The sequence below is a fragment of the Carassius gibelio genome, chromosome A13 (assembly GCF_023724105.1).
Source record: "Carassius gibelio isolate Cgi1373 ecotype wild population from Czech Republic chromosome A13, carGib1.2-hapl.c, whole genome shotgun sequence".
Taxonomy (NCBI): Eukaryota; Metazoa; Chordata; class Actinopteri; order Cypriniformes; family Cyprinidae; genus Carassius; species Carassius gibelio.
This window is the reverse complement of record NC_068383.1, coordinates 10467412-10586486: the sequence shown is the minus strand read 5'-3', so window position 1 is coordinate 10586486 and position 119075 is coordinate 10467412. Positions and strand designations below refer to the sequence as shown.

At 36.9% G+C, this 119075-nt stretch overlaps 8 protein-coding genes and 2 long non-coding RNA genes across 18 annotated transcripts in view; 4 read left to right on the top strand and 6 right to left on the bottom strand.

Annotated features, from left to right (window-relative positions):
• Positions 1–23176: 23176 nt before the first annotated feature.
• Positions 23177–27579, top strand: LOC128026661 (growth/differentiation factor 10-like). The gene is made up of 3 exons (XM_052613913.1): positions 23177–23672; positions 24532–25439; positions 25832–27579. Exons 1-3 carry the CDS (start codon positions 23447–23449, stop codon positions 26021–26023), a joined length of 1326 nt encoding a protein of 441 aa, XP_052469873.1. The 5' UTR covers positions 23177–23446; the 3' UTR covers positions 26024–27579.
• A 997-nt stretch (positions 27580–28576) lies between these two features.
• On the top strand, positions 28577–56458 carry LOC128026189 (uncharacterized). The gene is made up of 16 exons (XR_008186368.1): positions 28577–28840; positions 40140–40206; positions 40302–40375; positions 40473–40554; positions 40674–40829; positions 40924–41167; positions 45165–45251; positions 45465–45534; positions 48254–48332; positions 48507–48549; positions 48647–48768; positions 48901–48936; positions 49712–50053; positions 50364–50519; positions 50637–50716; positions 55607–56458. It is a non-coding gene; the product is annotated as an uncharacterized LOC128026189 (long non-coding RNA).
• On the bottom strand, positions 30867–34718 carry LOC128026188 (PR domain zinc finger protein 8-like). 2 transcript variants are annotated; one of them, XM_052613011.1, is made up of 4 exons: positions 34547–34718; positions 33956–34188; positions 33476–33707; positions 30867–32907 (listed from the first exon to the last, which is right to left on the bottom strand). In XM_052613011.1, exons 2-4 carry the CDS (start codon positions 34169–34171, stop codon positions 31856–31858), a joined length of 1500 nt encoding a protein of 499 aa, XP_052468971.1. In that variant the 5' UTR covers positions 34172–34188; positions 34547–34718; the 3' UTR covers positions 30867–31855. The 2 variants fall into 2 exon arrangements, with proteins under 2 accessions (XP_052468971.1, XP_052468972.1); XM_052613012.1 differs by having other exon boundaries at positions 34551–34718.
• Positions 56459–59737: 3279 nt separating the features above from the next.
• Positions 59738–70183, bottom strand: LOC128026117 (RRP12-like protein). 2 transcript variants are annotated; one of them, XM_052612861.1, is made up of 34 exons: positions 69955–70183; positions 69494–69699; positions 68340–68423; positions 68145–68221; positions 67938–68043; positions 67188–67304; positions 66858–66996; positions 66316–66443; positions 66125–66223; positions 65924–66015; positions 65748–65859; positions 65560–65660; positions 65357–65471; positions 65130–65272; positions 64913–65034; positions 64709–64773; positions 64314–64476; positions 64010–64164; positions 63814–63881; positions 63503–63596; positions 63267–63425; positions 63091–63171; positions 62909–63014; positions 62698–62805; positions 62157–62314; positions 61963–62051; positions 61697–61855; positions 61444–61607; positions 61238–61342; positions 61121–61137; positions 60946–61021; positions 60369–60436; positions 60198–60280; positions 59738–60116 (listed from the first exon to the last, which is right to left on the bottom strand). In XM_052612861.1, exons 1-34 carry the CDS (start codon positions 70091–70093, stop codon positions 60017–60019), a joined length of 3798 nt encoding a protein of 1265 aa, XP_052468821.1. In that variant the 5' UTR covers positions 70094–70183; the 3' UTR covers positions 59738–60016. The 2 variants fall into 2 exon arrangements, with proteins under 2 accessions (XP_052468821.1, XP_052468820.1); XM_052612860.1 differs by having other exon boundaries at positions 61121–61164; positions 69955–70181.
• Positions 70184–73564: 3381 nt separating this feature from the next.
• On the bottom strand, positions 73565–79662 carry LOC128026114 (palmitoyltransferase ZDHHC16A). 3 transcript variants are annotated; one of them, XM_052612856.1, is made up of 11 exons: positions 79515–79662; positions 78041–78289; positions 77751–77945; positions 77558–77649; positions 77418–77446; positions 76370–76503; positions 75975–76079; positions 75175–75248; positions 74960–75083; positions 74717–74787; positions 73565–74627 (listed from the first exon to the last, which is right to left on the bottom strand). In XM_052612856.1, exons 2-11 carry the CDS (start codon positions 78278–78280, stop codon positions 74525–74527), a joined length of 1167 nt encoding a protein of 388 aa, XP_052468816.1. In that variant the 5' UTR covers positions 78281–78289; positions 79515–79662; the 3' UTR covers positions 73565–74524. The 3 variants fall into 3 exon arrangements, 2 of the variants coding, with proteins under 2 accessions (XP_052468816.1, XP_052468817.1); XM_052612857.1 differs by having other exon boundaries at positions 75984–76079; XR_008186349.1 differs by having other exon boundaries at positions 74550–74627; positions 74960–75078.
• A 648-nt stretch (positions 79663–80310) lies between these two features.
• Positions 80311–81866, top strand: LOC128026115 (histidine protein methyltransferase 1 homolog). The gene is made up of 2 exons (XM_052612858.1): positions 80311–80502; positions 80744–81866. Exons 1-2 carry the CDS (start codon positions 80401–80403, stop codon positions 81608–81610), a joined length of 969 nt encoding a protein of 322 aa, XP_052468818.1. The 5' UTR covers positions 80311–80400; the 3' UTR covers positions 81611–81866.
• Positions 81867–81933: 67 nt separating this feature from the next.
• Positions 81934–84808, bottom strand: LOC128026116 (phosphoglycerate mutase 1-like). Its single transcript, XM_052612859.1, has 4 exons — positions 84558–84808; positions 83599–83873; positions 82833–83013; positions 81934–82450 (listed from the first exon to the last, which is right to left on the bottom strand). The coding sequence occupies exons 1-4, from the start codon at positions 84694–84696 to the stop codon at positions 82281–82283; spliced, it is 765 nt and encodes a 254-aa protein (XP_052468819.1). The 5' UTR covers positions 84697–84808; the 3' UTR covers positions 81934–82280.
• Positions 84809–85216: 408 nt separating this feature from the next.
• Positions 85217–87296, top strand: LOC128026802 (uncharacterized). Its single transcript, XR_008186530.1, has 6 exons — positions 85217–85350; positions 85681–85852; positions 86105–86121; positions 86226–86284; positions 86473–86814; positions 86895–87296. It is a non-coding gene; the product is annotated as an uncharacterized LOC128026802 (long non-coding RNA).
• Positions 87297–89027: 1731 nt separating this feature from the next.
• On the bottom strand, positions 89028–111210 carry LOC128026113 (reticulon-1-A). Of its 4 annotated transcripts, XM_052612852.1 has the most exons (10): positions 110790–111210; positions 104469–105239; positions 103314–104210; positions 95112–95126; positions 91989–92196; positions 91767–91905; positions 91243–91312; positions 90711–90757; positions 89978–90036; positions 89028–89883 (listed from the first exon to the last, which is right to left on the bottom strand). In XM_052612852.1, exons 1-10 carry the CDS (start codon positions 110977–110979, stop codon positions 89844–89846), a joined length of 2436 nt encoding a protein of 811 aa, XP_052468812.1. In that variant the 5' UTR covers positions 110980–111210; the 3' UTR covers positions 89028–89843. The 4 variants fall into 4 exon arrangements, with proteins under 4 accessions (XP_052468812.1, XP_052468813.1, XP_052468814.1 ...); XM_052612853.1 differs by lacking the exon at positions 95112–95126 and having other exon boundaries at positions 110790–111207; XM_052612854.1 differs by lacking the exons at positions 103314–104210; positions 104469–105239; positions 110790–111210 and adding an exon at positions 97812–98151.
• Positions 111211–117047: 5837 nt separating this feature from the next.
• Positions 117048–119075, bottom strand: part of LOC128026111 (dehydrogenase/reductase SDR family member 7-like) — a 4494-nt gene continuing 2466 nt past the window's right edge. For both annotated transcript variants that reach the window (XM_052612850.1, XM_052612851.1), the window contains 4 exons: positions 118683–118922; positions 118439–118561; positions 117378–117593; positions 117048–117288 (listed from right to left, as the gene is read on the bottom strand). In XM_052612850.1, coding sequence (XP_052468810.1) covers positions 117241–117288; positions 117378–117593; positions 118439–118561; positions 118683–118922 — 627 coding nt within the window. In that variant the 3' untranslated portion in view covers positions 117048–117240. The remainder of the gene's footprint in view (positions 117289–117377; positions 117594–118438; positions 118562–118682; positions 118923–119075) is intronic.

Below are 119075 nucleotides of genomic sequence, written 5' to 3'. Positions count from 1 at the left end.
GAAAATGTTACATTTTTTACATTTTCTATTCACACCCTCAGCCAATAATAAAGAACTACAACACTCTTAGTAGCACACTGAATCCTATGTACTATATCAGCACATCTCAGAAGCTTTTCTTCCTGCACTTGATCTGTAAACATCCTGAGGTTTCCAGATGTCATTGCGGCCACGCTGTGGATGATAAATTTCAGTAGGAGAAACAAAAACAAGGACTTTACAGCCAAAAGCCATGGCACATGGGGCAGAGTGTTCCCACTCTGTTTTTACTGCAGAGGAAATACTGCCTCTCACATGGGCTCTTGTGACAGCATGGAAAGCCTTTTGACCTTGCAGAAAAGGAGGAAAGCCTTCAAAGCCAAACATTTGTGTGAAAACACGATTAGCAAGTTTGCCTGTTCCAGGCCTTGTTGGTATTGTGAACTATAGTAGCCGTCGCTTGAGCTGTTTTCAACTTTTTGTAAAGTGCTAAACCACAAATGAGTGGTAATTTCACATCAGGAGAGATGTTCCCTATTATAATTAAATGAACAGCCACTCGAGAAGCTTTACATGTTGGAAATGAAAGGCTCTTCCCCTAGCTGATGTGATTTCAGGCATGTTTTGCTATAATAAAGACCCATCTGGATTTCATTATTACTTCTGTTTTCTTCATGTGCTCCAAATGTCTCCAATAAGTAAAGACCAACAATGCCACTGTTGCCTCAAAATAAACATAATGTGTTGGTGCAATTAAATCCCTGACATTAATTGTATTATTTAGTACGTGGCAATCCTATATTGTTTAATTGTTATTCTGGATCATGCAAATATTGCAGAATTTTTTTCCATCTACAGTGTGACTATGAAATAGCTATTCTATGAAACTCATTAACAACAGCAACCCGCTGACATAAAGCAATTCTTTTAGCGAGGTCTGATTTAGTGAACTTGCAGAAGGAAACTGGTGGAGGATGTGGTTGGTATCTGACATACCCCAGTCATTGATCATGTAATTCAAACCACATGTGCGGAAATTTGGACAGAATTTAAGAATTAATATAAGCCCTAACTGCGCTCTTCTTTCAGTTTTATTACACTTCCAGAGCCGCTGATATTATCACTGAACTGTAGCGTTCAAGAAGACAGTGACTTTCATTTCTGCATAAAGCTCTGGAGTGGGTGTATTGTCGTGGTAAAGTCATTTGGAACCGTGTATTTGGAGAGAGCCAGTGATTTATAAGAGTGTGGAAAGTGTGGAAATGATCTCACAGCCACCTTGTAAATCCACCAATTTTTGGGTTCATAGTACAGTGCAGACAGTGCAGTACTTTTTGGTAATAAATGTAAAAATAGCACACAATGTAATACAGCACTAACTTGTCCACGTCCTCCTGAAGCGGTTCCACAGAATTAGATTGAAATTGTTGCTAATGCAAATAGATTTTAGAATAGATAATCAAAGAATAAATTAAAGCACAAAATCATTTTGTTTTGCAGCATTTAGAATCAAAGAACTTATTTTTTTAAGACTTAAAAAAAATTATCTGGTTCCCTTTCGAATGTTCTCTCATGTTGTGTATGGGAAACTCCTGTTTATACCATTACTGAAGCCTGATTTGTTCACGTTTGTGTAGCTGTACAAACCAATGGCGTTCTAGCTCGTCAGAATGGGTGGAGCCGATCCCTTCATAAGTCGGCGCGCCATTTCATTTGCTATTGTAATTATAAGAACTCTGGTTTGAAGCGGAAATAGTTTATTGCAATTTATTTTATAATTTATTTTTGGTCACTTTATTTTAAGGTCCAGGTTTCGCTATTGACAAACCATATGGCTTTTGCCTTAATAAACTCCTTATTTTCTGCTTTAACAATAGTTAGTTAGTATAAGGTAGGCTAGTTGTTAAGTTTAGGTATTTGGTAGGATTAGGGATGTAGAATATGGTCGTGCAGAATATGTGCTTCAAACAGCCAATATGTTAATAATAGACATGCTAATAAGCAACTAGTCACAGTAAGTATTGGTCCCTCTACTAAAGTGTTAGCATTTTTTCTTATCCTACTTGTTTAGGCAGATAGGCCTATGTGTAATTTTTGCGTGTGTGTGGCTTCACGGTGAGGAAGCCACACTTTATAAATAGACGGGGAAGAGGGGGTACTCTAGGTTCGGGCCATTCAAGAGTTCGGAGCCCTTCCCTGGACAGCACGCCAAAAATGCATACCATACCTCAGCTAATTATATGTAAGCTTGAACTCGTGGAATATCTGTTTTAGGCTTAAAATCAGGGTTAGGTGCTTCTACACCCTTGTTAATCAGCCATCATTTCCCACTGATTTTAGGAATAAATTATGGGTAGGCTTAGGTTTAGGAGTAGGGACTGGGTTAAAATTATATTTTTGGACAATAATGTTGATCCAGGATCATCAAAAGATGTTGATCCAGGAACATGTCTTATTTGGCAAAATCACGGCAACCGTGGTTTCACTTGGTTCAAATTTGGTCTTAAAATTAAAATAGGCTACATCTCAATGCAAAGGCTACTGATGGATACAGTATATAGTGACTTGCAAATGTTATGCTACTTTGGCCACGTTCACACAGCAACAGAATATGGTTGTGCCAATCCTGTATTTGAGTACTTAGTATGGTTACATTCAGACACAGTACCATTATTTATGGGGATGACAGTCACATTCTGTAACTGAACTCACACCTGTACATTTTCAGGACTCACAAATGCATTCTCAGAAAACCTGTGCTGTGTGAACGGATCAGGACTGGAAAAATCGGCCTAGTTGTCTGTCACATCACACAGTTGCACTTACATACAGACAGTATTCGAGACACTACTGTAAGTTGCTTTGTGTGAACGTGTCATTTCGAGACTCACACCTGTAAGTAAATCGCAAAAACTGACAGTGTGAATGTAGCCTTTGTATTATCTTTGTGAGCTCTTTTGAATGAATAAGTGTAAATTCATGCAAACCATTTGAGTCCATGTGCAAATATGGTCAGTGTTGTTTGCAGTTAAATACCTCATTCCCAAAACCCATGAGTGAATATTGTGAATCTGCAGTGAATTATAGAGAGCAAAGAATCAGTTCATAAAAGGGAGCCAATGGATCTTTGAGAGCAGCCAGAGACTTCAGACAGAAGACGCCTTGTCTACATACAGCTGGAGCTTCACTTATGGACTTCTTCAATTCAGAAAAAGAGGACGAGAGGAAATGATGGGAAAAGCAGAAGAGTACGGATGGTTAGAAGAACAGGGCAGGTGTTGACTAGGAGGTAAGTAATAGTGTTCCACCTGTGCTGTATCCCCCATGTAGTCATGTATCTGATTAACAGCAGGAAGGGCTCTCTTCCAATGTGAGCTGTAAAATATAACCAGGTTTCTTGAGTGCTGCAAGATGAAGTATAGATTTTATCTAAAAAAAAAAATAGTTTATTGCAATGAAAAGCTGAATTACATACAGTACAGCACATTTAAAAGTATTTAAGTGCAAAAGAGGCCAATGAGTTATGTATGGAAAGTAAATATGACTGAACTTCAGCTCCTTTTCTGTGGAAAGTGATGTGAAATGTGAGGGAAAGTTCTGTGGGTTCAGTTCAATAAGTGTAAAGGAAGGTTGCTGAATAGGAGTAGTCTGAGGATCCAGTGCAGTGCAGCTGGTGCTCTTGCGTTTGTTTCTTATAATGTCCTTTGTATAGATACGCTCCCTGGTGTCTTTTCTGTAACTGCATAGTGGCACAGACAGACCAACCATTCATTACAGGCTTAAAAAACTCTGGTGGGCTCTGGTGGGCTTCAAAAAATTAAGTTAGGTTGAGTCAGGAGGCTTAGGTTTACCTTTTGCATAAACACTGTTTTGTTGCTCCAGGCCAACAACATACTACTCCTAAGGATGCAGACTTTTTAAACTTATAAATATAGACCTATATTAGATCAATCAAGCCCTTTTTCGTGCTGTGCCAAGAGTCTAATATGGAAGAACAGAATTTCCAGTGTGATGGCTTGGGAGGTGGAACGAATTGTACATCTGCACGCCAACGCTTATCTACATCATATTAAAGGGTTCAGTGATTCTCCAAGGACATGTAAAGTCAATGGAATAACCAAAAATGTTTCTGAAAAGTGTTCACTTGAGGACCTCTCTTGTGATTAGACCTTTTTATGTCACTCATTGAGAATGCTCTGAAGACATAACCGTCTGGCCGTATGTTGAATGGAAGAGCATTTGGTGTTATTTTTCAGAATTAAACTTGCCAGCAGAGAAGAGGCCAAGGTTGTGAAAAGTGAATGCTGTTGCAGCTGTGGTTATGGTGTTTCATTTTGAGTAAAACGCTGTTGTATGTTCCGCTCTTAACCTGAACTGTTTGTTCAGTGATTGACAGATATTGTTTATTGACACTTTGTATTGACAGTGAAATGAAGTTCCTCTGTGGTATGATAACGTTTCTTCAGTGCACACAGCTCTTGCAGTTGAAACTCACATATATCGTTATGGTTGTCATCCAGTCTTCCACACATGTTGATAAAACCATAACTTAGACATAATTTTAAAAAAAATCACAGGATTTAGCTTTGTGTTAGTTAGACTATTGGCAGATATTTTTTATAGAATATTATTTTTTTATAATTAATCGGTATATATATATATATATATATATATATATATATATATATATATATATATATATATATATATATATATATATATATATATATATATATAATGTGGGGATATAAACTTCTTGTGAGCTAGAAGATGCCATCTGTTTTTAGACCCACCTGGCTGGCCTCTGTGTCGGCCCATCTTCAAAAACTTGCTTTTCCATGACACCAGAACAATTATTGTAAGCTCTTCCAGGGAGTGAAAGACATTGAATGAGAACCTTTCATTTACACCACTGTGGGTTGGCAACACGCTCCCAAAGGCTGCTCTGTTAGAATGAACACCTTTATTCAAGTGCAGTTAAATCCAGTGCCCCGCTATGTTAACCATTCAGCAATGACATCTTGATGTTCCCTTGCAATCCGAGCCTGCAGAACTTCACATTCTTTGTTGAAGAGATGACAGAGCTAATACGGCTCTCCAGAGATCCTGAGAGGTACACTGAGTTGCGTGTACTCGGATAATAAATCAAAGACACAAGTGTGTGATGTAGGTGTGTTTAAACAATTCACAGGACTCTGTATGTTTTTTCCTATCACTGTTGTTTATACTGGCCCAGTTGATCATTTTTATTGAGGATAAAGAATGTGAAATATTATTTCAAAGGTGATAAATCTGAAAGTTGTTTTACAGTGCACAATTCAACCAGGGATCCGGTTTGCATCAGTGGGCGAAAGCAGCTTGGACCAGAAAACCTGAGCCACTCACGGTGACAGACAGGGGGACGGTGACATTGGACAATAGATCACTTGGTTTGTAGGGCAATCTGTCAAAATGCCAGATGGAGAGGGTAGCGACAACGCTTTGAAACAGCAGCGGCTTGATACATCTAAAGACTCCGTCCACAAAAAGTAAAACCCAGATTTTTACTTTTATAAAGAAAACTTGCTGACATCATGTCAATTACTTTTGAATCGGCATGTGGAAAATAGGTTTTCTGATCAACATGCCGTCCTCTTGTTTGTTAATGTTCCTGCCCAATCAAAAGTGTAATTAGCACCTGCTTTCAATTATATTACTGCAATGTCAAACCAGAGATATAGAAAGATAAATCATGTCTCACATCATGCAAGATGTGCCTAAATTAGAAAACTATTAAAATGAGGTAGCAGACACTCCGACATCCCAGGAAGATCGTTTATCTTCATCAAAGTGCGCTATCCTTGAGCAACTCAACAGGGGGTGTGTAATTGAAAAACGTAGGGAGATGCGATTGTTGGGAGCAATAATAATTTATTACACTGAGTGCCAGGAGCTCGGGGAGCCATTTGTTTTCATTAATGTGCATTCAAATTACCTTGGCGATTAAAACATGACTTTGACAGGCAGAGGAGATCTGATCCGAGAGACAGGACTGATGAGACCCCTAATTCGGGTCATTTGTTTTCCACCCGAAGAACGAGAGAGCGTTGCCTTTCCTGGCTGCCTTCATTTGCCATTTAATTTGATTTGATTTGATTTGAGACATTAAAGGCGATGGCCACAAAGAGTGCGATGGAGCTCCCTGGTTATTAAAGAGACTTTCAGCAAATTGGATTTGTGAAGAAGGGAGAAATCTCTGTTATAGTATCAAAAGGTGACAGAAAAAAAACTCTTTTAAAATCTTTGTGTCATATAGAGTGATAAAGACCAGAAATAGGTAAATGTCATAAAGATAATGTCAAATGATGCCGAGCAGTCACTTCTTCCCCTGACTGTCTGTCAGAAATGGTGACAAACATGGAAAGTGAGTAACTTTATCAGATGTGGTCCGCCATGGGTCATTTGGTCAGCAGGTCACTATTTTATTTGTGCTTTAGCGGAGATTAAGATAAATAAATAACAACTTAATTCATAAATAAGCTATCGTAAGAGTTCAAAAGACTAGGAATGGAGTGCTATGGACTAAATTTACTACACTTTTATGACTTTTTATGAAGTAATAAAGACAATATATATATATATATATATATAAGAAATGAATGCAAAAATGAAAATTTAGCCAAAAAAAAAGATAGATAGATAGATAAAAGAAGGTAACCTAAAGTGCTCCCATAGGTGGCACAAGAGGACTCAGTGGCACCCCTGTTATTTCTGGGGCAGCAGTGTGAGTCTGATAAGATCTGTTTCCTGAGGAGGAAAATATCCTCTCTTCTGTGCATTCATTTCTGACTTTCAGGAAGATATCTTTAAAATACTGCAGTGCTGTTTTCCATGGACTACTCTTGAGTGTTTTTATGATTTATAATGAAGTGTTGATAGAAAACGACTTAAAAACCATTTTCTATCAAATATCTAAATCCGAAAGTTGCATGGCCTTCACACAGCACTAATGTTTTACTTTTGGAAAGTTAAACTGATTGGTTTTGAATTGTCTGTTATATGTTTTGCACATATTAAAACCACTTCATTTTTATTGTTTATCATAAGAAACATAGAAAAAATAACTACTAGAAAAGGGTTCCATAAGTCTCTTTTATTATGTGGAAGAGAGGAAGTTTATTAAGACTATGACGGATGTGGAACATGGCATGTTTCTCACACATCTTTCACTGCTGTCACTTCATTAATAATAAATAATGGTCACTAGCAGACACACACACTGCTCAAGTGTTTCAGACTTTTGTAACATTAACCCTCTGTTTGATGGAAGTCTCAGACAGAGACAATGGGAAACGGGAGCTTGTCTGTCTCTACATAAAACACACACAGCTGCCTCTCATCGTGTGGTAGATTCGGCTTCAGTTACTGCACTTCCTTGTAATTCATCACTCACCCAATCAAAAGGAAGAGCTGTCGCCTCCAGTCCACGGCTCGGGTTTCATCCAAATATTGGTCAATAATCAGGCCTATTAGCCCCTCTGATCTGAGCGAACTCAACTTGGAAGGAGAGCTAAGAAAAGGAACTTCAAACGGGTGAGTATGTTTTGTGTTTGAATATTTTGCCAGCAATTTACCTCAGTAACAACTTAATTGATTCATAACAACCTGGTTAAATCTACCGACTTTTCATTGTCCAAAAACAGCACAAATAAGAGAATCAAGCAAAAGAGAGGAAAAAGATGACGAGGGAAGCCCAGGTGACGTGTTTGCACACATGGAATCCCCCTGTGTCTGAGGCCAGCCAGTTACTTTTTCCAAGCTTCTAAAAACAACAGACGTTTCATGAGAGGCTCCCATTCCTTCTGAGAGGACAACTTTCAAAGCACAGCTCTTTTTTTCTCTCTCTCTCAAATCACCTGGACTGTCAGAACATATTCGTATCTATGCCCCATATGCAAAAAAAGTGCCTTGAAATGAAAAAAAAATGTTTCCTTTTTTTTTATCCATATATTTTAATAAAAATCCATCATACATAAATTATATTAAAGTTATTGAGACTTTTTATTAGTTATTTTATTAAATTGAAAATGAAAGCACCCCTGTTTTTATGGATAACTTTTACTGCTTGTAACACTGAGGTTCAATGCCATGATTAATGCCATCAAACAAAGAACTTTCAGTCATCTTTGTTGTGAAGTGTAAAGTTCACAAATTGTTAGCCAGAGTTGAAATATTAAGTTTCCCTCCTTCACCCATCATGTTTTAATAGCAGAAGCAGGAGAGGGCACGGATGCCAGAGGCAAGATCCAGGCCCTCTGCTATTCTCTTTGTGAAGCACTGACAATTTTACCTTTTCTGCGCCTTGTCATATTTTGTACTCCATGCCAAAGACTAATGCGCCTGCACTTCCATCCAGCCTATTTAAATGTATCACAGGTTCTGCAATATTCAACAAGGTCAACAAAATCCTCATTCTGAAAATGATTGTTACATGTTATTGCAGCAAACTACAGAACTCTCAGCTGCCTTGACCCACAAACAAAAACATGACAACTGATATAAATCAATGCACTTTGTTTTCTTATGCTTCAAACATTTTAATGACCAAAATTTTCTTCCTCCTTTTTAAAGTTTTTAATAATGATGCCTAATTTCTTGCCTTTTAATAGTTTGAGTTGTACACTTTCCCATTTTACGAATTCTCTGGCATTTTTCTGTCCCATTTTAAGCCCCAACCAAATGCCCTAATGCCACAGAAGAATGATCATGATAAAGCTTTCTGACATGTATTGTTTGCAGGAGAGAATATAAAACGTGGGCCTTTGGCCTCACCTACAGTCTGAGCTCAACCGCAGCCCTCAGCGGGTGAGTGTGACTAATTAGCTAGAGAATGGTTTTTATACATGACGGAGCCATTAGCAATTTAAGCTCATGGGTGGCACAGTGGGGAGAAATGACAGGCATAGTAACCACATCAGCCTTGCTATGTCTTATTCAGCCCTTAAGCAGAGTCTGCCATTTTGGAGACCTTAGCCATCGTAGTGGGTTAGCAAAACAAACAACATCTGCCATTATGAAAAGCTGCACTTGTTCTGCTTAGTAAAAAAAAAATAACACCACTAGGGGAGACAAGACTTCTCTGCAATAAGCTCTATTGATTTTGCTATTTATGCAAAACATAAAAAGGAAAATGGGCTATTTTAAAAATGTAGATTAAAATAGCTTTATCACAGTCTTAACGTTGGATCTTTTTTGAAACATACAATCAGCTTACCAATAGTCTGATGTTCAAATGAATGTCTCTTCTTTTTAGTGAATTAAAAACATTAAGCACGATCAATGTAGTCATTATTTTTGATGAATAAAACTAGCATGACCAGTGTAGTGTGATTTCTGAACAAATGACTCATAAAAAAACGGTTCTACTGTACGTTTGTATCGAATCACAACCATACAGTGTGACCAATGCCCGATTCTCAGACTACTGTCAGGGTTTTTTTTAATGATTTAAACATAAAAAAATCTGTAGCTACTGACTGATTGTGTTTATATATATATATATATATATATATAAATGTAATATGGAACCATTAAGGAACCCAAATTGTGAAATTCCTTATAGATTCTCCTCCCTAAGTATAACAGTTGTAACCATTAGGAATTGTGTTTGTGAAACAAAAGATTAATAGCACCTCTAAGAAAGAAAAAAAATGCTCCATCTGTCCACTGAGGGAAGCCTGGTGGCAGTCAGTCGTGAGCTTTTATGAAAGGTGTAAAAATACTAGACTGGTCCAAGATAAACTCACTCTCCCGAGGCCTGACATTTACCCTGGCCCAAGCTAGAGGGCTTGCACTTACCTGGAGAAAAGCCCCATTGATGTGAGCTGGCACAAACCTTCAGCCCCTGTTTTAAGTACGGGGAACTCAGTAGGATCTGGGAAATGCTGTGTTTTTCCATACGCTTCACTTGCAGAAAGTGTGTCATGGGCTACCCCTGTTTGTACAGGTATGGGTGACAACTTTTAAGTGCATGTAGTAAATTACTCATGCTCAATTGGGAATTTGGGAAATCTGTTTTCATAAGAAGGCTTTCAGATGCACTTTTCAGAACCATTTAAAAACTTCAGCCCACCAGGATAAATATATATTTATATGATAAATAAACAGTATTAAACAGTAAAATAACATGAAAGAATCGAATATCTAATGGAGTTTGGAGCATAATAAATCATAGACTAATAGACTAAATGGATATCGGATATGATCACAATAAAAAAGGTGCAATGCAGTCACAACTTTCGTTGTATTTCTTTGATTTTCAGCCCTCCCAGCATGTGTTACTTCACCCATTGTGTCAGTGTGTTTCTGCTAAGAATAGCAAGCACAGAGTTCAGGATTTACATGTAAGTCCTATGTTTTTTTAGGAGCTGTGCTTTTAGTGGTTAAAACAGCACCAGAAGAGCAGAGCAGTGACTAAATAAACCTTAAATGCCGCTTATGGATTTCTTTGGAACTTTTTTGTTGCGTTGATGACTTTATCTCCAATTTTAGGTTTATGTGTTTATTTTTAATGTCTTTCAGACTCCCCGTGGTGTGAAATGGGTTTTCCAGTCATTAAAAAATACCTTGAAATGTTGTTTATCTCGTATAGACTAACAAAGAGTTCCTCAGGGAAATTAAACAAGAACAAACTGGATTTCATCTTTGAAAGTATGATCTTCCATGTTTCTTAAGTTACATGAGTGCCATGAACAGCAAGATTCAAAAGTTCAGAAAATGTGTAATTATCACAATTGTGTAAAATTGAGCACACATACTGTACACTACCATTCAAATGTTTTCTTAATGTTAAAAAAAGCATGTTTATTATGCTCACCAAGGCTGTATTCATTTGATCATAACTATAGTATTAACAATACTGGGAGCCTGTGAAATATTATTACAAAAATAAGAAACAAAAAAACTTTTTGGAGTTTTATTTTATTAATAGAAAGTTCAAAAGAACAGCATTTATTTGAATTATAAATATTTTGTAAAATTATAAATGTCTTTACTGTTACTTTTGATCCATTTATTACATCTTAATAAAATAAAAAAATTTTTTAGCTCTGTTGTGTATAATTGTATAAATTACTTTGTCAAATTAGTTAAAAGATCAAAATGAAAGGAAAAAATTTATAATTTTAAACTCTCTTTAGGAATTAGTATTCAAAGATTACATATCTTGGAAACATTGCTGCCAAATGTTAGCAAAGCATCACAAAGACAATATGATATCCCACGATGCCTTTAACGATGCTGCATCACTGGACAGAGCAGGATGAGGTCATGGGTTACAGGAGAGGTAACTTGTGAGGTAAGCGATCAGTCAGCTTTGATCTTGCAGGTAAAAAGCATTAGACCTGCAGGCAACATCACACCTGCCACAGAGGCTGCTGTCATTTCCACATCTGATAGTATTATTCCTCAGTTAATGGCACCACGCTATTTACTTGACGCACCGATCCTACCAAGGATGACAAAACTCATCAATCTTGTGCTGTCACCTGTCTCAGAGACACTGCTGTGCTGTTAAGTGTTGCTCTTACATCCCAAGAAGCTCTGTGCTGATAGACAAGCCTCAGGTTTGCAGACTTCCTTGACAATCATGCTTTTATCTTTTAATATGAAACTCTTTTTAGTTGCACATTTACACTCGCACTTCATCCATTTGCTTTGCTTGGACACGAGGAGCCCTTTCTTACATCAGTCTTTCAAAACCTACAGCAAGGATACCTTTTCAGACGTTTGGCTCGCATTCTCAAGTAGAGGATCCCACAGTGTAGCGGTATCCTATATGAGTTCACCAGCACTCGCGGTGTCCCAAAGGCCATCTCTTGGGTGAGACTCTGACAGAACATGAGGACTGTCATGATTGTTCTGGCAGAGACATGTCGTGTCTGCTTTTGCAGAGGCCTTCCCTCACTCAGCTCCTCGTGTCGTGGATGTGTTTTCATCATGCCCAGCAGGTCCTTGACTGTCCACAAAGGCCTCTTCATGCACAGGCGGAGAATGCCAGCTGGTGTGAGTACTAACCAAATAATGCCTCTATCTGCTCCAGCTAACTGACCTGCAGCAACAACACACTCTGTGGACCTGGAGCAATGTTTTGTGGGAAAAAACCTTGGATCATGAGGAGATCTAAAAAGGTATTATAACTGCACACATCCACAAGAACAATAATTAAATTAAAATTAAAAACATCTTGGTACCAAGCAGAACATGGCAAGTAATGTCTTAGCAATGATATATTTAAAACCCATACAAATCGAAAATAGACAAAAAGATTTTGTCCTCAGTGGGTCAAATCTGTTTCACACAAAGTTATTTTCAAGTTTGTGCACTCATAATGATATCCTTGTAGGTTCTTTGATAAACAGGGAGACTGATGAAACAATGGCACTTTCATTTATGAAAGGTTGTTTTATTCTTATTTCATTTTAATTATGTATGGTCATCAGTTTTCAAACATAATTCTTCAGGAAAAGTATTTGTTAGTGAATGCAAGAACAATTTTCTTTACATGATGATTCTTAAAAAAAAAAAAAAAAAAAAAAAAAAAAAAACAATAATCACAGTATGTTTACATGCTTTACACTTGAAACATGACAAAACTGCAAATGTGTCATTCCTCCCACTGCCACTCCTCATATTCCAGTTGATTTAAGAAAAGCCATTTAACATTTGAGACTGTTTAGACCATCATTAATGCTGTAAGTGCAGACAGTTTAACAAATTCTAGCAGGCAGGGCTTTCTGGGTCAAAGCAAATGTGCACATGGAGCACTGCAGCCTCATTTGCCTTTAAGTGTCAGTAGTAAATTACATTGGCCTTTCACCTGGTTAGCTTTAGATTATATAAGACATTATCAATCATAAAATTCAGTAAGTCACCTTGGAGGCAGGGAGGACTGGTGTAGCTGTCTCTGAATATTTATTTAATCTGTGTTACCCTGAGAGCTAGAGCCCACAGAATTACAAGCATGTATTTACGGGTATGTTTGTCTTGTCTGCAAGAATGTTGCTGTTCCAAATATTCAGACCAACACAACACATATTACAAGTAAGATTGTTACATTTTATACAACAATTTAAACTATTTTAGGTAATATTTATCAATATGTTTAACTTAATAGTTATCATACTTTGTGTGAACAGGCCTGTTTATATTTTAGAGCTGTATGGATGTATATTACGTCAAAAGTCATTAATGAAGTCATTTTATGAAGTCATTAATAAAAAAAAAAAAAAAATCCATTTACTCAAAAACATAAGATATACTGTAGCATTCTTGCTCTAAATGTTTTCGATTTCATCTAAATTTAGAATGCATTTACATTTTAGCCACAATATTACCAGTTACTTTCTTAATGTTTGCTCTGAAGAGAGTTCCAAACAGAATCAAATGTTTCACATCTCAGAGAAACAGTCCAGTTGCTCTGTTTTGCAACTAAATAGAAGAGTTTTTGACTGAATCAGTTGAGTAAATGATTCAATAAAGACAGCAAGTTCAATAATAAATGAATAATTTTTTGAAGATTCTCTGGAGTAAATTCAAAGACTTGATTAAACTTGTTGCTAATGGCGTAATTAATCTCCATAAAGTTAAATTACTTTTCAATATATTAAATTGCACATATGACTTTCTCGGATCCATTAAAAGACTGTTCTGTGCAATCTGCTGTTGTGGGAAGTTTTTGAATGGGTGGTGTGGTATAAGAATACAGTGCATGCGTGTGTATGTGTTTATCGAGGGAGGTGTTGAACATTTATTCTGGAAGAGCTCCCGATGTAACACCTCAATAAAGCATCCAGCCAACATTTATTCCGGACCTGGGAAGTCTTGCATGGTGGTCCATGGTAAGACCTTTTGAATAAGAGACTAGGAAGCTAAAATATCTCTTGTGCAATAGCTGCTAGGACTAAAATAGCTTCTGCTTATAGATTAATAAAGATTCACAGCTAAATTTGGTGCTTTCAAAGTCTTTGGACTATATAATGCAACCACAGAGTAGACCTCTTCAAACAGCCACAGTCCAAACTAGAAAGATCTCTTCCAGTTCATAATTTGCGACATTACCGTAAGGCTAGGATATATTTCTCTAACATGTGTTCCATTATTTTTCCAGAACTTCAGCGTGGTGTTGATTTAGCTGTAAAGCTGATACTGTCTTGATCATGCTAGCCGCATTCGAGTTAATCCAGGCAGCAGCCAGTAAGCTGGGATCGGACATGCCCCTGTGCCACGGCTGATGGTTGTATGACGGGAGGTAACTTTCTGACCTGTTCACATGGATAATAAAACATTCATAGAGGGAGAGGAATTCCAGTGTATAGTTTTGCCCTGTCTGTGATGCTTGGAATCCTGCAGTGACCCCATAGAGAGCGCCATTCTGTCTGCAGACAAAGGCCTGCTGTTTCTGTCCGTATCATCATGGACTAGAACAACACTACTGACTGCTTGCTGCAAAGCTAATAAAACATTTTTCTTCCACCACAGAATTGGTCTCAATAAATACCTTTTTTTTTTTTTTTTTGCATGAATTTTCACTCTTTTTCTTCTACAAATTAATCTTGTACCGCAATGGTGCTATAGTTCATGCAGGTGGTCAATGGATTGTTCTCTTTTTTGTGTGTGGAGAAAAGTGGCCTCTAGTGTTAAAGTAGAGGGAAAGAGTTCAATTGCTCTCACAACGACCTGATATGCCCAAATTGCCTGGCTTGTGTGTTGTAAAAATATTCCGCAGATCTCTTTATTGTTGTTTGGGTTTTAATTGGGTTATGACACTGCAATGCTTCACTTTAATTGTGCTTCACCTCTGTCAGTAAAGTCCAAAGAGGCCTATGAAGTATGAATTGCTCTGTCTGTGCATTATTCCTTCGAGACCACTTTGAAATGGTTCACACAATCATTTCTTAATGAAAGAGTCATTCCGGAGTGTGCTAAAGTAATCCACTTGGCACAAGAGGCTGTTCAGCAAAACAAATGATAGAGTATTCTTGCTGAATTTATCTCTATTAACTTTCCTGAGCCATAGGCACTTCTCTTCCCTTTTCATCTCACAATAGACACTTTATGTAGCTGTCGATGTTTGCCATGAATCACTATGATGGCTAGTTGTTGATTTTTTTCTTTCCTTTTCTGGATAGCATTTAAGTCATCTCTCAGTGACTGTGAGGCTTACATTTCCCAACAATGAGAACGGAAAGGACTTCTCATCAAATTCTCTTCATATTTCGAAGGAAGCCTCATCTTTTCATGAGCCACTTTCTGCCATGTGAAAATGGCTCACTGCAGAGCAGTTACGCTCAAATCTACACTCTAAAATTGGTTTCCAGGAAGGAAAACCTTCTAAACCTACAGACTTGGTGTTGTATTTAAAAAGAGAGAGTTATATTCATTGAAGTCTAAACGGCGTGCTGTCATTTCCTGAAAAGTCCCAGAGGCCCGTGACCTTCACCTTCACGGCAATGTCTTAAACCACTGTCGGTGGCTGCCAGGAAGAACTTACAATCAAAAGAAGTGCTTAACTGTTGTGATTTAACTATGGCGTGACAAGGATTATAAAATATATAGAAACTGATGAGGAGAATAAACCTTTTGTATTTGTAACCCAACTTTAATGGTTTGTATAGTTCCTTTCATGGTTGGTTTTCATAGAATACAATTTTTACTACCAACAATATTTATTTGATTTTACAGATTCCTTGAAATTCTTTCAAAGACAAATAATTTAGTAATTTCCGTTCACATAAACCTTCATTTTTTATTTTGTTAACTTGCACTGACAAGGAAAATCCTTAATGCCGGGAATTGCTGATGAGTAGTTTTTCAATAATAGAATATTTTGGAACATTATTAGCCTCTTTTGTCAGCGTTCAAATGGGAAACTGTGGCAATAGTTCCAAGCTAAATGTTAATGGAAGTTTTCATCCAACATTTTCACTTCGTTCAAATTCCAAACAGTTCCATTTGTTATTTTCTGACTGATCTGTAAACAAAAAAAATGTTTGCTATCAGGCTAATTAAGTTGATTATCTGAATGTGGTCCACCTGTGCTGAAATAATAAATTATCTGAACCTGCTCTACCCGAACTTTGTTAATAAAACATCTTTTATTTTACTTTATTTTCATTTTATGAATTCCAAAAATCATCACTAAATTCCCTTCCCATGTGGGAATATCAGGTGTAATTTACATACAATTTTCACCATTACATTTTGCAATCTAACCGAATAACCCCATATTTCATGCTCAATGGCATTCTGTAGAAATAGCTCGGATTACCACTGAGTGTTTGATCACTGTTTAAGTGAATTGTGGACTCTGGCTCACCTCTGTCTTAAGAATGATGGCTGCCAGCATCCCAATCCAACAGCCTTTGTTTACTTTCTTATTGCAAACAAACTGCATTTTTTTCCCCAGTTATTTTCCCTGTGTAGAGGCAATCAGAAAATTAAAGGGTCTGAGTGATATCATTTGAGGAGGCTTTTAATGGCCACATCATGTTCTCTCTCTGTTAGAGCCATCAACAGCATAGTTTTTTAAACATAAAAAAATGTGGTTTCACTGATCCTGGGACTCAGAATCATGTATACAATAAAAATAAAATGAACTGGCATTGGTTTTTACACAGACATAAATAAACAGCAGGGCTGGTAAAATGATCCATTGTCTTGCATTTATCCCCAAGATAGTATTAATTAGATTTATCTGCTGCTCTGGCTCACTCTGCTACAGACTATATTTTACAAACTCAATGAATCTGAATACCACAAGGTAGCATTACCCTTTCTCCCCTGGCTCTGTAACCCTGCTAGTCTGTATATTTTTATTGGCAAGTGTTTCAAAAAGGCCATCAGAAATGAACACAGGTAAAGAAATGTGCTGAATGTGTCTGGACACTCGAGGTCAGTTTGGATGCTCTGTGTGGTGAGGACAAGCAGATGTCTGTTGCGGTATGTTGTTTCTGAATGTTTGGGATTGTTTTGAAATTAAATATTGCAAAGGCTGGATTTGGGATTGGTTTATTGGCATGTACAGAACATATCAGTTAGAGATGAGGGCATTCTGTGGTGCTTCTGAAAATGGTTATATTATGTTTATAATGGTTATATATGACCAATACTGGATGATGTTATGTAAAACTTTGTTCATTATGGTAAACTGAATTCTCAGATAAACATGAGAAATGCATAGAGAAGGCACTAAGTATAAATAATGGCTTCACAACATCCAATACATCATTGTGACATAAAAATAAATGGGATATTTCTTCCAACAAGCATAATAATGATATCCCCTACTCAACCCTCCAAAATAAACAAATGAATAAATAATATAAAATGCAGTGTAATAATGCTTAAGACTAACTATTGAGACAGATTTTACTGGCATTTAAGTATTGTCAAATTCAGTATTAAAGCATTTTTTTTCATTAAATTATTTGTGAAAATGTATATGTCAGCTATGATTTATTCCATATTTGTATGCTCTGATTGGCTAATAAAGTAAACCTAGCTGCATTTAGCCTTACTCATAAGAGATACTGTGAAATGGATGAGCTTTCTTTTAAAATGCTATATCAAATATCATTATGACTGAAAGATTTTAGTGATCTTTTTATGACTCATACATTAAATATGCATACAATGGTCGAGCTTCATACACTCTCCATTAAAAAAAAAAGATTATAAAAGGGACAAAAAAAAGCTGATGTGAAAAGATGAATAGGAGAGTTCAACAGCAATGATGTATATTTGGCAAATGTAAAGCACTTTTGGAAAGTCACTCCAAGAAATCAAGTCATTCTAAAACTTACAATTCAGTGTTTTGTTTGGATGCAGATTAAGGTAAGCAAGAAACTATTTAAGTTATATCTGTAGTGCTGTGATCTGAAGATAAATGTCTACACAGCATGTTCCTTTTGAACATTTGTATAATCTGAAGGACAGACATTTCACAGAATGTTAACTGTAATAATATATACCAATATTTTTCAAAAGTGTACGTTTAAAGGGGGGGGGTGAAATGCTATTTCATGCATACTGAGTTTTTTACACTGTTAAAGAGTTGGATTCCCATGCTAAACATGGACAAAGTTTCAAAAATTAAGTTGTACGTTTGAAGGAGTATTTCTGTTCCAAAAATACTCCTTCCGGTTTGTCACAAGTTTCGGAAAGTTTTTTTCGAGTATGGCTCTGTGTGACATTAGATGGAGCGGAATTTCCTTATATGGGTCCTAAGGCACTTCTGCCGGAAGAGCGCGCAGCTCCCGTATAGCAGAGCAGAGAGAGGCTGTGCACAGACAATCACTGATCAGAGCGAGAGCGTCGCGAAATGTCACAAAAGGAGTGTGTTTTTGGTTGCCAGGGCAAGACAACCCTGCACAGATTACCAAAAGAAAAAACAGCATTAAGGGACCAGTGGATGGAGTTTATTTTTACAGAGCATCAACGGAGTTGTGCAAGTGTTTGTTCCCTGCATTTCGAAGATGCTTGTTTTACAAACAAGGGCCAGTTTGACGACGGATTTGCGTATCGTTTATTTCTTAAGGATGATGCAATCCCAAGGAAAAAGGGTCACGATCGTGTGTTGGAACCACAGGCGGTGAGTAAAACTGCTTCAAATATCTCTGCCTCCTTGTTAGTGCGTCCCCTCCCATGCCGGAGATCCGGGTTCGAGCCCCGCTCGGAGTGAGTTGTTGCTGCTGCTGCTCTCGTTCAGTTTCAGCCTCGGGATCTGATTCTGGATCATAAATAAACGGCTGAATCTGACTGTTAGCCATGGTTTATTTTGGATGATGTTTTTTTCCTCAAGGCAATGTCAGAGTCGTTAAATATGTTTTTCAACGGCTCTGGGTAATGTCACAGCTTCCAAACGCTCTCGACGCAAAAGCCTACTGGCGCTCGTGATTCTTTAGCTCCGCCTCTAGGCGCTCGTGTTTTTCCGGGAAAAATCGGTACAGACTATCTTTCTCTTATGAATATAATAAAACTAAAGACTTTTTGGAGTTATGAAGGATGCAGTACTACTCTATAGGTACTCAAGATTAACAGGATATTGAGTGAAAACGAGCATTTCACCCCCCTCTAAGAATAACTTCAGAAGTACAAATCTTTAAAACCCATTCATAGGCTTCAGCATGGCAGTTGTCAAGAGAAGAGACAAGCCTCTTACATTAAATGGAGAAATCTTAGCACTAAATATGCATGGTGACCTTAAAGTTAAAAGAACCAGTTGCCTTATAAAGTTGTCATGATACTTAATAAAGTGTCTATGTGAAGTTTAAAAAGCCTTAAAAGTGGCATTGTTGTCAGATATTATTTTTGCTTTCGTAGATGTATTTGCTTTACCAGAAATAGCTGATGGGGTGTTGAGAGAATGTTTTATGTTTTTAAAAGAAAGGACTGGGACTGAATCATGTGAGTGGGCTTTATTTTCATGTGTCCAAAAGCCATTTTACACCTCCTAAACAGGCTAGATAAGTGCTCGTCTTCAGATCACAACTTAATCATATGATAGAAATGCAGCTTGTCACAGTAGCACAGGAACAGTGGACTCAAAGGTGACATGTGGCACTCGTGTGAAGCAACTCAAACTCGGCATGTGGCTGTTTTCATGAAGACATGGAGCACAGACAAAGCCGTGCTTGTTCTTAGACAGGATTCTGCATGGAGAGAGGAGGAGTCAGTATTGAAGGATAACTAATTTTGATTGACAGAGAGTTAAAGATCAAAGACAAACTGGCCCAGGAGACCTACTGATCACAGCAGTCAGGGGTGAAATCATGTTAGCCATAAAGCGACAGCAGTGGACTTTTGCAAACGAGTCAGCATAAGGGAGTTTTATTGCTTCTGGACCAGAACAATGGACTGCACTGCATCTCTTCCTAAAGCCAAGTGAGCTCATGCCTTAGTGCAGGGCCACCATCCAGAACTGGACAGACAGGAGGGAAGCTGCCATGTGTACGGGATGTGTACCAGGACCATGGACAGATTCAGATCAGTATATTCTATCATCATATTCCTTTTTGGATCCAGTTTGTATAATGCCTTCTGTGCTAAACAAAGATGCTCTGTATATGGTTTAGCCAATAGTGAGGCAAAAAAAATAGATGGGGATGTTTAATAACACAAATTACATATTGCATGTTATTAAAGCATACATATACACAAACCTACCGACAAAACTCACCAGGCTCAGTGATTTTCAAAGCCAAGTAATTATTTGCTTGGTATGAAATTATATTTTATTCTACTCTATTTTGTTAGTGGCGAAATGGAGAATTTTGAGAATTTGTGAAAATAAAACAGCACATTGCAAATATGAATTTTCCTGCAAGAATTATACTATACTTTCATAAGTGAGAAATTCTGATAAATGTTAACAAAATTGTTAGATTTTCCATTAATGCTTTGCATAGATTTGATTTGCTGAAAATTGTTTTAGAGTAATACATACAGTGCTTTGCCCTTAAAGACTGAGTCTGAGTCTAACAAACAGTACTTTTTAAACATTTTCACTCAGTTATGTGCAAGTATACTGGAAGCAACTGAAGCCAGAAGAGAATGGTCTATGCCATTAGCTCCATTTGGCAAGACTGGCAAGTTGATATTGTGCAGGTCCAAGAGCACCAGAATTTTGAGACATGATTGATCACTCAAAGCACTGCAGGGATAATTGTATTTCACTTGAGCAATGAAACACATAGCCAATACAAACGGGTAAGAGAAAATACAGACAGCAAGCAACTACTTGAATTCTGCCTTTCAGAAATCCTGAGGCTGACAGATGGATGCTTAAAATATATTTGTCCTGGTGCCAAAGTACTTTCTAATATATAATGTACAAATATATATAAATTATAAAGTACTTTCTAATGTATTATATATATATAATACTTTTTTACTACAAATAATACATAAAAAGAAGTAAGTCATTTCTTTTTAAGTTTCAAAGTTAAGAGCTTTTATTTCAAATAATACTGATCAATGTTAAGAAAAAGTATTCTTAACAATAAGGAAGTGAAGGATTCAGCTACACAAATCTGCTTAAAGACATCTCTGTGCCATTACAAATGCTAATTTCATGATGATCTAGCATTTGTCACTAGAATAAAATTAATGCTATTTCTGGTCTGACGGCAAATGACACTTTATTCTTCCCTAATTAAAAAAAAAAAAAACAGCCTCAGGATATCAAAGACACGTCTGCCATTAATGGAGCAAACCAAGTAAACTGTTTAAGTACAGTCAATTGAGTTAAGCAACACTATTTGTTTTTGCCATCCATATCAAATAACAAATCCACTGAGATATGAGCAATTCCCCACAGTCAGTTGTTTATGACAAGCAATTAAAAATGTTATCTATCGTGGTAATCAGTGGTGTGAGATAAAATAAATAAATACATAAATGTAAAAAAATACAATAATTTCAATTTGATGAAGTCAAGTGTACTGATTAGAGAGCAAACAACTAAAAGCAAGAAGGCATGGAAGAATTGAGCTGCCATTATATGAATCACAGTCAGAACATTGTGGTTAAATGTGGTTTTTCAGTAGGCAGCTATGACAAATGGTCCTTTTTACACAAAGAGTGAAATGAATGTGTGTCAGTCTGAAGAATATACAAATTCATATTTTATGTATTCAATAAAAAAAAACACTAAAATTGAACTAAAACTAATTAAAATAATTAGATTTTGAGGTAAAACCCTTGGCATCAAAGTTTTATTTCTCTCAATCACAGAATTTTTTACTTTTTTTCTTTTTACCCCTTCCACAAACCGTTTTTTTTTTCTTTTTTTTTTTTTTTTTTTTGCAACAAGGCCCAAATAAAACTTGTCAATGGGAGGCAAGGAAGGAGGCAAGTAAAATAATAGTGTGTTTTACAAGACCCCAGGACTACTAGCTGTTTCAAAGAACAGGACAAACATATTAAGAGAATTTGTCATGGAGAGACAAGTCTTTAAACAACACCCTATGCTTATTAGCATCATTCCATAGTTAGCTTGTTAATTAAAAAATCATTCTCAGTATCCAGACCCAGCAGGATCTGAGACAGAATTGGTCTCTCCCAGGTTCTATAGAGAGCAAGTGATGCATTCATATTAAAGAATCAAAGGTCTCTGGGAACCAGAGTTAATTTGAATTCTTTCACCCTTGTTCCGTTTTTTATTCATTTTTTAAAGCGGTGTAGGATTCTGAAGCTTAATGGCTTCGTCTTCCCACAGTTGGACAATAAAAAGAGGGATGGGAACAAAGCAGAGCAGAGGTATCTCCCCTCCTACTCATTTTATCCCTTGATTCACTCAGTAACAGTGTCCTAGTGGGCAGGAACGTCAGATTTTTAATGCAGATTTAAGACACATTCAAGTGTGAAGTAAAAAGGGGGTCTCCAGTAGGGTCCCCAGGGGCCACAAAAGGTGTTTAATGGCACGCAATGACCCAAACGGCCGGGCTTGTTACGGTCTCTCCACTGGAGCTCCGGGCTTTCACAGAACCAGCATTGTTGGCATGGCACTGCAGACACTCCACACAAAAAAAAAAAAAAACAGAAGTGACGGCTGTTCCCCAAGTGGGCTTCATGTACTGAATGAAATCACTAATATGAAATCAAGAAAAGCCACTATATTTTTTGTATTTATGCATTTGCACTCTCATATTTACTTTATAGTTAATTAATAATGAAGGTAAAATGCACATACAGCCTCTCATCTTTCTTTAAAATAATTAATGTAACATTCAGCTTTCTGTGATATATTCATTTCCCTCGATTCCATGAGGAATCTGTTGTAAACTTTTTATTGTTCTAGAAGAGTATGAGCTCTTATGCTTGCTTTCTTACAGCAGGTCCGCTTTGCTGTCATAAATGTTATGATTGTAGATTACTGGATGCATACAAAATGTTTTATGGCATATTGAATATAGCTAATAAAAACCCTACATTTTAGTAAATTTTAGTAGAACTATTGAATTACTTTAGAAACTAAACTAGAAAAGAAGAGAGAGAAAAAACAGTACAATTATCTATATTTTTTTACCAACGTTTTTTCAAAAACAAGAAACTGACACAAAACGGATGTGTATATGAATGTGCATGTTTCCTATAGCTAGATGTGTCCTCTTGTTGCTAGATCGGTGTAATGTAGCAGCAGCTCCCGTTGGCTGGTGGGCGGATACTTCAGCATCTCACTCTGCTTTAGCCTGCTCCCGTGGATAGTAGAGGTCAGAAGACATAAAATATGTATCACAGGTTAAGTACGAGACCGACAGAACTTCTGAAACATTGCTTCCTCTCTGTTGTGCTTTAAAATAATTTACAAACCGCATCACTGGAAAACGTCACTCCGAAGTTGTTAGACTGGACACCTTTAGTATGTTTTAGTATGCTCTAGCGTGTACACGGCATTTCATCGTTTGGAAACTTTTTCTTTTTTTGCAACATGACGGTTAAATATGTTTTTTTGACGCACCTGTTACTGCTTTGGGTTGGTTCCGATACTGGCGCATCTGAAGCTGTATGGAGAAGTGCGCGCGACAGCACGTCGGACGCGCTCGTGACCACAGATGCGCTCTCACAGCACATGTTTAAACTGTATGAGAAGTACAACATTGAACCTAACCGACTCAAAGAGGGAAATACTGTAAGAAGTTTTAAAGCAAAACCTGGTAAGTACATGAAAAAAATACATGATGCATAACAATGACAAGACACTGCATTTATATTACGTTTGAAAGTTTTGATATGTATAGAAAATTCTACAGTATTTATTTTAGCCTAATTATGTCATCTGAGTGACTTGATTTTGGTTTACATGAAAACGCTAAGTCCTTTTGAACGATTTTGTCAGAATTTCTGTCAGTAGGCTAATTTTCAGCTCTATTGATGCAACTTATGTCTCGTGCAACACAAATGTGTTATTCCTAGGGTTTTATGCCATATATCTGTACTGTGTAAATATATAACAATATGGTATATGATAAATAATGTCAATAATAAGCTATGTTTTATTGTGCAAAACCAAACGGATCTGTTGCTATGGTTACCACCGCAGGCTATCGCCATTCCTGAATTTTTTTATTATATACATTCTATATTATATTCTATACATTCTATAACTATTCTATACAAACATATCTGTGAACTATGCATGATAACTGCATTTTCAAGAGCAGGCTTACAGTTGCTGTGGCTCTTTCTGTTATTTCACATTATCATTCACATAACTTTTTAAACCAGAAAATTCTAATAACTTAAAATTAAGTTTAAAATAAATTTGTTACACCCTCATGAAACAATGCAGTCATTTTTTCTGCAGTTTGCTAAAGCATTTAATCAGTGCCGATTAAAATACTGACATTGTTGCAGGTTCTAACTCTTAAGGGAACCTAAATAAACATTTCCATATGTATGAGTAACATGTCTCCTCACTTCCTTGTGCTTTCTCCATCCCCATAGACAGAACAAAAAGCCTGTTGTTTGAGCCCATATTCATAATTAATATCTAACTCTCTAATATCTTTGCAGAGAATGTGGAGGAGAGGGTCTCATACTGGCTGAACATTACTTCCATTCAGAGGTCTGAGCTGATTCTCACATCTACGTTTCACTTCTTTTTTGACAAACGGCAACGCCAGAGATCCTGGTTCTGCAAGCGATTCAAGAACCCCTCTTGTCGCATCCCAAACTTCCATCTGTTACCCTCTGTCCATCTTATTTTCCGGTCTCCCTCGTTCAGCTCAGCCCAGGGATCACTACTCGGAAACATCACTGTAGTTCCTCACAGACGTGGGACCTGGCAGAGCAAGGATGTGTCTGTCATTATAAAAGAGGCCCGAGATAACAATCATCTTTTGATCACCGTGGAGTTTGACTATGGAGAGCAGTATCAAAGGTATCAGGACCAGCTCCCATTCTCCAGCCTTCCATACTTGCTGGTGTATGCTAATGACCTGGCCATTTCAGAGCCCAACAGTGTGGCTGTGAGCCTACAGAGATATGACCCTTTCATTGCAGACCAGCAGCCAACTCAATCTCCGGACTCCTCACCTGACATACGTGTAAAGCGGGACCTGGACTTGGACTTCTCCGATCCCACTGAGAACAATGAGCTCCCGGAGGTGGAGTACAACAGCTTCAAACAGCATAATATGTGGGAAAGTGCTTACTTTGCACTCAAGCCAAAGCCCTTTAAAAAAGAACATCGGAGGAAAGGCCAGGAGCGTGCTGACGGATTCGGCAAGTCTCAGGTTCTACGGTTTAATGAGAAAACCATGAAGAAGGCTCGGAGGAGACAGTGGAAAGAACCTCGCAGCTGTTCCAGGAGGTACCTGAAGGTGGACTTTGCAGATATCGGGTGGAACGAATGGATCTTGTCTCCCAAGTCTTTCGATGCCTTCTACTGCGCAGGAACGTGTGAATTCCCCATTCCAAAGGTCAGAGAACCTCATGGCGAGGATCAGCGTATGCGAATGTGAAATGTTTAGACATGTTAAAATATTTAAAAATGACTATGGTTTATACAGCTTTTTCTAGCCAGGGATTTTAAACAAAGAATCCCTTCAGAAAATGTTTCAGTTCCAGCACAACTAAAGCACATAACTTTATGTGCAATTACAGTCAAATAATTGTACGCTTAATAGGGGTTTTAAGCACATTTTGGACACATTTTCTTTTGAAATGAGCCAGGTTTGCTGTTCCTCTGTACTGAATAATAGAAGGGTGTTGTAAGACGTAATATCCTTTGCTTCACTGAAGAAAGCAAAACAAAAGATGCATATCTAAATGCTACCATACCTCATTATCCACTCTTTTCTGCCTTTTTTAGGTAGTCCGCCCCTCCAACCATGCAACCATCCAGAGCATAGTCAAGGCTGTTGGGATAATTCCAGGTATCCCAGAACCCTGCTGTGTTCCAGAGAAGATGAAACCTCTCAGTGTTCTATTTCTGGATGAGAGCAAAAACATTGTGTTGAAGATCTACCCCAACATGTCTGTGGAGACGTGCACTTGCAGATAGACTCGCTGGTCAAAGAAAGGAAAGACAAATGGGCATTTGTTGTGGTTTTGACATCCAAATTTACCTTGAAGAGGCATATTGTCTTAAGGTTGCACTTGTCAGAAAGTGCACACACTTTAAGGACTGCATATCATCTTTTATAAATGCTTATATTTTAATTTCCTCCGTTTATCCACAAAGGATCTGTCATAAACTTTTTCATTGTACTACATGAGTACTCACTCTTATAAACAATACTTAAAAATTGTCAGCTTTGCTGTCATCTCTGTGACATAAATGGACTCATGCTTGTAAATTACTGGATGTAACAATGAGGTTTTAAAGCATGCTGCATATAACATAAACATTTTTGTGTCCGAACTGTTGAATTACATTGGAAAGTAAATTAGAATAAGGAATTATTTTATTATTCAGATTAATTTGTAGTGACAAGTTAAGATAATGTCTTGGTGTTCATTAGAAATCCGAGTGTAACTTGATATTTGGGTCATTTAAAAGTATAAATGATGAAATACAAAAATGTGAACCCTTTCATCTACATCAAACTATTAGTGTGACTGCAAAGCAGTCTTAAAGGGGGGGTGAAATGCTCGTTTTCACTCAATATCCTGTTAATCTTGAGTACCTATAGAGTAGTACTGCATCCTTCATAACTCCAAAAAGTCTATAGTTTTATTATATTCATAAGAGAAAAATAGTCTGTACCGATTTTTCCCGGAAAAACACGACTGGCTGGAGGCGTGACGTGTGGGCGGAGCTAAAGAATCACGAGCGCGAGTAGTCTTTTGTGTTGAGAGCCTTTGGAAGTTGTGACATTACCGTGAGGAAAAAAAACCATCATCCAAAACAAACCATGGCTTACAGTCAGATTCAGCCATTTATTTATGATCCAGAATCAGATCCCGAGGCTGAAACTGAACGAGAGCAGCAGCAGCAACGACTCGCTCTGAGCGGGGCTCGAACCCGGGTCTGGCATGAGAGGCGGACGCACTAACAAGGAGGCAGAGATATTTGAAGCAGTTTTACTCACCGCCTGCGGCTCCAACACACGATCGTGACCCTTTTTCTTTGGGATTGCATCATCCTTAAGAAATAAACGATACGCAAATCCGTCGTCAAACTGGGCCTTGTTTGTAAAACAAGCATCTTCGAAATGCAGGGAACAAACACAAACACTTGCACAACTCCGTTGATGCTCTGTAAAAATAAACTCCATCCACTGGTCCCTTAATGCTGTTTTTTTTTTGGTAATCTGTGCAGGGTTGTCTTGCCCTGGCAACCAAAAAAACACTTATTTTGTGACTTTTCACGACGCTCTCGCTCTGATCAGTGAATGAATGTCTGTGGCTGTGCTCAGCCTCTCAGGGCTCTGCTATACAGGAGCATGTGCTCTTCCAGCAGAAGTGCCCTTAGGACCCATATAAGGAAATTCCGCTCCATCTAACGTCACACAGACCCATACTCGAAAAAAACTTTCCGAAACTTGTGACAAACCGGAAGGAGTATTTTGGGAACAAAAATACTCCTTCAAACGTACAACTTATTTTTTTAAACTTTGTCCATGTTTAGCATGGGAATCCAACTCTTTAACAGTGTAAAAAACTCAGAATGCATGAAATAGCATTCCACCCCCCCTTTAACTGATCTTAACATAGTTTTGAAACAGAACTAACTTAAAAGATCGCAAAAGGTGGAGTGTTTCTAATCACTAAGGTCACTGATGGATGGTGCGGACTCATATTTCCAGTCCATTTGTTTTACTTTAAGAGGCATTACACAAGGTCCCTTTCTTGTATTCAGACACATTTGATGATCTCAATTTGATGCCATAAGCAAGGAATATCTGGGCCAAATGTGTCGGTGTGTATAAACAATTGTTCACTTGTATTCAGTATATTATATTTTATAAAATGTATTTTTGTAAATGTGTTTTTTAAATTATGAAAACTAGCCTTATAAGTAGAATAAAATGTTAAACCACCAGTGTTTATTTTCTGCTGCATATTTCTGCATTGTTCACTTAATGAAGAAAATGAATAAAGGAGTGAGAATGTCTAGTCAGATTTGACATCAGAAACCAGCCTAGTGCATTACTTCTTTACCTGGACATCAAAGACATCTCTAACCCCCAGCTCCCACCTCCAACCCACTTCAAGAGCATCAGGTCTCAAAGTGCAGGAAGTTCCAACTCTTACTTCAACAGATGATGTCACCCAGCTCAAACTAATTTGATGTAAACCCTTTTAGTCCCATTAGACCATGAACGAAAACAGAAAGCATGTTCTCACAGAAGAGAACCCAGTTGCTGTCTGCTGTATCTTTCCTTTGTGTCACGTTGAGTGTTGAATGGTTTCTCTGTGCGGTGCCTAAAAAAACACCCTTGAAGATGTCAACATGTTTGGGTGTGTATAGGCTGAAGAGATGTGAATTAGAGCTGAAAATCTTTGCCCGAACCCGACGGGTTCGGTCGGGTTCGGGCTTAATTTCTATCATCTTACGCGGGCTCTGGCCGGGCTCGGGCTTGCGCTCCAGTTTGCGAGGTATCCGAGCGGTCATGTGATGTGTTTCGATTAGCGCGAGAAAGATGCGAAAATGAATGCTGAGCAGGTGTAACGGAGGCTTGCCTCTGGTGATTACGTTTTGGTTGCACCAGCAACTAAAGCAAACTCTGAGGTGTGGAAAAGTTTTGACCATGCTTATAATGAGAATAATGAGTGAATAATGACGCATCATCAGTGCGCGCAGGAGAGCGCTGAAGACATCTACAGTGGATTAAATCATTTTCCTCCACAAACATGTAGACCTAGCCTAATCTCTGTGAGTAAAGGTTTTTCAAATGATAACTAAATATTCATTGAGTCTTAAATGCATAATGTTGACAGAGTAGCCTATTTACGCTAATGTTGGCATTATTCTTTTATTAAATAAAGCAAATCCGGCGGAGCCTTTATCTTAATTTCGTTATTGCCAAATACACATCTTAATTTAAAATTTATCTTAATTTTTTTTTTAAATGACTCGTTTTTATTGGTGCGTTGGTCTATTTATAGGTTAAATGAGCCTATGTCTAAATGCTGAGATGTTACGATGTGACACAGGACATATTTTATTTCTTTATTCCAACTTCCAAGTGGTCTAGTCTACGTTAGTTATGAGTAAATTATGTTAAAACATGAATAAATTGCTCATTGTTGGCAAAAGGCAAAAGAGCTGTGTGCGTGCGCACATTGGAATAATGTCGGGCTGTAAACGGGTTCGGGCTTTAAAAAAGCTGTCAATCAAAATGTACTTGTCGGGCTCGGGGCGAAACCTGTCGGGCTCGGGTCCTGTCGGGCCTAATTTATAAAGCCCGATTACAGCTCTAATGTGAATGTGTTTCCTGCTTTTACCACTACACTGCACTTTATCGCTACAATGTGAATTCAAAAATATCAAACTTGTTTTGTATTAAAATAATTGATACAATTATTTTAAATTTTTATTTAGCTTAAAATAACAATTGTTTAAACCTGCCTAATGCTGGTTTTAAGTCATCCAGCTAGCATTCAACCCTCACCATTAGACAATCCTCTCTAAAACCACCTGACAGGTTGGAAGAATAGCAAACCACGAATATGTAAAACTGTTTTTAAGTAGAGTTATCAACAACTGACTTGATTTACTAAGAATTTGGCGGCAACCAAACTGATGAGATGATAAATAGTCTCAAAAGTAATCAAAAAGCTGTTTTTCTCTCTCTCAGGCTAGTTTTGACAGTGTCAGCATGAATGAGGTTGGTTAAATTGTAGATCACTTGCTCTCCCACAGAGACCATAAAATAACAGAAGAATGTGAGAATGTAATGCCAACATCCACTAAATCTGCCCAGAAACAATGAAGGAAACTCTCAGTTTTGACTCTCACCAGAGTCCCCTTTAGGCAATGTTTAGTTTCCTGGGGTTTAATATTAAAATCAGTTGTACAGGACACCAGAGGCTTGGTCAAAAAGTAAAAACTCAAAAGTTACTGAAAACCAAAGTCAATATTTAATTTTCCAAATTGAGGCCTAATCAATTAATGGCAGCTGTGAAAGATGCTGTTTAGAGCTAACACAGATTTTCTGTGTATGAAATGTCTCTCTCCTCAAGTGATTACCGCATCTAATTGCACCAATATTAGGCCAGTATATACACATCTTTTCATTCAGTCTCGAATGTCTTCAGAAGTTCAGTATTTATGTTCTTGAATGAGCAGAATGTTTATAGCTAAATACAGATGGGCGTCCTTTTGAACTTCGTGGTTATGTTACAACTGGTGAACTTTCTCTGAGTGTTGAGTTTATTACCTATTATTTAAGCATAATTAAAGGGAGGCTTGCTTTAACAAAAAAGCAAACTAACTTTTTAGGAACTGTGCATGTGGCAAAGGTCAATGTGAACGCAACACCATTCTCACGTCACAACAGCTGCTTTGTGAGAGTCATGAGGCTTCAGGGATTTCAGAATTGCTTGAGAGTGCACTCTACCGGTCACTCAGTGTTAGTGCAGGTGAGTGTATGTGTCACACCATTGTTTCAAAAAATTATTTTCATATTCTGATGCAAGAATTGCCAACCTCATTATTTTTAAAGAAAGTTCTCTCTGTAAATTATTATTTTAAATACAAACTGACACTTTATTTCCTAAACATACTTCTAAAAATGATTTAACAACTACATTGACTAGACAAAACAACTTTGAACTTCTGTATTCATCTTAGTGTAACTGTTCTCTAACGGAAAGTAGTTATTGATATGATTAATATTTTTGGATGGCTAAAATCAGAGGCAAACACCTGGGGAATATGTTCAAAATATTTAATGAAATACAGTGACTGTACTTATCTAAAAAGAAACGATAAATAAAACAACAGAACAAGCTATATTTAAATAAATACATCCCCCTTGTCGTTGTGCTGTTAAAATTTTTAAAAAGAAGTAGATCTGAAAAGAACATTGTAAAAAAAATTGTCATTATGAAGTGATGTATATTTCAAATATAAAATCTCTTTACAACGCACAGTTAATAATAGTTTTAGTCAGCTGTTAGCAAACCTAAAAATGCTGGAGCCTTTTATTCTACCGTTTATGTATTCATCCTGACATTTGAAAGGCACTGTTAAGTTGAAAATGACCAGGCAATTCAACAGTATTAGTCACAACTAAATGTCCTAGGTATAGCTATTTCTAAAGAGAAAGTTATTCATGTCTATAGCCACCTGGTGGCGATGTAGTCCTCGCCTGAATTGCACTCCCAAAGCCCACCTTGCTGAAATGACTATGACCTTTGAAGAAAAAGACAATCTACCCAGCTAACAGAAAATGTTCTCAAAACATTCTGGCAAGCTTCTCTCCTACTCTCGTTTTTTCCTCCGAACCAGTAATGTAAATATAAAGTTCATACAACGTTATCTGGCATTTAGTAATGTTCTCAAATCATGAATGTCCGTTTTAGCTTGAATGTTTCTGAAATGTTTTAGCTGGACATGTCATCTAACTACTTGTTTTAGAACTTGTTTCAGAGAATTTTCACGTTTGAAATATGATAAAATAGAATGTTCCCTTATTGTTCGTATAACCAACGTCAGACATGTAAAACTGGACGTTTCGAATAGTCAGAGAACACTAAGAAATAACATTTTCATAACTCAATGTTAACGTTAGCAAAACGGTCTTAGTACATATTTTTGTCAGCTAGATAGCTGCAAAGGTGTTATAAAGCTAAATCACAGTATCAATGCATTATTTATGGGCAATGCATTTTAAATAATTACTTCTGTAATGTACCTGGTTAAAATGCGATAGAGTTTTTCTTCTTAATTATGTGATGTCATGTGACGTGAAAGGTGGTGACGCTCTCGGAAGTACTCGTGACAGATGGGACAGGTGAGTTTCTCTTCTCTCCTCCGCCTCACCTGAGCCTCTGTGGCGAACTCTTTCTTATGATGTGACCGCATGTGAAACACCAAGTCAGAGGTCATTCGGAATGAGAGGTTGCATTTGGCGCACCAGTTCTGCACTGAAACACTCAGTGGTGTGAAAGTAGAGGGCAAAAGTGTCAAAGAAGAAGTAGACTGTAGCTGGCCACCTATAGCTCTGGTCCAATGCTCGGGCGGGTAATAAAATCCCCCTGTACCCAGAGGAGCGGACATCACTCCACCTGCATGAGCGCTTGGCAAGTCAGTGTGAAACAGGTGCGAGGCCAATACATTTCTGTATCCTAGTGCAGGCTTTGATTTGAAAGAGTCTGAGATATTATCTGAATCTGGTGGTGAAGTATTCTGAACTTCAGTGATGGTGCATTTGTTGGAGTCACAGAATGTGCTCTTCTGCTCTGAGTGCGCGTTCTTGGGTACAACAAATGAGAACGCGCTGCAGTCGGATTGCAGGCCTACTTCAGAAGCCATTCCATCCCGTGATGTCTGCTTGGGGTTTGGCTGTCCTGAGGGTTTTCTAACCTCGGTAAACGCACTGCTTTTACTTCTCTTTGACTCAATTGTTGATAAATTGTCTGATTCTGACAAATCCTGAAAAACTGGACCATCTTTGTTGATGTTGGCGGTGTTGCTGTAATTAGTGATGTTGGTTTTCTCCAATAACGCAGTTTTTTTGCTCTGGGGACTTAAGGAACCCTCCTGTTTTCTTTTCCTAGGTATGCCCATGTCTTCAGGAGAACCGTCCTTTTTGTGTTCTAGATCTCTTGCAATGTTGTGAAAATCTATGATTTTGCGCTGTCGCTTGACGTCTTGTTTCTGTTCATTGGTTGGTCTGATGATATCTACTTTTTCCTGTGCACATAAAAAACGACAGTGGGCAAGGAAAGGGTTTTCGTTCTTGAAGGCCTGGCCGCATCTCAAACATGTGTAGCCTGCGTATGAAGATACAAGCACTGTCAGACCACGATAATGATAATAATAATACTTAACAATAAAGCAACAATTCTTTTAAGCAACAAACTCATTTATTAGCCTACAAACAATCCATTTAAATATTACATTTGCACATTAAATACAAATGTAATGCATTTTAATCATTAATATCTGAACAAAACGTTCATTTTGTGTTGTTGCCAAATATTCATAAGGATCTAAAAGACCCTCTGTGTTCAGTGTTACGTGTCAGTAAAATGGCTTCCTGCATGCAGCTTTGCTCTGGTATAAAGAGCTTTTTTTTCTTTTTCTTTTTCTTTTTTTTTTAATAATAATAATTTACAAATAAATATTTTACAGCAAAACTGCTTGAAGGCTAATACCAAAGCACTTGTGCAAAAGTTTTGAAGAGCTGCAATTTAGACCCATTTTAATTTTACAGATATTTTAGTCACTGACCAATATATTCCATGACATTTCTAACCAATATGTCACAATATATCAAATTATTTGAGCATTAAATAATGATTTTATTCTTAAAATACAAGATTAGCAACCCATACTCACCATCTGTCAGTGCTTTTGTCTTTATGTCTTCGAACCCCAAAAGATGTGACAGCTCCTCATCGTACCAAACAAGCAGTTCCTCCCCTTGCTTCACATCTCGAATAGTCTGAAAGTGCAGCTGTCCTCCTTTCAAGTAGGCCTCAGTATTCTGGTCTTCTGCGCTCATTGCAGCCTGTACTAACCGCAGCCAAGGAACTACTAATGGAGAACCTTTCATAGCCTCAGGATCTATCTGTTGATTTCGGGACATATTTGACATTAGAAGAAATTACATTTTACAATAAAATAAGTAACAAGTGCTTGTTTTGCAGTATATATTGTGTAACAAAGTATATGTCTGGATAACACACGTTTCATTTAAAGGATGACAATTTCTGTAAATCTAGACAAATTCTGCAGTCTAAAATTAAAATCTAGGTGTAAAAATGTAAATGTGAGTATGCGCATGTTTGAATGTGCAGTAAATACTAAATTACTCACCCGAAATACATGTGATTTATTCCGTTTGTCAGAAGACTTCAATGCAATGAAGGCTATAGTGTCATAAAAGGTATTATGAAGAACACAAGGTCCAAATGATGTACCAGCAGGTATATCCTGAGTAACTTGTACACTGGTGAAGAAATCCGCCACATGGTGATGGAGAAATTTGCTGTCATTAGTCCACAAGGAGCGAGGAAAAATACTCTGTTCCATGTTTTATTCCTGAAAATCTGGATTTAAGTGATGAAAAGCAAAAAAAAAAAAAAAAAAAAAAAAAAAAAAGTCAATACATGTTTTTCATACTTAAATTGTATTAATGGAGCATTTTGGATTTAAATATCCTTATGCTTTTGATCAGTATTCTTCTCAAACACTGGGACACTGGAAAAATATTGCATGTATTCAGTGATTCAGTCAGCTGGATTAAGCTGGATGTATTTCGCGAAATCGATGGATAATTCAGAATTTAACATTTTTTCCAGTTATGTTGGTGTTCTGTAAATAGCTTTTAAATCTCCATAATCAGCATGCATTTTCGTATAAAATGTAATATCTCACACCATTAAATGCAGTAAGATTGCGACTTACTTACAGCAGGTTTGAGCTGAGGATGTTCAGGAGCAGGTGCACAATACAAGGAGCCGCGTTTTGCAGTTATCCACGGAGAGCGCGCGTTCACGACCGTCTGTCTCCTGATTCTGACAGGCACTTATCCACGCCGAGGACGCGGAGCTTTCGCGCCTCATTTCTCCCCAAACCCCCAGCCCCTCCCAGTTTGATTGGTGCTTCACTGACTTTGCTAAAGTGTTAATTAAAATAGAGGGTAATCAACGGCAGAAGTCAGAGACCGTTAGATTGGGAGGAGTACCACAAAAGACAGCGCCTCATTCTGTATGCACATTTAAAACGTATCTTAAACCCAGATACATGCGGGTCAGAGGCGTCGCGCAGCACAGCTATTATAACCACAGTCATTCGTTTAGACAGCTGGGTAACAGAATTTAATTGTTCCAAATGCTTTAATATGAAAACTATTCATTAACATTTTTAAACTGATAGTCATTTTAGGTATATTCTACCAGAAGACCCCTGGCAAAATATTGTGGCGAATATCTATGAAATATCTATTCCCAAAGGAGACCATGCAGCCAAAGGTGCATATGGCAGGAGGACATAAAATCATAGTGCGAACTACGGGGGAGCTAGGGGGAGCTCGGCTCCCCTTAATAAGACATGGGCTCCCCTGAAAACGAGAAATCAGAAATTTTGGGGGGTCTCAAAAAATACTGACAATGTGAATATTTTTAAGTGCAATTTCAGTTTTGTAATGTGATTATGATGGCAAAAATATTATTCATTCATGCATGACGGCGATTAAAACCTAATTAACTTCAATAAAGATTAAAGACGTCACAGCATCAAGGTGTGGGGGTGCTGCGCTGCAAATTCCACATGTTAGTATGTCATAGTGTCATAGGTTCGTAGAAAAAAATAAACGTTGGAGGCCATTTATCGTGCGCAAAGTCCTTCCATTATGCAGTCATAGCATCATAGCTAGGGCAAAAAGAAAACAAGGTAGTTCAATTAATTTTGGTATTATTAAGAAATTGTGTAGTGATAACGCACGACTGATTCACCTGCTGCAAGCACTGGTAAACCTCAAGCCAAGCCCACTGTGAAAACGCATGAAGCTGAAGAAAAATAATCTCTGGGATCCTAACCCCTCTTGCTTCGAGTCCGCTCTCGCGTTAAACTGGAACAGCCAGCAGTGGAGAGACTGGAAGAGCCAATATACATGGCTATGTGTTAAGGATGTAAGCTTGGGGTGCATCACTTTGTAACGCGTTGTGTCAGGAGGGGGAAAAATATGGATAGCTCACAAAGTAATTAGGCCAGACAAAACTCACGGAGGCGATTGACATTTAACAACGACTCGTTTTATTTCTCCAATCGAACTCGGGCAATTGTCTGTCCGATGTTCCACCGTCCACAGCGTAACCAAAACAAAACAAACAAGATTAAAACAAAATGATTTCCAAACAGAGATTACCTGCATACATGGGGGATTCGAGTCGCGCTTGTATACATTATCATACAGAGTGCATACCGTTTTACAGGGAGCGCGTAGCTCTTAAAGGGGCCACATTTTTTTCCACTCGTTGCAACTTGTAAGGACGCAAAAAACCTTCTTCTGTCTGAAAAGGTACCTGGCACGCACTTGTCTGAGGAGTGGATTAATGATTAATGCTCAGAACCATTCGCGAAAAAAATATATATAAATACAGGGACAGCATTGCACACAAGATGGCCATTGAAGTGGCACTGACTAAGCAAAAGGCGATTCTGGCAAATAAAGTAATTGAGGTGAATTCTAAATTAACGGAGGAGACCGCAACATCATTCAAGGCTGTCTTCCTGACCTATCAATTTGTGTCGATAAAGTATAATAGGGCATATTGTAGCTGTTATGTATCTTTGTAAGTCATTATATGTCCTTTTTTGAGGCACTCGTGTCGATAATGTATAATAGTGCATACACTTGTAGCTGTTGTAAGTCCTTATTTGAGGCATGCGCATGTGCACGACCTCCACCCCCCCCCCCCCCCCCAAAAAAAGAGGTGGGCTCCCCCAAAGGACACGGTATAGTTCGAACACTGCATAAAATCTAGCAAAAATCCAGAGCCATATAAACAACGAACTATTCACTGTCTCTATTAACATGCAATGTGTTTATGGTTTTCCTGATGTGGATTCCTGAAGGTTTTTGTCTAATGTTAAATGGCTTTAGAAAGTGGCGGATACAAGGACAAGACTCTGCCTCGGGCGATGATTTAACAAGCATATTTTCTTTCACCTGGTGAAGTTCACATGCACATTTGCGCATCACAATCTCAGCCCTCTCAATCATACAAGAGCATGCACTACTTATACTGTTACTCGCGATACAAAATCCCGTTTCTAAAAAATAAGATGTCTCAAGATAAATAAAACTGCATACATTGCATTTTTTCTTGCAACTTACAACTACAGTTGTTTACGTTTTTTTTTTTTTTTTTTTTTTTTTTTTTGCTGAATGCAAATAGTTATTCAGATTTAAATGTGTAATGAGGTCTTAGTGAGTGTAAGTGAACAGTAAGTGGCTGGTGGCATACTGCTGTGCTCATAATTCTTTAGCCCCTTGAAGTTGTGAATACCCAAAAAAGCATTAACATGCTGGATCCTGCTAGAGAACGTTATAAATAAGTAGTTTTTGTGGCCATCCGATTTTACTTAAATATGAAGTAAAAGCTAGCAATGTCTTTAAAGTTTAGAGAATACTTTTGCTCATTTAGTGAAACTTGTTAAATAAGTAGGCTATATCAGAACAAAATTAACATAAATGAAAAAATATATAGACATTTCTTCCAGCTACAAGCTTTTTGTTACTGTGTTTGGAGTGCAAATGCATGCTACACTTCTGAATGCTTTTAGAGACCTAAGGGATTGCATGCATCATCAGGCTTTTGCCACACTTCCACACTTTTAATGAGCTAAATGGTTCTGGCTGATTTTTCAAGGCCTTAAATGCCACTCAGTGAACCTACACTCATTGTAAATATCAGGCCATCGGTTCAGAGAGTTTTGGCAAGAAAAGCAGCTCCATTGCTTTTCAGATAGAAAATACCTTCGATTATCAGTGGAACGAGAACTGGTTTTATGTCACTATATACGATTCTTTTTAATTTATGGCTTCTTTTAAAGTAAACGGAGCTAATGTTTCTTAATATAAAAGTATTATGAGTCAGTGGTTTGCTGAAGATAGATTTTAGTTCAGAGTAGCCTACAAGAGATAAAGCCAGGGTCAAGCTGCATTAAAGGAAACCAGCACAGTCTTGTTATTCTAGACTGCTGCACATTGTATTCAAGTTAATGACTTATTTCAGTGGCCCCAAAAAGTATTTAGACACTTTAGCCACACTTAAAATGTCTAGATGTAATTTCATTGTATAACAAAATATCAAATGTATGTGTCATCTGCAAACAAATTATGCTCGACTTTGCATTAACTACTTTATTTTTGCCGTTTTACTTTTTTAACCAGTTTGTCTTAAAGTGATTTGGATGCAGTACATGGAGTCAGTTCCAATTTAGTACACACCAGTAGTGTGTTTATGTGATGTATTTTTTTTTTTTATTATTTTTTTTTTTTGCAATTGTGGGCCAAATGTCCATTTCGGAGCCACGGTATATCAATATATAACATTACAGGTTTGTTTAGAACTGACAAAAGATTAGTGTTGATTGCAGCTATTGTTCCTAGATCCACTTGTCCAGGTTTTTGTTTCCTGACTCCCTGTCAGAGATGGAGCTGTGAGCCTTTTTGGATGCTTATGTAGATGCCAGTTCTATTTTGGTCCCCAACCTGTTACACTCACCCATTACCATCTGTTCCCATTCAAATGGCTGTCTCCAGGAGCAGGGGCGATTCTAAGATTTTGATTTTAGGGGGGCTCAGCCCCCAATAAGGGTATGATTAAAAAATATTATTTTACTATTAGGGTAGGGTTGTATACTACTAACCTTATTGCAATCCACTATTCCATTGTATTCCCTGTATTTCATATATGGGAGTTGGAGTACTGACTGAGCCATATATAACACTGTAAAAAAAACTAATACAGTTTTTTAGATGTGACCAGTCACTGGAAAATTTTGAATTGGGAATGTAGATATTTTTTTTTATTTTAATTTTTTTTACAATAAAGACTTCCTGATTCAGTATTAGGACATTCATGTTTATCCTTTGATGATACCACAGCTTTTTCTTATGAAATGTACGTGGAAATTGGCAGAAAATTAAAACAACATAAGGGTTCAATGACTGCAATGAATCTTGGGAACACAGTGGTATTGTGTGTGTGAGGCTGTCTGTTCTATTCTCACCTGACTGTTGCTCATTTGCAGACCTACTCCCGCACAACAAAAAAAAATTTGTATATCCATCTACAATGAAATATAAATTATTATACTTTATTATTATTATTATTATTAATTTTTAGCTTTTTAGCCTTTATAATCAACAATACGGTTGGTTATACATCAAGTCAGCCCCTGAACATTTATTTCATTTCAAATCATTTAACTAACCAGCTAATATTCATTAAGAATATAGACAAAACATGTATTAATGTAATTGTCTATTGGCAATATGTTTAATCTGTTCTATATTTATTTATATTTATAAAAAATAACATCATTATCAATTTGCCACTTCTATAACTCAATTACTTAAAAAAAAAAAAATCACAGATCCCTTTACTCTTACTCTAATATATGTATCATGATACACTAATGATTAATTATTACTTAATACAAAATTATGTTTAATAATAGAAAACAAAATAACTCCACATGATGTTTCTCTCTCTGTGCCATTTAGTGCTTTCAGACAATGATGTGTGTCTTTAATAATTTATTTTGCATGGCTGCATAATGTAATGCCGAAATACACAATAATATGTTTTCAATTTCAAAAAGTAAATTAAAATAAATCATGATCGTTTTCTAAAGTATGTTTTCATGGGTGTTAATCGCTTCATTTTTGTTGGAAGAAAAAACATCTGTCACACTGTGATAAAGGCTGAAAGTGAAAGCAGCGAACACGTACTGGTATTGGATGCGAGAACACACACACCACACGCACACACACACGCGCACACGCACGCGCACACACACACACACACACACACACACCTTGTACTCTCTGATGTTCGCTCTGCTCGGCGCCCCTGTGGATTGAAAAACGCGCTGAATCCATGCAGACTCAGATAAGGGGAGGAGCCGGAACTTGATGCAGCTTGCCACCGTCTCAAATGAGTTTTTAAAGGGGACTGAAGCGATCACTAATTAATTAATCAAATAATTTTTTAGGGGGGCTGGGCATAAGTTTAGGGGGGCTGAAGCCCCCCTAAAAAGGGCCTAGCGACGCCCCTGTCCAGGAGGAAGGGGTGTTGCTCTCTGCTAGCAGGAGGCAGATTCATCTGGCACAAAGGCAATTAGTTTGTGTTGGGAATGCTTTGGGGGCTGTAATTAATTAGTGGCATGTGTGCATTTTATAGAGTACTCAATGACCTGCTACTCTCAGATAGTGTAAGAAAATATGGTAATTGTTATGTAATTGTTTGTTTTTATTATATGTCAGGAAGCATCAAAAACCACTGGGCTGAAATTGACTCCTTTGTGGAGCATCTTGCAGAGAAATGTATAAGGTAAAGTTGCTTTAGTTTTGATGTACTATTGTACATGCATATTGTGTTACCTTTAAGAAATAATGTGATTTCAATTTTTTTTTTTTTTTTTTTAGAGCCCAATGTTGCGGGTGTCCTTCATTGTGTTCTCAACTTACGCAACAACAGTTATGAAACTCACAGAGAACAGGTATCACACACATCAGCATCCAAAGCAGTTAATGTAGCAAAGAAATACACATATTGTTTGTTTGCATTTTAATAACTTTCCTCCATCTGTCATTCAGAAATTAAATTACGAAAGGCTTAAATATTTTGAAGAGAGAAATACCAGGAGGTGATACATATATGAATCTTGGACTGAAACAGGTATCTTTTTCTTATTGAATCAAAGGAGTAAATTTAAATCCATCACTGAATCATCTTCTAGTCTTCTGATTTACTACGGTTCGAATACTTGCATTAATGCTGTTTTAATTTGGTTGCAGAATGCAGTTACTCCTTTAAAACGACTGTGAATATTGAGTACTAATCACTCAAACACCGATCTTCTAATCTTTTGTTTCTGCTATGGCTAAAATTCCTGCTGTAAACATCTGCTTTTAAACTGCAGCCAAATGAGCAGATATATCCTGGAAATTATGGTAAATGCCACTTTGAATTACCATGCAATTCATTCACACTTCTGCTTTTGTTCTGGGAAAATCAAGCCACAATGAGATGATATTTATTTCACAGGGACAGCCAGTGTGATCATAGCACTCACGGACGGGGAGTTAAATGACTCTCAGTTTGTCACAGCACAGCAAGATGCAAGTACACAAGCCAGTGATGTCACAACGGATGTGGCACGTTCTCTGGCAGATGTGTAATTGACACTGGCATTTGCTCAATAATAGAGCTGACTGTTTGGTGCCCATCTACTGTACCTTTGGGAGTTATCGTATACTGTGTGGGTGTAAAAGACTTCAACCAGACCCAGGTAACTCAGCACTACTGCACAATAATTTGTTTTGTGGCTCCTCAGTATGTAACTATATTGTCTGTATTAGAGGTGTCTCTGTAAACGTTGTTTCTGTAAAAGTTACTACAAGACTCACAATGATAATGTTTTTGTAATCATTTGAAAATAAATGTAATTAACACCTTGATTCATTAAATCTGTCTGTTTTTAAAAGAATATTAGAGGACAGTGCGCAAACCATAACACATAAAAAGCTTGTCTGTGCTAATTGTGTGAAAGCACTGAGTGGCCTAGAAGCTTGCCAGTTGCGCTCTCTTGCACTCACCAGAAAATGAAAATTGATAATGTCTGGGCAGAGCTAATCCGCCTGTTTGCATCACCAAGGAGACGGCGCTGTAAGTGCATTCTTGCGCAGTAAGTGCATGCTAATAAGGTCATGTCAAGCCACATCCATCCTCTCTGGCCTACACACCAGTGCTCAATGTGTCAGGCCTGTCTGCCGAGCAGCAGCCAATTAAACAAATGGGCAGTTCACTGGTAAAGGCAGAGCGGAACTGCAGCGCAGATATTCTGCAGCACCTCGGCTAGACAACAGATCCGATGTGTCAAACTAGGCCAGGAAAAACCAGCCAGGCAAAAAAACAGCTCTCTAATTTCACTTGAGCATTTCTAACAATAAGTTCTCTGTCAACTTATGGGACATCAAACCCCGAAGCACAGAGAGGGAGAGAGAGAGGGGGCACGCAGTGACCAGTGGCAAAGATGGTGGTTAAAACAACAATATCCCTGCAGTTTGACCACACACTTATACTTTTGTGGCGTAGCACTAAGATATATTTTAGTTTACGAGTTTATTTAAATAACATTTATTAATATCATTGTCATTATTTGTATTAAATAAGTATCTTCATGTTGTTCCACACCGTATAGGTCTTTTTATGTGGAACATAAAAGAAGATATTCATTTAACTGTATTTGTCCATACGATAAAAAACAGTGGTGTCCAAAACAACAATAGGCTGCACTGATTTGCACTGTAAGGACAAAAAAGCTACTAAAAAAATTAATATTTTTTAATGTATTCTTTTGTGTTCTGCAAAAAGAAATAAATACTTTCAGAACAACATAAGGCTAAATCATTTACATTTTACAATAAACGATCCCTTTAACAATCATCTTGTATTATTTCTTTATTTTAAAACAACTAATCCAAAACAACACAGTTAATGACCTCAAGCCACTTAGATTAACACGATTAATGAATATGATCCTTAAAGGAAACATAGCATGACAATGAATGTCATAATTAATTAAACATATTGTTGTGTAATTAAATCAATCCTTCAAGTAATGCACAGTGGAAACTACCATCAGCCATGTAGTATAGTCCTCTTAATATGGCAGTTTAGCCAAAGTTGCATTTGAAGCTTGGGACTTATTTTTGGTCTAATTTGATTGTGGTTAGTGTTTTGTTGTTTTAGTTGACTGATTTTGTTTGGTTTAGTGTCCATTAAAATGTTAAAACATATTGTTGTAATTAAATCAATCTGTGAAGTAATGCACTGTAGGAATTACTCATACATCCATAAGTGCATTATACTCCTCTAAATATTACAGTTTAGCTGAAGATTCATTTGAAGCATGTGACAGTCTGGTACAATTTTGGGTTACTTTTAGGCTAATCTGATTGTGGGTAGTGGTTTGGTTTGGTGTGGTTTGGTTTAGTGTGTTGTGAACGCAGTCTCAGCGATCAAACTGATGAGAAGTGACCAGCCCGTGCAGCCTGCTAACAGGCCATCACTCGCTGTTCTGTGAGGAGACCCAGCCATCAAACATGACAGCAATCGTTGCTTTGATTAACCTTTGTGATTCATCTGGACCCCATCCCCCAGTTATGACAGTGATTGAAGTGTCCGTGCTCGGACGTGGCACCTCTGCTCTAAACAGCCCAAGCCATCAAGCTCTCAGGTGTGGATGGGAAGTGTCAGCTCTCCCGTGCAGCACAACGGGCGCAAGAAGTCAGCGTACCAGCCCCTGCCCACCATCTCGCTGCCAGCGCTGCCCGCTGCCAAGCCAGTGTTGACCTTTTTACCCCTGCGTTGTCCTGTCAGAACCCGGCACACCATGTCTGACAGTAACGAGAGAAGAAAAGGACATGAATGTTGATGCCTGGCTTCCAAAATTAAATGGAATTAGCCATTTCAGCTGTATGGACGTCACATTAGGCAGGCATGAGCAAGAGAGCTGGGCAAATTTAGACGCAGAGGTGGGGTGGAGAGGGGCTTCTGCATGGCAGACAGGATTAGTATAATTAGAGAGGAATTGACAGGTTAATTGGATCGGATGAGAGTGGAATTTGTTTTGGAAGATCCATGATGAGACGAGAGACAAGCTGAACTTTTTTTTTTTAATTTCCCCATGATCAGCCATTTCAATTCACCAGGTCTTATGTACATATACTGAAAGAAGGATCTTTAAAGTAAACTAACCTGTTTACATTGTTAATGCACACTCATGGCCTTATTGTGATGGATTTTTTGTTGCATGATGTTACTCCAAAGAATACATTTGTCTTTGTTATCCTTAAAGTTCGCATGAAATGAAAATTCAGATCTATTTTATAAATCTTGATCTTATTGTGAACAGTTCATCCATGCATACGTTATTTATTTATTTATTTATTTTGAACCTAAAAATATCTTAAATGGATCTTCCAGTGACACGACAGACTTATCTATAGTGATGTGTGCCAGGCTTCTTCAGTCCATTAGTCTCTCTCTTTTTTTTTTTCCTAGATAATCACTTGTATATATGTCCCAGGATAAACTTGTATATATGTCCCAGGATAAAACATCTGTTGCTACTTCCATTACATCACATTTGTATTAAAAATGTGATAAATCTTTCTCTGAAACAGCTTTACTTTTATGCTGTTGTCACTAAGGCCATGAGGGAAATCGGATAATCTGAACGGATATTAAAACAGGCATTATTTTGGCAATCTCACATTCAGAGTTGGCTCCTTCCTGGTTTCTAATGCCCACTTTTAACAATTCCTAATGAACAAAATCCATCCAAGCGTCGTCCCATATTTTTAGCATATTTGTTGATTTTCATTATTTCACGAAAGTAAATTAGTTGTGAATGGCAAATTACATTCATGATTTGAAGCTTCAAATGCTGGTTGTGATACAGAAGAAGAGAACTGAGACTTACCGTATGGTGTTATTTCTCAGAGCAGTGATATTCTCCTGACCTTTCCATACAACTGTCTCTCCCTGATGGCACACTATAAAGAATGTTTCTCATCATGTGAACTTTACACACTTAAATGTTAAAGGCTTACAACCAGAACATTTTCTAAAGGTGAAGCAATATTTAGAGATGAATGGCAGAATAAGTACAAATCCACTCAAATCTCCCTCATATGCACACTGGTGTGTGCAGTGCCATGAGTATGGTCACATCCACTCTGCATCCTTTGACGCCCACTGAGACAGCTTCTAAGTGAGCGTGTTTTTCTCTCAAACATATGCTGCTTAGCAGCCGTCATAGGGTCTACATGATTGCCTGGGGGGTCTCAAAGGTCGCCAGTGTTGTTGGCCACCAATGCTGCACCTCCAGCTACATGACTACTAGAGATTTGTGAACCTCTTCACTTTTATTATTAACACCACTGGAGCATATGAATTTCTCAGTTGAATTGAGTGTTCCTGAAAAGTTAAGAGTGTAAAAAAAAGAAAAGAAAACCTGCCCTCTGGCAGAGCACACTTTATAATTTCAGATTATGGCCATTTTCATGTTTTCTACATGAAACAAAGATCTAAAAAGCCAGCACAGCCTTATGTGGCCATTTTTCTCATACTTTAAAAATATTTAAATATAAAAAGTACATAAAAATGCAATTTAATCAAATTTTTGGTTACATTTCTTTTTCTGAGAGAAAAAAACAGGAATTTTACTGTGCAGCTATTTTTAAAATTATTACATTTTGGTTTGTGTTTCTCTTTCCAAGTGGTTGTGAGAGGAAATGGATTTTAGCATGCCAGAAACAACAATCAGGTCCTGTGCAGCTTTAGAGTGAATGATACAGCTACACTGAGTAAGTAACATTATTTTACAAACAGTATTATTAATACTGAATTCTTCTTTTAAGCTTTATTGAAAACACAAGAATAATGTGTGCAACATGACTTTATTATATATACTACCATTTCTGTTATAGCAATAATAAAGTATTTACCCTGAGAGTAGGTATAAATGTTGATTATCAGTGAAAATGGATCTTATTCTTTTTCATGCAATTCATTTTTAGATGAAAGACCTGTCACTGTTGAAGATACACTCCTTCTTTGCCCTGCACCAATCATAAATGAGGCTGGAAAGTAAGTGCACTTTATCCTGCCATTTTATAGCTTAATACATTGGTACCCTTGAAAAAATAGGGTCAATGCCATTTGGAATTATTCAGGCAATCTCCACGCTCCCTAACACATCGAGACAACAGGCATGTGGTGTAAAAAGCCCAAGTTGAGTGTATAATTAGCCTCTCTGAGAGATTAGTCACCATGGGCTTGACCTGCGTGAAAAGTTCCCAGTGAGTGTGCATGTTAGCCCAGGGCACTGGTGGTTTTCTGTGCTGAGAGAGAAAAGAACAGACAGTTAAATACAGAGCCGCTCATATCCACATCAGCCAGAGCTGAGCCCCAGAGACTCACTACAGGTTACTTACCAGGCCTTCTACAACAAATGAGCTGCTGGTGGTGGCTCATTTCCCTGCAAGCTCTCTGAATAATTATGTGTACCGCTGGCTGTAGACACCTTGAGGATTTCATCTGTCTTGTTCTTGTCAGGAAGATTCTTTGAGATGCCAATGAAGGAGCCTCTCATGGCACCTTAAGCAAAACAGGGCTGCTTTTCTACTCTTGGTCAGCCTACATCACTGCATACTGTATTGCCTTGCATTTGCTAATGTGACACAAAAGCAGTTGGTATATCAATATTCAGCACTTTCCATTCATACAAAACTTTTGATTAATTCATGCGTTCTTAGCAATATTTGTTATCGGATGTAATCAAAATGCTTAATTGTTGATTAATGATAATAATGCCCAAGAATATAGAATATATAATAATGCATATTATTTTTATTTATTACGCCTCACTAGAATACACCATCCAGCAGTCTGATATTTCTTAATATTATTAGTAAGAGTTCTTAATAATATAATTAATAGTAAATAATAGTATTATTTATATAGTATTATAGTAATTTTTTTGGTTGAAATGTTTGTAATTATCTGCTTTTGTCATTTTTTTCAGTTTATATTTATCAGTACATTTTTGTATTTACTTTAATTTCATTTATGTTTTTTTTAATTTTAGGTTTTTGATATGTGTATATTATTTAATTAAAGCTTTATTTCAAATATTGGAAACCATTTTTAATTTTAGTTTTTAGTTAACATTAAAAAATATTTTATTATAGCAGCCAAAATTGGGAAAGGGAGAGTCTTGTATTAGTAAGATGATGTTTATTTTGCAATGACATGTCTGGATACCATCTTGTGGTATTAGAGTCTGATTTTGTAATTACTGAATTAATCAAAAGTCAATCAGATGTGGTATGTATTCATATAAGGGAAAAACGGAGATGAAACATTCCATCATACTCGAGTTACAAGAGGGGTGGAATTATTCAGGCTAATTAGAGTCAATGGAGAATCACCTGAAATTAAAAAAGCCATCCTCTTATGCAAACTAGTGATTAAGTCAAGTGATGTCTGTATAATCTGATTGTAAGAAGACCATGTGAGTGATGTTCATTCATTTTTGAGGGGTGAGAAAAGGTGATTTTGGGGAAAAGTTTGCCCTGTCTCCTCTGTATTCACATCTTGTGAGACGAAGCTGTCAGTGCTGTCACCTAAACGCATGGTGACTGAGTGGCCTCCTGAAGATGTGCTCTAAAAAGAGCCAGTCGCTTCCTGATTGATGGAAAATGAGATGGATCTGTCACTGGACCCTCCTCCACCCAACCCCCTGTTTTCCTGTTGTGCCCCCTTTCAGCCCATCCCCCATCCCGCCCACAGAGTGGCACTGGAAGGGGTGTGCAGGACCGACAGAGAGGAGACGGGGCAATACCCCTTCAGTAACTTATTTTCAGCTCTGTCTTCTCCCCCATCAAAGCAGAAGAAGAGGGATCGCCTAAATCAAGAAAGCTGAGACTTTTCCGGCATACCAGCGCTCTGAATGCCCATGGTAGAGCCAGACATTGCAGCATCCCTGATGTTGGAAATAAAATTACATTTTTGAGAAAGTTGTCAGGGGAAATGGACACATTGTCAGTTTTGATGTCCACAAACATGTCTCATTGACTGTTATCCGTCACATGACAAACTCTGCTTTTTCATCTCTTTCTCATCTCCAGATGACAAATATGTTTCACCGAAGATCTTATCCATATTAAAATCCACATCACATTGTATTACTATTACATAGAACCAACATAATATTTCTTCTATAATATATATTTAAACTACCATTCAAAAATTTTATTTTCTAAGCATGCATTAAATTGATCCAAAGTTAGAGTAAAGACATGTACAGTATAACATTACAAATGAATTATATTTAATTTATTTTATTTATATACTTTTAGAAATTTATGATAGAATAAGAAATGTAATGGGAATAAATTACATTTTAAAATATACTATATATTAAAAGATAAGGGCTTTTTAAGGGCCTTTTATTGGAAGAAAAATCTGAAAAGCAGGGAATTAAAGCAAAAGTCTCTGTTTGATTCCCATTCATTCTTATTTGTGACGTTGAGAATCATTTGAAATACTTAACAGATCTCAGAATCAAACCACAAACCTTGTCTAATTTTTTTTTTACCCAGTTTCTTTTGCCATGTTTTTTGCATCCTAGGGTATAAAAAACAGTTTAATCCTGACTCCACATTACAAATTTGAACAAGAAAATGCTTATAATGGCTTTAATAATAACCCCATCACAAGCTCACACATGTCCATCTGAGAAATGCAATGAATATGTATTTTACAGCAGGGGTGATTGAAGTGTTTTTGTGTGTGTGTATTATAGGGTGATATATCTGCATGTTAGCATGAATGAGGGTTTGTCCTACATCACAAGCTCAGTGCACATCACCACTACTGAATCTGTAAGTATATAGTTTTTGCTTTGTCAAAACCACTTCTGCCTGTAAAAACATGAATGGTGGATTGATGTGATAGTGATTCTGTGATTCAGAATGTCTTTTCAACACTGTGGTCTGCTGTCTACTGCTATTTTCTTCTTTTCCATTTTCTCTTGTTCTTTCTTTTTCTCTTATGAGGTCTCCTCTGCTTTCTTTCATCAGAGGAGTGCGCTTTTGCCATGTAAGTTCAAATCAGCAGTGAAAAAAAGTTCCATCGTTTGGAGCAACCATTTGCCCTCTTCTTTAATCTCCTTACCTGTTCATTTGTGTTATGCCAGCAAATACTCATGAAGATGTATGTGTGTATGATGGAACGGTCCTGCTCATCTCGTTACTGGCTGTTTTCCTATTGCTGGGTCTGGTGCTGATGTGGTGGTTCTGGCCTCTTTGCTGTTCAGTGGTACGTCTTAAAGATTGAAGCTGTAACATTTACAGTGGCCCCAAAAGTCATCTGGGCAAATGAAAATCACATTATACTGTACTGCTCTCAGCTTAGATAACATTCTTTCACTGGGAATTATTTTTCTTTCAGGTCAAGGAAGTGCCCCCACCCCCTCCCCATGAGTCTGTGAGTCGAACTCCCTCTAACCTCATTTGTTGTCAATGTTTGTGTATGTGTGTGTTTAGGCACAACCATCCAACCAAATGCACCATGGAAATTTAGAGCTGATATGAATCAGGGCACTGAGAAAACTAATAGCACATAATAAAAAATGAATAGCTCTCATAAGCTGAATCCAGCGTGTCCTAGAAATGGCATAATTCCTTGTAAACCACATTCCCTTACGCTGCCAATATCAGCTGCTAGCTAGGAGTGCAACTGCTTTGCAAAACTGTCCATCACCGTTTAAGGGGATTTTCTATGCCACGGCCGTGTATATAAAGACAAGTGAGCAGTGAAAATGGACACAGCGGAGCCACAGGCTCAACTGTAGGATGACTGAATGGCAAAATTCTGGAAAAGGGGCTCATAATGATCCTCTTGTGTTTACTTTATTCCCAGAGGTCAAAGGCAAGCAGTCACTGAGGGTGATGGGAAATAAAAGAGCTTTGTGGAAAATGGCTTTAGAGTGTGCATCTGTGCTTCTTAACACTGAGAGCCAAAACAAGGCACTCCGTCTCTGAAGCTTCTCTTTGATTTGGAGGCACAATGTGGTTGCTACTTTCGCAGCTAACATTATTTGACTGTGTCTTTGTGTTTATTCTATCTTAGTAAACTAATTGGTTGAGTATGCTAAAAAGAAAAAGAGTGCTGTTTTCAACATTAATTTAAAGCATGGTTATTCTATGCTGATTATTACTAGTGTGATATTAGGTTTATGTAAGTTTCGTGCACTCAACAGGAACCCGATGATGAAGATGGCATGCCCAAAAAGAAATGGCCTACAGTAGATGCATCCTACTATGGAGGAAGAGGAGTCGGTGGAATCAAAAGAATGGAGGTGATGCATTTTCATGTACACAGTGTGTCTGTTTTGACTTTATATTGGGTGTCTTGATCATAGGTTAACCTGGGCTGCAGTGGGATGAAGACCACAAATGACGAATGATGTCATGAACCCTCAAGACACCAGAACACATCACTGTGACCTTAAATGGTCCCTGTCTGCCTGGTGCCAAAATTAGATCATGTGACATCACAAGACAAGCTGACGCCTGTAGATTTACTCCTGTAATTTCCAAAGGTAGCAATATTAAACATGTGCATTATTGATGTTTGTAAAATAAGCACACTTTTTGCACAGTTCCAGTGCCAATTACTTGTCAAGTGCACTACTTAAAGACACTAGTGTTAATGCAAGCTTGTGTGAAGTGTGTTTTGCTCTGTTGGTCTCTGGATCATTGAAACATGCAGGCCTTTCCACTGCACCAAGGAAAAGCTCTATATATGTATAGCCACACTAACACAGCTCCTTAATAATATTTTCATGATGAAACAACCATTTTTCCATAGTCTTAGTGGGTTTTAAGTTGACTGTGTTCCCGTGTATTTAGGTGCATTGGGGGAACAAGGGCTCCATGAAGGAAGGAGCTAAACTGGAGAAGCCAAAGAATGCTGTAATGAAAATGCCTGAGGATGAATATGAGCCTTATGAACCTAACCTCAGAAATGTCTATGACCATCATAGAAAGTGGTACAGTCCTATTCAGGTATATGAGTTTTTATTTCCATAGAAATGCATCTGTATTCACTAAATTTGCTCTGTAATATCAGTAGAAAGAAACACTATAATAGTCCAAAATGTTTTAATGGTTTTATTTAAATAGATAAACTGGATGCTTTGTGGGCACTTTTCTGTCGAGGATACGACCAGGTGTCACTCATGAGACCTCAGCCCAGAGATCAGGTACAATGACCATTCAAGCTATAGATATTCCAATACAGACGAATAATTCTCTACAGAATAGAGACCAGATGCATAATTGTGTTTGAATATCATAGATAACATTTCCATTTTTCATAGTGCCTTACATAATACATACAGCAATGATGAGCATAAGAGACTTATTTCTGATTAAATATGATTCAGCTGTAAGTAAATATGAATATTTGATCCATAGTTTGTGGTTTCTGTGTAAATCTGTGCTCATTGGGTGCTGCTTTAGAAGGAGGAGAGGCAGATCACTTGTTTTTGGAATACAGCTGTTATGACTTTCCCGTTCTTTTTAAGCATGCTCAGTAGTCAGGACAGGAAAAAACAGTTGAATTGTGCTGCTTTTAATTCCTCCTCACATGGAGCAGTGGTGTGGCTGAGCACAGTCTCATTCTCTTGTGCCTTTTGTAAGAGACGTCCCTCAGTGTCTGCGCCCTGCTCTCTGCACCCTGCATTATTCCATTAGCACAAGCTGTGTCATGGCAACACATCTGTGTGTCTATGAAAGGCATCTTTCATTTGGGCTGCAGTGTCCCAGGCGGTACAGTATGATCCCATTGACACGGGACCAATCTGATTTACTTTGGTTTAATTCTTCATGGCTCCATAATAGGCTGCTTGTCACTGGAGGAACTACTAGTGTCCAGCTACTCAATGTATTTTGCATGAGCTTTAGAAGGTTCTGGTAAAGGCAGCAGACTCTGTAAAGAACTGGGTTTGGGTGGAAACAGCTGTGCTATTCAGAAAGATTTGGGGTGTAGTTGTGTGTTTCATGCCCACCTGCAGCACAATGCCTAGACACAAACAACTCGCTGTGCCCAAACAAGACTTCTGCTCAGCTATAAATGGCCTAATCTCTATATTAGTCCACATCTTTCTCTTTATAACCCATCTTTCTTTGCATTTCCTATGTGATTTGTTAGGGTTTTGAAGAGTTCAAAGATGGACTGCAACTAAACAGACTATCATATTTCTTGCTTAGCATCACTGTATCGATAGTTCATTGATTAGTTCATTGTAAGTACACTATAGCACAGGGGTGTTTCCTCCGAGCAGGCAAAACATTGGATAAGAAAAAAAAAGTTTAGTACAAAACTAAAACAATCCAAATATTACAAAATATGACATTAAAAGGTTATTAGTGAGTAATCAGCTTGGTGGAATTTAAAGTAAGTCTCTGTGTCTGACCAGTATTTACTGAGCTTTGATGACTGATGATCTGAGGAAAAAAAAAGTTTCCGAACTTAACTGAAGTCATCAAATAAAATATTATTTTTTTTTCTGATAGTGTAAGTTATCTTTATTTAATCTTAATTTGACTTGGTTTGAAAAAAAGGGTGACTTTTGCCTCCCAGAACACTGCTATAGGAACTGTATAAAAAATTTAAATAAAATAAATAAAGAATTCTGAAAGAAACCGCATGGTAATATTTTGTAAGGGCAATGGCAACAGTAAACCGAATGAGTAATATGAATGAGTACGGGTCAAACTTTTTACCCATAGGCCTTAGTGCACGCATTTGTGATGCAGAGGTGGCAGCCTTGTTTTATTGCTCACTAGTAGTTCTGTAAAGAAAGAAGCCATTGTTGTTGAAAGTCTTTGTCTGGCCAGTTTACAATCTTCACCTCAAATGCTCAGTATCTTCCCCTTCACGTCTGAGTGCCATCTGCATTTCACACAAAGAAACGCTGTGGAATAGAGAGTGTTTTTGTTTTGTGTTTCCTAATGACCCACAGAGATGTAAAAGTTTTGACTAGAAAGGCTCTGGTTAACAGAAGAAGAGGCTTTTTAACATAATTTATGAGTCTAGGTGACATCCTCTGATTGTCAAGGGATTCCCTTCTCATGTGGGTTTGTGTTAGACCAATGCATAACATGACATGGGGCCCATTCGGCACGTACTGTTTTATTGTGATAGGCTATTGTCAGATTTTGGTGATTGATTCACATCTGTCTGGCTGTAAGGCAAAACCATTATTTTGCCAGACAATTTGGCAAGCAGCACAGCAACAGGCCGGCACAAGTGTGAGCATATGGGCCGGATGAGAATAGAGACTCATGAATACTGTGCAGATGTGGGTGTGGGGAAGAGTAATCTGTCCACATGGTGTTTTAACTACTGTGGATGGACACCAGCAGGTTACAAGATTCTACAGGCTTTACATCAGGGGTCTCAAACTCAAATAACCTGGGGGCCACTAGCAAGGTAGTGCTATCTACCAGGGTCCCATTGAACATTGCAACCAGTACAGGTGTTTAACAACCATTGAAACATGCATTCATTTATAATTATTTATTTTTTATTGCTAAATGTTTTATGTAATATATATATATATATATATATATATATATATATATATATATATATATATATATATATATATAGTATTCTTATTTTATGTATTATTATTAATAAATAAAATTTCTGTACTCTCTTTCTCTCTCACACACACATATATGACTAATACATGTGTAAACTGTGTTTATTATTTTAATAAATAATTTAACATTTATATAATTGTTTAATTTTAAAATATGTATGTGTATGATAATATTTTTATTTATATTTATACTAGCTATTTTTTGTGTGTTTATATTATGGCAATCCTCAACAGAAACAAACCTAAAACAACCATACAGAAGGTGATAATTTGTGACAAGTGCTCTCTATATGAGAGGTGCTTGGAGGGGAGGGGCTTAAAAATTAGAGGGCTTGGTGCGGTCAACCAAAAAGGAAAGTTGTTTAAGAGTCAGAACAAGTTTTTATTGAAAAAAAAAAAACAAAACTAATTAATAATAACAATAGGCTATGGCCGCAAGGTGTATTTATAACGTAAATGTAGTGTTTAATATGTGCAAGCAATATGTTGACTCAAACCCATGACAAATATCCCAGTTTTCAGTGCCTCTGTTTACTGTTATGTGATGATTGAACATCTGAACAGAAAGATAAATGACTTGACAGCTTTGCCTGGCAATCTTATATCTGTATTAACCATCCCAACACAGTCAGACAACATTATTAGAAAACAGATGCATGTGACATGTAGACCTCTCTGTATGTCTGTTTATGCAGATCATTCCTGCATAATCAGTGAACTAACACCACCCTTATTACTATAATACAATAAAAGTAATATCTAATCCCACCCTCAGTCCTCTCAGACCCTTGAACAAAACGGAGGTAATCTCTCCTGTGATAATTAAGCTAGTGTTCTTTAAACTGTCCATCTGTTTGTCTGATATGTGCTCAAGCAGCATGTTAGAGACTGACTCCCCCCTTAACGGCTCTCCTTTCCACTCGAGTGAAAGTCATTTAAATGAAGTTCAGCAAGATCAGAGTTGGACACAAATTAGTTCCCGCTGAGCTTATTTTGTTGAAGGTGATAGTAACAATTGCTGTGGTTCTAGAGATTGATTAGTAATGGCTGCCATGCTAGCTAATATTTGTGTGTTTATCATTTATTCATTTATTGTTATTATTATTATTATTTTTTTTATTAAATTATAGTTATATCTGTATTAAAATTATTTACACTACAATTCAAAAGTTTGGGGTTGGTATTTTTTTTATTTTAAGAAATTAATACTCTTGTTCAGCAAGAACGCATTAAATTGATCAAATGTGACAGCATTTGCAAGACATTTCATATATCACAAAATATTTCTATTTAAGATAAATATTGCTCTACTGAACTTTCTATTTATCAAAGAAACCATGGTTTCCAAAAAAATATAAAACAAAGCAACTATTTTCAACTTCGATAATAATATGAAATCTCTTGAGCACAAAATCAGCATATTAAAATGATTTCTGAAGAATCATGTGACACTGAAGCCTTGGGCAATGGCTGCTGAAAATATAACTTTGTCATCATAGGATTGAAAACAGTCATACCAAATTGTAATAATATTTCGCAATATTGATGTTTTACTGTATTTTTAAACAACTAAATACAGCCTTGGTGAGCAGGAGATTTCTAAAAATAAAATAAAATATTAACTTAGATTAATAGAAAATATCCAAGAGCAATATTAGTATATAAGAATGTTAAAGATGTCGTTTGAACCTGAACATTTGTTTTATAAAATGATGCAATGACGTGCTGTTTAAAAGTTCGAGCAGTTTTTTATTGCTTCAATTTCTAAATGTTTGTTTGTTTATTTATTTATTTATTTTTGTAGCCAAGTATACTGTGTTTGAAAAACATTGAGAGCTTTGCCTCCATTTAAGCACTTGCATATGAATACATTACTTTCTTTAAGCCCTGACAAAAGTGGGTGTTGCAGTGGATTCCTGCATCATCCAGAGTTTCATTTTTTGCACCTAATGAAGCATAAAGTGAGTTTTGAATGGCTTTGGTCAGTCTGCCCCTAAGTTTGAACCCTCTCTGACGATTCTTCCTGAATGATCAGCCTTGCTTACAACAATGAATCACTTCATCTTGAAGAATGTACGTTTTCTCAGGGTCCAGCCTCTTGTTCCAACACCGTTTTCACAAATAGCTATTCTTCCTTGAGCGCAGTGCTGCAACTCTTCAACCCCACCCCCATGATTTTAGGGACAGAATTGCAGTTGACAGCTGAGTTTCTGGATGTCTGAAGTGCTGTGGGTTCATCTCCTGGGCATTTCGATCGAAAGCTAGCAAGGGAATGCAACCTAGGATCAGCTGTACTGAGCTTTTGTTTTTGAATCCCACGCATTTCACAGTGAATATGTCACATCTGGGGTTGAAAATACAACCTGTCCATACAAAGTATGTAAAGACCATAAGTTATGTTTTATCCCCAGAAGTTAAAACTGTTGAAGCAATGTAGTTTCAACTTTGAACTGACAGTGATCCCACCATCTGTTTCCACAGGGGCGATGCATCAATTTTACCCGGGTGAAAGCAGAGGAGCCAAGGTCACCGCCACGCAGCAACTGTCCACTTCCACCTCCGCCGCCCCCTCCAGACCATCATCCACTCATGTGACCTCCGCCCAAAAGACCACCATCCCGGGGACCCTCCATCAACCACTCACCCCCAGGACCTCCACCAGCCCAGACAACCCCAGGTCCCCCGGACCCCCTCCTTCATGACCCCTGCCCTGGAAACAGGCATTGACAACAATGGAGGCCCTTCACAGCTACCCTAAAAGCTCAGTCTTAATTCAAATTGGTGATATTTGCCAAAGCCGCTGGTTTCCCACAGTTTCAGAGTGATGCATTTGTTTATTTGGAGTAAAGATTTTGAGTTTTTATTGTAAATACAGGCACTGAAAGAGGAACTGCAGTAATGCATGAAATTATTACACATGCAAATGAATCATTTTTAAGGCACTTAAGAGCACTGAATGTTGACTCTGGGTATTTGTATATCAGATTTAGCATGTTGTTAATGTTTCAGTTTGTTATGTATAATATACATTATGCCCTGTTTTAATTTGTATCATAATATTAATTGGTCACATCTTTAAAAGGAAACTCAGATGTGCTGTGACTGCAGGGCAGTACAAACCACTAATTTATTAATAAGCCTTGGGTTCCTGGTAGGCACTTGAATATAAAATGACAGGGTGTCCATCACTGATACAGGTCACTCATCATTATATTTTATGTAATATATTTTGTGTTTAACTTTATGGATCATGGTAATTAATAGTAGTCCTACACAGCAAGAAAACATTAATGTAATAAATATTATGTTCATGGGTTGGACTCTAGGTGTTCACATGCCTTCGTGAAATTTTTATAAAAGCCCATTGTCTAAATGTCATATATATATATATATATATATATATATATATATATTTTTTTTTTTTTTTTTTTTTTTTTTTTTTTTTTTTGGACAAATCTAAAAACTTTTCAAAATCTTATGAATGCAGCTGAGAAAGCAACATGGATTCTCTAGCATAAACACATAAAAATAATATTTTTCTTTGACAAAGCTATCCTTAAAAAATGGGTCAATTTTCTTAAGATTGCATCATCTTTTTCCTTTGGACAATCTGCATGATTGCTGACGTTGTTGTGTATCATTGCTCAGTTTTTCTAGGACACATTGTAGTGCCCTAGTGTGAAAGTAACTAAACTGCTTATGATATGAATCTTCTTGAAAAACAACATCCATACTAACGCTTAGACAAAATCCATAGAGATAATGACTTATAATGTAGGAGGTGCATGTTGTAGCTTTATTTCCTGCCTCCCTTTATCTCCACTCATGCCTCGTGGTTAACCTCTTTCCGCTCTGAATAAGGATTTAAAACTCAGCAGGACCTTGATTCACATCATGTAAAGTGACATGATTCATATGGTCTGATGACTGCAGCTCCTTTGGCTGGGTGCACTGAACACTCATGAGAAACATCACTGTGTTTACTGGCTACAAAACCTGGAGCCCTGTGGCAGCACTGGAGATGTTCCCATTACAGGCTCTGACAGCCACACATTATAAATAATATCTTTCTGCCTGTTTTAAAAATGCATGTGCACATTCTGACCCAATTGATGTCATATGACCATATAACTTTTTTTTTTTTGTTTGATGAAAAAAAGTTTAAACATATGCAGAATTATTTTCTGCTGCTTTACCTTTTCTTGATGAATCTCTTGTGAGAGGCTCTATTGCCTCTCATGATCTAATGTGTAAATACGATTTATGCATTGGCATAATTTTACATTTTATAATTATTATACTGAATCCCTTTATCTACCTTTATCTACTATTTCATACAATAATATTTACAAACATTTTTACAAGTTAAATAAAAAGTTAGATTTTGTCCTAAATATTTATTTTAAATAACGGTTAGATAGTGTAAGTAAATAAAAACAAATTGTATTGTAAATATGAGTAATTTATGATATATGTTTAAAAATTAAACAAATGTAAAAAAAAAAAAAAAAAGTTGAAATTTGCAAATAACGGAGGTTCAGAGTGAATTTCACCTCATTGACGTCCCAGTGTTCTCACTTTGAAGTGAAACAGTGCCCTCTGTTGGCCAAAATTACTGCAGCACATCAGACAGGATTCAGTCTTCGATTTAATTATTCATTACGGTTCTGACATTTTAACAGTGTTGGGTATAGTTACTTTGGAAAGTAGTTAGTTAGGTTACAACGTTACCATCAATTAAAAGTAATCAGTTATGATACAGCGTTACCTATTCATAAAAGTAACGCGTTAGAGTACTCATGCGTTACCAAAAATTAAAAGCCGTTTGCAGCGGCTCACACACGACAGACAGACCCCGGCCCCTTTAAATGCACCTAGAAGTCGTGACTCCCGACAATGAATAACGTCAGTCTTCCGACTAAATTAACACTGCAGGATAACAATAACAGGAAAGACAGTCAGCAATCGGCTATTCCACATGGCGTTTTATTTATTTATTATCACAGAACATATTATTAATCAAAATTTGCACCTACCCAGCCCGGGTAGCCTAGGCTACTGTATATTATGAGCACCACAAGATCACTCCTGATTTTTCTTTAACTTTAAATAATGCAGTTATCAAAGTACAAGTATGCTTACTTGTAAACACAACCTTAAACAGGCTTGCAGATTTAAATCCATTTAGAAATGATGAACAACCAGCCAGCCAATGATCTAACAGAAATTAACAGCTGCCTGTCAAACAAAAATGATAACAAACCGAATTAAATCCTTCACTGCCACACAGGCAAATGACAAATCGCTTAATAGCCGAACTAATTATTATTAAAGTGTCACTCACAGTCACAAGCCTAAATTCGCTTTAACACAGTCCTCTTACATTTACTATTCAAAGTAGTGACTAAAACGTAACGTTAAATTTGAGGTAGAATTTTTGGTGGTCGACAGAAGCTTTTCACCAAAGCAGAGTGTGCATTTTACCGTTATGTTCTTTTCTTTTTCGTTGACAAATTGAAAATAATGTGCGTAATTCCATAAACCAAACGCTGTCCTCTCTGCTATATTGCCGGGAGTTCGGAAAAAAAAAACACACACAGGGTCAGGCGCAGGGCACAGACGCATCACAGCCATTGACTTTACGATCACAGAGCTTCGGCTCCGCTGATACATCCGCAGGTGGCACAGTAGACCTAGGCATACTGTCTGAAAAAAATCAGGCTGCAGTCGGGATTTTCCTTTCCTTAAAATAACGGATTACTTTTTTTAAAAAATAACGAAGTTACTGATTACTTACGCACGAAACTAACGCGTTAAGTTACACATTTCAGGAAAAAAGTAATTAGAGTACTCTAACGCGTTACTTTGTAACGCGTTACCCACAACACTGCATTTTAATAGCAATTAAATGCAGCCAGGTTTTTTACATTAAATTAAACGTCAAAGTTTCTTTAGAAATTGAATTTGGCCGAACATTTGCAAATCACCAAACAATTAAGTTTTATTATCTATATAACCGTAGCAGACTGATGTCCTTTTATGACTAAAAAGTGAGTGGAAGCAGAATTTCCATTTTTCAGTCAAGGTTGTTATTTTTAATGACAGAACAAAAATGAATACAGAATCTTAAGGGGACATAAAACATGACAATCATTTCTGGTGATCTTTCCCTTTAATAATAAACCTTTGTCATGTATTGTTAATGAAAGATAGCTCTCAAAGTCAGCTGAAGCCAGTAGATGCCACCATAAACTGAGTCTGTATCACTCCATTCTCACTGAGACCGTCAGGGAAAATCCAGCTGAGCTTATTGAGTAAGAGGACACGTCTGACCTCCAGCAGACCTCATTCACACACACAAACACACAGATGGGATTTACATTTACACCACCAAAATCATCTGCTGAAAAACCGTTGCACATAATATCAACATTTTATTTAAAAGACTTTTGATGGGCACATGGGAACTATGTTTTAATTACTTTAATAAAGTAACTTATAAATAATTCTAGGTATGCTTTAAGAAAGCAATACCGTTCAACTGTAGAAACATGAAACAGTGTTTTTGGGGTTCAGCACATGAATAACAGAAGAGCAAAAAGCATACATGAATATGGGATTTGTTGTTTTTATTGGGATTTCTGTACAGTCTGTACATTTCTGTCCAACATTGTAAGTCCATAAATACATTTAGCACAAAGCTACTGTCATATTATGTTCTTTAATCCAACCACAGCAAACACCAACTAGGACTTCATCTTCTGAAGAAATGCTTCGACAGGAAGTTCCCAAAGCATTTGTACAGGAAAACAAGAAGTCTCTAGCTTTAATTTGATCATGCTATGGGAAACGGGGGCAGATCTAGGAAGACCATAACTCTTGTAACACACTTTAGGCTTTCCTCTTCTTCAGTATTTTTGATCCAGAAAGTGCTCCTTTCTTGGCCCCTCTAACCATGCCCTTGAACTGGCCTTGCAGTTTGGCCTTTTTCCTGTTAAAGTTAAAAGTAACGACTGATCAGCTTCACCACTCATATTTGAAGACACGTGTAAAGACAGACTTTGTTCCTTACCTGTGGTTGAGCTGGGCCTTCTTCAGTGGTATATAAGCATACGGGTCACACTTGCCTGTCTTCTTAACATCACCTTTTCCTTTCTGCAACAAACAGATGTTTAGCAGAGGTTCTTCAGACACTCATTTTATATGTTAGTTATTTAAAAGAAATCGACTTTTCACTTCTAACCTTAGATTTATCCTCGGTCCCAAACTTCGGTCTTCTATCCAGAGGCCTATGGATTCCAATCCCACCAGCTGAGGAGTTCAATACATACAAATGTTAAAATGTCGGGAAAACATTACTTCTAATGCTAAGAGAAAGAATCACAATGTGTCATGGTACTAAAATCCATTCCTGGACATGGTACAACAGTAATAGCTTTATTATTCTTTTTTTAACACAATTACTATGGTAATTTCACTACATTTTTTAAGTATCTAGGAATGCAATGGTGTCTGAATATAGTTAACATTATATAATGATACAAGCAAGTGCAAGAAACATGTCTAATTAGGAGTCAATGTATGTGAATTTCCACATCCACACATGATATCACTTATTTGTAAAGGAAAGTTATTATGGCACTTTTATTAAGTTATTATGGATTGTTTTAGGCATGCTTTTGCAGCTATACGCATATATGTTTGTGTGTTGAGTTTGTGTGTTACTGATGGCCATATCAAATTCCTGTGTATCTGCTGATGCATTTGGCGAATAAAGTGCTTCTTATCTTATCTTATCTTATCTTATCTTTTGAACCTACCTTTATATTTCATCGTAGGCTCCACATCCATATCGTCATATAGTTCGTCACGCATTTTCCTCTTTGGATTCTTCTTCTGTTCAACAGGGAAAAGGAGAAATTAATATTACACACTGCAAACCCTTTATTATACTTCTCAATTCCTCTGACAAATCTGAAATACATAAACTCTTACAGTTTTGACTCCAGCCTCTTCAAGTACATCATCCATTTCAGCATCTGTAGAGAGACACAGATATGATTATACTGTGGTTTATTACAATTATAAAAAACAAAGCTGATTATGTTCCACCTTTTGTTTTATCCTTCTGATCGTCTTTGATGATCAGTCTTCCATCGGATTTCACCTTGAATCCATGCTCTGCTTTCCTGGCCTTCTTTAGATTAGGGTTGGTGGCTACATGGATACATTGTGAAATGCATTCACAGTTATATTAATGTACTTGATCAACTGAAGGTCTAACTGAATCTAACTGGACATATGTAATGAGCTCTTACCCAAAACTCTCTGCGCTGCTTTTGAATCAAGGAAGTTGAGTGGTTCATCAGATATGCCTTCCTTTAACCAGGCCTGGCTCTTTCTCACTGGCTTCTTCTGACCCTTTTTAGGCTTCTCATCTTCATCGGAGTCAGAGTCTGTCTCGGCCAGAATGTCCTCAATACTACAGAGAGACAAATAAAAGCAAAACATCTACTCATCTCTGAAGTACACCACATCAAAGTCATAAAACATGCTTTGAAAGTGCTGTACCTCTCTCCTTTCACTTTAGGGGTCTCATCCTCAGTGTCTGAGCCATCCTCTTCTGTCTTGCTCACGAGTTTGCGTCTCTTATTTCTGGCCTCTGTTTTACGGATGTTCACTATGACCTTGTGTTGATCAGCCGGCAACATGCTTTTGACCAGCTCCAACCTGAACAAATTTTACATTACAACCATACAAAGATATGGAAAGGAAAATATGCATTAAGAAAAAAAAGGACTGTGTGGTCATGTTTGGCTTTTAGCTGTTAGGCTTACCCAAATTTCTTAATCAGCTTGGTGTAAATGCTCTTAAGTTTCCCTCTAAAATGTCTTCGCATATCATTCATATTGCTGATGCCCTTCATCTGGAAGATGACAGGGTAAAAACATAACATGGTCATTTTAATGTACACCTCTCAGACAGTTTTAAATGTTCAAATATGAACTTGAAAACATTCTTCTTCACTTACAATAACAGTAATATGGCTGGCTAAAACCTTGACATCAAGACAAAAGAGCAAGACTTTTAGGAATCCCAGAGAGGCTTTGAGGACGTCTCGTGTCCTGCTCGAAAGCAGAAGACACACATTTTGCAGCAGCAGCTCCAGTGATGACACGTCTATGGTATCTGTCCATAAAAAAAAACAGACAATATTTTTGCTTTACAATCAAAAATGACGAACATTTAATGCTTGCCCACAAAATAATGACATAATAAAAAAAAAAAAAGTTTTCCCACACTATTTTTCATGCAAGAATGGATATTTATAACTTAAATGTGCAAGGCTTCCTGTGACATGCATGCTACACTGCTTTATATTTAAAAAAAAATGACATTTCCTGCCATTCTACTTCTAAGAAATCAATCATAAACACATTGGTTTGTATGCGAACAGTTATTCTTCCAGTTATTTACCTATAGCAGCAAATGAATTGGAAGTATTGCACATTCAAAGAAAATTGCTTAATTTTATCTTGCAAAATAAAGTGGGCAGCAGAAGTCACTCTTACCTTTGTAATGGAACACTAGTCTTGTTAAAGCAAGAACTGTACAGATGACCATCGTTACAGAGCCAGTTAGTCCAATGTACACATGGCCTAAATACTCATTTATGGCATCTGAAAACACATGATTAAAAGAAATTATTTCAGCTCATTACTCAGCAAGATACATCTTAATACAAATAAATTAATTAAAAAAATTATAATAATTTCTTCTCACCTTTTGTGTTCCCACAAAACCTTACAAATGCATTTCCGATCTCAACTAGAAGAGAGTAGGCATTTTTGCGGGCACCAATAGACATTTCCTTAGTGCAAAGAATGACCTAAACACAGTAAAATCACCTATTAAATAAAGAATCTTAAACTCTGATTTAAGATTGTGCTTTATGCCAAACAAACCTCAGGAAGCAGAGCTGTGATAAAACCACGGTGTTCTTCATTCAGCTGCTTCACTATGTGAATTAGACACTTGAGTCTAGGCTGAAAAGTGTCAAAAGAACACCTCATGTTATTCCAATATACATCCTCTGTGTAAACAGGATTACAGTGTGCTGTTTTTCACAGCTCTCTCTCACCCGTTTGGAAGAGGAGGCAGCTGTTGTCAGGCTGTCCATTAACATTGCTTTCAGCTGCTCAAGGTTCTGCAGAACAAAAGCCTTACAAGACGCACTCTCTCCTCCACAAATTTCCTCAAGCACACGGTAAGCTTTCTTCTGGATGCTAGCATCCTTGCTCTACTTAGACAGACAAACATCACATGAAGTACACTCATCACACATATGTTTAAAAATAGTAACAGGAAGATTCTCACCTCAACAAAAGGTTTAATCAAACTGAATGTCTGGGTCATTGATGCTTCATCTACAAACGGAGCCATTGCAACAATCAAGTCGATAACTGCAAGCCTACAAAATAAGAGCCAATTATTATCCAAAACATGATTTGAACTTCAGTTAAGGTGTCATTACACTTATAATACAAAAACAAATTAGGCTTATAGTTCAGCCACAAAAATATGTTCTCAAATTATGCATTTTTCAGGGCTCTATGTAGGTCTCAAAGATCTGTTGAACATACCAAGAGCCTTGTAAATAAGACAATACAGGTGTGATGCTGTATTACCGTGTGAACTCAGAGTTGTCTGCACTGTTGAGTCTCTTTGATGCTTTCTGCAGAAACGTGCACACCATCTGAAACAATGGAACAAATGTTTAGAACCGACACAAACGTATGCAAACTGCAAGACATCTTGGAGAGATTGCAATGATGTCATCCTTGCTATGATGTAATTAATTTGTTAATATGGTCAGTTAATAACCTCCTGTTCTGTAATGCTCAGGTAGACTCTGATTGTGTCTAGGACAGCCATTCTAGCAGACACCATCTCTCCAGGATCTGGCTGCTCACTGTAGACATTAAACAGGATGGGAAGGAAGTTCTTGGAAAATCGTTTTAATTCGGCCTTTGCCTCCTCTGCAGATGACCCAGAATTAAAAAAAAAATGCATTTAATATACAATCATATATCTCAATGAGCAGTCTTCAGTGCCACAGCAATAAAAAACTAAACAAAAAAACAATGTAATTCAGTTTTTGAGTGATGGATTTAACAACCCAGCGGACCTGTTTCACAGCTCTTGTTGATAAGAGTCCGTAAAGCCTGGCAGATGCACAGACGGAGGTCAGGCCGATCATTCAGGGCCATACCCAGAGACCGAGCAATGCCCTTAAACGAGGCCAACAGGTCAGTGGGTTTAGTACAGAATCCAGGTAGCATGGTCCAAATCTGGAAAAACAAATTATATATTCAGAACACTGGAAAAAAGTCAAATGGATTATTCATTCCACACAATGACAATCCAAATGTTTGTATATACAGTACGTAGCAAGGTTCAGTGTGAGAAAATAGTATATACAGTATTCAAGAGCAATAAAAATACATTTCTGTGAGAAACTGCAGTCACTGCATAGATAGTAAGTCAAAATGATCTACCAATGTGTCAAAATACTTAGCGTGCCTGCATCTGTAGAGTCTGGTAGACTTTTGCCATCAGTTTCTGTCCTGACTGCTCCAGTTCATCACCTGAAACATCAGAGATCGACATATGCACATGGATACACAAACATGTAACTTAATTTAATACAGTAATACTTACAACAAGCGACATTTCAAATAAACTGCAACGTAAACCACTGTGTGAGTATCTGTGACTGATAAAAACCTGTCTGTTTAAGTCTGTTTGCCAAAGGGACAAAGTATGAGGTGAAGTAAGCCAGCTGAGCATTTTTCACATGATCTCTTATGACCGGGATCAGCCAGCTACGTGGAAACTCCAGGTCATCGCTGCAAACAAGCAAACATTTCACAGGATTAATAAACTAATTTTTAATTCAAAAGATTACGTCTCTACATTGAGATATGCGAGCAAAGTAACTCACTCTGTTCCAGTGATGAGGAGGGGCACAGCTTTCAGGACCACCTCTGGACCCATGCCCTCCACCGCACTGCCCACAGCCAGATCCAGCTCCCCTGAGAAGGGGAACCGAGGGGTGGCCCGCAGGTCACCGAGAGACTGCAGACTCTGAGGATCACATACACACATCTGAGTATACTATCAATTACATTGAAACACACAAACTACAGAAAAAACTGTATTTCAGTCAACCTTTATCATAATAGGATGAGCCTGTCTTCCTGCAGCTCTGTAGAAACAGCCTAGGATCTGCAGCACAAACGGCCAAGAGGAATGAAAACGATAGGACAACCCTTCCTCCACGACACTGAAAGAGACAAAAGGTCAGACTTTAGAAAAACCGTGCTTCTAGAAAGAGATGACATTATAAGAGATGAATGTCACAAGCAGCTCACCGAAACATCTTTAGGATGCAAGCCCCATTTCCAGCTGATGTGCCTGGTAAAACAGGACCGATCTCAGCTATATGCGGAGCCACACACTCATTTAACAAAGTCTGGATGGAAAAGGGGAAAATAACTCTTTAAAACTCACATAACAGAAATAAATTAATTTCTAACAAATACCAATACACTGCTGATACCTTCAGAGTCTGAGTCGCAGCAGAAACTACTTGTGTGTGTGGGGACAGAAGACATGACATGGTGACAGAGAAGAGGCGAGGAAGATGACCGATACTCAGAGAGCTCTGTAAACTAGAGGCCAAAAATTAGACCAAGATTCATCAAAACAATAGACTAAGTACTGAAAAAGGCCTACCTGGAAAGATGAACATGGGCTTTTTCCATTACAGCAAGCCATGCAAGTAAAGGCTGCAGATCGCTCTCACTTGGAACATAGTCATATAAAGCCTGGAAGTAAGGGGTTGAAACATGTATCAATCCACACATTAGGAAATTAAAATGCAGAATCACATAATTCTGAGATCATGTGCATCTGTTTATCGATTATACCACTCACAGTGATGATCTGAGCATTCAGTTCTGCAGACATACTGGCAGGACTTGGCTTGCTACTGAAGAGCTTGTGGAAAGCCTGCATTGCATTTGCCGTCACCAGCTTCAGAGAAACAGAGGCAGGTGTTATGAGCTGATAAGGCAAAAAAAACTGATTTATCAATTTGAAATGTATCTGTCAAACTGGTCTCTCACCACATGGCTCAGGGTCATCACACGAAGAAGGGTCTCACAGCAAGATTTGACAGAACTCGGAGGAAAAGCAGACAGCACGTCTTTTAGAAGACCAAGCACGTGGAGAGTGGTAGTGTCTTCTTTGCTGCCTTGAGTTGGATAGAAAGACAGTCACTCAATCAATAAGTAGAAAATTATTTTTATTCTATGAAATTAAAGAGAAAAAAAAAGTAAGTTGCTAGGGGACCATTTTTTGCTACAAAACGGTCAAGAAAATAACTTCATGCAGTTTGATTTAAAAATTTGAATTTTATATTTGATCTAAAACTAAATGCCTTTGAAAAATACAATTATTAGTTTACACACTTAAAAAAAGATCAAGGAATTATGCATCTGTCCTTTACTTGGGTTCTTCACAGAAATGCACTGTTGCTGATTTTCCTAATTTTATATTTAAATTACTTCATAGAAGCCTCAGATGCTGGATAATTTCACCTGTTATCACAAGCAGGTGTTATTGTCCGTTTTGAGCATCTCGACAGTAAGAACATGAGTTTACTGACCTCCTGACTGCTCCAATTCTTTGCAGCAGAATTTGGCTGTGGCGGCTGCTGCTGGGTGATGGACCGGGGCATTATCGGACAACACAAAGTCACTGTAGCCAAGGACCGAGCAAACACCCTGCTGTGCTGCTTTCCGCACCTGCAGCACATGGACAAACATCATTCAGAAACATCAAAAAACAATCATAATTAGTCACTCTCTAATGAGAGTACAAAAATAGGGTTACTGTTGTGTATTACTTTAACAATAAGTGATGGATAGTATGATTAAAAACTTTTTATAAACAGTACCATTCCAACTCTGACTGAATGGGAATCAAACAGACAGACCTTTGGTTTGGAGTGCACTGTAAAGCTCAAAAGGCCATGGTACATCTGCAGAGTTGAAGGGTAACTCCAGACTGACAGATCCTGTTTACGCAGCAAAGTCGCTAGACACGATATGATCTGCAAAAGAATTTAGACGTGACCAAATTAAAGTATAAAAGTGTAAAATAATAAGCAGAGACACAATACAAACATCCTCCTCACATCACAATCTCATTACATACATTTTCCCTCTGGTGATCTTCAGTCATTTTAGAATTATTTTTATCTTTTTTTTAACAGTGACTTGTGTGGCACTTGCTATATGAACAAAATAAATCATGGACATTAGAAAAAGCTAAATGCTCTTTTAAAATAAGTCACAATTACAATCTCTGTAGTCAAAAGCGATTGCTACAGGAAATTAATACGAATAAGAAAAACACAATATATAGCAGTATTTTGGTGCAATTTACAAATCAGCCATGAAGTATTCTTTGATAATCTACCTACCATGCATTAGATTTTAAATACCTTTGACTTATTATTAACAAGAATACTGTATAAATCAAAAATGAAATGCTTTCCTAAAATATGCATGATTTTATCTAGGAATAAATTTAGAGGTGAATACTGTCAAGTACCATGAAATCCTCTCAAAATAAAACATTATATTATTATAACAAAATATAGTTCATTCATTTCATTAAAAGAAAAGAAAAAGCTTCTGCCGATGATCAAAGTGTTCGATTTATGATTTAAGAGTGTACAAACCAATCGCAGGCAGGACAAAGAGTCAGAATAGGCTTGGTTTGTCATGACATCCATGAAGGCCTTGGCCGTGTCTGAGAACTTTTTCTTAAGCACTGCAGCAGGCACCCTTTAGAAGATAAGAACATGTACTTATTCAGATCAACAGCTGCCGCAGAAATTAACATCTTCCTATGCTACTGTTGATTTGTCTCCTGACACACCACTCACCTTTTCATGACCAGGTTTAGGAGGTAGGCAACAGCTGCCAGAGATTCGCTGCTATCTACAGCTTCAAGTGTTGCCATCTTCCAATTGAAAAATGCAAAACGGAAAGATTGATCCACAAAAAGCATAGACTTTAAAGCATTTCGACACAGTCAAATAGTCATGAAACCAACTGATTTCAGGGTGCCTTTAATTTACCAAGGCTGCAAAGTACTCTGTCTCTGTCTCTTTTCCTCCCTGAGAGCGAATGACTTCAGTTACAGCTGCCAATACAGCACAGATCTGTAGAAAAAAGAAGGCCATCTGGTTTCAACTTAAAGGAATAACTCATCCAAAAATTTAAATTTGCTCAAAAAAAAAAAAAAAAGTCCTCTCCCTAAGGCAATCCAAAATGTAGATTATTTGTTCTTCATTTGAACAGATTTGGAGAATTTTAGCAAAAAAACATCACAATAAGTAACCCACACAACATTAGTTTATCATTTAAAATCTTGTGAAATAAAGTGTTTGCAATAAACAAATGCATCAAGATGTTTTTAACTTAAATTGTAGCTACATGCTAAAATAATAGTACTTTAACCATAATACTGCTTCTCCAGTAAAAAAAAAAAAAAAAGATGTTTTGCATGTATCATGAGGGAAATATGCACAGATTAAGCACAATTTACAAGCAAAAACGGTCCAAAACTGTTCAGAACTAATAAGTCAATTGATTTTGATGTGAGAGAAAAACAGATGAACTTTTTCACTGGAGGAAGCAATATTATTGATTGGCATTTTGGTCATAAGTGATGGTTTTTAACTTTTTCTATCAGATGGACTGGAGTCGTGTGGATTACTTGAAGATTATTGTGTTGATTTTTTATCAGTTCAATGCAATTCAATTCAAGTTTATTGGTATAGCACTTTTTACAATACAAATCGTTACAAAGCAACTTTACAGAAAATTATGTTTCTACAATATTTAGTAGTAGCTTATGGTGGTGACTGTCAGTTTGTGCATGTTTGACAGGATTTTTTGAAAAAATTAATACAAGACGTAGTCAGCCAGACGATGAACATTATTAATATTATTAATTAATAATTATTATATGATGCAGTCACACTTGTAGCAATATTTGTTATTTCTGTTTGTTCAGCTGTTTTTATCAGCTGAACTCTAATTCTTACGGCACCCATTCACTGCAGAGGACCCACTGTGAGCAAGTGATGTAAAGCTACATTTCTCGGTTTTCCAAAGAACAAAACCTCATCGACATCTAAGATGTCCTGAGGGAAAGTACATTCAGTAAAATTCTATTTTTGGTTTACCTCTCCTTAATGACTCTCTAACCATAAAACTGAATGCAAACCTCTTTATGTGACGCGGAGTTCGACTCCCAGTAGCGCTTTACTTTTCTAAAAGTGAGGTTGGAGCAGTCCGACAGTCCACTTAGACAAGTCCCTGAGGTTTTCTCTGTCAGGGCTTGATCCTCCATGGCATCACTGCTTTTCTGCAGAGATCCTGCCTGAAGCTCATTGTGGAGTTTCAAAGCATCTACTGTCAGATCTCTTTTTTCTGTTTAAATAGACAGATGTTTGATGAATCTCACATTCAGATCATCACAACACAATGTTATGTCATGAATACAGTCAAAACAAGGGCAGTCAACCTGTCAGAAATAAAAAAAAACGACCTATGATTTAAAGTACTTTACAAGAAACCCGAAATTAAATAAGCCATCGCCCACCAAAGTAACCAAGAATAACTTTTTAACTTGTTTACGAAGTTCGAGCAGCTACCCATGTGTTGTCAGACAGCCCAGAGTCTTACCCGAGGGACGGCTGAAATTTCGGCTTCTCGCTGCCTTTCGATAGCGACTTGTCTCCGGATTGCTGTCGCTACTGTGACCTTTCTTCCATCGCTTGATTTTCTGCGCTGTTCCGGATCGAAGTTTTCCGGACTTCACCATTTTAGCAGCTGGAAATCCTTACAGCGCTGCAGTCACGTTGGTCTCTCCAGTGTGTCGCGCTTGGCCTTGCGTCATCAGCGGGCGTCTTCGTCGTTTTCTTCGGTGGATTTATTAGAATGAACATAATATTTGCCTACCTCCATCTAACGTGCGTGAGTATGGAAATAAATTGTATAAAAATAAACCCATTTGCTGATTTTCTATCCTTAGATCCTACGTTTAAAATCAAACTGTTACTTATTGATCTCATAACAGTTTTACATTTACATTTAGCAGATGCTTTTATCCAAAGCGACTTACATATTAGGACAATGGAAGCAATCAAAAACAACAAAAGAGCAATAATATATAAGTGCTATAACAAGTCAGTTAGCTTAAACACAGTACACATAGCAAGGCTTTTAAATAATATAATAAATAAAAAGAAAACAGAATAGAAAAAGAAGTCTGTGATAAACAGAAAAGTCAAAAGTGCAGCATTATATTTTTACATATAATGTATTTTAAAAATTTTTTGCTGAATTAAATGTATTAATTCCTTTAAAGCAAATCGAATTATAATGATATAATTTTGTAATGACATAAGCATTTTCACTAGATCCGTATATTAAAATGCTGTTTAAATGTTTACCACGAGGCAGTGTGATGCTGGCTCCATCTACAATAGCCTGTGCCAGCTCATGGTCATTACATTCAATCACTACAGCTGCAGCTTTTAGTTCGTCCCAGATCTCTTTACAGCCATCAAAAGCTGGAGCCGTGTCCCAGAATTCATCTCTTTTACTGCGCAGCTGGCCCTCTGTCATAGGATATTCACTTTTCCACTTGGGCTTATCTTTCTTCAGGGGCTCATTGCGTCCTACCGAAGAAAAATACATAAAGGTAGAAATGTAACCTGAACAATGTCCTTGTCATTTAGAGATGCACTAAGTGGTCAGACTGATGTAGCCGGGTGACATTTGTAAAAATCCTGTTTCACAAAAAGGGTTCTGATATCTTGTTAAAGAACTAGATCAAATGTAATAATCCAGTAAAAATCAGCATCTAAACCACAACCTTAGTCCCAACAGTCAAGCCAGCTCAGCATCAACTATAAAGATGAAGAGCTCATTTAGGACAAAGGGAAATCCCTTTGAAGGCTATTGGTTCAGACCAGCAGTGGCTGAATCATTTGTATACAAACAAAACGTCACAGAATCACAGCACAAATTTCAAAAGAAACATATACTTAATTTCAATTGTAATAAACCTGCTTTCGAATCAAAGCAGAGGTCACTGTGACAGACTGGGGAAAAAAGCAAAACAAAAACAAATTATTTATAGTGTCTGAGATTAAAGCCTTAATCGGGATTTAGTGGCCTCTTTCCCATCATGCATCACTACTAGTCAGATAAGAGTTTACAACAGCAGAACGCCACAAAACAAACACAAACTATCATTCAGCACTTTAAATTTGAAAAAGTAAACATATCAAACCATTTATCCTTAATTACTAAACTTTTCACTGTGCATTCTTCTGATAAACAAAGACCATAAAAATGTATGCTGGCATATACAGTCCAAGTCCATGATGTACTGTAATAACCAGCATGTTTCACACACATTTAAAGTAATACTGGAATTCCACACTCACAGAAATCAAACTAACTCTGTAAGTCAACACAGCCAGTCCATCTTACATCTTACAGACTTACAAATTCTTTTCAATTACTAAATGCAGGAGATTAAAATGCTCATTTAATTTGGCTTCCCATGGTAGGATAAATCAGAACAGGGAACTTTGGTGTGACAGAACAGGTATGAAATGGTTTTAAACAAAACAGTATCAGCTGAGTGACCAAAAAATCTGCCAAACTTTTTTTTAGATTTAGGGTCTTGTACTAAAAAATAAGTAGGTTACTGTATATCAACAACCTCAGCAGTTCTAGTAGTATCTCTAAACAATCTTATCTTGCACACTGCTAGAACTGTGTGTTGTAAGCTACTTACTTTTCAGCACAACTGTTATCGTTGGTTGATAGTCTCTCAAGTTTGCAACTCCCATGGTCTGATCGGTGACTTATTCCTTTAATCAGTGAAAATTTACTGTATAGTCACTATTACGACTTTTTGCAGGGGTTTGAAGGACAGATCAACTCTACATGCATGGTGCTACAAGATGTCCATTCACAGAAATACTCTGACTCTCAGCTAGTAGCTTAGTCCAGTTTCTTCCAAAATGTACACGCCCATCATCTGTTTGTAAACCTAAAAATAACAACGGAACAAATATGAATCAAAGTAGATCATCAAGAGAATATCATCAAGAAATAATCCTTGCCTTTACAATCCCTCACCTGAGTTTGGATGTATGAGTACTTTTCACAACAAACTTAATCCAGCTGGCTCTATTTTAGACCAGGACAAAGAGTTAGTAATAAACTGTAAAGCCTAGGATTGTCCAGAATAGGTGCAACCTAGCGATTCCATTATGTTTCCATAGTGTAGGTTCTGTCCTTGTAAAAAAAACAATAAAAAAAAATAATAAATCCCCCTACCTGCCCACTTTGAAATAGCGCCTAGAGGTTTTTAATATGATTTTGGTGATATAAGGCAGGGGTTTTCAAAACTGGTTCCAGGCAGGGATCCCCAAGGGGTCACAAGGGAGTGCATGGAAATGTTTAGATAAATAGATAAATAAATTAGTAAATAAATAAATAATTTAACAAAACAGTACTAAAAAGTTTTATTAAATAGAAACAAATAATAATTTAGGCACATTAATATTAATTTATAATACAAGAAAATATGGATTCCTTTTGAGTTTTAGAATCTAGTTTTAGGGGATTTAGGTCTCTTGCACAATAATTCATATTTGGGGGTCCATGGCATTTAAAATAATAGAAAACCTCATACTAAAATAGAAAAGTAACCCAGATTTTATCCTTTTTACAGTGATACGACCTCTAAAATATCAGAATGTAGCCTATCTAAAAAAATACAAAAATACAAATTTGCCACAGGCAGACAAATACATTTTCTCATTCAAGGAACACCATTTGTAACAGGATTCCTTGACAGACCAAGTTTTACCTCCTTATTTGGTGATGTATCTGGATGCATTCCTGGAGGTCAAGTGAGACCTTTTACGTATCATTTCAAAACAACTTCCCATCACTCAAAACCAGGACCAAGCCCCTGATGCAATGGATGCCTGAATGAATGCATTACTACATGATCCAAAATGTAAAAAGTTCCAGTCAATGACGTTAACAAATTATATTTTGTTTTTGCAGAAGAAAGAGTGTGTCTACTTCACTTTTAATTGAGGTTATCAAATGCACAAACCCGTTGTATTCCGCCGAATCTGCAGTCATTCCAGCCTCTGCATTGAAAAACTGGGGTGGTGGACTGTCAATTGGAATTTAAACTGGTTTGTGGAAACAGGGAATTTTCTTTTGATAGCTATTCAAATACAAAAGTGGTCATAAATGAGATTTTTGAGGGCATTTATTTTGTAATGCAACATCAGATTTTCCTGAAAATGGCGGAATGACACTCTGGGATAGTGGACTATTAATCCACTATTAACAAAAATAAAAACATTAAATGGTGAAATGATGGTACACTGCCATCTAAAGGCAGTAATATATTTAATGCACAGTGATGTATTTATAAATGTAAAAAAAATACAAACAAAAGAAATAAACTGTGTGATGATGAAACAAGAAATGCTGTAAAAAACATTAATCAATAATACAATTCTAGCCAAGTTTATTCAGATGTGGTTGACTTTGAAGTATTGGATTTCAGTGGATTTAAATAATGATACTGTACGTGACATAAATAATGAGTTAAAAAATTATATTTACATAGTCAAACTTAATCTCAACCTGGCTACAAGCCCTGATAGTTTACAAAAAAAAAAAAAAAAAAAAAATTCTGCCATTTATTTACCCTCCACTTGTTTCAAACCTGTATGAGATTCTTTCTTCTGTTGAACACAAAATATTGTATATAAGTAACTTTTGCCCATACTAAGGATGTTAGCTACCATCAACTGTTTGGTTACCAACACTCTTCAAAATATCTTCTTTTGTGCACAGCAGAAGTAAGAAACTCAAACAGGTTCATTTAGGGGTAAGTAAATTACAGTATTTTTATTTTTGGGTGAAATATCCCTTTAAACACATTATCTTTCATAGATCACACAGACAACAGTCATGGATTTCATTACAGAATACTGATAGAAATATCCAAAATATGCATGGTGGGGTTTTTTTTGGAGAACAGCCCTTTCATTTTGCATCCAGTGAGATCCTAAATCCTGGCTCTGCAGACTCCCGTGTTCCCAGGTCTCTGGTTCTGAATTCAGTCTTGGCACAGTGGGTGAGACTCACCCTGATGAGAATGTTGCTCATCAGCAACTGAAAGTGTCAAGTTTTTAATATCTCAGACTTGCATCATGTCTTTCTTAAGAGGGTAAATATCCCATGTCAGCCCGTCACCATATGGGCTGTGTCCAGAGGGTAGGAGAACTCGTGTCAGCCAATGACTGTGTAGACAATTATGATAATTTACATTAAAATCACAGCTTACAGACTACAGAAAATAACAAAGACCATGTAAAATGTGTAATTTTACCTTCTCTTTTCTACACCAAAGAAGACCTTCCAATTGTTTAGTTTACCATAATTGAAAGGATTCCGATAGACCTTTAAAAAAAGAGGAAAAATGTAAATCATAGATCAAAAATAATAAAACAAAAATTGACATAGCTATCAGAGATCACATAATAGAAAGAAACTAAATCCCAATCTCCCTGCCCTGTATAAACAGTTAGAAAAGTCACATTTTTTATTCTGAATGGCCTGAATACACCCTTACCTTTCCACGTTTCGCCAAACGTTTGGCCTCTTTGTTGTTTATATGGCGTTCAATGCTGGTTTCTCCACAGGTGATAAGTACAGCATGCCACAGTGTGAGAGCTCCTAGGGTGACTGCCACTGTGCTGATGGAAAAACCAGCAAACATAACAAAAGATGCCAGTCTATAGAAACAGTAAAACCAGTATTGGGGCCATGGTTAAAGAACAGACGTACCTTGTGAGGACCCACATGTACATAACACTCTTGTGAAACATTCTGTCTTTGTAGGTGTATGGAGGTTGCGAAACCTCCGGTGTCCGTTGAAGCATCACAAAAGCAAAAATATTTTATATTATTTGAAATATAAAGCATAATAATAAATATTACTTTACTCATTAAAAATATATACTTATGGGTATTATTTAGAGATACAATTTTGTAAATATAAATATATAAAAATATTATGTGTGTATATGCAGAAATGCACACATATGTTCAAATATTTGGGGTTGGTGAGAATTTTTTTTTTTTTTTACGTTTCTTACGCTCACCAAGGCTGCAATTATTCAATTAAAATACGGTAAGACCAGTAATATTGTGAAATTTTATTACCATTTACAACAACTCTTTTCTTTTATTATTTCATACTGAAATGTATTTCTGTGATGGTAAAGCTGAATTTTCAGCAGCCATTACTCCAGTCTCCAGTGTCACATGATCCTTCAGAAATCATTCAAATATGTTGACTTGGTGCTGAAGAAACATTTCTTCTCACCATCAAACTGAAAACAACACATGCACATTTTTCTGATTCATTGCTCCAAATGGAAATTATAGTGTGCAAGATCGAACCAAGCATAGATTAAAAAAATCTAGTTATGTTCACCAGTGAACCAGAAATATTTATTTAAATACGTGCTGTTAGAATTGGGATAAGGAATTGGTGCTTCATGGCTTGCTGTATAAGAGTGTTAAATAATGAACCAATCCCAGCTCTAAATCCAAATCAACAGCAGGAAAAAGACTCGAGGCACCTGCACTACCTTCCCAGCCATGCCTTCTGATGGGACAATGCCGATGAGCAACCCAATCCCTGTCACCGGGACACCCTGTTTCTCCGCTTCTAAGTGTCTGAATTGCTATGGAATGGCAGAGAAACAACTGGAGGTTAAGACATGCTCACTACCCCAGACATTGAGAACAGAAAGACAAAAGGAGAGACACAACCATTCAGAAAGAGATGCATTAAATGCTATATTAACAGGAACACAAAACACCTTGTTCTTCAGAAGAAGTAGAGAAAAAATGTGTCTCACTGAAGTCTTTTCCAAGCAAGTGAAAGATTCAAAATGTTATGATACCAAGAATAACTTTTACTAAATGGAAAAGACAAAACTAAAAATGTATTTTAAAAAAAACTAAGTCTTACATCTATGGCATTGTATGCATCGATAAACAGACTGTGACCGCTGATGCTACAATACATGCAGCCCAAAGTCAAACAGAGACAAAAGGAGAAGAAGTAACGATGATTGTAATGACCAACACAGTTGTTAAGCCAAGCTGAATATAAATAATTAAGGACTTAACTACACAGATGTGGAAATATATTAAATGGATCTGCGCTCACCAAATGGAATTTAAATTATATATAAATTCAATTTAAATGTAAATCTTATTGCTACTCAATCACTTTGTGTCATTCTAAAGCTTTAATACTTTTTTTTTATCCTATGGAATGCAAAAGGGAAACTAGAGAGAAACAATGCCTGTCCAGCTCACAGTTGCCTTTTCAATATTTTTCCAACAGGGATTTTTGTAAAGTCTTTGTCACAAAACGATAAGCCATGAACCAAACCAACCAGCAACAAGGTGATTCAAAATAATCAACAATCAAAATAAAATATGTTATACATTCACTGATTTAAAGATGTTGAAATATATTTAATGTTTATTGCAAAATTAATATATATTCAAATATATATGTAGCGTCATCTGGGGGGGGGGGGGTCGGTTTAGTTTCTCTGATTAAAAGGTTTTTTTTTTATTCAGAATCATGGGTAAAGTAGTTTTAAACAAGGAATTATGTTGGTAAACATGATTATTAAAAAAATAAGTTGAAAAAATAAAAAGCTGATAGTTTTAAACAAAAGCATATGCCTTAAATGATCAACCTCGTAGCTCGTAGCAGTAAGTTGTCTTTAAAGCTATATGTGACGAGTGTGGCGGGGCCGAGAGCCGTGGGAACAGAGGGAGGTGAATTCTAGTGAATGAATGCAATACAGTTTTTGCATATACAAGTTTGCAACAACATGAGTGCAGATAAATGACAAAATTGTATTTTTTGGTGAACTAATCCTTTAAACTGAATGTTTAACTGTGTAAAAACAAGTAAATAAGAATCTTAGAGTAAAATAAGACCAAATGGATGCACATTTTTACAAAATGTCTGGATTATTGTGATTTAAAAAGGATACGGCAATGATGATCCATTTTTAGAATACAGCTGTAATGAAAGATTTAGGGAAGTTTATACATTCATAAATTGTATAAATGACACTGAGTCACCAGTTATATTTTATAAAACGGTTTTGACAGAGAAAACAGTCTCTCTTACGTTTTACAGATGCCACAGTGATGACTTCGTGCTGGTTTAGGAATGACACACTTTTTACAGAACGACACAAACGGGACATCATTATTTTTCGTCTGAAAATCAACAAGAAAAAAAGATGAGCTGTTAGGTCATGAATAACACGGAACACACACATCTGCCCTACTGGATTGTGGCATCTTTAAGGTTGCCGAACCTTTGGAGGGTATCCAGGGGGAGTTTTTGTGGCCTTGTAGTAATGGAAGACTATCATGACCAAGTTCCAATGTCCGTAACAAATGTGCCAAATCATCCAGCCAGGAGAGTATGTTTGGAGGACCAACGGTAGAAGGCAGAAATAACCGATGAAAACCACAGAACTGGTAAGAGCTACTACTAAAAATACAAAAACCTGAAGAGAAGGAGGTGAGGGAACACAGGGTGTAAGAGAAACAGACAATGTAACAAAATAATATGAGTGTAATCATGAGAAATTAATAGATTTACCATTCCAAACCAGCGTGTGACAACCTCCACCATCCAAAACACTGGTTCAAGGATGCAGTCCAGCAACACTTCAGAGTTGGTGAGGGAGTTAAAATAAAGGGATTTGAAGATCAGTCTGATGTAGTTAACAGGCTGCCTTAGTCTTCTGGCCATGCGACTGCGACTGTGCCTGTGACTGTGCCTGCAACACCTGCGCATGCATCGGAGCAGCAGGTGCATAACAGTAGAGCAGGGACGCATGTTAAATCCCTGTAAACACAAGATCTATCTTTTATCAACCTGTTCGAACATCAGCACAAGCAAGTTTCTCTGCCTACGGCCTACAATTTGCTCACTGACAATAGCCCTCATGCAAAACCTATAATCCAATTAGATTAATCAGGTATCCACCTAAACACTGATTGATCCAAACCAATAATGTAAGCATGAGTTATTTTTCCGATAGCCATGGATTATCAACCATTATAGATATGTACAAAAGGTTGATGACCTCTTTTGTTCAGTCTATAAAAAATCTGCATACTTTACATGATTGCACTGGTAACAATGCACCTAAAACACCCGCCACTTAATTTTACTAAAAAAAAAACAAAACAAAAAAACAAGGATGGCTAGGCAAGTGATTAATGCGTGTTTCCATGGATTTGTAGTTGCAATCAAACTATTAATCTTAAAAGGGTGTCAAAACCATCCCATAAAGATTCGCTAGATGTGAATTTGGATTAAAATATGCATAAACAAGGACCTGTGATGATGAAAAGAAACTATGTTATTTACAAAGGTAAGGCGTAATCAATGGCAGGCCAGCTTCAATGTATTAATCATTCAGCTGTGTCCCCAGTAAAAAAAAAAGGATGTTAGTATGCATTGCATGACCAGACATTGTAAAATTCAGACATATGAACTATTGATATGGATAGACTACATATTCTGATTAAACCAGTGAATGTGAAGGGAACACCACCCATACGATATAACAATGTAATTGTTACAGACATAAGCAGAAAGAGATGTAATAGTTATAGTGGAAAATAGATACTGTGAGATTTGTGTAAAAATGGTCAACATCATACACCATCCCCCCTGTCATAAACAGACTATAATTTTAGGGACAGATTCTGAGTCTGTGACTTTAAAAATATAATTAACAGAAAAACATACACAGATATTGTTAAGTTAGTACACTGGTCAAAACACAGTGTCAAAATAAAATGTCTAAAAGATATTTACATATTTAAATATACTATCTATATGTCTGTCTATCTTTCATTAATCTATCATCTAGATACAGAAATCGTATAGAAATTAAGTACGACGTATTCATTAAATACCACACAATTTAACGTGATGGTTTGTTTACGCGTGGTTTATAGTGATGTTAAGTAACGTTACCTCGACCAGACTCAATCAAACAGCAAGAGCTAAGCATCAAAGAACAAGACATGGCAAAAATTTGTACAATCGTTTGTCCTACCTGCCCAAGATCTCCTAAACCTGCGATAAAATCAACTCATGTTATCGCTGAATGTTTTTATTTATTTTATTTCGAGATAGGCGGAGACAAATAATTTATATTCCTTTGATTTCATCTGTGTCTCCGTCTGACTCTGACGCTCATAGATGTGAGCTGTCACGCTTGGGATTCTGGGAATCGGAGTTTAAGGCGTGGAAATCAGAAATGTTATCTGGGAATTTTTTATAATGTATATTTTTGTATTCTTAATTATCAAATGTACGTTAAATTATGTGTTATTTAATGAATTAGTGGTACTTCATTTAGGTTTCTATAAGCTTTAAGACAAACGGCAGTAGGAAATTGTGGGAATTGTAGTTTGATTCGTGCCCAAATCTGATTCGCAAATCGGTTCTTTCGAACACCTCCTTCAAAGGAACGGCTCAAGAAACAATTCAGTGATTGTTTTACATCCGAGCGTGGCTCTGAAATCAGAGATGGTCTTATTATTTATAGCCATCAAATGGCTTTGCTCAAATCTTCGCTAGAACAGCCCAATAAAGAGATATTACGTGTTTACGGGTTTATTATGTGTTCTTTGCTATAACGTAGTACTATTACAGTGTAACTTATGTAGTGAAATCGAATGTGTCCCAGTTTGTTGCAGTCATGAATAACCAGTCCATAAAAAGTATTTAAATCTATTTTTCTACTTCTAAAATCTGTTGGCTGAAAATGTGTTTTTTATAAAAAGCTGTTTAATAAATAAATCGGACATACTTCTGACCCTGTTCAACCAATGCTTTGAAAAGATCCGACTCAAATGAACAATTAGTTCAGGACTCGGACAACGAAAGTAGATGTTCACACGTGCTAAGGCTATTCGTGGGTCGAAATAGTGCAAGACATGGCCTTCAGTTTCAACTTCGATATTCCTTTACAGACAGAAGAAACACACGATAAAGAAAGCAAAGACGACAAAGCAAAAGATGTGCATCTTAAGTGCTCGGTAAGAGAATTTATCATTAGCTTGTTAAAACCGGCTATATCTTTGCTTATGCTTGAAGACAGCTGACTTTAAGATCTACATGCTTGAAATGTACAACACACTTTAAATTCTAAGACTAAATTATATAAAATTTGAACAGTTCATGTGAAAGCGTGAATCAGTAATATGTGGGTTGTAGTTACTCACAGTAAGATTTGATTGCATCTGTCAAGATCAAATGCACATTGTGGTGTTTTCATAGGCAGCCAGTGCAACCTTCTCAAAGAAGATTAAGGACGCTGTGGAGCACCAACTTTTGTTGGATCCTCTGTCCCACATTGAGAACTGGGTGCCTGAAACCATTACCATAGGTGCCCTGCCTCCCCTTCTTTGTCTCAACGAATCAGTATTTGAGAAGACTGCTCCTGAACGAGAGGACAGTGAGGAGATAATGGCCAAAACATTGACTCAAAACTCTGACCTCATCTCTGGAGTCTACGAGGGTGGACTTAAGATATGGGAATGCACTTATGACCTTCTCGAGTACATTGATGATGCAGGAGAGACCTTCACTGGGAAAAGAGTGTTAGACTTGGGCTGTGGAGCAGGTCTACTTGGCATACTTGCATTGAAGAGAGGAGCCACCAAAGTTGACTTCCAGGATTATAACAGCACTGTGATAGAGCAGTTAACAATGCCAAATGTCTTTCTCAATTGTGAAGAAGATGATGAGAACGAAGAGGAAAATAGCAGCCCACCGTCAAAGAGGAAAGCCCTAAATGCATCAGAGAAGTTACTAGAACATTGTGGTTTCTTCTCAGGTGACTGGAAGTCTTTTCTCATACTTATGCAAAATAAAACCCCATCGCCGAAATATGACATTATCTTCACGTCAGAAACCATATACAACACAGACTACTACTCTTCGCTTCATAATGTGTTCTGTGACTTGCTTGATGAGAATGGTATTGTTTATTTGTCAACCAAATCTCATTATTTTGGAGTAGGAGGTGGCCTCCATCTGTTTGAGAAGTTTGTGGAGCAGAATAATGTCTTTCAGATCAGAAATTTGAAGGATGTGGAACAAGGCCTGAAGAGGCATGTTGTATCATTGACATTCAGAAAGTGACATTTCATTTCTATTGATAAGTCGATGTTATTATGGTGCCAGTTAAGATAATGGATGCCCATTCCTTTTAGGCCAGAAGGCTTGGCTATGGGATCTTAAATTGTGCTTGGTGTAAGAACTAATGTTAAAACCGCAAGAGCGCTATCAGTGAAACTGGAGTTTGCTGAAACACTCTCAGATGATTTGTTCAAGTCAATGTTCAGTCTGCAATAAAGCCCTGCAAAACCATCATCAATAAAGTCAGGAATTGGCATAAGTTTACTCGTACCACCCTATATATATATCTCTACAACTTATTAAACTGGAACACACAGACCAACAGACAAACTCGACGCTGGTTTAATGTGAAAAGAAATGTACTTGAAGATACAACACTGACCAAACATTCTTCAAAATAAAGTGGAGACAAAGTAAATTATGGAATGAATTACATAAAGACAAATCCAAACAAAAATGTGTAGTCCCTGTAAACTGTTTAACTAATAAATACTCACAACCATCCCAAAATTCTAATATTTCAAATTGGTTACATATAGGCCCCATAATTATATATATATATATATTTTTACTTGTATATACTTCCTCCATAGAGCTCTGCCTCATTGATGTCAAATATGGGAGTCTTGTTTAAAGTACTTCAGTGCTGATGTATAATTAAAAAGTATATGCTCTATTTCTTGGCTTTGCCCTGTGCTGCCACAGCCTCCATGGCTTTGCGAACAGTTTCCTCGTCTCCGAGGAACTGCATGGGCTTGATGGGCTTCAGGTTCTTGTCCAGCTCATAAAGAATAGGGATGCCTGTGGGCAGATTCAGCTCCATGATGGCCTCCTCAGACATACCTGTGAGTGAGGAAACAAACTATGAGACTATGGAAAAAATTAAATCTGAATAATATGTGGTGACCCCACAAGTCTTTTTATTTTTTATGTATCTATATAGTTTTTATTAACGTACTCAGTTTTAATATTAGTTACTTTACTGCATCAAGTTTAATTAAATGAAAATGAGAAATACCTTGGCATCTAGCAACTTTTGATTTCATGTCAACTTTTAAGTAATTTTATGAAGAGAAACTCTTCAATTTCTTGCTTATTAAAAACTACATATAAGATTTTATTGATTTAATGATTTAATTAATTTCCATGACTTTTCCAAACCTGGAAATCATATTTAAAGTATTTAAATGATGGTGGGATTGAAATGATAATGTGGGATAATTACCTTCTAAGTGTTTCACGATGCCTCTCAAACTGTTTCCATGAGCGGCAATCAACACTCTCTTTCCTTCCTTGATTTGAGGCACAATCTCTTCGTTCCAGAAAGGTAGCGCCCGTGCAATTGTATCCTTCAGACTCTCACAAGAAGGCAGCTGGTCCTCAGTCAAATCAGCATAACGTCTGTCCTTTAGGACAAGCAAGACACACAAGATAAAAAGTTAGGGCATTAATCAAATGTTATAAAACATATCACTATATAACAGTGGTGCTCTTTTAGGCTAATAGAAATTCTTGATTTGTTTGTTCTAGGTCAGAAAAACCAGAGCGCTTGAATGTTTTCAACATTTGTATACACTTTCTATGCAAATAAGGTTTGACCTTTGATTTCTGACTATTTGAACTTATTAACTATTAGGTAAATTTTTTTTAACTCATGAGTTGGGATTATGCATGTTAAAATGATTTATGAGCACTGTTATTTTCGTTGTAAGGGATGCAAGAAAAAAAAGTTAGGATAGGCATGCTGTCACTGTATCATACATTCTGCAAGCTCAAAACTGAGCATATCCTCTAGAGTAGCAGCTATTACACACCATGTGCATTTGTATACACTTACAAGTTATTGTTTCTTATATCATTTGAGAAATTATGGAATCTAAGGAGGGGGAGCCACTAATTTGAATGACAAATACATCTAAAATATTCATTTGAATGCAACAGATTAGTTGCTTAAATTACCATAATGAATAAAAGATGCTTGAAGACCCCACCTTGCTGATGATACTGTAAAAGTCATGATCTGCATCCATAGTTGGTGGAGGGATGTCGTAGGAGCGCCTCCAAACCTTAACCTGGGCTTCACCGTGCTTGGCCGCAGTCTCTGCCTTGTTTAACCCAGTGAGACCACCATAATGGCGTTCGTTCAGGCGCCAGGTCCTGTGCACGGGCAGCCACATCTGATCAATACCATCCAAAACAATCCATAACGTCCGAATAGCCCTCTTCAGCACAGAGGTGTAACAAATGTCAAACTCAAACCCTGCATCTGCAAAGACACAGTGTAGATTTAATATGAAAAACTGAATTCAACATAATACAACTTAATATAGTGAGATCCTCATTTATTTTTCTTATTATTTAAATTGTATTTAATTATTTTTAATACAGCATAGCCCTAATATGGAATTAAAAACTATACAATTTAATATTAGTTTTTTTATTATAGAATATTATTTTAAATAAATAAAAATAAATAGAATAGTTTTGTATTTAGAACATGTTAACATTAATATTATTAAATTATATTAAATGCATAACTAATCGGGCCAAAAAGTCATTTTACACATCCCTGACTGAGAAATTCAGCACATGAACAAAATCACGTCCTGTGTTGCACGTTCGCAACGGGTAGGTCCCGCCCTTAACCTGTCAGTAAAATCCAAACCGCCAGCTCATTGGTTCAGAGCGTACACGCGTCATGTCTTAGGCGGGGATGCATGGTCTTCTGAAAGTTATTTGAATTTTCTGGTTTGATTTCTCTCATTAAAACCCAAAACTTTCAATGTAAAAATCAATTAGACAAAGCAGGCGGGCAAAATGATACTCAATTTAGTCATAATAATGTACATGTTCTTTCAAAAACGAATCTACATCTAAAATTATAATATACTTAGGACAGCAGATTTACAACACTCATTTAAAATGCTGGAAAATATAATACTATACAAACCCTTTAAAGCTTGACCGCCTTTCTTTGCTTCCTGAACCCCTGTCCCGCTCAGATCCGCGTCGAACCAGCCACAGAAGCGATTCTCCTGGTTCCAGCAGCTCTCGCCGTGGCGAATGAGAACCAGCTTGTATGCAGCCATCTGAGACAGAGGTAACGTAAGCAGCTGAAGACAGCGCGGTGAGCTCTGTGCTCTGGTCGAATAGGTTGCTTAGCTCTGTAGAGCGTACTGTAAAAAAGACCCTCCTCTCTCATCTGAGTCCGTAATGAATGACGTTCCGACCTCCCCATCTCAACGCTCAACCAATCAAAGCCTCGCAACAAATTAAACTGGAATGGAAAAAAACCGTGACCTTCCTGTAACGCCTCTGCATATTTTATATTAAACCTCCTGTAGCATTTTGGGGTTAAAAATATTTTAGCAAAAATAAGAAGGAATATAATATATTTAATCATTCATAGTTCATCTACCCTACCAGAGATATGCGGTGCAATAAATTATTAAATTTTGGGCGGATTAGTAACTTCCCGTTAAAGGTCATTGGGTGTATCTTGGAGATGAGGTTCTGGAGAGCCAATCAAAAGTTACTTATGTAGGTGTGGGCGGGGTTTAGCGCGGAACTGCGGATGTTTCTGAAGCCTGATCTGAGCGTTTTTATCTACTCGAATAAATTATGTTGCTGGCGTATGAATAAAAAAATAAAAAATAAAAAACAGGATTTTGATAGTAACTATAAATCTTTAGAACTCGAAATGTTCTAAATTTGCCACACCTTTCCAGTGGATATTTCTCAAGGTTGGTTCTTTTTGAAAATATTGTAAGAACTATTACTTAAAAGTCCTGCCAACAAAAAGCCGTCGAACATTTTCAACCGTTATTGCCTAGAAATAAAAACAATCTTATTCCTTCCATTAAACTCAAGAAACTGCTTTGCTTACTTTAGTCTACATACTGGAGATGTTTGTTGCCCATTACTCTGACTGAGTATACACTACGGAGCAGTCAGTACTCGAATGGAAAAATTACAGTATATTTTAATGGAGACAAAATTATTATTATTATTCTATATATTTATTTTTTTGTATTTCATCTCTTCTTTTTTAATGAAAATTTTTACATTTCCAGGTTTTTCCAGCATCAGAAGTCATCGTCACAGTCGTGTAATTTTCCAAATCAGTGAATGGGAGACTACCACAAATATTTTATTTTTTTTGCATTCCCATTTGCTCAAATAGCAGAAGACTCAACAATAATGTTTTCATGACTTTCAAAACTTTTTTTTGTAATTTGATAAAAGGTATTATAATACAATGTATAGTGTTATAAATGTAAATTAAAAAAAGAAAATACAAAAAAGGATGTTATGTATAATAATAATAATAATGACTGCAATACAATGTGATTTATTGTGCAGCCCAAATGTCTATTCTCTTTTAATATATATATATATATATATATATATATATATATATATATATATATATATATATATATATATATATATATATATATCTCACTAAAGAGCTTTTTTGTCATGCCGTCACTGCAGCAGCTGACCAGTTACAGGTAGGTTGACCTTTGACCCCACATACACTTCACAGGAAATGTGAACTAGGTTTACACTTGATCCTGGTATTCGTCTGTACTGTTGTCTCTGTTTGACCTTACAGGATTAAGTTGAACTTTTCCCAAAATGAGTGACTTCATTGCTTTCGTCAATGCCTTCAAGGTATGAACATATAACATATACCAAATGTGGTATAGATTATAATCTAATAAATTATGGTGTCTGTAATAGTAAAATATTATTACACCTCAGTTTGATGAGAACATTGTTATAGGCCAACATCAAACGTTTTTATTTTTTATTTTAAATGTCATTTGTCTGATTTGTACTTTTTTGTTGTTGTTTTTCAGGCCTGATACACATCTAGAGCTAAAGGAGAACTCAGACACCCAAAGGTACAAACATTTATTGATCATATATTTGAAAACGAGAATATTCTTCTTTTTAGGGGTTTTGCCCTTAAAAACCGCTAGATGGAGCCTTTCTCAAGATATGGTTTTATGTTTACCTTGACACACTGTCACTCATGCTGCAGTATGCTTAAAAATAATGCCACAGTGCAGTGTGTACATAGATCAACATCTTAAATATGAGACCAGAATGTGTCCTGTGCACACTCCAACACTCAAAAATACCAGGATGAACTGGAATGGGGCAAAGAGAACTGCATTCAAATCAAACTAATCAGATAGGTAAATACACTGTGCACACACATAAAAAAAATATGCTCATTTTATACAGAATTTACATTTTATACCCGTGTGTTTTACAGGTGGCAGAGCTCTTTGAGGATCTGAAGAAGAGAGTGTCAAAATGTAACTAAATTTAGCTCCTCGAACCCCACAGACTACACCAGCCTGCACAAACAGATAATCATCCTGCAAGTATAGACAAATACACACCACATTACACTGTTGTTTAAAAGTTTGAGTCAGCAAGATATTATTATTATTAAGAATTTTTTTTTTTTGCAGTATCATGTGACACTGAAGACTAATAAAATGATTACTGAAAATTCAGATTTGTGGTCACTGGAATAAATAATTTTTTTACATATATTAAAATAGAGTTGTTGTTTTTTGTAATTGTAGCAATAAAGCATGAATATAACACTTTTTACTGTACTTTTGATAAAATAAGCATAGCCTTGGTGAGCAAAAGAGACTTAGCATCAAAACAGTCTTAGCCATCCATCGCTCCACAATCATTGTAACAATTGTGTTGTGGACATCACTAGAATTCCTATAGAATTAAACATTTTTTTAACTTTAATTATGGTTATCGAGCTTCGTGAAGCTTTTTAAATGTGTTACCATAGTTGTCATTTATATTCCAGCTCTCTATAACACCTGGATTATTTTTTTAGGAATTTCAGTGAGCCATAAGCTGTATCTGCATGTTTCAGTCGGGCATGTAACTGGTTGATTTAAGACTCTTACAAGCGGGCACTCTTCTAACCTTGGGAACACCATAGAAACACCAAGTTTTCTTTGGCATTATTTTTAAGTTTTTAACATTTGATAATGATTATTTGGGTTTGTCATGGTAAATGTAATGCACACTACGATTCAAAAGATTGGGGTTAGTAAAAAAAAATAGTCAAGGATGCATATATAGAGATAAATTCATCTCGGTAAATAAATGTATATTTCAAATTAATGTTTTTTGAACTCCCAATTTCTGAAGGATCATGTGACACTAAAGACTGCAGAAATGGCTGCTTGAAATTCAGATTTGACTTCACAGAAATAAATGATACATACATTTTCAGATTATTTATTTTACTTATAATAGTATTTTTTTTTTCTATTTATTTATATTTATGTCAGTGGTGGCTAATTTTAAGTTACCACATCTGGTAAGGTTAGTAATGGTAGTGTGGTACCTGCACTTTCTCAGATAAAGCTCTTGTTGATTCTTAATTCATGGCTCAATTGACTGTACAGGTTCTCGTATCTTGCTGAAGGAAACTCTCTAATGCCTCATCCACGGCCTTCCTTCCATTGTAACTATGCTCTTCACCCCGTCATGGAACTGTGGTAACTGTCACCATGGAAATGCTTGCTCTCAATTACATAGATTCTATATCATCTTTACATCATTCTGTAAAGAAAAAAATATGTTCATGCAATCCTACCAAGTGCATGTTTTCACAAGATGAACCATCCATCCTTCTGAACCCCTACAAATTGCAACCCACACTTGTTTATCTTCATACCTGTCCTTTTTTGCATTATATTACATGGAGATGTACTCTGCAGTACAAATGTTAAGTTTGACATTGAAGTCATTACAGATGTATGTTGCGGTGTGTGTGTGATTACGCATTCAGAGGTCAGCTTTCACATTCAGGCTCTACCAGTATAAGTAAGCAGGCTCTTAGATAGAATAAGTTGCATGGTAAAATGTCTGGTTTATGCATATAGTTTGATCTATGCATGTGGTGACGAATGTTGTGTATGTGTAGATAAATGTGTTTAGAGGCACAATGAACAGTTTGGTGTGTGACGGACCAAATGGCCTGATGAACCTGACGAGTCCTGTCAAGATCAGCAGACTTCAGGAGGAGGCCTGTGAATGACAGTGTATACATGGCATGGGAATATGAACATAGTAACATCTGTGATTCCTTCTCTTTAGACTGTTTATTAAAAACCTCCCAGACCTGAGTGCATACCTGTGTATTATGAGAAATTGAAGAAGTGGAACCAGGTAAAAAAAAGTAGTTGTATTTTTAATTTAGCTGTAACTACAAACTCAAACCTGCATAACTTTCTGCATAGGAAATCACAGCCTTATGTGTCTTTAATGCTTTGCAGAATAATTTTTCATAATGCCATCTGTCTGTCCTATAACAACTTTCTCTTAGATCATTTTGCTATGAATGACAAAACACCAACCCTCCTACATTAAGGAACATTTATTTTTCCCATTCGTTAATTAAATACAGAGTGCAAATAGTTAAAGACTTTAAAATAACAACACTGAACATTGTACAAAGTTGGACAGAGTTTAGTACAGCTGGAGCTCTGCAGTCTGACAATCAGGTGCCCTAGAGAAGGACCACAAAGCTTGTCTTTAAACACCTACATGTATCCCTACAGTTCTGCAAAAATCACAGTTACACATTTAGTAATAACATCTTCAAATTATCATTGTGCTCGATTACACAGAAAAGAACAAAAAACAATCCACAATTCAACTCGATATTAATAAGTATGTCTGTACACAGAACCACTCTACCAGTGACGGTGAATTGAAGCGAATATTAGACATGGCAGCAGGAGATTATATGACAGGCATGATTTTCATTTTCATGTTACATTTTACAGCAGGAAATATGCACTGCAAAATAAAGCAGAGAGAGGAAGAGCACTGCAGAGATAGCAAATATTTACTCAAGACTGGACTTCATGCACTTAAATCAGAAGCAATGGAAGAGAGAATCGCTTTGTGTCCCTCTGGTATATCTATAGCTCTACGACTGCCCAAAGGGTGTTATTTATGTGAATCGGTGTTAGTTATGCAAGAATTCACCTGTGACTGGCAACAGTGGGGGCTTTTATTGGTGCCGTTATACTTACATGATCTTTTTTTGTTTATGCTTTTTTTAAATTAGTTTTTGAGGTGACATTGGCCTCCTGTGTAGTTGGGGTCCTTAAGTGCTGGCAAAGTTGTAGTTTTACTGGCTATAGTGTTTACTTGTACAGAAGCAAAGAGTTTATTCCTTCTTTTTGGCCCCTGGAACCTTTTCTCTAATCCTGAAAATCAAACAGAAAATTAAGCAGGTTAATTATATAAAAAATATATAAATAAATACATTAGAAATTGAAATCATATTTACACAGAACTCACTTTCCCATTATCGAGTTAACCTGGGTGCGGACCAGTCCTAAGTATTGATCAATCTGTGTCTGAAAGGGAGAAAACGAGTGTGAGGATTCACCATACACAATATTGATGCCAAAAGAATCGATACTTCAACAAAAACAACAATACCAAAAGAAAGCTATTCACTATGGAAGCTTGTTTCCAGCATGGGATGTAAAAAAAAAATGTAACGACAAATTTTTTGCTCAAAATTCAGATTTAATTACCTTTTTAAACTGTGGCAGAAACAAAAAGAATTGTAAGATATTAACTCAGAATGTGTGTGTGTGTTTTGTGGAGACATGCTTTTCTTTGATTATTTTTATTTTTTTAACTAACTGTACTTGAATTATTAATTGAATTGTTTACTTAATTCAGAATTATAAGAATAATTTCAAAATAAAAGTTTTCATTTAATGCAACTTTTTTTTTTTTTAAATAAAGTTGTATGTTTAATAGCATATTAGTTATTGCTCAAAATTGGTATTGAGTATCATGAAAATTCACTGGTACAGGAATTGACATCCTAGGTTCATATAATGTAATTATCATAACCTTGTAATAACATACTGGTAAAAAAAAATAAAAAAATGTATAGCCTGAATGCACTGCAAGTCGCTTTGGATAAAAGTGTCTGCTAAGGAAAAAAAAAGAAAAAAAAAAGTGTCAAAACATGTACCTTAAAAAAAGATAATTGTGGGCACTGAGAAAACATTACCTGGTACTTCTCGTAAACCACTGGCACACTAAACATGGATACCACCACTAAAGAGAGAAAGATCAAGGAGAGATACAGTCAGGACAACTGAGCAGCTCTCCCAGAATGCTGTGTGGTGTCATCTGATGACAGTTGTTTGAAGTTATCACAGCCTGACCTACAGCAGAGTGTGTGTTTGTGACATGGAATTCTGAGTGTGTACCTAAGATATGGAAGCAAATCAGACAGCAAACACACAGAAACTGAACATTTCTTAGAAAATAATTTCTTCCCTAAGAATCAGCACGGATATTGGAGAAAGTTTATCAAACTTTTCATTTAAAATTCCAAGACATTCATTACCTCTCTGCACCAACTGGTTTCACTAACTATAATAATATTTCCCAATATTACTGTTCTTTTTTTCTGTATATTTGATCAAAATAAATGCAGCCTTGTGACGCTAAGGGACTTTTTTTGTTTTACAAAATATTTAAAATCTTACAGACCCTAAACTTTTGAATGGTAGTGTATATTTGTGTTGTTTTCTTACCCAGAATCAACAAGGTCAGGCCATTAAACAGAGCTCCAACATATGTCAACAACCACATCAACACTGCAAACTAAACACACACACATATATCAAATTATCTTCACAGATTTGTAATGCTTTACAGGGGCACTCAGTAACTTTTCCCACTGTCTAACAATAAAAATAATGTAAACCTACATGAGATGAAGACTACAGTCATATTAATGCTGTTTTATTCTACATTGGCCTCTCTTGGTTTGAGATCACATGCAAGCTTGAAAATTATTGGCCACTTTTGATTCTAAAATATGTGACAAATATGCCCGAAAACAGTTATTTCTATCATGGCATCTGCAACTGAATTATTTTGTGCAACACTCCAATCCAGTAGGTTTCAGTATGAAGTCCAAAACCATTGTAGTATCAACCAGTGGAACAAAATTAATGAGTGCACCTTTAATACTAAGTTTGGCTTTCAAATTGAAACTGAAATAGTATCATCGAAAATTGGGGAATTAAATGTTCAACAGCTAGTGTGTTTTCACCTTTATGGAGTCGATCAGATCCTGAACCAAGAACAGCCTGCGAAGCTCCTTCATGGTGGAGTTGATGTACAGCTGAGTCTTATCCACATACTTCATGATCTGATCTCCAGAGAGAGCGATCTCCACCTCCAGATAGGCCCTGAAAAAGAGAGAAGCCATGATAACAGATTCATTTCTCAATACGTACCGAAGCAAAAGACACAAACTGAGTGTAGGACTAACTTGAAGGGGTGGCCCTCATCGGTTTTTTGCACTGCCTGCAGGACTGATTTGTAGACTCGGAAACTGATGGTGGCGGAGAGGACAGCCAGAGCCAGATATGCTATAACACTCACCACGCTGAACTGGGTTAAAGAGAACAGCAGCAGCAACACACTGCCGAGAACCAGTCCAGACTGCTTTAGATCCCGCCAATGTAACAGATCGACCACTGAACAGAGGGACAAAAAACAAGAAGAAAAGTGATGAGAACAAGAACCATGTCGGTTCTTAAGTACACAAATCTTACAATGAGACATTACAGCATCAAATCTACACAGTCACAGGCTGCAAGTCTCTCTACGCTTGTTCTATTTTAGTTCAGTAATTCTACTCTGTTAAACATTGTTTACATAGCCATTTCAAATTTGCAGCTGGTTAGTATTTGTTACACTTATGTAGTAGCAGCACTGGCCATTAAATCATCTAAAAGAAATGAATACAAGTGGGTCTTATTCACTAACTGTATGTGAAATATACCTACGAACCTTAGTACAAAAATGTTTATAAATTATGAAAAAATGCAGAAACACATGCAAAAACATACTCTGGGTGGATCTATAAACATATGATAAAGTTTTATACATAAATATTTCATCATAGTAAAAGAGTGAGAAAAGGTGTGTCATTGCTCGAACTGCAAGGTTCCTTTGCATAAAAAATGTAGATATGTATAGCTGGCTAATCTGGGTCTGTATAAAAGGCGATAACTGTGTTTGAACTGGTTTTAAGGATGGCACAAGTGGAATTGCTAGAGAATCAAATGCACTTTGGCAAGAGTTTGTCTTTGGTGACCAAAAAGCTGTAAAGGAAAGGTTGTGCAGAAAGTCAATTTATGGAGATTTATGGGCATGTTTTATCCAAATTACTAACCTCAAGCACCTAAACTCTACAGAAAACAATAATGCCATCATCCATCTTAATTCAGTTCAGGCTTTGTCAGTCAGTAGTGGGGTCATACAGATCCTTAAAGTTAAGAGTTTTTCAGAACCCCACCAAACAAGCCAGAAGGTGACAATGGAACCCAAACTCTATCAGAATTTTTTTAATTAATTTCCATAATTGTGACTTTTACAGGTCTGCAAATCAATTTGTAATTCTCTTTTGAAGTCTGTTTTCATCATGCATTTTCCATGAAGAGGACATTTGTAACCTTGAGGCTATCAGTTCACACCTGTCAACCTCTCACAGCACCAGTTGTCAACTTATCTAACCCTAACCATCTGTGTGCACACACACTGTACTGGGTTAATTATTACTATTGGGTAAGACAGTACAAATGGTCATGTTATCAGAAGTGCTGTAATATAATGACCACACACTATGAGCTACGAGCCTTCACCATTCTAATGTAAACTTTTAGAATTATAGCAGTGAAATGGAGAGGTGCATGAAGGTGACAACTTTTAAATTGCAAGTTTAGTTTGGCATGTGGTAGAGTATATCCATGTAAAATGCCAAAACCTAGTAAAAATATCATCACTCTATATACAGGAGATGAATTTATTTCTACAACATTTCTACACATATGTACCAACTTAAATTGCAGTGGTATCCCCCTTGGAGTAAACTAATGTTAAGTGTCTTTTTCAAGTATCAGCTCTTGCAGAGTTCAAACTTTTTGGATACCGGCCCCAACATACATCTCACAATTATCCAGATACTACCATTCAAACCTACAAATTATTCCCATCTGAAGAAATAGTGTCTTGTACTACTCATTTAATGTGCTTCTTTTCCATACAATATTTAGCAGGGAAGTAGCAATGCAGTCATCGTTATAGTCCTGAATGCTGATTGGTCAGTATAGAGTTCTAGCCATACTATAGTTCAAATACACTGCTGTTTCACTGTTTTGGATTTTCAATAATTTTTAAATGTTTTTGAAAGAAGCCTCTTATGCCCATAAAGGCTGCATTTATTTAAAAACAAAGTAAATACTGTAATATTGTAAAACAGTATTACAGTTCAAAATGTTTCCCATTTTATATCTTAAATGTAATTTAATCCTGTGATGATGAAGCTGAATTTCCAGCAGTCATTACTCCAGTCTTCAGTGTTCCTTCAGATGATCCTTCAGAAATCATTCTAATAGTGGATTTGCTGCTCAAGAAACATTTCTTCTTATGATCAAAGTTCAAAGCACTCAGATATTCATTACCAAGCAGGTGTAAAGCTTGGTGGACAGGTTTCAAGCAGGTATCTAAGAAAACCAGATCTTTCTTCTCTAACTGCTGGAGGCAAACACATTCACCTCTCCATCTCTGCCCAAATATCACAAAGACAAGTAGAACTTGTTGCCATGAGAACCAGCAGTTTGAGATCTCTGAATCATCTCTTCAGTCTCTGCGGCAAGCGAGAGCTCCCTGTAACTTATGAGTGTTTCCTTTTTTAACACCTGTATTTGTTGCGGCTTCAGAAGAAACTGTTACACGCTCACAGAAGCTGGTCTGTCACACTAGTGTGATTCCCTTGTGTGATTCTCCAATCAGTCCCACAGGGCTAAATTTAGCCTGGCAGAGCTTAGAGGAGGGCAGAAATATCAGCCATTTTTATATCCAGTTTTTGCTCGAGTCCAAGATGAAGTGCAGACTTCAGATTCAACTGATCGTTTCACTGAGAGCTGAATACACTGTCAGTTATTCTTAATAACTTCTTATTGTATCTCATCAATAATAATGTAAAACAAAAAAAATTATATATACAAAAAAACTTTAACATAAATATTAAACTATTAGCTCTGATGATAATTTCCTGCTCTGGTAAATCCCTCTGCTAACTGACTCTCTAATAGAATTAAAGACTAAAAGCAGTAACGTTTGCATTCTTTCTCCTTACACACACCTTTAAATATTACTTAACTAATGTAGACTAGTATAATACTAGTGTTTAAAGGTATCCAGTGGTTAGGTGACATAACATGAGCTGTTAAATTACATATGGACACTAAAACAGCACTAAATTCAGTTTTCCATCAAAACCAGTGACATCTGTAATTAATTCTATCATATAAAAAATAGTCTTTGAGATCCCTGATTTTTGATGCTAAAACACCAAAGCTATCAGAAGACAGAGAGAGCTACTGACCTGAACCACCCATGACTGCAGATAGCAAGAAAGAGAGAGAGAGACAGTGAGTGGAAGCGCACACAAAAGGAGAGAGAGAAAGGCAGAGAATAAGAGGGAGGGGGAGCGGCTCATACCACCATTGAATAATAATGGACAACCACACATATTAATTCAGTATACATGGTAACAAATAGCCCAGATAGGGCTGCACAATTAATCTAATTTCTAATTGCAATTAAAATAATGAATGCCACTTTTACGTAATCATTCATAACCACAATTAATCCTTCAAAGTCCACATATATATTTATATATATTATTCTGCACGCTTAAGATGCATTTTTTTCTTTCTACATGTTATCTTAAGGGATTTTCCATTATTTTAATTTTAGTTTTAGTATAACATTATAATACCATTTTATATACGATACGAATTTGATGTACATTGACATTTGAGGCTTAATATTATAGAACAGCACTAAAAGTTTTCAGTAAGAGTGTTTTAATTTTTATTTTCATATAAAAATAAAGCATGCAGTTGCATCAAACAATAGTATAAACGTCATTCAGTGTCAATTGTGATAATTGTAATTAATAATCGAAATTACAGTTTCAAGGAAATAATGGACAATTTAGATTTTTGTCATAATCGTGCAGCCCTAAGCCCAGACTGAAACACATACACAATCCAAAATGAAAATTATGTGTGACCCTTTCACAGAACCTAATTAATCCACCTTGTTTCACATGTCCTATGTGGCAAGTGTGTGTGAGAAGAGAAAGAAAGGGGGCAGCAGTGGTTGCTATAGATACAGTGTTCCAGTTTCCCTTACACACATTGCTTAGGGGGCCAGCTTAAAATAAAAAGGTGATGGTGGGGGGTAATTGTGTGTGTGTGCTGGTGTTTAAATGTCGGAGTGTAATTATAGCATAAGAGATGCACATCCAGCTTGACAACCAGTCTAACATTATGTCCAACCATTCACTTCCTGAGTGAAGGGTCACTGCCAAGGACAAAGTTATTTATGGAGAGCAGCTGAATTCCAGGTTTAGAGAAACATAAAAGTGAGTAAAAGATCACAGAATTTTCTGGTTTTGGTCGAATCTTTTTAAAAACAAGTTATCAGTGACTAAGTCTTCACTGTATCCACATGAACTTTGCTGTTTTTGTCACATTTTGTGCCAGTTTACGTTTTAATTAGGGTTGATGGTAGCTTATTGGTTAATGATCTGGGCTGCTGACACAAAAATCTCAAAAATAGGTGACCCAGACACCAGAGTTACTGCGATCACAATCCTGGTTCTCTCATAGATTGTGCTCCTAATCAAGGCACACACAAGCCTGAAAATTCCAGAGCTAAACAGGAAATGGAATCCAGCCCCACCAAACGATACAAATATATAATTGAAATCTGGAGGAAATATATGTTAATGCAAATTTTACAAATACTGTACTCGCTTTTGTAAAGTGTAATCAGGAACAATATTCTGTCCTGACTTTAAAAACCCTGTTGCTTTATCCAATAAATAGCACATTAGAAAAATTATTTTATTTACTTTCATTTAACTACTTAATTTCCCAATAAAGACAAATGTATAAGGATGAGTTTAAATAAAACAGTGTCTTCATGCATGTGGGTGGTTTAGAATTACAGCACTGAATGTTTTATTTATGTATGTGTTAGGCTACTTTATGCATGTCACTGTGTGTATGAGAATGCATGTAGATTGGACTAGAGGGTTTGTTATGAATCATCAACAAACAAGAAATTATTTCATAGAGATCTCGTACCGTAATGCAGGGAAAATGTGATGTCATACAAATAGCATAGAGACAAACTGTAAAAATGTATGTTTGTGCTGTTAAATTATCATGAGTAGACAATTTCTAAATTGTTTAAACGCATTATGCTAGAAATGGATTTAAGATATATTATTTACTATGCATCGATGGTAAAAAATACATTTAAAAGGCCCCACACATATCTAGGCAACAGAATATAATGGAAACCCTCATGTGGAGTCCTTTTTCACGCAGAACACTCTAGCAACGTCCTAGAAACCATAAAGAATGCCTTATACGGAGAATACTGTCAGGCCAGACATAATGTTTTGAATTTTTCCTCTAGTCACAGACAGTAGTTTCAGCATACACAACCATGCACAAATACTGTAGCTTTACAAACACAGACTGCACACAATGCAATCCCTATAATTAGAGTGTCTGCATCCCCTCCCAACACCACTGACCTAGTGGACATTCAAAATGTGCTTGCCATAGCCTAGAGAACCATTTTTCTCTTTTAAAAATAGCCTAGCTTACAATTTCTTAGTCTCGCATGCCCTCGCTCTTTCCTTCTCCAGGTATCATGGATGCCTGCTGGAGAGAATGATGTAATCAGGATGGGTGTGACCTGGTTGCTATAGCGACAGCCTCATCCAGCGCTTGAAGATAAAAACAGTCTGAACTGTGTTCCATGGCAACCGGAGCCTAATCTAACGACACAGCGGGGTTACCATTTCAGCGTTACTATGAAGCAGACGGACCACCTGCCACCCCTCATTCCAAAACAGCTGCCTCTCCCCTCTTCTCTTTGTCCCACAAGCGCAGGCTTCACGTGAAACGCAAAACCTAACACACGAAATACACACGAACAACACGGTGCTGTGAAATGAATACCATACAATACGGTTTTTATACAAACACGAAGTGTGTACCCTGCCCTCTCCAGCTGCTCCAGTTGCACTCTTTCTTCCCTTTATCCATGTCTTCCCCTCCTCTGGCGTTTCTCTCGCTGCTGTCGTCTTTCTCTTTTCTCTTTCGCAGATCTTGTGTCTTTTCGAGACCCACTATCTCACACGTCCGAACGGCATGAATGGACAGAACAGAGAGAAGAGAGCAGAAGAGAGACAAGCTACTGCTACTTAATGAGGAAACAGAGAGAAACGGAACGAAAGAAAGAGAGAGAGAAAGAGAGAGAGAGAGAGAGAGGCGCTGATCTTCTGGATGAAACCGTAAACACTGCAGCCTCCACCGCAGAGAGAGGAGCGTACCATATGCAACGCACGGGACGAGATGGGGGTGTTTCAGATTAAAGAGGCCCCACCCTATCTAACAAATATAATGCATAAACATAAGCAAGGTCATGTGACATTATTGGCACTGTTGTCTGCTCACAATGGGCGGAGTCTGCCGTATATATATATATTATACATATATTTGTCATGTACAAGTTATTTGACATACAATAAACAGTGAAATGTAGGTCTGGCATACTCTTTTTAGACTGTGATAAAAGAAAATACAAAAAATGAAATATACGAAAAAAATAAGAAGAAAAAATTTGAAGAATTAAATACAAATAATGACATATCTGAAAAAAATAAATAAAAAATAAGATAAAAAGATAACTAAATACAAATAATGAAATATACACAATATATTAAACTACTACACAGATACATACATATATATATATATATATATATATATATATATATATATTATTATTATTTTTTTTTTTTTGCATTCAGACTTAAACTGAATAGCAGGCTAACATAAGCGAAAATATATCCTTACACACTGAGTAACAAATATTTCTTCAGAATTATAGAGGAAATTATAGTAAAATATTAACATTCTCATTGCAGAGAAACAAAAAGCAAAATAAAACAATATAATTACATACAAATAATTTTTTTTATTTTTTATTGAATAATTTTGCCTTTTTCTTATTTTTGTCTTTAGTTTCTGTGTTGTAATGGATATTAATAACACTGTTTGGACGCTTCACAGTCGTTTGTAAATTAATGTAGTATTGTTTTTTATGTTGTTAAATAATCATAATGATGATGATGATGATTTTGCAACATAATGTTTCTAAATAAATAAACACTGTTCAAAGGTATTTCAACAACAAGAGCCGACTCAGATGCATGCATGCTTTCATGCGTCGGTACGTGTGAGTAGGACTGGAATTCGATGGTTTCCGTCTTGGCTTATTCATTTTCATCATCATCTTCTGTTCTGTTTCCCTCAGCATCTTCTCTCTAAGGGCTCCCTCGCTCCCGTGTTACTATGGCAACAGGCTGATCTGTGCTGATCCAGATTGTCTCAGAAATGCATGTGATGTAGAGCGCAGTTGTTTTAACATCACAACATTAGAAACACCCGAACTGTTCACACGAAGATATACTTTATCGCTATTGTGATCTGTTGGTAATGGTTTAATGAAGTGTTTTTTTTTTCATTTATAAAAACCAAAAGCTGTGTACATAAACCGGCGGTCTCTATCGCCCTCTGCAGGTGGATAGACGGTAGCGCTACTGAAAAGGCGTTGACCTCTTTTTCTTAGATTCTAGAACCTTCAGTTTCAATCACCAGACAATGAATGGAATATATGTCTGGTAAAATGCAATTCAAAACATTAGCTTTACACACAGCCTATCCGTCAGTTTATCTGAAGTTGCCTGCAATTTTTTGTAATATTAAAAACTAATGAATAAAAGAAGCAAAATAGCAAATTAATTAATATATAATCAACTGCTGTTCCTTCAGAAAAAATAATAATAAAATAATTTCACAGTGCTTGAAGCATCATATCTGCACTGCCTCATTTTAAAACAGAATTATATAAAAATTCTGTTCGCAACAAGAGAATCTGCTTCTCTAGTGAGAACCACTTCATGCCAAACAGTTAGTAGCCTAGGCTATGTTCAAATGTTCATTTCTTCCACTTCTATCACGATTTCAAGTCACTCAGGCACTCATTTAAATGTTGTTTAAATGTGCCTTAACTTAAATCATAAAGGGTTTGAAAAACAATAAACTGCACAATTTTAAAGACCTTCGATATCTTTTGGGTCAGTGTACACCATTACTTGAGCCTTCCTGCTGTTTCTGTGTTAGTATTGTGAAGTTATGTAAAAATAAGACACAGTGCAGTTGTTTAAACCCACCACTAGAGGGAGATTATCCCCTTAATTCAGCCTCAATCGACCCCAGAATAGAGTGGATCTGTCTGTGGCTGTGTGCCTGGTGAGTCAATGACATCACAAGCAGCATGAAGGTACTTCACAATGAAACTGATTTCATACCAGCATTCAAGGGACCATGATGTCATGGTTTAATAAACTAATAAAGTGAGCTTTAGTCATAAAAAAGCATTTAATGACTAAAGTATGCATTTATTGGTAGAAATGTTAACATTTATGCATTCATTTACTCCAAATAATATGCATCGAATCTTGAATCTATGCTGCTTTCAAAATAATTACAGATGAAGGCATCTTAGTTAGAGATGTTCCGATACCCTTTTTCTCTTCCCGATACCGATTCCGATACCTGGGCTCAGGGTATCGGCCGATACCGAGTACTGATCCGATACCTGGGTGTGTATCTGTATATACAGCTGTATATACTACTAGCCCTGTGTAAATTGCTAGAATTCTTTTTATGGTGTGCTTCAGACAGATCCCTCAATAAAACATGAACAAATACATGGTGAACTACTGTATTTATTACAGTATTTTTATTATCTAACATGAATTTGACAGTATTATTTATTTTCATATGCAAAAAAGAACTTGCATATGCATATGCAGCCAAAAATCTAACACCGCAAACTAAAAAAGGTATTTAAGTTTTACAATATAACTGTATAAAAAAACTGCAACAAATAAGTCTAGGAATATAAAAAAAGATCTATTAATCAGATAATCTCTTTACAACAAAACAAGTAAAAAACAAGCAACCATCTAGGCATAATTATTATTATTATAGAGACGTATTATTATTACTGTAGGCTACAACAGTAGCTTTATATATTGTCAATTTACTCATGTAAACCAAACATTTATTTTAATGGGCTGCCATGAAGATCTTTGAGTGTCTGTGTTTATGATATGACAGTATTCTCAAATGAAACGGTAAATTCTCATGAAGTGACGGTTTATGCGTTCGTGTCCTCATGACACACAGCAGAGACTACAAAACAGCGAGCTCTCGCGCATCTGTGCCAGTCACCCACAGAGATGTAGATTTTGCGGGAGTAATATTTAAATAGTATTTTGCAGTTTAATATTCACAGACACTAGTATATATTCGGCTACTGTCTGGAGCCCTGCGCTTTGACTAACACGGAAGCGACTGAACGCAGCTGCCGGTACTGAATATACTCGAGAGTCTGTAACTACCGGTACTACAGAGACATACTGCTAACCACTGATCTATAATATAGTAGCGGCTTCACTGTCTTTTGGCAGTTTAGAATGTGATGAGTGATCCAGTCATATATAGATAAGGGCTGCTAACGCGTTTTCATTTCTTCTTCGCTGCTCTAAACAGGGGTTGCTTGTGGCAACACAGCACAACTTCCTGTGTTTTCAATGCATTTTGAGCAGCGAAGAAGAACCGTGCAGCGGTTAGGCAAAGCTTGCGGTCATAACTAGGTCTTTTTTAAGAAAATGGTATCGGATCGGTATATGGGTTCATGTACTCGCCGATGCCGATGCCAGAATTTGTTGTGGTATCGGAGATATTTCCGATACTAGTATCGGAATCGGAACAACTCTAATCTTAGTAGACAGGATGTTGCACAAAAATGGGATGCTCTTTACATAAAGGCAGTGCTTTCGGACACGGTCATTGTCTCTCAGACTCTCCACCACTGAATCAAAATAGTCCTTGCAACATAAGTAGGCTTTTCTAATTAAACTTTCATGGAAAACACCAGCTGTGACAATAATCTCCTCAGCACTGCATCCTCTGAGCGTTGCAGAATTATGAAGTGGCATGACTACGTGTTCAAAGAACAGATGATAAAGAATGAGATCAGTGAGCTGGATTACAAAGGAAATCCAGGATACTCATGATTTAAATTAATATTTTGGGTTCAACACAATAAAAAAATCTGGTTTGTTTTGATAACATATTAAAGAAATGGTCTCTTATGCTGTAAACCATACAGCGTTTCTGATTTATTCAGACTATAACTTGTTGTATTGAAATATAAATGTCATTCATTTTGGGGGTCAGGCTATAGAGTATCTGTGTTATACTCTATGTGTTTGATTCACTAATAAGAGATGGCTCATAAGAGTCATTTGTGTGTGAGTCTGAACTAGTACAAAACCCAACAGAAATCAATTTCTTGCCATTATTTTGTGGTTCATGATTTTCATTGCTTCACATTCAAAATAGGCCACAAACTCATGTGGGCTAATGTTAGCTGGGTTCCAAACCTACAATCATCTAGAACAGTGGCTCTCAAACTTTTTGTCTCCAAGGCCCCCACTTTGTCCAACACAATATTCCAAAGTCCCCTTTGGCTATTAGAGATATTTCCTCTTGCATTTTGCTTGTTGCCACTGGGAATGTTAATATATTAAGTTAATTAAACATAATTTATTTTTTGATTCTATAAAATTCAACATTCTGATTCTGTATGGTTTTCAACAGAAATAATAGTTATTAAGGGGAAAAATAAATATGATGTCAGTTTACGTCTGAATTTGTGTGTGTGTGTTTTCAGCATTTTAATGAGTTTGTTAGATTAATGGGAAGTTTGCTGAGCCTTGGGTGAGAACCACTTCTCTAGTCCTGAACTCTGGCTGTTGCATTAAAAACAGCCATGCTTACAAATCTACATTAGGATTTCAAATCAATTTTGTGTACCGTCTAATTGAAAAAAGTTAGTGTCCATAAATATTTCTGATATAAAACTGTATCATCTATTAATTTCATCACTGTGTTATTTAAAAATTTGTTGTTTCTGTTTCTATGACAGTCATTTTACCTGTCACTATGTAAAGTAGACCCAAAGCCATTTTTCCCTTGAATTTTCATTTTTGTGGCTTAATATGAGGAAAAACTCATATATGTTCCCAAAAGACAATCAATCAATAAATAAGATAAACCTTAGGCATCCTAGATAAACTTATTAGGGTAAATCGTTTTTACTGTTTGATCTAAACAATCATGTTATAGTTCTTCCATATATATATATATATATATATATATATATATATATATATATATATATATATATATATATATATATATATATATTCTAATTAGCTTAAGTAAAAGTTTTTTATCTACTATTTATATTTTCTTTTATTTCCACTTTATTTAAATGAACAAAAATGCTTTTTAATCAGATTCAGTTTTAGTTAAAAAATAATGCTGCTTGTAGGAAGACTAACAGCAATGACTCTTACCTTTCTGTTTGTTGATGCTTTGTAGCAGCAAGGACAGATCAGCCTCTTCCTCTGTAGTGGAACTCACGATAGTGCTTTTGCTTTTATTCTCCTTCTCCTGACTGGAATTCTGCTCCGGAGTCACTGTTGACGTTCCCATTACTACAGGCCTGGGTTCGGTGGACCAGTTGTCCTCTGGCTGTGGCTTGGGCTTCTCAACAGGTGCTGCTTTCTCATTTTCCTTCTCTTTTTCTTTCTCTGTTACTTTTAAGGTGCTAGCTGGGGGGTCGATGAAGGGAGAGGGTGTGGTGCAGGAAGTCGTAATGGGCTTAGAAGACGTGATGCCTGTGGTCAGGGGAGAAGATATTTCAGGAGGTTTTGGGGTGGAATGTTCCTGCTCCCTCTTGGGACTCTCCTCAGAAGCTGATTCGATTAGCAGGTCGCTGTCAAGCTCCGCCTCCCTTTCCTCTCTCAACAGACTGTAGAGTGGTGGGTTGCTGGCTTGACCAAAGCCCACCTTGATACCACCAGACAACTCAAATGGGTTACTAGCACTGACCTTGTTGGTTTGTTGCTTATCAAATGGGTTACTAGCCTTATCAGTGGCAGATGAGTAGCTGGTCTGCTCAAACGGGTTGCTTGCTTGGCTGAATCCGCCTTTTGCGGGCGGGGTCTTAGATGTCAGGTCATATACTGGCGAATCAGATTCTTCGGTCACTTGCTCAATTTCTGAATCTCCAGACTCATCTCCACTGCCTTGAAGGTCTTGAGCCCATGGGGAGGTGGGTTTGGGTGAACTCTTGATGTCCTCGGCTTCAGGAAGACTGGGATGAGAGCTGATGCCACTGGAATCTTGAGTGGAGCTCACAGACTTCATTCCTGCAGGCTGGAACAGCACATCAGATGGAGACTCTCGCCCTGGAAAAGTGGTAAGAAATGGAAATGTCAGAATTTTAAAAAGCCTAAACTATGCGCGAAAGATTATAACATGTTATTCTAAATTATGTATTGAAATAAATAGCACAATTTGAAATGATTTAAACGATTAGTGGCAAGACAATAAGATCAAGACTATGGAACAGTATTTTCTATCCATCAATCTACTTGAAAACAGAAGGCATTCTGAATTTAGTTCTGAACAGTGCAGCAAGTGCCTCACGAGTGGGAGGGATCTACCTGTAGGGGAGTGGTTAGGGGAGTGGCTAGCTGAGGAGGCTGCACTATCATCCTCTGGTTCTGACAGTGTTACTGTGGGAAGACTCTGCTGACCGAAACCGAGCACGCTCTCTCTCTCGGACATGCCCCCTTGTGGAGACACTTTCACTGGCTGGGATTCTGTTGTAACCGTGATCTTTACAGGACTGGCACTCTGTGGCGTTTCCATCCTATGGTAAGATCGGTAATCTGCCATCTCTTCATCTGAAGGGTCCTCCACGTACGGAAATGTGTGCTGCCCACCGGCTGATCCCGGAGTCTTCACCTCTGTATCTTCAGATCCAAGAGGACTCTTTTCCAAATAGCGACCCAGATCGAAGGGGTCTTGGCTGGATTCCTTTTCTTGGATCTTGGGCTTCAAATCCTGAATGTCATCTTCATCTTCTTCATCGTCTTCGTCATCTCCATAGCCAGATATGGGAGGCTGCTGCTTGTCCTTGGTATTGCCCACACTGCCAAAATCACAGAGGTCATCCCCCATGTCCATGTAGCTATAATGGTCAGTCTTGTGTGAGCCCTGCAGGGTCGTCTGATGGTCTGAGGGGTCACCTGGGGTCATGCCAATGCCGGAGTCGGTCCCAGTGGGAGCAGGTGGAGAGCGGTTGCCCTCCGTGGAGAAGAGAGAGGCACCATCATTGAAAGGATTGGAGGAGGATTTTGAGGAAAGGAGAGAGGTGTATAGATCACCCTCTCCTGATGATGACTTCATAAACATGTCGGATAATGAGTCACCTGGAGAGAGAGAGAGAGAGAAGTAATGAACATCAACATGTAGAAAAAAATGTTAATAGAAAACAACTTCTTCTTCTTTTTTAATATGGGTTTATTTCTTTTTTTAAAGGATGATAAAACTGAGGTCATTGTGATTGGCCCTAGAAATCAGGAAATGGCTCTGTGATTAAAGTCTACCCCCATGCCTGCTTTAGTTCTACAAGTAAGGTGTATATTTCCAAATCTCTTAGAACAAAAATCCAAACTGATCACACTTGTGACATCGCTAATCATTCTTTTAAAAACTGATCTCATGCTTTCATTACAATTATACGTTTTCAATCAACATAATCATTTTGTATTACAAGATTATTGTAATATATATCGAGAACATTTGATTTAATCAACAAAACATAACAGTTTGAACTTCTTTCAATTTAGTACTTTTAAGAATCAGTTAATTGAAGAACAAACAATACAAGATACATGTTTCAAATTACCCTTGTTGCTGAAATAATTACAGTAATACAGGCAATATCTGTGATGTTAGAAAATACACTCCCTTTTTCTGATACATTTATGATCAATTCCTCTCCCTTGTATCCTGTTGAGTGTTTACAAATTGCAAAACAGATTTTTTTATATATAAGGATGTCCTCAGAAGGAGTTTTTTGGTGATTTTCTCAGGTTTTGCCCTCTTCCAATTTGTCCCCAAAATATGGTTAAGTAGGAACACACACACACACACATACACACACTAACCCTAATCCTAAACCTACCCTTACAAAAAATTTGGGTTTCCTCATAATCTGTTCTGTTGTGATGACCAAGGCAATAATGGCAATAATAGATAAAATATGTTAGAAGATTACACATTTTAGTGTATACTTGGGCATCTGCACTCAATAATGTGAGTTGAAGAAACAGAAAATAGACAGAGACTCAAAGTAATAGAGCTGAATAAGAATCCATGCAGAGAATCAACATGAAAGTCAATTCTTTTTCCAGAAGTGATGTAAATCTGATTCCCACTGGACTGAGAGGAAAAGCAGATTAGCATGTGGTGACATTCAGACCGGTTGGGTACTGTGAACACTACACGGCCCTCTGAGACACAGTTGGAAACATCTGCTCCGTCTCTGTGAAATCAGTTGAGTCTTAAGAGGATTAATGAAAGTTGGACAAGGAACCCTGTGACTGCTACATCTCCAATTACACATGCACACCGGCCTGTGCTAAAATTTACGGTAGGAAATAACATCGTAATGGATCAACTGCATTTTGTGGAAATGAACGATATGATTCCAAAACCTATCATGGCACCTATCAATAAAAATATTACAAATCATCTTTGGTAACTGAAATAAAGATGAATTAAAATATAAATAATAGATGAAAAACATAAACAATTTCAATTACCATTAGAAATGCTGCCTTATGACAAATTGAACTAAGTAAATAAAAAAAAGTAAAGCTAAATAGAAATATATATATATATATATATATATATATATATATATATATATATATATATATATATATATATATATATATATATATATATATATATATATATATATATATATATATATAAAAAGCAAACACACACAAAATTATCAAAACATAAACTAAAATTAAAATGAAAAATAAAAGTAATTGGCTCTACCATTAATATGTTGCTAACAAGCCAATACTAAAATATACAAAATATTGCACATACAAATATTGGGAAAACCAGTCAGACCAAACAGTTTAATTAAAAATCCTTTTCAGTATAATATTTATTTTCAATATTTATCCTGCTTCCACCACCATCTTTGATGGATTTTTTTACACTGGAAAGTGCATTAAAGGGTTGCCTTTATTACTTATTTGAGGACTAAATGTGTGAAAAAATAAATAAATGCCAATACCAAACAATGACTGCCGCCCTGCTTATGGTATTTTTCACATTAATTTCTGCCATAGACATTTTCTTTTCTAAACAGAATTCTAAGCTACAGACCAAAATGGCCACAAGTTAAAAACTTCTTTGACAAATACAAAATTTGTTTTATGGGTGTGGTTGAATTCGGTGTAGCATCCTAAATTTACCATTTATCATATCTTTAAAAGTAGAATGCTAGTATGAATCCAGCCAGTGTCTCGATCACGTCATTTGCAATGCATGCTGGGAGTAGGCGTAAACTGCTGAGCTCTTATGACAAGACTCACGTTTCCATGGTAACAGTGACTTCTCTGATTGTTGGAGAATTAGGGGTAGTGTAGTTCTTAGCCAGAAATAAAGGGGATAGTAAGCTCAAAAATGTAATTTACTGACCCCCATGCCAAACCTAAATGACTTTGTTCTGTGGAATAAAATTGATACTGTGAAAAATTACACTGTTTTGTTGTCCATAAATAGAAAGTAATTGGGCACAATGTTGTTTAGACTTCTTTTGTGTTCTCTAGAATAAATAAAGTCATACAGGTTTAGAATGACATGAGTAAATGACAGAGTTTTGATAGGGAAAAAACAACAACATTATTTTAGAATTAAGCTGATGTCACGCTGAATTGTCTTCCACCATTTTACAACCTCAAACTTCTAAGTAGGTCTGTCTGGAAAGGTTTATACAATCAATTTCTCTACAAAGGCCCCTAGTGTTGTGCTCTATTCGAGTGGTCCTTGCATGCTGACCGCCTTTGGCTCAAAGTGACAGAAGGATCGGTCTTTTCACATACACCCAGCACTGCTTGTTGATCTCGCTCAGCCTCTCTCTCTCATGCCCGAGTGACTTTGTGAATGCAGACAGACAGTCCACACACACCAGCATTCCTCCTCGTCTAGGCCTTTCCCTTGAGCATATCAGACAGGCAGACAGAGAGAGAGACAGCTAGGGAGAGAGAGACAGTCAGAAGTGGATTATGGTGGACATATTGACATGTGTGAGTGATGTTATGATGGTGCGATCAGAGTTACAGGATTTCTGTTGTGTTGAGCTCCTAAACCACGTGGACAGATCTTTTTCCAGCCTGTCTTTTAAAGAGCTGAGAGATCACTGGCTTGGCTACTGTAAAAAGATGATGGTGATGTGCATTGGATCGTTCTTACTCGGCCTATAAATAGACCTCCCTCTGTTTATTTAAAAACAGAGAATGCTAAAGATTGAGCCAACTACAGCCCTAACCGACATTGTATGAGAGAGAGAGAAAGAGAGAGAGAGAGAGAGAGAGAGAGAGAAAGAGAGAGGGAGAGGGAGAAGGAGAGGAAGGGAATAAAAAAGAACCTTACCATAACCAGAGTGTGAAAGACTCTTTGTGTGAGTGCATTTGAATGTATTTAAGAGAATATGCATATTAATTCTTTTGTCCATGAGAGGAGGAAAGACTGTGTGTTTTTGTGTATGTGCAAGTATGTGTGTGTTAGAGCTAACCAGTGGTAGCTGAGGGATTTCAGGCGCTGGCTCATGAATATTTGAGCATGTGAGAGAGACTATGCATGGGCGTATGTGTGCATGCAGTTTCCCCAGCTAATAATAGCAATCTGAGCCATAATGGGGGCTCAATCACACTCTTATTGGACCGAGGAGCACCTCCAAAAGCAAAATCTGACAATTAGCAACAGGAAAAAGCCATGAAAGTAAGCTGCGATGGCTTTCCATATGAAAGTTTAAAAGCATGTGTCTGTATTTTACCTTATGTATTATAAATGCAATATGTGTGTGATAGGCTGTAGTCACTTATCTCCACTCTGAAATGGTTTCTATAGAAACATTGCTACTCTATGTGTCACATTGATCCATAGAAACACTAAAAGCACATTAAACGCTGCAGCATGTGGTACAATTAAAGTAGCACTATGAGTGCTTGGATGTCTACCTCACATGTACACTTCCTTCTTGATATAAGGTAGTTTTATGTTTTATTATTGTCCGGTACTAAATCCACATTATTGTCTAAGGTTTAGGAATCAGGCGAACACCGGACCATCTCATCTAATAAACTCACTGTTATTTTTGTTACAGTCAGTGAGGATTTAGTTTAGCAGCTCAGAAATACTCAGAAAGAAAGAGTTCACAGAAAAAAAGAGAAACAATCTAGCTTTATGATGCAGGATATTCATTTCCTGATCAGATGTTGTTCATAGCATCAAAACAGCTACTGCTTCAAATTTGAATCAACATCATTTATAGCAATAACACAAACTTTACCCAACATGCTTCTATAAATACTGGCATCCTGAACTAATAAGTCTGGGATCCTTTTCTTCAACTCCTCTTTGTTTTAATAATCACACAATACACAAGAAAACTCTCATGTACTTTCTAATATACTCATCTCTAAAAAGGTTTATGGCAAACTCAGTCGTTTTTTGGTTATACGTTAGCACTGGCTTATATGGTCACGTTTAACATGTAAGCAACAATAGTTTTGTTACAGAGGCCTGGAAAGAAATGTGCAGTTCACACAGCCAGCCATAATTAATTTATTCAGTATGCAAATGTGTCCAATAACAGGGGTTTACCAAGACAACATGAGCACTATTTGGCTGGTCATGTGATCTCGACATGGTGGCCCCCCTGAGATGGTGTTCCATGTAAAATAGATTAGGCTACTGATGTTACTGGAGTCCATAATTTCAGTGGATATAATTTTCAAGTGCTACTTCATTTATTTCTTCTTAAAACTTTAAGTGAAAAAAACTAAGTGCACACTCAGCAAACCAGATATAACTATCCAGATTAAAGTTAGTCTATATTAAAATATAACACTAATTTGAGTTCTAATGTCTTTTCTAAAAGCTTAGTATACTACAGCAGGTCGACTCAGGAGGGCTGACAACACACTCTCATGGCAATTTGTAATTATACTGTTTCCTTAATTCGTATGCTTGCTTACGCCCCACTGACAAGATAGGTTTGGGGTGGACCTTTTCCTTACAAAAAAACATTTGCCATTATGTAAAAGAGTTACATTTTCTCATTAGATTGGGTTGAGTCTGACTGTGAATTTTAAGGTTGTGCCGCTGTTGTCAATACTGTATAAGCTGTTAAAATGAGAAGTGTTAATAGCCTAGCTGTGCTACATGAAGAGGTTTATTAGAGGGGTGGACAATGCTCAATTATTGAGCCATGCCCTGTGATTTAGAACAGCGAGACAGGCCGAGGAGAAAGAGGGCAGTGAGACAGGCCGAGCACAAAGACAAAGAAATGATGATTACATTATTGTGGCTTTATGAACACACATCATGATCCTAAGAGTTCTCTCGTCATGATTGCTTAACTCTAATACCATTAGAGAGCAACAGAAGAATGTTTTGTTTGTTTTATTGTGTGTGTCGTTTGTTTGATCATGTTGTTTGAACTACCACAGTTGCCTGGAAGCATACTGTGCGTCTGTGTATGCAGAGACATCCAGCCGCTGTCACACCCATGGCCTGGTCTGGCTCTCTTCATCTCAGATTCATCATCATCATCAGCTTTTGCTTCTTCTTTTCTTTTATCGGATGTCGCCGCTAAACACACACACACACACACACACACACACACACACACACACACTGCGTAATTATAAAAAGCCTCAATTTACCTGTAGATGCAGTTTCCATGGCAACGTCGCTTCCTCCAAAGGGATGGAATTGTTGCTTGGGCGCGTGCAGATCGTCCCGCATCTCATCAAAACGGGGCCCTGCGCTGCTAAACATCCCGTTCTTCTCCTCCTCCTCCTCTTCGAACCATTTCCCATCCAAACCCGGCCCCTCGCTCGAACTGGCGGACATGCTTGCAGTAATCGCACGCAGGGAGTTTGTTTCGAAGCGAGAACGATTCTGTGAGATCGCAGAAGAAATTCAAAGACGTGACGCTTAATATGGCCGATCCTGACCGATGCTTCCCGTCTCGCGGCAGCGGAGCCAGTGGGCTCGATGCGTTTGGTTCAGTGTCTCGGCGCTGACGTCACTGTTTCTGTGCGGCTCGCGGTTGGCACGGATTTAGGACGGAGAGCGACATTCCGGTTGGAGGACGGTCCGTGTGCGCGCGCCTCCACCCCACGGGCGTGGTTCATGCTACCTCACAGTACACAAAACCCGCTAGCCACATTTAAGCTTTTTAAATAGACTTCGGCGCAAATTACAAAAATACATCCAGCGATGAAGGAAACAGTCTTAACATGACTTTTTCCTTATTTTTGCGGCCTGAAATGACTACATTTAGTTGTCTGCACTTGCAGAAAGAGTGTTTTTGACTAAACTGATTAGTCATTACATTATTTTATATTATTTAAATATTTTATAGGAGCTGTTTGCTAGTATTTATACTCTGCCCAGTTTAATTTAACATATTATCAAAAATTGGATAACATTGGTTGAATTTTGATTGTTTTTCATTGATCTTTTTTCTTCAGAACTGTGATTATTAGTTTGTCTTTTTCATTATGCTCCACCATTACCAGTGGCTAGCATTGTTGTGTTATGTTCTAAGGTGTTTTCTGTATTTTCTGTCTTCCGTTTGTTTTAATTTGTGTTGGGAATCACTATTAAGGTGTTTTTTCTTTCTATATTATATTGGCTGTACGTTTTTCTTTTGTATAAATAATTTAAAAAAAAAGTTTAATTAAAGATTTTACTCCTCCTAAATTAAAATATTTAAACACGGAATAATTCTAAAGTCGCCATGCTACGAGAAGCTTCCATTTAAACCTCGTTCAATAATGCACATTGCCTTGAAACACATTCACAATGGATATAGTTTTACTTGTGGATGATCCGGTGTTTGAGCACCATCTGCTGGCGGACAACAACACAATCCAACAGGGCTTCTTTAGCAACAGTCTGATGTAAACTTTGCAGTGAACAAAATAAAGAGTAAAATCACAAGTGCGGCTCGGTACTGGAGTCTTGAAATGTTTCACTGTTGAAAGGTATGGTGAGTAGGTCAACTGATTTGTTGTAGTAATGTGAAGGAATTTCACTTGTCACTTCATGGTCTCTGGACTAGTATAGGCCTACAGTTGGACATATACAATATATATATATGCATATACAATATATACATATACGCTTTAGTAAAAATTAGTAAAACATTAGAAATGTGTATTTTGTGATATACATTATAGTATAAGGTATATGTAAAATATGTTTTTTTATATTTGTTGTTCAGCATTAACTAGGATAGAAATGTAGATACATTTTATTATTATGTTTAGAAGCTACAGGTGTAGTATTTTTAGTAAAGAATTAGTGACTATGTTTTATTTATTGAATTCCCATAAGCCTTCAAAAATGTTGTTTTATGGGGATCATGACAATGAAAAGCAGAGACTAACTGGAGATGAAGAATTTAAAAGAGCTGGTGAGTTTTTTATTTTGTATTTATTTTTTTAGTTAAAATGAATGAAGTTAATGTGCAATTTGCCTTTGTGTGGTTTTCTAATCTAAGCCACGTGTACTGGTCTGTGCTGAAGTGTCTTTGGATTGTTTATTTCCTCAGTGTGTGTCTAATGCAAAGATCTGGTTTGTTTCTAGTTTAATTTTCCAAAAATGTTTTCCAGATTAGATTTCAGTATGATTACAGGGTTTTTCTGCCATTTTGCCAAGATTGTTCAGTTAAAATGCCTATTTTCTTTGACTTGTTTAATCTAATTAAGATGAAAATCAGCAAATAAATCTAATATGTTTTGATCTGTTTGGTTTTGTTTGTGTGTTGTAAGAAATCTGTGGCCTACATAACTGTGTGAATCTGCAGAAATTATTTCTGTACGAAAACCACATCCAGCAGATCACGAATCTAGAGATGTTCGACTTTCGTCGTGCAGCAAAACAGGGCAGTGGTATAAGTGGAGAAGTTTTAATGATATGTAGTTTTAATGAATCATTAGCTAATGATTTGCAAAGAGATCATTATGTTATGACTTTACTTGTTGAGGCACATGACAGTAAACACATTGTTAAGTAATTGTCATTATGGTTAGGGGTTTTGCTATCCCCACCAAAGTTTGAGGTCTGTGGGACTGTTTGGACAGGGGCACAGTGAATGTAATGTCAGAGAATATTTTTAAGGATGGGTAAGTTTAGCTGCACAAGAATATTAGTGCAACAGAATCTGAACTATTGGACATGATAGACAATTCCAAATCCATTCGCCCTTCATATTGGAAGTAGCGAAAGCACCTGGAGAGAGTCAGAAATAGAAATGGGCATAAGTTTACTGTCAGGGATTAATTGTGTCGCGTAGCGTTGCAGCAAAATTAGTGAACTTGTGAACGAGTCATTATCTGGCTCGGCTCTTCTTCAGTTCTCTCTTCACAGCAGTTCAGTCAGTGTACTGTTTGAGTGCATGCATTACTCCGGGATATTGGTTTGTTTTAACTCGGAGGGAGTGTCAGCCACATTAAAAAAGTTAACAGCTTAAGTCATTTGTGGATTAATGCTTATTGGAGACGCGAACCGTTTAAAACGATTCAGTTCGATTTGGTGAACTGGTTCAAGAAAATCCGGTTACATCGAATGATTTGTTCACGAACCGGATATCACTAAACTACAATGTTTTGAACTCTCTCTCACAACAGACACGGAAGAGAAGACAATGCTGAATAAAGTCATAATTTTTGCTAGTTTTGGACCAAAATATATTTTCGATGCTTCAAAAAATTCCAACTGACCCTCTGACATTGACTACTTTGATGATGTTTTTCTTACCTTTCTGGACATGGACAGTATACCGTACACACAGCTTCAATGGAGGGACTGAGAGCTCTCAGACTAAATCTAAAATATCTTAAACTGTGTTCCGAAGATAAACGGAGGTCTCACGGGTTTGAAAAAACATGAGGATAAGTTATTCATTACATAATTTTGATTATTGGGTGAACTAACCCTTTAATTAGTCATGCATTAATTCAGGATCATCTGTGCCTTCATTAGGAAATAATTAATGCTTATTACTGCACCCATATTGTAAAGTGTTACCAAAAATCTTTTCGAGCACAAACATTTGAACAATGGTGTATATACTGTTTATTCTTCTCTAAGCTCCTCCTCTCTTTCTCTAAGGGAATAATATCAGTCAGGTAGATGGACTGGATGGACACAATAACACCTACACAAAATACTCAACAACTTACATGAAAACAGCTACAAGCTCCACAAAGGACAAAAACAGACTTTTGTAAGCTTCTTGTGGGAAACAGACTATATAGTTATATGCTGGAAAAAGCTGCAAACTATCAGTTTAATTAGTAATTTAATTTAACATTTGGTATTTGAGTCATGGCATATTTCTAAACGAAATACAAGCAAACAGTTTGGTTAACATTCATTAGTTAGACAGGAAATTCTGTCAGATATAGTTAATCTCACGATAGGTATAATTTACTGTATTAATTAAGTGTTGTAGGTCAGAGCTACACGTGATTTTATTAGCTGCATATATAGTAACCAAGAAACTTAGGAACACTGTTATTTTAAACCCTGATGTGTCGGTGTGTGTGTGTGTGTTTGAGTACTTGAGCCTTGCTTTCATTATTCACTTCTCAATTCTCATCTATCTGTAGGTGTGTAGCTGCAGTTTTACTAAATTAGAGTAATTCAGTCACTCAGTGTGTTTGTATTAGTGTTGTTGGGCCCGGTGAGAGCTCTGCCTTTTGCCTGCCCCTGAATATTTAGTAATTACAGACAGCCATTACTGCACCAGAACTGCAGCCCAAGGGGTCAATTAAGCAGACTTTACATTGATTGAAGGTCAGAAATGTGTGTGTGTGTGTGTGTGTGTGTGTTTATGAGACTCACTGATCTTTTTTTGAATTACCTCCTCATTCCTTTATCTCTGTGGAAATCATGACATGTTAACAAAAACCTTTAGTTTGATGTTTCTTGTGTCCTGCGCACTGATGCAATGTGTGTGTCCTGTATTTTAGCTTTGGTCTTGCATGTTGTTATTCATCATTTGGAATTGTGTCAATATCAAAGATATTGAATGTATATATTCTATTAAATTATGTTAAGTTATTCAAGAGTGGAGTCTTTGTTCATGTAACATTTTCACTCTCCGTGTGGTTTGGTTTTATTTTTAATGTATTTGATAGTTATGAAGTCACTTCAAATATAAAAGTTCACTGAAACATTTGTCAAAAACATTTTTCTTGAAAAACTGTAGTTGCAAAACTTGTCCATTGAGGGGTCCCAGAGGGATGGTTTGTTTTTTAACTGATTACAGTACAAATTTTTTTATATTTCAGAATTATGTTTGCACATACAAGGAATTTGTTTTGGTGACAGAAGCTTCCAGTACACAGAGACAACAACAACACACAGATAATAATAATAATAAAAAAAAAGATATGTGCTATAAAATATACATAGTATATTTAGTACATATGCACTCACATTTTTGTCTACTGACATTTTATTTTACTCAATATTTAATAATATATTGTTATTTGTACTGTAGCTTATTGCCTATTTTCTTTATTATTAGTGTTTTGTATTACCTTAAATTATATGTCTGCACTATGTTTGTACTTTCTGTACTGGAAGCTCCTGACACCAAGACAAAGCTCTTTCTGATTCTGATTCTGATAATAGTACATTTACATTATTCATATTAATATCATTCTAATAGAATAAAAGAAATGACAGTTTTGTTGTTATTGTTGTTATTTTAGGGTATAATACAGTCTGTACATAATTGTACACAAGCATAATAATAAAAATCTTATTTTTTATAGAATAATGTAGTTTGTACATTTGTAATTGATCACTAATGAAAACCATTTCCTGTTCATTTATAATACTCAAACATACATGCTTTCAACTATTGCCAGCTTTGCACTTCTGCAAAAATCTCACATGGATCAGAGTTATACTATCAGAAATAAAAGCCCTCTCTGGGATGGAATAGTTCTCGTTACAGCTATGGCAAACAGTGGTTTGTGTCAGACTGTTACACTGTACAGAGAGCAGAGGTTTTAGTCTGATGTGTTTATTTTCAGTGGGCTGTATTGTGAGGGCAGATATGCAGCACACCTGAACATGTCTGGTGAAATCCAAAGCAATCACACACATAATGTGTCCAGTAAAAACCTGTTATCACCGCTCAGGGTACTTCTCTTCCTGTTTTCCTCTGGAGTGTAATTGTGGGGGGTTGCAAAAAAAAAAGAGAGAGACACAGAGAGGGAACCAAATCTGACAGAATAAAATACATCAAAATTTGGAAGGGAAGGCCAGAATGAATGCTGTTGAATTTAATGGTGGACCTGCTGTGGAAATAACACAGAGCACAGTGTGTTGTCCAAGCACTGTGTAAAGGAATATAGAGATAGTCTGAGCAGCAGGAACATTCCTCTTTACGTGATTGGTTGATGTGTCTCATGCAGGGATGTGTGTCAGGTGTTAAGAATAAATCACTTTACAGCTAGCCTACCTGGCCACGGGTAAGTTTTATTCATTTTGTGTGTATTGTATTGAGTCGTAGTTGTTTAGCTCTATTGAGCTATATTTTTAGTCTTAAGTGTTCTGATTATTGTAAACCTAATAAACATGTGCATTAATACATTCTAGTATCTGCCCTACCTGGTAACGAACCTGTGTGTCTAAAACTCTGTCAGTTTATTAGTTCCCCTCACTTTAAAGGGGTGGTGTAGTCCGCATTCATACATTGCCTTAGGGTTTTAGTATTCCTAGGGTCCTATATTAATTTCCTCTCGCTCTGCTACATATAGAAGAAATACAAAAGTTTTGTATAAATCTTTTTACTGTCTTTTTTTGTTCACACAAACTTAAAATGTTTGTTATTATAGAATATTAATCCCTATTTATAACTAATGTACATTTAAACACAAAGAATACATAAATCAACTGCATAGCCATTTTTGATTTTATTTTTTTTAAAGATTTGCCATTTGTCGTCATATTGATACAACGTGCAAAATGGTGTTAAATATTTACTTGATGACGTTTTGAAATCGTGTGACATTTTACTTTGTGTGACTTCCCGGTTCCTTCTGGCAAGAAATTCACAAATCAGTGTTTCTTGAAATTCGATTTTCAAGTTGTCTTGACTTTGGGCTTGCTGAAGTATGCAGAATCTGCATCCTAGATGAGTAAGAAAAAAATATTAGTGCTACTGTAGCATAAATAAACGAGTTCAGGGATCTGTTTACACCCAAAGTCCCACTACTCACCAGTCCAGCTTTGAAGTTCTGCACACGTTTTTTACCCAGAACATTAGTCAAGTACCAGGCCAGAGTGGGAGTGTACTGCCACAAGTAGCAGAAGAGTAGAAAGGGCTGCTCAGCGATCCACATCTCTTTCACATGATTGGCCAGACCTACCAGGGTGAGGTGAACGCAGCGCTCTGTGGACATCTTATGTGTTTGATCACCAGCTGTATCCACAGGCTAAAGAGAAACAACAAGGACTTTTAAGTTAAGCAATTGCAAAAGTATTTTGATTTGATGTTTTGTTTACTGAGTGCATATAGTTGTTAAGTATTATTTATATACTGTTTTAGTTTGTATTAATATTTGGAGTTAGCTTTTTTGATTTAAACTTTGTCATTTTATTTCTTTTGATGTTTTATTTTCTATTGCTAAATAGTTAAAATTTTTGTCCTTGAGTTACATTTTTGAGTTTTTTAGTTTGAGTACTTTATTTAATACTTCAATTTAAAGGTGAAGATTTTTTGTTGAAATACATTGTCTGTAGCCCACTTTATTGTTAATTGACTTCTATAAGTATGCCATTCATGGTTTTATCTCCCCCTATAGTTTAAACATTCAGCATCAAATGCACCTTCAAAACATGAGTTTTACACTCAGATCAACCAATAGTGAGCATTTGGGGCGTGGCTACTGTAGCAGGCTGAGCCAGATGGTGTTAAGCTGACTGGTTACAAGGGAAAGAAATTCAGATTGTAATAGAAGTGCAAGCCAAAATTTGACGACTTGCCAAAAGACTTGTGATGCTTTTACACTTTGCCAAATTTGAAGAGTTTCTTCTCGACAGGAGAGCTAAAGTCAAGTTTTTGCCACAAATTTCAGCTCTTTACAGTCAAGCCACAGAAAAAATGGTGAGATACTGTAATGTTAAGGATAATCTTAAGGGCATGTAAAGATTGTGTTTGAAATGTATTTTTGTAATTCCGCTAGGTGACATTAGTAGTGCAGAAACTGTGAACTTCATCTTTAAACAGCATTCATTCTTTTAGTCTTATGTTTTTCCTAATAAAACATTCAGCAGGTACCTTGCCAAGCTCCTCTGTGAACGCACTCTGAACGATGTTAGATATTACTGGTCCGGGGCAGATGGTACTGATGGTGATGTTTGGATAATCAGTGAGTTCTGTTCTCAGAGAGTTGAAGAACCCCTGCAGACACACAACAAATCAGGAGCTTTTTCTATATTTTAGGACTATTATCCTTTACCAGACAATGCTGCATGAGGTTAAGGTAGATTCTCGGGGAATTCTGTCTACTATTTGCTATCACCTGCACAGCATGCTTGCTTGCAGCATAGCCTGTTGCCAGGGGCGCCCCGACAAACCCTGCAACGCTGCTGACGGTTGCTATGATACCACTACCACGGCGGATCATGTGGGGCAGCAGCTGCTTCGTGACAGATACTGTGCCAAGGTAGTTGAGCTCCATAAGTGCTTGGTACACTTCCAAATCAGCCTCTATGCACAGAGAACGCTGCGTCCGGCCTCCGTTGTTTATCAACACGTCTATCTGAAAATGCAGATACAGACACAAAAAATTACGACATTTTTAGTGGGAATCCTACTGAATGATCTATTGAGCTAGCATTATATCATTCTAACTAGCATTAAATTGATTGATACTCAGATGATGACATGCAGTATAAAGAAACAATATGGCATT

What these genes read in the sequence shown, in the direction of transcription:
- LOC128026661 (XM_052613913.1), top strand. Translation starts at nt 23,447, where the DNA reads ATGACGGTTAAATATGTTTTTTTGACGCACCTGTTACTGCTTTGGGTT. An exon ending in AAGTTTTAAAGCAAAACCTG is followed by an intron (nt 23,673 to 24,531) that starts GTAAGTACATGA and finishes ATATCTTTGCAG; the next exon opens with AGAATGTGGAGGAGAGGGTC. An exon ending in GTGAATTCCCCATTCCAAAG is followed by an intron (nt 25,440 to 25,831) that starts GTCAGAGAACCT and finishes TGCCTTTTTTAG; the next exon opens with GTAGTCCGCCCCTCCAACCA.
- LOC128026188 (XM_052613011.1), bottom strand. Translation starts at nt 34,171, where the DNA reads ATGGAACAGAGTATTTTTCCTCGCTCCTTGTGGACTAATGACAGCAAA. An exon ending in ATAAATCACATGTATTTCGG is followed by an intron (nt 33,708 to 33,955) that starts GTGAGTAATTTA and finishes CGAAATCAACAG; the next exon opens with ATAGATCCTGAGGCTATGAA. An exon ending in GACAAAAGCACTGACAGATG is followed by an intron (nt 32,908 to 33,475) that starts GTGAGTATGGGT and finishes CTTCATACGCAG; the next exon opens with GCTACACATGTTTGAGATGC.
- LOC128026117 (XM_052612860.1), bottom strand. Translation starts at nt 70,093, where the DNA reads ATGGTGAAGTCCGGAAAACTTCGATCCGGAACAGCGCAGAAAATCAAG. An exon ending in ACTAGTGTTCCATTACAAAG is followed by an intron (nt 62,315 to 62,697) that starts GTAAGAGTGACT and finishes TTTTATGGACAG; the next exon opens with ATACCATAGACGTGTCATCA. An exon ending in GGACCGAGGATAAATCTAAG is followed by an intron (nt 60,281 to 60,368) that starts GTTAGAAGTGAA and finishes TGTTTGTTGCAG; the next exon opens with AAAGGAAAAGGTGATGTTAA.
- LOC128026114 (XM_052612856.1), bottom strand. Translation starts at nt 78,280, where the DNA reads ATGCGTCCCTGCTCTACTGTTATGCACCTGCTGCTCCGATGCATGCGC. An exon ending in TGGCTGGGAAGGTAGTGCAG is followed by an intron (nt 75,249 to 75,974) that starts GTGCCTCGAGTC and finishes CGGACACCGGAG; the next exon opens with GTTTCGCAACCTCCATACAC. An exon ending in TTTGGTGTAGAAAAGAGAAG is followed by an intron (nt 74,628 to 74,716) that starts GTAAAATTACAC and finishes TTGTCTACACAG; the next exon opens with TCATTGGCTGACACGAGTTC.
- LOC128026115 (XM_052612858.1), top strand. Translation starts at nt 80,401, where the DNA reads ATGGCCTTCAGTTTCAACTTCGATATTCCTTTACAGACAGAAGAAACA. An exon ending in ATGTGCATCTTAAGTGCTCG is followed by an intron (nt 80,503 to 80,743) that starts GTAAGAGAATTT and finishes GTGTTTTCATAG; the next exon opens with GCAGCCAGTGCAACCTTCTC.
- LOC128026116 (XM_052612859.1), bottom strand. Translation starts at nt 84,696, where the DNA reads ATGGCTGCATACAAGCTGGTTCTCATTCGCCACGGCGAGAGCTGCTGG. An exon ending in TTTACAGTATCATCAGCAAG is followed by an intron (nt 83,014 to 83,598) that starts GTGGGGTCTTCA and finishes CTTGTCCTAAAG; the next exon opens with GACAGACGTTATGCTGATTT. An exon ending in CATCGTGAAACACTTAGAAG is followed by an intron (nt 82,451 to 82,832) that starts GTAATTATCCCA and finishes CCTCACTCACAG; the next exon opens with GTATGTCTGAGGAGGCCATC.
- LOC128026113 (XM_052612852.1), bottom strand. Translation starts at nt 110,979, where the DNA reads ATGTCCGCCAGTTCGAGCGAGGGGCCGGGTTTGGATGGGAAATGGTTC. An exon ending in GATGAGGGCCACCCCTTCAA is followed by an intron (nt 91,906 to 91,988) that starts GTTAGTCCTACA and finishes TCTCTTTTTCAG; the next exon opens with GGCCTATCTGGAGGTGGAGA. An exon ending in CCTGACCTTGTTGATTCTGG is followed by an intron (nt 90,758 to 91,242) that starts GTAAGAAAACAA and finishes TTCTCTCTTTAG; the next exon opens with TGGTGGTATCCATGTTTAGT.